General features: G+C 43.0%; 6 protein-coding genes and 2 non-coding genes across 12 annotated transcripts; 2 read left to right on the forward strand and 6 right to left on the reverse strand.

The window, feature by feature from the left end:
- Positions 1-50,036: 50,036 nt before the first annotated feature.
- On the reverse strand, positions 50,037-64,590 carry banp (BTG3 associated nuclear protein). 2 transcript variants are annotated; one of them, XM_061221564.1, is made up of 13 exons: positions 64,454-64,590; positions 61,379-61,583; positions 60,834-60,910; positions 60,375-60,553; positions 60,046-60,153; positions 59,172-59,341; positions 58,502-58,741; positions 58,263-58,421; positions 57,152-57,273; positions 56,260-56,331; positions 55,997-56,041; positions 51,648-51,791; positions 50,037-51,064 (listed from the first exon to the last, which is right to left on the reverse strand). In XM_061221564.1, exons 2-13 carry the CDS (start codon positions 61,449-61,451, stop codon positions 50,936-50,938), a joined length of 1,518 nt encoding a protein of 505 aa, XP_061077548.1. In that variant the 5' UTR covers positions 61,452-61,583; positions 64,454-64,590; the 3' UTR covers positions 50,037-50,935. The 2 variants fall into 2 exon arrangements, with proteins under 2 accessions (XP_061077548.1, XP_061077547.1); XM_061221563.1 differs by having other exon boundaries at positions 57,149-57,273.
- A 358-nt stretch (positions 64,591-64,948) lies between these two features.
- pdcd2l (programmed cell death 2-like) lies at positions 64,949-71,100 on the reverse strand. 2 transcript variants are annotated; one of them, XM_061221565.1, is made up of 6 exons: positions 70,603-71,100; positions 69,149-69,312; positions 68,308-68,736; positions 66,752-66,865; positions 65,988-66,136; positions 64,959-65,555 (listed from the first exon to the last, which is right to left on the reverse strand). In XM_061221565.1, the coding sequence occupies exons 1-6, from the start codon at positions 70,699-70,701 to the stop codon at positions 65,428-65,430; spliced, it is 1,083 nt and encodes a 360-aa protein (XP_061077549.1). In that variant the 5' UTR covers positions 70,702-71,100; the 3' UTR covers positions 64,959-65,427. The 2 variants fall into 2 exon arrangements, with proteins under 2 accessions (XP_061077550.1, XP_061077549.1); XM_061221566.1 differs by lacking the exon at positions 69,149-69,312 and having other exon boundaries at positions 64,949-65,555.
- Positions 69,626-69,698, reverse strand: trnar-acg (transfer RNA arginine (anticodon ACG)). Its single transcript has one exon. It is a non-coding gene; the product is annotated as a tRNA-Arg (tRNA).
- A 613-nt stretch (positions 71,101-71,713) lies between the features above and the next one.
- fbxo31 (F-box protein 31) lies at positions 71,714-82,553 on the reverse strand. 2 transcript variants are annotated; one of them, XM_061222051.1, is made up of 10 exons: positions 82,090-82,553; positions 80,108-80,179; positions 79,892-79,978; positions 76,068-76,144; positions 75,597-75,764; positions 75,360-75,434; positions 74,687-74,796; positions 74,405-74,558; positions 73,921-74,240; positions 71,714-73,834 (listed from the first exon to the last, which is right to left on the reverse strand). In XM_061222051.1, the coding sequence occupies exons 1-10, from the start codon at positions 82,481-82,483 to the stop codon at positions 73,612-73,614; spliced, it is 1,680 nt and encodes a 559-aa protein (XP_061078035.1). In that variant the 5' UTR covers positions 82,484-82,553; the 3' UTR covers positions 71,714-73,611. The 2 variants fall into 2 exon arrangements, with proteins under 2 accessions (XP_061078035.1, XP_061078036.1); XM_061222052.1 differs by lacking the exon at positions 79,892-79,978 and having other exon boundaries at positions 82,090-82,551.
- An 809-nt stretch (positions 82,554-83,362) lies between these two features.
- fanci (FA complementation group I) lies at positions 83,363-98,756 on the forward strand. Its single transcript, XM_061221503.1, has 38 exons — positions 83,363-83,496; positions 83,992-84,111; positions 84,216-84,288; positions 84,371-84,501; positions 84,598-84,751; positions 84,882-84,939; positions 85,043-85,084; positions 85,168-85,291; positions 85,385-85,470; positions 85,756-85,888; positions 86,029-86,118; positions 86,789-86,925; positions 87,016-87,196; positions 87,332-87,419; positions 87,501-87,631; positions 88,135-88,205; positions 88,508-88,622; positions 89,618-89,740; positions 90,722-90,790; positions 91,003-91,104; positions 91,642-91,824; positions 91,956-92,077; positions 92,183-92,341; positions 92,430-92,609; positions 93,126-93,289; positions 93,953-94,032; positions 94,127-94,243; positions 95,331-95,382; positions 95,904-96,031; positions 96,367-96,432; positions 96,520-96,616; positions 96,836-97,020; positions 97,140-97,196; positions 97,280-97,339; positions 97,461-97,526; positions 97,757-97,852; positions 98,006-98,092; positions 98,345-98,756. Exons 2-38 carry the CDS (start codon positions 84,019-84,021, stop codon positions 98,420-98,422), a joined length of 3,978 nt encoding a protein of 1,325 aa, XP_061077487.1. The 5' UTR covers positions 83,363-83,496; positions 83,992-84,018; the 3' UTR covers positions 98,423-98,756.
- On the reverse strand, positions 98,213-109,820 carry polg (polymerase (DNA directed), gamma). 2 transcript variants are annotated; one of them, XM_061221504.1, is made up of 23 exons: positions 109,659-109,820; positions 108,079-108,696; positions 107,266-107,461; positions 106,934-107,101; positions 106,425-106,571; positions 105,607-105,686; positions 105,240-105,422; positions 104,347-104,486; positions 104,059-104,182; positions 103,766-103,987; positions 103,335-103,443; positions 102,740-102,811; positions 102,524-102,637; positions 102,145-102,305; positions 101,988-102,041; positions 101,667-101,784; positions 101,432-101,567; positions 100,770-101,016; positions 99,881-100,003; positions 99,508-99,676; positions 99,223-99,431; positions 98,944-99,104; positions 98,213-98,619 (listed from the first exon to the last, which is right to left on the reverse strand). In XM_061221504.1, exons 2-23 carry the CDS (start codon positions 108,648-108,650, stop codon positions 98,507-98,509), a joined length of 3,618 nt encoding a protein of 1,205 aa, XP_061077488.1. In that variant the 5' UTR covers positions 108,651-108,696; positions 109,659-109,820; the 3' UTR covers positions 98,213-98,506. The 2 variants fall into 2 exon arrangements, with proteins under 2 accessions (XP_061077488.1, XP_061077489.1); XM_061221505.1 differs by having other exon boundaries at positions 108,079-108,715.
- Positions 109,821-110,051: 231 nt separating this feature from the next.
- Positions 110,052-110,124, forward strand: trnar-ucg (transfer RNA arginine (anticodon UCG)). Its single transcript has one exon. It is a non-coding gene; the product is annotated as a tRNA-Arg (tRNA).
- A 3,661-nt stretch (positions 110,125-113,785) lies between these two features.
- Positions 113,786-120,571, reverse strand: LOC133111190 (ammonium transporter Rh type C 1). The gene is made up of 11 exons (XM_061221359.1): positions 120,282-120,571; positions 119,035-119,227; positions 118,589-118,739; positions 118,143-118,290; positions 117,845-118,011; positions 117,550-117,687; positions 117,295-117,431; positions 116,201-116,325; positions 115,889-115,962; positions 115,266-115,339; positions 113,786-115,011 (listed from the first exon to the last, which is right to left on the reverse strand). The coding sequence occupies exons 1-11, from the start codon at positions 120,505-120,507 to the stop codon at positions 114,978-114,980; spliced, it is 1,467 nt and encodes a 488-aa protein (XP_061077343.1). The 5' UTR covers positions 120,508-120,571; the 3' UTR covers positions 113,786-114,977.
- Between the last annotated feature and the right edge of the window lie 10,509 nt (positions 120,572-131,080).

A 131,080-nucleotide genomic window follows, 5' to 3' on the forward strand; every position in this document is an offset into this window, starting at 1 on the left:
CAGTCACATCAATTGGAAAGGCTCACATCATTGTCAGTTCAATCATAAAACAAAGCAGTTCAAACTCAGAAGATAAACAGCTGTTTGAATGTATCCCTGCTGCCCCAGAGCCTCCACCTCACTGGCTGGGCTAAGCTGAAGGCACACAGGTTTCTGGATGAACAGTATGTGTAAGTTCTGCTGTGAACTTGAGAGAGTTGAGAGAGTTTCAGGACCATTGATATACTGTACGTGGCATTGCTAGCTATATGCACTTGAGTGTGGGCCTCCCAGACTTTGTGAGAGGGAATGTCTGTAGGCTAGATAGCCCAAGTTTTTTTGTTTCCTTTTAGTGAAGTGTTTTTGTTTTTGCCCTTTTGCATTTTTGAGTATATCTTGTTTGTTTAGCTCATTTTATCTTCATCCTAAAGAGGGAAATAAAAAATATGTATTGACCAATTCATCAATCATTTAATTATTTCTGCCACAATGCCACAGCAAAGGAAATGCAAGTGAGCCCTATTTTATTGATGATGATGATAATAGCATTGATTGATTGGGGCTGATATTAGTTATATATTATTCTGACTGATGTTATGTTTCCGTTCAGATAACTTTAACTGCTACTTTTGTCACCAATAATCACCAAATCCTTATTAATTGGCAATAGAGGGGGGGCTATGCTCTTGTGGCTTAGATCCAACCAGTCAGACATATTTCTGTCCAAAGAGGTTTCCTTAGATCTTATTAGAGCAAAATATGGCGTATAAAAATCTTGGGCCACTGCAGTTTCAATATTAATGTTACCCCATGGTCAGGTTGTTTGGAAACATGATGTCAGTTTCTATTGTTAAGCAGAATATATGCAACTTATATACTGCAATGATTGTAGATGAATCTCCCCCAAAAGAGAGATCAGCGGGTCTTCCAGTGTCTGTGCCAAAAAGCAATAAAAAAGTAAAACCAATTTTATTTTACTGCACCCAGCTATTACTCAAGGCAAAAGCAAAGCTACAATATGTTAATATACTGTATGTGAGATGTTTCTGAGGCATATTTCATGACATGGCAGTGCATAATTGCCTATTGTGCTATTGTAAGAGGATTTTGGTCACTGGGATTGTCCCCGTTTATTTGAAAGGGCTTTTTTGATTTTTTAATTTATTAAAAGTTGCTACGCTCAGAAAAAGAGTAAAAAGAAAAAATTAAGAAAGAGTAAGACCAAGAGTGAAGGGTATTTCAGAGTGTCAGAAATAAAGTAAGTAATGCCAAAAAAGATTTTTTAAAGATGTGTTTAATATTTTGATGATTTATGCAGTGATTTAAATTGAATCAGGCACATTGTTATCACTTCCAAGAGTGAAAGGAAAAGATAATTGTTTGTAAGATCACTTTGACAAAAATAAGTCAGTGAATATGTTGCAGTTCTGCAAGTTTCTGATTTATGCTTTTACTCTTAGAACACTACTTACAATTTACATAGATAAATTATATACATATAATCCAAATATTTGTAATATTTTAATTTTTCTTTGGTTTTATTATTTTGTCAAAATACATATTTATTTATTTTTGTTTATATTCAATTATGTATGTCTTTATTTTGATAATTATTTATTAATTTTAGCGAGGTCTATTGAAATAGATAGATGTGATCTTTTTAGGATAATAATATTTGCATAATTGAAGATTTTAAAGTAATAATGAGATTCCAGTACAATTTCTTCCATTAAGTAGAGAAATTACATTCAGGTTCAATTTCAATTAACCAGGTTCAATTTACCACGCTTTTGTTTGTATATAGAAAAGTGTAATTGGTCTATTTAATTACATCTGTCCTCTTCCAGAAATGTGGCTAGTAGATAGGATGTATAATCCATCAAATTTAAAACTAAATCTTTCAGCAGCCGATAATATCCACACACCAAGTTCCACTCATCTTTGCGGAACATCATCAGAAATAACATACAAACATCCACTCCAGGACAGGACAAAAACAGAGACTGAAACAAATGTAAGACAATTTATATCTTAATTTTATGAGGCGTTTAGGGTCATTAGACATACTAAGATTTAAAAACCAGCAAACAAAACTGTGAATGAAGGGCAAGAGTAATGCAGCCTGTGGCAAAAAAAAAAAAAAAAAAAGAGTTCACACAGAGTAACGTGGCACAATTAAAAGTGAGGTTGTTAAGTGTGGCTTAAATACGCTATATTTAATTAACATGATTATAACTACTGAAGCAGATGTGCTTCAGGCCTTCCGTCTCAAATTAACTCCACGCCTGCCAATATGCTTGAACACTGATAGACAGGGAGACAGATTATTGTGAGTAAAATTGATTTAGATTGTATTTAAGGCCTATACTTAAAGCAGGTCACCCTGTTTATTTCCATGTTAGCGCTGACACAGAAAAATTGCATTGAGTGTCAACCACCACAATCCTTTTCCTGTTTCATTGTTGTTTGATGAAGCAACAAAAGTAAAAAAAAATTATCTCCATCAGAATTAGGTCTGGAATCTAATGTAGCCAAGATGCCTCCAAATAGATTTCCTGCAGTGTTCTACAGAAAAACAATGCCAAAAAAACTAAAGTGTGACAGCTCATAAAAGGATTATTAACAGGATTAATAATGCATAGGAATGAACGTGAAATGAGAGGATTAGAGTGGTAGCTTTGAAGTCAATTTGGGGAGAGAAATTGACTGCCAATTGTCGACAGGCCTTTTATATGCGCAGAAGCAGAACACCTATTTTGATCAGGTATGAAGAAAGGTTGTCAAGAGAAGCGTAACCCTGTGAAATTATGAGCCGCTTTATTTTCAGTTATGAATTTCTCACTTTAAAAATATGCAGCTCCAAATATTAGTATTGATGAACCTGCAGTTGGCCAAAAAGTGTCATTTTCAACACCAACTGAAATCAATTTGATTCTATGTGGAGGGTACCAAAAAACGTATCAGAAACGTTTCAGTTTCTCTTGTTTTGGGGTTCGTCTGCGTCAAATGAAGAGGAAACAACTGTTCCGTGTAAACACTTTTTTAGCCTTTCACATTGCTAATTATAATTGTGATGGTGCATAATCAGCCAATTTAATCATAACTACGGCAAAAAACCTGAGAAGTCCTTCAGTCATAGGAATAATAATCATTATTTGAAGCTGTAATTCATAGTGGATAGAAAGGGTGCACCATTTCAGAGAAACAATAAGAATACATTGTTATTGAGACAGTCTTTCACGATTCAGCCATGGCTTTAGCACAGGCCTGGGAAGGAGCGCTGCTGAAAACACACTAAATCATCTCCGGACACCAGGTGCTCAGACAAATATATAGATCACAGGAGACCTATATTTCATAATGATTATCTTAATCCAGTGTTGAAGAGAGGTCTATTTTGTGGGGGGGCAGGCAGCAATATAGTATAATGGCTCGGGGACCCGTCGCTGGTTAAGTTCCCAGGTACTGTCACTGTAGCCTTGAGCAAGTTATTTAACCTGAACTGATTAAGTAAATAGCTGTATGTATGGATTACATTACATTACATTACATTACATTACGTGGCATTTAGCAGACGCTCTTATCCAGAGCGACGTACAACAAAGTGCAAATCAAACACAAGAACAAGTGCAAAAGTGGACCTGAGAGGACAGTACAGTTCCGAGTCCTAGTGTAAACATATAGAAATTCAGAACCCTTGAAGAGTACAATCAACTTTCAAACTAGCATACCACAGTTGGCAGCTAGAATACAATACAACAGCCAATAAAAACAACAATACCTATACAAGTAACGATATCAATACATGAGTGCCATTACGGTCTAAGGCTAATCACGGTGATTGTGAGTTGGGGAGGGAAAGGTGTAGCCTGAAGAGATGGGTCTTCAGTCTGCGCTTGAAGGAGGTCAGAGACTCTGCCTTTCTGACATCCACCAGGAGGTCATTCCACCACCGTGGGACCACGACAGACAGCAGTCATTTGGATTGTATGCAAAGGAGAAGTATGCTTTATAATTTGCTCAAGAATGTCTGTGAAATTCTCAATGGAATAGAAATCTTTATACATGATATTGTGCAGTCAGGAAAAACGCTTAAAGCAAGTGCACTAGTAGGGGCACTGTCTCATGGAAACCTCTTGGACCCTATGGACTACATGTACATTCCAATATTCATCATTCAAGTGTTCATTCCTGTACAATACCAATGTAACATATACGTTTTTCATATTGCAATGCTAATGGAGTACTTTTCTCAAGGGCAGAGCACCAATGTCCAATATGAGCTTCAAACAGACTTCTAGAAGGTAGCTGCACTATATTTACCAGTATGTATGTGCGTAGGTGCATGTGTGCGTCTGTACTCCAGTCTCTGTGTGTGTACTCGGTCTTTCTTAAGTGTGTGTTGCTCAGTCTTGGAGGTGACAGACCCAAATGACAAGCCTCATCCTGCATAATACTGATAATCCTCTTTCAGCCAAGCGGTAAGAAGCAGGTAAGTGGCTTTTAATTTTTCATGCGCAGTGATTACAATCCAGCCATGAGCCATGCTCTAAAGCTGTAGGGGTGAGTGGTGCTAGTACTGAATGGGGCATCCCAGGACAGGAGTCACAATGACAACAAACACAACTACAGCACTGAGAAAATACCCAGTCCCTATAGTGCGGTAAACATACGTTACGGAAACCCCACTATGGGTCAGCATGACGCTGTGGGGCCTCCTAATGCAATTCAACACACTGCAAACCCCAAAACCCCAAAACCCAGCATCTGGGATCAGCATGGGTTTCCCCTCTGAAGTCCATAACTGTCTAATAAAAATCCGTTGGTGCCCTGCCAAGATGTTTGTCCATGGCATGGGTGTCATCAAAAAGCAGAGATATTCACCAGGTAATGTTCATACTTTATTGGTTTGGTTGGCTGTAATCTGTCTGAGAAAATTCAGGTTTGGTTAAAGCCACATCATTTGTCCCATTTGTGCAGTCGCTGCCAGATGTATAAAGATGTCAATGAAAGAAGTACGACTCCCAGATAAATTGAAAATTTTCTTCTGACCAAATAGCAACCTGTCTTCCCTCAATTTACCAACAGACCCAGCACGACTGAGTCTCATCTTATCTCAGCTGAAATGAAGTCCATGCGGAAATCTATTACAACAAATGTTGCTGAGGTTTCAATACGCTGCTCCGTTTCCTTCGAGGTTCAATCCCATTTCTGTCAAATCCAGAAATCATTCACCTTTACCTAATGCCTTTTCCCGTGACATACGTATAGTTTAGTGAGCTTTGCTTCCAATTTTTTTCAATGGATATGACATGACATGCCAAGTGCCTTCAGATGATTACCTGAACATTGAACTACGGACTGGCAAGGCTGCACATATACGCACAAATAAGCATAAACGCACACAGTTACTCCATCTAGACTCATACATCAATATCTCTACACAACAACATTAACCTATGGAGAAGAAACCGCCCAGATTTAAAATGAATATTTAAAAAGCTGTGGTTCTGGGATCTGAGACTGCCTTTCTGTAATTATGATTCCCTCAGCATGTTTCTAATGTGCTGTTCATTTATCTGACACACACCAAACTGTTTCCACCGTGCTGCTACATTACAGCGCAGGCAGGAATCGCAGGTGAAGCTGAACTCTGCTGTGTAGCAGGAGAGCCTGCAGAGACCGGCTGAGCAGACCTTTTCTTAATAAGTCTTTCTGGGAGATGGAACATCTTGATTCAGCTACCACAGTGTATTAAATGAGAGAAGAAGAAAAAAAAACATGGTCTAGATTTGCAGTGAGGCTTATTCCTAGCTTGTGGAGATACTATCCCCATTCCCCCATTAGTTCCCCGTCTACATCTGAGAGCCAGGGAGAGTGTTTTAATGAAGAAATCAACAGTGCCCTACAAAAATGGCAGTAAAAGGGGGGGGGTGTTATTTAGAATTATATATAAATACTTCCAGATCACAGGAGGCAAAGAGCATGGTTCCTGCCAGTGATAAAAGCACAGATTATCTTCACAACATTTGGGTTATGCTTCCTCAAATGCTCCGCAAATCCAGCTTAATACGGTATGAAATTTATCAGCTGGGCCGTCTGCCCGCCAAGGCAATGTTGCCAATACACCCAACAGACATACATGTAAAACTGAAGAGGTGAATCTGTACAACAAAACCAAGAAGTAGGCAGGATGTCACTCTACCATGCCCTTAGCTCATTACTAGGTACTGTATATCGGTAGCAGACATATAGTACTGAGACTTTCCTGTAAGTCTCTGCAGATCTTTCTTCTTATACATGTTTTTTCCTGGAAGAACGGACTTCATTTGCTCTTTAAAAAAGGGTCCCACAGCAGTGTTTCAAATGGAATTAAAATCATTAAAAGTAATCAGAACTACTCTAGTACCCTGGTGTCCATTAAAATCAGCCCGATTTAAGCAGTACGAACCCCTTGCATTAGAGAAACAATCAACTCATCCTTGCACGTCACGCAATTGTTACATCAGGTCCAATGGCGAATTGCTCAAGTCCACAGGCCCAAATCAATAATATCAGAATCCAGGCTGGGTTCTGGAATCACAGGTGCAGTGAGCCAGCACATTTCTGCTCATTTCTGCGTTCATATCTCCTTCCCTCTTTCCCTCCTCCTGCTGTCTCTATTCCAGCCTTCCAGAGTTTTCAACTCCTCCCTTTCTACTTTCTCTCCAAGGACATCAGCTATGGACAATAACGAAGTTGGGGTGGTTGTGCATGCATCTCAATACAGTCCTCTTTGATAAAATAAATAAAACAGGATAATGTAGTGATATTATCAGCGGCAGCCAATGTCACTGTCGGCCATTTTCTTCAACCATTGACCTACACAACGTAAATTAAACATTACATTTTATGTTACTGCACCTGTTGTCTCGATGAAAAATAAGCTAAGAATATGTGGAGGACTATGTTTTTGTCATAGTTGTAAAAGCGTAATTACATAGTGGATGTGGTCACGGCCAATGCAGTTCACTCCCAGGGACGCGTCAGCCGGAGACGGAGCTCCAAATGGAAGGTAATGGGGCTTTTTGACACAGAAGTGCTCCCTCTGGCATTCTCTCACCCCTCTGCGGCGAGACCACCCCGCCCTCCTGCCCCCCAGCCCCACCGCCATAACAATCTCCCTGAGCGCACAGGGTAGGCACTCTCCATTTCCCCTCATGAATAAGCACAGACAGACAAGCACGCAAATGGATGCGATTAGAACGGCAAAATGTGAGGGAGTATGTCTGAAATGTCTAGATGAGGTTAATTTCACAAGTGCCTAGTTTATTTCAATAACAGCTGTGCAGTAAAACTGCAGCTATCCAACGGTTTCATAGCTCCTCTAAAGGTGCAGATTACTTAGAATAAGGAGAGCTGGGGGAGTGACTCTGGACTTCAGACTGAAGGTGTACAGTACAGTATAAATGTGAAACATATGATTTTAGATTCTTTTGTGTCTTTGTCACTTCAACATCTCCTCTGGCGCAGTACTCAGGGTTTGCTTTCAGACGTTTAGGGAACCATGTGAATCATTTCAGAAAATATATTTTCCTTTCTGAAAATAGTTTTTCCACACTGTAATTACTATGAGTCAATGGCATTTGGTTAAGCAAGTCTATGATAATACATGTGAAAAAAGGTCTCATTAAGGAACCCATTTTATAAAAAATTACAAAAATTAAAGCGCAATTAAATTGAAGTAACTATGACACCTGAACAACCAACATTTTCCATTACATCATTCTTAGATTAGAGGAAACACTTATTTAAAGAGTTGTTCTGGAAGTTGGTGATTTATCTGAAATCCTGCAGAGATGGAAAGACAAAGGTGTTTCTTTTATCAACGAGCAGCTTGAGGGTGCTCGCCGTAACAATTATTGGTGTTCTTAGTGCATGACAAACTGCATGAGTTAAGATTTTAAAATGTGGTATGATTTCAGCAAGAACCTCTATAGGCTAATTAAATGAGTTGAAATCACACATATGTCATGCATAACAGACTTCACTTCTACACTGTTGGAAAGTTTACCAAAGATAAAGTACAGTTCCACTAGACCCACAGTGTCATTCGAGTTCAGAGTCTGGTCTCTTGATCCACTGATGTGAGCTATTTCCACCACCCCCACCAGGAAAATTCTCTAAGGCAATATAAGGCTAGTTCTGTTCATGCACCTGGATGGATGGCTGCAGATTAGTGCATTCCAGAGGACTGGTGCAGGACTTTCAGAAATGGGTTTTACCCATTAAACCAGAATTATTAGTTTAAAGGCAATATTACCAATATAAGTACTTTTTTCTTATCCTTTATAGTAGGCATGCATATTGCCATGTATATGAATATGGATAGATGCTATAATGTGCTATATATATATATATATATATATATATATAGACAGTTTAACAAAGAAGTAACAATAATAAAATGTGTTAATGTAATTTATAGAAGCAGAGGAGGAGTAATTAACTCTACTAACTAAGAATTGTGTATGATAGTTTCAAGAAAAGCCAGGAATAAATTACACTTTTAATAATGCATACTGTTCCCGTTATTTTAAGGGTGAGGAACATTATATCCAATTTTGCGATTTTGTGTGAGGTCACACTTTAAAGTTGTGAAGACAGAGCTATGCCAAAGGGAATGGGCACTGAAGGAAATGCAAAGAAAGTCCCTTCTGCAGTGAAGTAGCAATGTATCCCTGTACTAATTGATCATGCCATCACTGGTATTGAGTATTGAGATATTGTTCCTCCTCTTTAATCCTTAAATATCACAAAGACATTGCACAGAAAATCTAAACAAATATTGTGTTGTTCAAAATATTATTACTACGCAGCCTAATTGCACTACCCCATGCTTGTTTACCCAAACTTTTAACACATTAGGGTAGTTAAATCGTCCCCAAACCTGTATTGTACGATTGCCCCCTCTAGTGATTACTGATAGCCCATTGAGTCGGGTTAAAAAAAAAAAAGGCATTCTTTACACATCCACATCGAAAATAGTTGTTGGCTATCTGCTATTTTGGATTTTTCCGATTATGAAGACTTGTGTTGATGCACAACAACTAACGGTTTTCCAATGCCACGTCTGAAAGTGGTTCAGTCCAGCCGACACACGTTCTCAGTTCATGTGGGTGTATTTACAATTATAACACAAACAAAATAATACTAAACTAGGAGTAATCAAAGCACAGCGGGATCACACAAGTACTTCCAAAGACACGCTCCATACACTTTACACAATACAGGGTACGCTGTGTTGCCTTCCGCCTTACAGAGTCACCTGTTACTCTCACCTAAATGAATATTAATTAGCAACTGATAGCAACATGATACAAGCACAATAATCATAATTCATTTCAGCAAAACATGAAACTTGGCTCCAACAACAGCTTCGTCACTGAAGTTTGTCTTTCACGTTCATGTTCTTTTTGTGGGTAAATTACATCATATCATTAATATTGTTGGTTATTATTCCAGCTGAAAATGGACTCGGCAGGTAAGAAAAACGCTACTCTTCAGGGGTGAGTTTACCGATAGCGACATGTTTTCATATTCTTAGTGCACAATTTCAAGACATCTCTTGAAAATGTACATATGGATAGATGATAGATGTAATCAATCGTCGATTCACGATAGGATCGACTATCATTTCATCCCTATAATACATGCCACTATTACACTATTTTACACTTCAATCTAATATTTGATGCATGTACATAACTAAAAGAAAGAGCCATGAGAGCCTGTGGTATACAGCATCATAAGCATTTGTCTTGCTGGGGCCATTGTTTGGCAAAGCCAAGCCTTGCACCAACAGGTTGCACCAGTATGTGTGGTATACCAAGACCGCAACTGTCGTTTGGCTTTGAAAACAGGTCTTCAGAATAATATATTCAGAATCAAATAATATATCTTTTGAAAACCTTCAAAGGCATAATATGCAGGATTCCTTTGTCCTGAACACTACTCACTCACCTCTGTTGAGGGCAGAAACACTATTGAGTTAAAGGTCCGACAGAAAACACTTCCAATTCCACATTTGTTCAACAAGCCAATGACTGTACTTGAGCTTCAACACTTCATTGCAGTAGCTAGCTAGCTAAATTCCTCTCCTCTCCTCGTCACACAATATATAAGGCCTAATAATTAGGTAACGGGAAACAGCTGCAATGATTATAATGAATTACAGCTGCTGCCATACCTGTGTGTAGGGCCAGTGGTGGAGAGCCGTCAAACACCCTTCCAATCAAACAATTCAAATATAGTTTATCAACTTTCATTAAAGCCTATTATTCATTTCTACCATGTAGACATTACAGCACTTTTTATACATCGTCTCCCCATTTCAGGGCACTGTAATGTTTGGGACAAATAGCTTCACAGGTGTTTCTGATTAGTCAGGGGTGTCTATTTGCTTCCTTTGTACAGGTATAAGAGAGCTTTCAGTATCTCGTCTTGATTCTTGGCTTTTTATTGCCTTTGGAGTCTGTTATTGGTGTCTGTCAACATGAGGATCAGAGTTGCAGCAGTGAAAGTTAAATAAGAATAAGACAATAATAAATAAGAAAACTACTTGGAACATCATTAAGAAGAAAGAGACCACTGGTTAGCTCAGTAATCCCAAGGGGCCTGGTATGCCAAGGAAGACCTCCTCAGTTCACAACTGAAAAATTCACCATAATGAAGAAAACCTCCCAAATACCTGCAGATAGATCAAACATATCAGAATACTCTTCAGGAGCCAGGCATGTCAGTGACTACTGACCCTAGAAGACTTCACAAACAAACATATCTACAGAGGCTACACTGCAAGATTCAAACCACTAATTAACTGCAAAAATAGGATGGCAGGTACAGTTTGCTATGAATTATCTAAAAAGCCAAAAAGGCTGAGACCAAGATTCACTTGCAACATAGTGACAGCAAGAGCAAAGCGTGTTTGTTCCAAACAGTTTGTTTTGGTAAGCTTATTGCTTGGCCTATGTTTTTCTTACTTCTCAGCCTCATAATGGCTTCTTTGACTTTCATTGGCACAACTCATCTTCATTTTGACAAATGCCAGTAACAAACTCCAAAGGCAGTCAAAAGCCTAGAATCAAGACTAATCAAGATACTGAAATAATTCTTATACCTGCACTCAGGAAGAAATTGAATACACCTGACTAATCAGAAACAACTGCGAAGCCAACTGCCCAATTACTTTTGGTGCCCTAAAATGGAGGGACCACGTATAAAAGGAGATGTAATTCCTTAAAGCAAAGGCTTACCTTATATTCATTGTATAATTTAAAGTCTGTGCTGGAGCACAGAGCCAAAAGAACAGGAAAAAAACACTGAAAATACATAACAAAATAAATGGAAAATGGCCTAAGACATATAGTAATTTTTGCCTGAGAAGTATTCTTTTTCAAATAACTACTGCTACATAACATTACACATGTAATTTACACACAGCATACACAGCTAATAATAGACCGCTTATTCGACCGTAACATTTAGAATTTTCATCTGGCAAAAACACAGCTTTGGCCTTTGCCATAATATAATATAACATAATAGGCACCATCCCCAACAAATATCCATGTGTACAGTGCCGAGATCCAAACTCGCATTTAAGAACAAACAGGGCACGGAGCTGCAGTTCTAACTGGTGCCACTGCCTACATCATGAGGCATACCCACGCATGCATCCCAGAACAACCTTGCATCCACAACACCCACAACACAAAGAGTGTCAGCCCTTTCTACTACAGCGGTTCACATAAAAGCCCCGGAGGTTCATTATCGTGATGTGGGAGCCATCAATTGCCACTGCACACAGTGAATAGCCCCTTCTCACCTTAAAATGCACAGCTATTTGCAGAAAGGCTTTATGGATGGGTAGGAGCAGATGTCTAGGCTTCAAGTGTCGACTAATAGCTTAGTACAGCACACACTCCCACTGCTGACTGCCCAACTGCAAACGGTTGGTCTAAAAAATATACATTCTTTGAATGTGTGAATGCTTTGACAGTGCCATTCACTCCGTTTTCATTCTCAGCTGTCACTGTGTAGCTGTTATGGTTGCATCTGACAAGATACAATTAATCCGTAGAGAATGTAAGAAGCCCCAGGCTACACTTTGCTTTCTGATTGATTGGCTATATCATCGACCCTGCTGCCAATGAATAAAATACCCTGAAGTTTTGTGTCATGTGCCAAAATCTTTTATACAATCACAAATCAGGTCTTGCAAATTGAGGTTCTGTATGTATGAGTTTTGTATTTTATGCATTTTGCATTTATGTACAACGAGATCCATAAATTCTGTTTTGTAAATGAGGTCTCATACTTCTTTTCTGAAATTGGATAACATACACTCCACATGCTTGAATGCTGTTGCAAGTACAAAACATGAATTAGGAATACAAATTACTTCTGGCACTGATTTATCATGAAACTAAATTATGTTTATTTTCATACTTTAATTGTTGAAGATAGTATTTAGTCTCTAGCAGATTCACTGCTGGGCTTGCAGCTGCTTCTATATAGCTACCTGTTTGGCTGTGCCCTGACACAGAGGGAGGTCTACTGAAGAATCACTGGCTGTTCCTTATCCTCATATGTATCTCTGACAAAGGCCTGTTCATTTATTGTAGGTTACTGTAGCTTTCCATTGAAACTAATTTTTAGACCTCAGGCTGAAAGTCTTTTATATAAAAAAGAATCAAGCAAGAGCACCACAACTCTCTTAACCTATGCCATGACATATTGCTTTTCCTTTTGCTTTCAAAACTTTTTAAACTTGAGTGCCCAGAACATTTTGTCTGAAAAGGAGCCATATGGCACAGTAGCACTCCGAAAAGCAGTGTTTTTAAAGTGCTGTCATAACATAAAAAAGGTCAAAATGAAGCCTTTTCAGCTCTTAGTCATATAAGCATACTTTCAACGGCATACATATTCAGACTCCTTGCCATTACATTTAAAAGTAACATGTACTGTAAAAACTTATTGGTGCCCTGAAAAAAGAGGAGCAAAACAGCAGTAAGCAGAAGCATCGCAGGTTATGAACTACATTTTTTTCCTAAGTTGACCGTAACACCCATTACCAGTCTGTTACAGGCTGTTATTAAAGTTGGTGGAGCTCCAGCAGGGACCAGGGCATTCTGTCCAAAAACCCTTTACAGTAACTCAACGACAAAGTCACCAACTGTTTTCATCAAGCTGCCCAGCTATGTCTTGCCACTTAGTGTCCTTCCAATATGTGTAAGGGCACAGTAACAGTTTACAGATGTATTAAGTAAACCATCATGCTGTCACCACACCACGCCTCAGTAAATCCCCCATCTTCTGTTCTGGCACAGGGTGTATTTTCAACTTGGTTCTTGCAGCTTCTGCATTGTGTTGAATGTGTGCAAAAGTGTTCAATTTTTTATTCTACAACTGAATGTTTGTTTCTCCTTGGCTTTTTGGACTAAAACCCAATTCAAACATGAAAAAGAATTAATTGAGGCAAACATTGTTAATGGTGTATTTGAGACAATCCTAATTATGGCAATTCCCCCTCTTCGTTTGTGAATTTCTTCCAGGTGTCCAAACAGGTCTCATTACTCTCTGTGTGTGGTGCACAAAGATAGCAATGCCAGAAACACTCCTCCTCCTTCTGTCTTCTTCTGCACAAAAACCTCCAAGCATATGGTAGAGCTCGTCAGTGTAGGAATCCCGAGCACTGGTGTGAGAGAATGAGATCATGTATTGGCCAAAATGATAGCGTAGCTCATGGGAAGCGGACGATTGCCTCATTGGCTGTGAATGGGGATTCTTATATCCTTTTCACACCTGCGTTGTGAAGCTCTCCACAACTGTCGTGGCCGTGGGCCCCATTCCACACACACACACACACACACACACACACACACACACACACACACACACACACAGCTACCATACTCAAATGCCATACAGTTTTACTGACATACAAGAACATACATGCGCGTAGGCATGTATGCAAACGATGGCACCAAGGTAGTTTCACACATATTCATATCCCCAGCCGAGTGCGTAACAGTGCACCTGAAAACCCTGTTTTTCAGCCTCCCAGGGATGGTACTCTTCTGTGCTTGTACTGGGCGGCTGAGTACATTGCCATAGTGATTATAATAACACAAAAAAAAGGACTGAATGAAAGTGTAAGTCAATAATGGGGGCCATTTTCTTGTTCTTTCTTTACAAATCTAATAATGCAGCCTTCTCTTTCAAGGTCATTATCAAGTGCAACCATCAAAACATATTCCTTTAAAATTTTCACCTTCCTCTTGTCAACGATTCTGTTCGTTTTCTATCCCTGTCTGTTTTAAATATCATTTGTGATGCTCTTTGTGGTGCTTAAAATCACTGTGAAAGGTACTTCGAGTCTGACACAAAGAGGACCACATGACTCGTGCTTTGTGAATTCTTTCACCCAATTTATCAGAGTAGGCTTGAATAGATGCTGAGTGAATTCTGGATAAAAGGAGCTAAATTATGAATATTTCCTTACAAAACATGTTCACACTGCGGATAGTGCCAGTGATGGTCAGGGCAAGATCTTGATGAAACCAAAAAACAAAACAGAAATGTAAATCAGATGTGTAAAAATAAGTAGAGTACACCAGATGTTGGTAGCAGCTGTTATGTTGAATTTTGATGTAAAAATAGGCTTTGACTAATTGCATAGTGATTGCCTGAAACGTCATTTTGTCATAATTATAAAAGCATTATAATAAATAACTCTCTGCAATTAGGTCATCCCATCATACACATGTGCGTTTACATCGAAACACATGACAGTCAACGTCATGGCAATGTTATCGGAGAGAACACCCAGAATAATTGAACATTATTCAAACTGGAATTGGTATGAACGGTATTCAATTTTAAAATAATTGAATGAACACCCAAGCCTCCAAAGGGATTGACAACAATATCCTGGTAAACATAGAACACAGAAATTTATTTTTTAATCTTCCTCAAATATATAATATACGAATGTACCTAGACTAGCCAAACTAGCTGAACTTTCCCATAACTTCATTATAACTCTTGAGGAGGCGTTCTTGTGTATTAAAGTCAGCCTTGTGGATAGGACCTTACTGTGCGGTATTGCCTGCCTAAGACTGTTTCAGGATAGACAAACACAAATGACTGATTTCCCCAGGGTGCTTCCCACATCATCTCTCATTTAGCATGCTCCCTCTGGCTTGAATCGAGTATTCCTGGAAAGTTTCTCTCATTATGGCACAGGAAAGTTCTGCTCAAGACGAGTCTTGATGGAAAGTGGTGCATCACAGCCCGGCTCGGCTGTTCCGGGTCACACTATCAGCAGAGCTCACGTTCTGAAGGCGTTCACTGGAACAGACTGTGTTCACGACTGTGTTGCCTGAGATGGACAAACAATCGATTTCTCTGGGAGGAAAATGTACTTCCCTGGCGAGGGGGCTTTGAATCCTCACCACGAGCAACATAGACAAGTGGTTCCTGTAATAAGGGCCAACATACCTCACTCTGGCAATACAACCAAAGACATCAGCCTTAAATCTCAACATCATCGCATGTTGACTACGTATTATTCTGTTCACTGTGCCTGGTTTACAGCAGAGAGCTTAAACCACAAGTGTAAAAGAAGGCAATGGCAAACAGAGGTGGGAGAGAGGTGCATCGAATGCTTTTCTGCACCAAATAGTTTCCAAATTCTGGCACACCACATCAAATTACCATTCCCCTCACAGTCATTTCATATCTTAATTGTGTGTGGATGAAACTCGATCCACGCAAACTGAAAAGTACATTCGCTCACACAGAAATAAGCTTCGGCAAAGAACGGAGTACAGGCTAATTAATTTCATTTAGCACACTTTTGGGCCAGCATCTCAAAAGAAAGGCAGAAATGTACTGGGAAATGCATGGCACCAATTACTGGCCTGATGCACTTGTTTCTCCCCCCTTTTCCACGACATCCTGAGTTAGAAATATCAGCGGTTAATGGACATTAATAATGCAGCCTTTCTTCCTGATTAGTACACATCTCTCCGCTCCATCCTCAACACTCCAGTGTCTCTCCCTTTTTGTTCCCTCAAAGGAGTCTGGAGAACTGCCTCTGCCTGCTGTGGTTCAAATATAGTCCGTATGCAGGTCTCTGTGGCAATAGAGCTTTGGGAAATACTACTTGTAATCACTATGTGTGTCGTTTTTTTCTATGCTATCCAATTTAATGAAAGACAGGGGCAATGTATCTTCCAGGAAACAAAGTCAACCATAACGATGTGCTAAATGCTGAAGTCTGTCACAAGTGACTAGGCCTGGACCAAAGCCTTCAGAACAGATTACCGTCCCAATCTCACCACCTAATGAAGTCAAGCAAAGTGTGTTGAAACTCACTCCAAAAAAGTTAGCAAGACTAATAAAAAAAAGGAATTCAAAATTATGCAGACATGGTTTTGCTCATAAAACATTAAGACTGGCTGTCTCACCACAGACTTCTCAGTCCGCCTGTATGTGGGAGAGAGAAGCACGGCGGTTTTATTGTGCTTACTTGATTTCTCTGGAGCCAAACACCAAACAAGAGTAATTCTTCTTTATAGTGTAGAAATAGCTTTACAGAAAAGTCACCTAAGGTAAGTCACTGTTTTTTTAACTTACAAAAGAATACCAAAGGTGCTTTGATTTTTTATCTTGTAATAGCTAATAGCTACTGTAAACTAATTATTAGCTCCTATCATTGGATCTCATCTGAATATCATCTCAAAAGTGAAGCACTGGTTATCCATCTGTTCCATTAACTGACAAAATTGATCAATTGCACTTGCCATATCTGAGCCTTATGAGTCTGCGGTCGGTTGTGATGAGTGGCCATTCATTTCATTATATTTATGGACACATTACTGTTCATTACGGCTCCACTTAGTGACGGTGATCACTCTCCATGCCATTTCCTGTACTGTATATCAAAGTGATATACAGCACCACCTCGCTTGCAGCTTGGCCTTTCAGAGTAATTCAGAGCACGCACCTACAATGCAGCTGTCACTGAATAATGCCAGCGAAGCAGAAAATGGGGATCCTATGACTTGTATGACTCGGGAAATGATCAGTCAATGACAGAATTATATTTGAAAACAAAAGCAAAATTCTACGTGCCAAATCAAGCTTAATATTGATCCTGTGTGTGTGTGTGCATCCATGTTAAATCAATTTTCATGTTAAAACACATTTCCAGATTTGATTTCACACTGAGCATTTTGTTGTGTATTACAGAAAATGCTTCCTCTGACAAGTGCATATGTGTAGGGTGGTGGCGGGATCAGGAGGAGTGGGGGGGAAGGGGTGTAATTAGGCTGAGATTGAGAACCCCCTCTGAATTCAGAGGTTTTTCTGACTTATTTATACCCATGAACACAGGCAGACTGGAGTGATAACACACCCTTCCGGGACGACAGCGAAGGAGGTGTAAATTACAACAATGGCGTGAATTGCCAACACTTGTCATCCACTGCTGCAGCCACTCAGTCAAAATGAGCATAATAGGCTCCCGTGTGATACGAAGCTGTAAGACCCTGCGCAGATAAACCTTTTCATTTAACCACCATTAACCAGGCATGTTGATTGAGAGGTTCTAATACGGTAATGTGCAAAGATGTTTGGGCACCCCTGGTTTTTATCAGTTTCCAAATAATTAGAAATGCCTGTGGAAAGGTTTGGTAACCCTGGAAGTAAGTACTTTGTAACTCCTCCTCGGGCAACTATTAAGAGCTTGTAAATGCTTCCTGTAGCCAGCTAAGAGTCTCTCAGTACTCGCTTTTTAAATTTTCCCCCAATATTCCTGCCAAAACACCTCTAACTCAGAAATATTCTTCGGCCTCCTTGCATGTACAGCATGTTTGAGATTTTCAATAACATTCAATCATTTTTTATAATTTATAAAGAGTAAATCATACAGCAAATGTATTGGCCAGCAGGTGCTGGAAGTGGTGCTGGTGGGCCAGTAGGGGGCAATTTTCCCTCGGTTCAAATTATCCCCAATGCCCCAGCGCAGTGATGGCACAGTGCTGTAGGAGACGGCATCTTTCAGATAAGATGTTAAATTGAGGTCCTGACTGTGGTCATTAAAGATCCCATGACACGCAAAAAGAATAGAGTGTACTGGCTAAATTCCCAACCGTGGCTTTTTCAACCTGCCACCCAATCATCCCCAGATTCAATTGGCAAAACATTGTTCTCTCCTTCTCCACCTCAGCTGGTGTGTGGTGAGTGTTCTGGCGCAGCCATGAATCACCCAGGTGGGTGCTACTGTACACATTGGTGTAAGCCCTTTGAACGATTTGAAATGTGCTATATAAATGTATCTATCTAGCAAAAACTGAAACAGTGACAAGACAAGGATTAAACATAAACGGTCACCGATACAAACAATTAATGGTATGCCTCAGGTGGACACATGATCAGACAGGCAAACTAAACACTGCAAGGGGGAGAAATTGACAATGATTAAGAGCTTAAAACAGAGAACTGCGTGTATAGTGGTTATGCTTCCACTAGACATGCTTAACACATTCATTTTACTGTTTATTCACAATTAGAAACATAAATATCCAGTTTTATATTATGCCAGTACTTCTTTCCCTGAGTGCTGTGTTCTAAGGATGCAATTTCATATGAAATAGTTCCCAAATTAAACTTTTTCAAAAAGTCAGTTTCATTGTATAAGTACAATGTTGTCTTTGTACAAGTTGCTTTGGAGTCACTTGAAGTGCAATAAACTGTGAACCCATGAATGTCCTCTACCTGCCATTGTAAAGTCAGCAGATTGTTCAAAATATCTTTCATTGCACACAGAACACAAGAGCTATTGTTTAGTGTGTTGGAAGTAGCCAGCTAAATTAACTCATTTAATGTACATCACAGCCTGGGTGTTGTTGAGATACAGCAGTTACCCTCTAGCAATTTTCCAGGCACCTGCAGGCTAGCAGGAGGGTTGTATGGGAGATGCTCTACTCCTCCAATCAGCTTGAACTCTGTGTGGCTTGCACAGTAGAAACAGCCACTGGGGTATGGAGGAGAGGACAGAAGGAGCGGACACACCAAGGGGTTAGGTGCACCAAGTGGATATTATCCAAGTACAACATACTATTTGCAACTCGTCTGATACTATAACAGTAAAACCTTGGAAAATAGTCAGCCCCCCCAACTCCTGAAACACATACACACACATCAAAGTAAATAGACCACATGTTCAATTATATTCAAGTGGACATAAATGGGTTTTTTTCCTACAGCTTAAGATGCTCACCAGAGCAAAATAACTAATGTAATGCACAGACAAACATGGGAGCAGTTCATGGGAGCAATCGTGAAAAGAGGGCAAACTGCAGAAAAAGCAGGTTTCTTCGCAAAGCCTAAACGTGGCTTAACCCCTGCACAGAGCTGAGCCACACTGGCAGCCCTGGTGCAGCACAGCCTTCAGCCAGCCAGTCAAGTCTCTCGCCTCCCCCACTTTCACACCTCCAGCTGACACAGGGATCCTGCTCCTCACCTAATTAGCAGCGCTCGTTAATCGGGGAGATGGACCTGCACAAAAGGCCCATGTGATGGCTACATACATCCTAATTGCTCAGCATTTTCCAAAATCAGGGAGGCAGAACAAACTCAGTGAAGAGCAGTGCTCCCAGACAAAGGGGCGCAAGCACACACGCACACACACACACACCAACACACACATACACACAACACAAAGCTCACCAATTTCTTGTATATTCAAGCACAGAATGAGTCAGATTATACTACGGTCAGGTGACTGGGCAAAACCGTGAGGGTGGAGAATGTTGCTGAACTGGAGGAATATTCTGAACCACTGGCTCCCAATCCCATTATTCTGAGCCAGGTTTGCAGAGCGGGGCAGTCTGTTCTTAAATCGAGTGCAGCCACCACTAAGCTGGTCCACCAGCAAGACTAAAAGCCATAAATTGAGAGCAATCACAGCATGAAATACCTTTTGTGTGTGTCTGCGGCCCCATGCCTACTAAACACTACATGGTTTCTGCTGCGAGTTTGCTGTAGAGAAATCATTACTGTATTAGATTCACCAGGGTGCCAAAAGACCAGGGTGCCAGTTCTATAGAAAAGATAGCAATACTTCAAGCATTTATGTCTATTTAACCTGAGTTTTGCATAGTGCATCTACATAAGCAGGGTACTCTTCAAATAAAAATGCTATTGGTTCAAAATACACTTTTTGATGCATACTGTATATAAATCCCTAATAAATGCAGGTATTACAAAATCAGAATCCCTGCATTCGGACTGTCACAGAGCTGAGAGGTAAAAGCATATTTCATGTTGCGGCAAGATAGTCAACTGCACAGAATCATTCTTGTCACCTTTTGTATGAGGTGTGATTGCAACACTATCCACCCACACAAATTAATTTAATGTCTTTCAAGACTTAGGTTTACATACGACAAGACAGACATGAAAGAAAGAAAGGGATAAGAGGATTCAAAGGTAATTACGAAATTATCAATGATCATTTCAGGTTCCTTCTGCCCGTTATATGCATTGGTAAAAAAGAAAAGCTTGTGGTTACCTAGATCCACAGTGAAAACTCCTAACCAGCACATACTGTAGAGAAAGTGAGGCAAGAGCGAGAGAGAGAGAGCAAGTGAGAGGAGAACATGGTGTTCTCTCCTCTCCATTTTCATTAATACCTAATCACAAACAAATTGTCTAAGCATACATTCATATCATTTGAAATGGGAGTGCATGCATACAGAAATAAAATAGATAATGAAATCTGTGCTGAAGAAACATCTTACAGAATATGTTGAGAGAATGGCAGTGTGAATAATCCTGCTCTCACTCCCAGAATTGCAAAGTTCTCTGAAAAAATTTAAGGGCTTCATCTTTTACTTGGAAACACAGTGGTAACCTAAACGTAAGTGTCATTGCTAGTTTCAGACAGATGGAGATGGATCCAGCGACAATGCAGTGAAAATAGCAAATTACGTGGGCAGGTTGATCTCAAAATGAGGTGCGGTCATGTCAACTGCCGCTGAATCGATGCAACTGAAAGCGGCCAAGTAAGTCCAAGATCTTTTTAAGGGTGCAATGTTAAAGGTACAATAGGTAATTTCTGACTTCTAACGGTCAAGAGAGGAATTGCAGCAACAAACACCTTCAAACCACAACACTGCTTATCCCTCCCTTCTCTTTGAATGCACTGACGTTGAACCCCCACCACACTGTGCAGAACCAATTTTCAGCCAATGAGCTTGAATTATTGTACAGCTATACAATGTTTTGGATTGTCAGTCCATCAACTGTATATTTTGAAACCCGAATTTAAGGACTATAAACACAGGCAGAAGGTGAGTCAACATGTCAATGAGCCTTTTTCAATGATAGGAAGTGATTTACAATGGTCCTGTAACAATGTTTTAAAATAAAAATCAATTGTACCTTTAAGTAATGTGCCTATATAGGCTGGTGCGCAATATGCAGACCCGCACACAAAAATATGCATTAGAAATACCAAGGTTACAGCATGAAAGATTATTACATTGTGTATCGAACATGCACAATAAAAAAACATGACAATGGCTAACCATTCGACACAGACATGTACACAGTCATTCAATGGAAACACACACTAGCCTAGAGTGGAGATTTTTCTCTTACATCTGGATACTATTCAAAAAACAAAGATTAATTAAAATGTCACAATTTTAACAGAATCTGTCTTTATTCACTTTTTTTCTATTTCAATGACCAGATTTCCATACTTTAGGCAATTAAAACCCAAGTGATTTCACCTGTTATTCCATAACAAAATAATTAACTACAGTAATTAAGAAACATAAAAATGAGCAGGTCTTTTTCTACAGGGCTGAATCTGTCTTTTTGGAGTCTTCTAAATCCAGCCCTTTTTCAACCTCGGACCTCACTGTGCACTTGAACTATCCGTCGTAAAATTAACAAAAGTGTATATGACCTTCGTGTATAGTGTGCTATCTGTTTAGACTAAATGCTTCTGATAAGGAACTAAATGGTAACATTATACTATATGTAGATGCATGTATGTTTGAAGGTGGCACGGATAGTGCAGTGGGTAGCACTGGCACCTCACAGCAAGGAGGTCCTGGGTTTGAATCCCCGTCGGCCGGGGCCTCTCGGTGCGGAGTTTGCATGTTCTCCCCCTGTTTTGCTTGGGTTTCCTCTGGGTACTCCGGTTTCCTTCCACAGTCCAAAGACATGCAGGTTAGGCTGATTGGAGAGACTAAATTGCCCATAGGTATGAGTGTGTGAGTGAATGGTGTATGTGCCCTGCGATGGACTGGCGACCTGTCCAGGGTGTATTCCTGCCTTTCGCCCAATGTATGCTGGGATAGGCTCCAGCCCCCCTGCGACCTTGTTCAGGATAAGCGGGTTAGGATAATGAATGAATTAATGTATGTTTGAGTGTATGTGACTGTATGGAGCCCCCCTGCTGGTCACGTCAGGTAAAAGAAATATCGGGACCCTCAGTTTTGTAAACAATGCGCTCGGTTTGCCAATCTGTACCCTCAGTTTTAATCATTTGCGATCCAAACCGAACGTATGGATTGCAAAACTGAGGGTATGGATTGCCAAAGCAATTATGCAGTTTGCAAAACAGAGAGAAAACGGATTCGCAAAATGAAGGCACAGATTGCAAAACAGAGTATGGATTTCTGTGTTTAAATATATTTTTACCAGGGGTGTCTAGGGTATGACAAGAAATTTACTTCTGTGTTGCTGTGTTCTTAGCAGGTCAGATGATAGTTGTGTTGGGTGTACTACCCAGCAAACATTTGTATCCAGTTCAATTATGTCCTCCTGAGATCCGGCAGAAAAAAGGATTTTGTTTTGAAACAAGTGTCTTGAATAACAAAAACATTACAGTGAAAATATTTTCAAAAATATTATTGATTTTATTTTTATTGTATGTCCCTTGTAGTGTAGGTATATAGTGGAATATATGGTTTATGAGACTGAGAGCAGAGCCCATAAAAATGAATTTCCGTGTCTTAGGAGGATGTACAATGTCACATTTATTCTTCTGTATATAATGGATGTGACACTGGTTCTTGAAATTTGAATGTGTTGCTTTTGTAGCCTGCTTTTTTAATGCAAGGAAAATATCTTTTTCAACTATAGGTCTCCAAACAGGTTTTTCAACATTCATTGGCAGTATTCATTCAACCTCTGTTTTCAGCACTTTTGTCACTGGCCAGCACACAATAGGCTATATTGGCCCCATATTGTGGAAAATGACCCCTTGCTATGCGGATTATAAAGGAGTTGAAGTTGCAATAAAAACAGTGTGAAAGTATCAAAATGTACAGTCCACAAATAAATCCAAACAATCCCTATGAAGAAAATGTGCATTTAACTGATCCGTTTGAGGTGAATTTGTGACAACAATACATTTTTGCTCTGTCTGCCTTCAACACAGCCCACCTTGTTGCATGAAGAAATCGAAAGCGTTTGGCACAGACTGCATTCAGCCCACTGGAGCTCGCCAGCCAATCAGAACAGAACACTGATATTAATTACGGTGGAAGACACGGTCACTAAAACAGCCTGTTCTTGGTAAAGCTTATGAAAGGCGCAGGAGAATGGACATGTAAATCTGGATAGAGATTTTTGGTACTTGAAACCACACAAACGACGACGTATGGATATCAGAACCTAAAATTAAATGAAACAGATGACAGATCATGTGAGAACAGAAGAATGTGTAATGAAAAGAGCAGGCTATTCAGCCCGTCCATGTGATCTCTTCCTATAGCCTGAAGAGCATACAGACCAGCATGAAGCCTGGACTGAACACCCCAGGGGTGCCTCCACTACAAGAATCAGCCATTTTGTTCACACATTGACCCGTCTGTGTGAAACATAATGCACAATACCAGTGCGCATCCAGCCTTTCACTAAATTCCACGGTGCCCTCTTGGTCTGCTGACAGATTTTGTAATTGATTTTATCAATGGCAGTTTATTTAGCTTCATTTATACAGAGTAGGGTATACAGGGTGGATAGAGCATGCAAACTTGCAAAATTGCTTTAGCCTGCCCCCCATCAAAACCCCACTTGTTAAATCTAAATAAACTGATTCTTTTTAGTATTTCCTGACAGCTTTTATGTACTTAATATCACACAATGATATCTAGAACCAGTTCATAAAATAGCTATGGAAGATAGCTCAATAATCCACTGTAGATGTGTATTGTACACAAAGTCCCAGTTCAGTATGTACCTGGCAATTAAACTATGGAATTTAATATGCCAGCGTATTGAAATCTCCAATAAATCCTTGTTGGCTTACTCCCAGTTCTTTCAGAACCCAGTGCTTTATAAATGCATTCAATGACATATATTGATACAAAATAAAATATGCTTACTTTACATAATTTAAAACAAAAAATATAATAAGAAGCAAGCAAGTAATGTCAAAAAAAGCATCAGACTATCATTTATAATGAAACTTAACTAAAGTCAATAATGTGACTGAGTCTTATGCTGAAATACAATAAAACAACAAAATGATGTAGCAATAACATCTGTTCCAAAGGCTTAATTTGTCTTTGTCTGTTGGGCTTGATTTATCACTTTTTGCCTGCAGAATTTCAATAACACTTGCGATTGAGGTTTTAATAACAATTCATTGCATTTATGTAGCCCTTTTTCACAACAGCAGCCACACCAGAATGCTCACCACACATCAGCTGAGGTGAAGATTTTTTTAGCCAATTAAATCAGGGAATGAATAGGTGGCAGGTTGAAAGAGCCAGGTTGGGACTTTTACCAGGGAACTCCCTACTCTTTGCAAAGAGTGTCATGGGATCTTTAATGACCGCAGTGAGTCAAGACGTTGGTTTAACGTCTCATCTGAAAGATGGCATCTCCTAAAGCACAGTGTCCCCATCACTGCACTGGGGCATCGGGGTTTATTTGACGAGAAGGAAGATCGCCCCCTACTGGCCCATCAACACCAGCAGCAACTAAGTTTTCCCAGGAGGTCTCCCATCCATGTACGAACCAAGCCCACATGTGCTTAGCTTCAGCTATTTGGCAGGAGCTGGGTGTATGAAGGTACTGCTGCTGGCAAGCACTTGAATTCAGTACAGTGAAGCAGAATGAAGTTGTAATTTTGTGAAGCCATGCATACTTTATTCGGCAGAATGCGTCTCGGCGTTCAGGTGAAACACAGCGACAAGTTGTTCAAAAGTGAGTTTTCTAACTGAATAGGAAGCAGCCAAGCTATATCCACGTAGAACCTGAGCTATATTGGGGTTAACCTAGTCCATATATGGATGAAAGCTCTGCTCTGGCAGGCCTGGGAATCAAATGTAAAAAACTGATGCTTGCATCAAGGTCAGTTACTTTAGTCGCGCGCCACCACAGCTCCCCTAAACCTCTGCCTGTGCTGCTGATAGTCGATGTGCAGGGGACATGCGGAACTCTCCAGGGTGGCCAGACAACCCTTTTGGGTTGCCCATCAGTAGCCAAGCCCCTGACATTTAACCAATGCAACTCATTTTATGGTAAACATGCTTCAGAACATGCAGCTCTCACTGAAAAACAAAAAGCAAGAGAATCAGGCCCCATAGCAACTATAAACAAATACGCAGAAACCATTGCCATCAGACGGATGCACTGATCCACATTAATAAACAAATGAGAAAAATTTACCTCCGCAACAAACTTTGGCTCATCATGCATCTGCATCACCTCCAGTCCAGTCAATGAGGTCAGGAATGGAGCACATGTGAATCCCAGGGCTGCTTGGTACCACTTCTCCATGCTTCTATCATGGAAGTGGAGAGGTCTTTTATATACCAGCAGGAATTTCATGCAGTTTTAGCTTGGTAACCCGTGCGGCATGACCAGTCCACGATTTGCCATAAAACAACTGGCACAGTGCAGTGACAGCTCGGGTAACCTTGGAGCCTAAGGGGCGACATTGGCTCAGGCCATAAGAGCAGTCATCAGGGAGTCGGAGGGTTGCTGGTCTGGGTGTGTTGAAATGAACCCCTAAATGCTCCTGACAAACTGGTTGGTACAGCGCTATATAAATGGCAACCATTTACCATGTAACCGCACGCTTGACCAAGTGGCTCACTTCTGAGCAAAATCTCTTATGAGTCAATTGATGCTCTCAGATCAAGTCATGGAGAGCCTATGTCTCCCTCACACTGCTCAAGTATGCTTGAAATACAATGGCCAGCACCCCCTGTATCCTCTGTCTAATTGCTAGAGAAAGCAAACCCATGGAAGATACAGAATGGAAATGACCCATACCTGTTCACCAACTACGAGATAAAGAACTGAATCATGGAGGTCAATATCCGTGGTCTAAAAATCAAACATCGGAGAACTGGACAATCTGTGTAAGGTGAAAGAGCCCTCCCATATCATCGTGGTGGAAGCATTCCTGGACTCAACGGTACAGGATGGAGCGGAGACAGAACCTACACAGATGGCAGAATTGCAGTGTATTGCTTGCATGGACTCTCTATCCACTATGATGCACAAAAAGATCCAAATGGCAAGGAACTGATATGACTTACAGACACTGTACACTCCCAGAAGCCCCTCCTAGGAGCTGTCTACAGAGCACCAAGTGCCAATATATCAAAGTTGTCCTGTCAGGCTGAACTACAGAACTCTGCTCCATCAATGCTTCAGTATTAAAAGGCTCAATCCTGGGGTACCCTCCTATTCTCCATCTTCATTGATGACCCAGTTGATATCTGAGAGAACAAGCTGTATCTGCTGTATATGCTGACAATTCAACCATGCACACTCACTGAGCACTTTATTAGGTAGACCTGTACCCCAGCTTGTCAATGCAAATATTTAAATCAGCCAATCAGGTGGCAGCAACTAAATGTATAAAAGTAGGCAGACATGGTCAAGAGGTTCAGCTGTTTTTCAGACCAAATGTCAGAATGGCAAAAAATGTGATTTAAGTGACTTTGGCCGTCGAATGATTGTTGGTGCCGGACAGGGTGGTTTCAGTATGATCTCCTGGGATTGGAAAAAAACTAAAACATCTAATGAGCAGCATTTCTGCAGGCAAAAAAAGCATTGTTAATGAGAGAGGTCAGAGGAGAAGGGCCAGACTGGTCAAAGCTGACAGTAATACAAATAATCACATTAAAACAGTTGTATACAGAAGAACGTCTCTGAACACACAACACTTCAAACCTCTAAGTGGATAGGCTACAGCAGCAGAAGTCCAATAAGTCAAAAAAATAAGTCTAATAAAAAACAAATATAAAGTGCTCAGTGAGTGTATATGCCAGTACAAGATCTCCAGCAGAGAGGGCTGAACAGGAGGTTAGCCTGAACAGGGATCTCCACCAAATTAAAACCTGAGATGACAGGTCGTAAACCACCTTTGAACCATCTGAGTTTCTTTACACAATGCTCTCTGAAGATGGAATAGCCTTCCAGAGCATGTTATTGGAAACATCACAGACACTGGACTGCAGGCCTTCAGAGGCAGAGTGCACAGACACCTCCTGACCATACTCTGATCACTTGAGCTGCAGTGAACCATAAAATGCTAATGTATATCTGTATATCTAATTGCAACCAATAGAGAAAGAAAATCTCACCTTTTACAGATAATCCATATTATACAGCTGGATATTTACTGCAGCAATTCAGGTTAACCACCTGGCTCAAGGGTACAATGGCCGTGATCCAAATTTGAATCAAACCCTAGTTCCCTAACCATTTGAATCAAACCCTAGTTCCCTAACCATTATGCAGGACTGTTGATTAGGAGCTGACGGTTAATGCTACAAGGCAATAGTGTAAATGTATGCGCGTGCTTGCATGTGCTTACATGAGCCTTTTGCAAATTTTTATTTTGTTAAACTACTTTACCTGCAACACGGAACATCACAGAAACCTTTATGGACGATGTCCTGCTACAGGAATATTAATTGAGGCAATAAGAAAGAGTACATGACTAGGCAGGATGACCACAGCAACCTAGATACAGAAGATCATAATAACTTGTTATAATGGGACCTATACTTGCACAGCACCATACAAGTATATTACCCACAGTAAAAATGAGAAGGTCATTTTTAAGTGCTCTGTTTGTGCCAGGACGTGAGGGCAAAATGCATATTTTACATGAACTGGCTACCTGTAGAAATGATTTTCCCTAGTAAATGTCTTTCCAAATGAACGCCTACTTTAGATCCTCAAAACAAGCCAGCACCTCTTAAACCTTTTAGACAAATGAGACTGCAATGCATCCACAGATCGAGCCATTCATCCAGCTGGGCACTTTAAATGGTATGAACATTTCAGGGCCAAAATATGATTTAATGGTGTATATTAGCCTATCATAAGCCAGCATCAGGAATATCAATGAACCCATACACTCGGTCTAACACTAAAAGTCCAGATAAGCCTTATATGTCACAAGGGCCATTAGTTGCATTTGCATCATTGTGTTTATTTTAATTAGACAATTAGGCTTGCAAATTACTGACAAAATGAAAGAAAACAAAAGCAATAAGGTAAGCAATAATGTGGAAAAGGCACAGATTATTTGGCAAACAGTATAATTATATTTCTTCCTTTTTGCACAGAAAGGAAGTGCACACAAAAAAATGTTTAAAGGTGAATATGTACATAGATAACACATTATCCAAATTAAAGTGGTTATTAATAGGGCCACCAGTGTGTCTCTGCTTGTCTTCTCGCATGGTACTCCAGCTTGAGGTTGTGATGGCCTCTTTGTCAAACACCTTCTCAACTGCTGATCTCCAGGGAGTTTCATGCACAACAGTCCCTAGAGCAGCAATCATCAAATCTGGACCTCAAATCAAAATCCGGCCCTGGTTTTCTTTTCTCCCAGGTAATTAGCCAGACTGTCTTCACACCTGATGCCCAAGTAAAGGGTACAAAAGGGTGGGAAAACCAACAGATTTCGCACCTCAAGGATCATGATTTGTTGATCCCTGCCCTAGAGGTTACAGGGAATGGAGCAAAAAATATATATAATATCCAGTGAGCGGTCACAAGAGAATGGCCAGACTGGTTCAAGCAGACAGGAACTGAAATCACCATGCCTTGCAACAGTGGTGTTCAGAAGAGCATTTCTTCATGTGAAATCCTGAAGTGGATCGAAAACGGAGGCTACAGTGGACACAGGCTCACCAAAATTGGACAACAAGGTCGCCTGGTCTGAATATTCTCCATTTCTGATGCAACATGCAGATGGTAGGGTCAGAATGTGGCATAGACAACATAAATCCACGGATCCGTTCTCCTTTGGTTTAACGGTTCAGGCTGCTGGTGGTAGTGATGGAATGGTGTTGGGAATATTTTGTTGGCATAGGTCCCTTAATATTGTGTAAATATCACAGCAGACCACCAATTGCCTGATAGTTACTTCCAGCAAGATAATGCACCATGTCACAAAGTGCACATCATCTCAAGCTGGTTCCGTGAACATGACATTTTCTGCGTTTCAAACCGAAGGCAGTTGCCTCGATGCCTTGTTACCTTGTTGCCTAATTAGTTAAAGAACTCTTCGGAGGTGCTTGGGCAGCACGTAATGAGAAACACTTTGAAGTAACATAATTAAGTGATGCGTGCTTACAAGCATTTTAGCTGCCTAGTTCATGGAAAGCTCACGGAGGCTTCAAACATGATGTTATTTAACTATGGTTAATTATGTTAAATAACGTGTTATGCCATAAAATGTTGTTTAAAACACATAACTGCAACAAAATATCGAGCTCGCTGTATACAAGCAAACAAAACCCTAAGGTCAGTGGCAGCAGCTATTTAGGATGGGCCCTAAGATGTTTTTAATGGGTCTTTCCTCTGACAAAAAATGGCAACCAAGATGCAGCACACGCACGTAAACGCATATAACCTACGCACGTGCACACACACATACACACACAGACAGCACCATTAGACAGATATTTTAAAGACAATACTTTGGATTGTATTTGGCTCATGAGTAACTTTTGTTATTGGAACACAGGCTACATCATTTGTGATACTTTAGAACATTTGTATTAATCAAGTCAGAACCATGAACCATGGATGTGGATGGTCATAGACTCAAATCAACAAGTCAACAAATCAACTAACGATAGTTGAGATGTTTACATAACTAAAGCTTAGGCCTATGCTACTCGTGTCAGTATACAAATACAGTATACAAAAGCACAATACAATAAATTCACCGAATGTATTGTTCACTGTGTTCTTATGCTTAATTCACTGAAAGCATTTTTTACAACAAAATATGAATGAATATAAGAAAATCATTTATTTACTTAGCTTTTGTTTTATCTTTCAACTTGTCATTATTATTTTAAAAATGTACAGTATATTTATATTTATTGCAGGTACTTATTCTTATTATGGACGTAACTCCTCCAGTTGATAAAACTAAACGAACCTATTTGGTCGCTTCCTCTTTGTTAAGGGATACAATTTATACTTTCTATATCATAAGGCTATTAAAACAGCCCCCTGACTTAACATTGGTGGAAAGCCAAGTTTACAGCAGAAAACCAGTCCAACAATTGAACAAACCAATCAAATTCACGGTAACTGCTGGAAGAATTATTAGCTTCCTTGGCTAATTTGAATGCAATGCGAGTGAAGTACATTTATGGACTTATGACTAATGTTAATTAATGATTACAAGACTGACCAATGTACATTACATTATGTTACATTAATGGCATTTGGCAGACGCTCCTATCCAGAGTGACTAACAGTTGATTTTAGACTAAGCAGAAGACAATCCTCCCCTGGAGCAATGCAGGGTTAAGGGCTGTGCGGATCTTATTGTGGCTACACCTGGGATTGAACCAGCGCCGTTGCACCTTAACCACTATTCTACAGGCCATGTAAGACTGAAGTTCTGACATTAATGTTATTGCGTTGAGCTAAACAGGAATCTATGGAGTGGAAATATAGGTTGAGACGTTTTGACATATAGATGGACTACGTTAACCCCAATACAGCTCAGGGTTTACCTGGATATAGCATGGCTACGTCCAAGTTGCTAGAAAACTTTCACTTTTCAGCCAAATTTTCTCCTGAAAAAGTACAATAGACTAACGTTATATCTAGCTTGCTATCCTACCAGCAAGGTTTCGCCGCCATCGGGTGCAATGATTGCGATGGGCGACTGCTACTGGGAACAGGATAGCAGTTCAGCGATTATTTTTCCAAAAAGCCTTCCAGTTTAGGTAGTTTTGCTACATTTTCCTCCTGGTAAATTTTTATCTTTTCTTTTCTGTGACCCACTTTTGTGCATTTTCACACTAGGCAGCTAAATGGCACTCAATATTTTAAGCACAAGACTAGCTAACATCAACACATGATCAAGATCGTTCACATTGGAAAACAGCAAACTTCCTGCCTTAGAATACTGCCTAAGAAGGCAGCATTTTTGCCATTTGATACACAGCCAATGAGTTCAGTGCACTCCAATGGCCTCCACAGTCACCAGATCTCAATCCAATAGACTGGTGGAATAGGAGATTCACAGCATTAATGTGCATCCGGCAAATCTGCAGCAACTGCATGATGCGATCATGTCAACATGGACTAGAATCTCTAGGAGTGTTTGAATCCATGCCACACATTGTCGAATCCATGCCACGTAGAATTCTGGGACTGTTCTGGGGGCAAAGGGAGGACCTACCCAGCACTAGAAACGTCTACATAATAAAGTGGTCAATGAGTCGATATTCCATTCAGGTAAGCATGCAAATCATAAAACATTATACTGTACATCCTGCTCTGATTTTTATTTTACTTTAAAACCCAGGTTTTTCAATCAGCTAACAAAGCTGAAACATTTTAAACTGGGAGTTCCAAACTCCCTTAATTTGTAGCAGCTTAGATAGCACTTCAGACACTTAAAAACACCATTTTAACAGTGCAGGCCAGAGTGGGGCATTGTTGGCGGTGAGCTCCTTAAACCCAAAGAGGATAAAGTGACAGCGGTCAGATACTGGCGCCATCCTGGCAGTTATTATAAACGACTTATACAGCACCAAAGCTCCATTATCTGCCCTGACCCGGAAGCGAGCGCCTGAAAAGCTGATCTAGACGGGCACAAAAGCAGCCTTTCAGTGCTAAAAGCAGCCCTCTGCTCCAGCCCGGAGTTGTAAATGCTAGCCTTCCCTTGTCCATTTCCTCTCCAGGCAGATACCTCTGCAACTGTCCCCACTGAACCCCGCTCTGCAGCACGGGAGCCTCCCCACGGCGGGAGGGAGAGAGCTGAGGCGAATCCCATCAATGCTCAGCTGTCTCTCATTTCGGGATTACGGGCAGCTGCAAGAAGCAAACCCGAGGAGCGAGAAGAACCTGTCCCGTGTTACAGAGCCGCGCAGATGCACAGTCTGACGGTTAATTGTTTTTGCAGCGTGCAGTTTTTGTAAGTCTCATTAAAAACACATTATGCTTGATGCAGCATCAATTTGGCCTTGTAAAGCGCTCCCAGAATTATATTTTAGCCGAGTGATGAGTGACGTGACAAACCTTGAACACATTCACAACTTAATCATCGAGGAAGGATCTGGCGGCAGCAGAATAGGCTGTTTATTTGCGCGCCAAGTCAACGTGTGGGATGGAAAAAGACACAGAGGGAAGACGGGATGCGAGAACAGACACATAGACACCTAGACATTTTTTAAAGGCACTAAGAGGGAGAGGGCAAAAATAAGCTCCCAGAGAGGCAGAGGAGAAGGAAAATAAAGAAGGAGAAAGAGCACAGTGGCTAATGTGAAGCGGTCTGTGAGTTTGGCAGCACCACACATGGGAGCCAGGAAGCAGAGTGATTGGACAGTTTCCTGTGCGCTAGCATGTTTCTCTCTAAATACAACCATGGTCCTTTTGATAATTAATCCACCAGAGGATTACTGTCAGCCAGGCTTCTCCTGACCCACTACTTGCTGTTTCCAAAAAAACACAGCACAACAACACATGCGAGGAAAACGCAGCAACACATTTGTATTGTGTGAAAGGATGCTGGATTAAGGCTATCTTTGGCATGGACACCCAGTTACCAAAGATGAGCATCTTTTCCCCAGGAGGGGGGGAGAAGGAAGCGCAAACCATTCACTGTACTTTCACTTATCATGAAAAAAACACTACTCATTTCTAATCAAAAGGTCCAAAGCAAGTCCAAAAACAGAGAACTTGATTTAACTTACATGGGTGCTATATTGCGGTGAAGATATAAAAACAAGAAGATATCATTTTAAAAAGAGGACCATAAGACCATTTAGAGCATTACACTTTATCTTGAAGATATTCATGAATTAGGTCTGCAAAGCCAACACAGATATACATTTATGAAGTGTTTCTTAAATCACAGTAGCATGACTGAGGTGTTTTTTTAAGAGTTTTAAGAGCTACATTTCTAAAAAAGGATGCACATTAAAGAATAATTTTCTTTTAGTAATGATCCTTTCACAATTAAGAAAAGTCACAAATGGCTGGAATTTTGTCCAGAACAATTTCTCAAGCAACGAACACACGGTGACATTGGTAAGCTTTGAGTTTGAGTGAAATGTCTCAATCAAATTGAATGTATTAATATCATTTATTTACAAAACGCAAAAGGTGTTGCAGTGCCCTTCACAGATTGAAGTGCTGGTGGTGTGCAATGTGTTTGTCACAGAAGCTGCTAATCAATTTAGCTAGTGTTACATCTGCTGGATATACGGTCCAATCATTACAGCTATTTGAAAAACTATCTACCTCCACTATGTCACCTTAAATGATGCTAGTGCAAAGTACAAACCATGACAGACTGTGTGTCTGATATGATGCAGATGGGACAATCTACTGTACAGTAAGATGCATCCTTGGCACTAGCCTCTCATCAGGAAATAAACCTGATTGTTTGGATATCTTTCATACGCTTGTACGCTTGCTTACCCTAATCCAATTTCTGAGACATCTACTCTGCAAATCCCATATGCCTTGAGTATGTCATATTTGAGGGCTCCGGATACCTGTGTGTGGGTGTGCATGTGCGAGCACATGTGTATGCATGCATGACAGTAGGAAAGAGATACAGTAATACACATGAGAGTGCACAGAGAACCAAGTACAAGATCAACTCATTTCCTTGCAATACATGTTTCCTGTGTACTACATCAACTTCTCATATTCAAACCATTTCACCAGAATACACAATGGATTTATCACCCCTCCTCCCCCCAAATCCATACATACACACTCCCCGACTCCTCTACTACAGCACACAAGCATGTACAATGCCTCCAGGACAGACACAGGGTTAGAGATCAGATCCTTCCCAACTTCTAGATGAAGATGGTCTACCAATTATGTATTATGTTTACCTACAATATTATTAAGGCAAAGAACATTCAGTTCCATCATCCACCAATAGGTTTTGCAGCTTTTAAATATATTGTATCACACAAAATACATCTAATTCACCGAAAGCTGTTATAACAACAAATGAGAGCCAAAGAAAGGATCTTAACCTCCAATTCCAGAGCACTAAAGTACCCCCAGTTTCTGTGGTTTCTTTTCAATTCGCAACCTTTTTAAACTGGAAACACTTAAAAAGTGTGAAAACACACTCTGACATTGCAGCCTTCAGATTCCAGATTTCAGGTTGAGAAATATACCCGAGAGGCAAGAGGGACTACCTCTACAACGGCAGTCCTAAGAATCATGGCTCTTGGCCGTGTTGAACTCCAACTACAGTTAGAACATTGCATTGACGTCAAGCCAAAACCATAAACCAAACTGCATTACTTCACAAACAAAATGATGACAGACTAACAGACGATTCCAGACAGACTCACCTGAAAACAAGGCTTGCGAGAGGTTTGCCCTGGGCCCTTTAATGTTGAAAATGCTAAACTGAAATTAAAGGACACTACCCTGTCACATACAGTACCATGCAAAAGTCATAGGCACCTGTATAACATTCTGTGCAGATAAGATTCTTTCCTAAATAAACGTACTATACATTTTACATTACATTTTAGTAATTTGGCAGAATAGTTAAAATCTCAGACAGCCTTGATCAAAACAAAATGCCTCTGTAAAATTAAATCTTTTGGAAAATGAATATTTGTAAATCTCAAATGCACAGTACTGTAGATACATTGAGTATAGAAGTCCTGACAGATGCAGGCCGCCAGAGGGAATGAGCTATGGTCACTTTCATCCACTGTATAAAAAGCAATTTAAATATAAAATATACATTGTACATCGATGTACGTACCCTGCAATTAAAGTGTGGACTATCAGCTGTAATTTGAGGGCATTTACATCCATATGGAGTAAAGCATGTTGGAACTACAGTTAAAATGTGTTACTGTCCAAATACTTATGGACAGCACTGTATGTAGCCATGTGCTGCTGCTTGAGGTGCAAGCATTAAACCACCTTACTCAATTATTAAATGTTGTAACTCATGTTCATACTCAATAGTTCTGCATATTTTATACATTTCCCCTGAAAGAAATGCTATTTATCCATGTATTTTCTGTTATGACATAGATATACCAGCCATACCGATATCAGCAGCTGAACTGAAAATAACTGTAATTAATTAAGAGAGTAATAGACTGACAGTCACCATGCTGACAGAGCCTTGAGGATTACCGATGGCAATATGTGAGAGTCCAGACAGGCGTGATGGACAGGTGGGGATGAAAGAGAGATGGATCTGCAGGCCCAAAACCTGGATGCTGCCGGAAAAAGGTGGGGAAAGGTGGGGCTGACCAAACCACCATCCCGTTTGATCCTCACATCTGCTCACTCTCTCTCACTCTGCACATGCAAACGCATTGATCCTGATGCAGGAACAACACTAAAACCCAGCATATCAAAAGAGAGCGTGGCCTTGCAATGGAGAAAGGAACTGGCCGAATAGAGCTTCGTTAACATTCATTATTTATATCCGAGAGTGTCACGGCACAATTAAGAGCTTTTCAGCAGACGCAGATCAAAGCATGGGGAAGGAAAGGGTACAATGCTAAATGTGCTTTTAGTTATTGCTCTACAGCAAATGCGGTGTCAAAATTCACACTGACGCTTGCAAGCAGAGGCCAGTTTCATTAGATTCTATAGCTGAGAGGCCCTTGATTGATACGCTCCTGATAGGAGCACAGCGCTCAGAAATTTCTTCAGGCTAAAAGAGGAAAGAGGTGGGACCACAGAAGATGTCAGTGGTAAGTCAGAGAAAAGAGGGCAGAACATGCATGCTAGTCCACTTTTCTTAATAGAAAATATCATTTGTGAACTCCCCCAGTCAGAGTACATGGGCAAACGCTACGCATAACTGGAGGACCGGTGAAACATTATGTACAATGTGATGAAGTGAAGTTCTGAAGGGTTTGGAATGCTGAAAGGTCAGTAGACCCACTCCCCATACATTATTGAAACCAGCAGTCTGAGAATCAAAGTCTGAGAATCCTCCATTTCGTAGAAAACAATGTGCATGCACTCACAGTTGTACACAAAGGACCTGAGACAGCCATCTAGACAGGCTGCAATTAAAATATCAACAAGCTGCATAAATTATCTGGATACTCAAATAAATTCACCAGTACAGGGCACATATATATGATTGAGCATTAAGACAATCAGAAGCGTGATGATCCAAATAAATGCAGGATTTAAGCACTTATTTATTCAGATGAGAAATTTCATTTTGAATGAGAAAGTGAATGAGGGGGATTACATGATTAATGTTTGCAGATGAAAAAAGGTCCTGCAGGGTCTCTTTTCAGGAAAAAAGAAAAGCAGACCAAACCAAGCCACTGCTCCTCAGTATAACCCTGGCGGTGCAAGAAGACTGAAATTATGAGGATGGATTTGAACTAGGGCTAATTTTTCAGATGATTTTGATTATTATTACAATTATTACTATTATTATTAGTAGTAGTAGTAGTAGTAGTAGTAGTAGTAGTAGTAGTAGTAGTAGAAGTAGTAGTAGTAGTAGTAGTAGTAGTAGTAGTAGTAGTAGTAGAAGTAGTAGTAGTAGTGGTGGTATTAGTTGCAGTGTAGGCCCAAAAAAACTAACCATACCTGTATCAGAGCCTGATTATAAGTGTGGTTCTGTGTTGCTGCAATATTTATCATATTTCTCATGATTATGTAGTTCCACTGCTACTTATAATGTACTCTTTTGTTTTTACCACACTCACATTTATATGCGAAATGGTGATAACAGCTGCCCATAGCTGAGTTCATAGTTGGGAGAAACAATGCTCAAGGGTAGCATACCAACAGTCTGGAATACAAATCTGTACAAAAGGGACCCATGTTCTTTTGAAAAGACTACACATACACATGCAAGTGTATCACTCTAGAACTGTCAGCAATGTGATATTTATTGCCTTAATCGTGCACAGCATGCAAGGCCTAACATTGTGTCTGAACCCCAGAAATCAACTACAGGTGATGTTTATTAGCGACACATAGAATATAGGTTGTTTTCTATTTTGAGCATAAAGTTATGCATATAGGTCTTGGTAAACAATCATGAAGACATTGACATTATTAAAATGAATTTAACAAATGTTGTTCCATATTTCTTTTGTTGGCACGTTATATATGTATTTAGCGGTTATATCTGTTGAAGCAGTATACAATGTAATTGACTTTCTGATTATACTTGGTCAGATGAAGGTGTCGTGCATCTCTGTCGGTGATAAGTATGCTTACAGCTAGGTTAAGCAAGTTAATTTTCTCAGAAAATAGGTCTATATATAAAAACAACAGTTCCTATTGCCAATTTCGGTGTGCAAATATATATGGTAAATATCAGCAGACCTAAAAAGTAAGATCTGAAAAGTATAGGCCTAGTTACAATACTGGTATAAATAAAACAGTGAATATAATGTTAATGCTTCCGTGGATTATATTCACGTAACACTACATAATAATGATAACGTGAATACTTAACTAATAACATTTGGATGCAAACCCCGCTTCTAGTTCAGGTTTTGTGCTACATAGTCTGCTGCTACCGTTCATTCATAAAGAAAAGAACTGAAAACAACATCCGCACATAAATTAAAGAAAATCTTAACTTGTGGGGGGAAATCTTAACTTGTGGGGGGAAATACGCTTAAAGGGACAATGACCACGGTTTCTTCCCTCTGCATAGATACAACCACGCTGAATAAAAAGCAATGCGCTTACCTCGTTTGTCCTGTATTTTTACAGTGATCTCCACAATCGGTTCTGTCTCCCTGTCAAGTCGCCTAGCTATCACTAAATCCCCGCTGTCCCGACTCACACTGACCGGCGTATTCTCTAGGTCGGGGTACACCAATTCAAAGGTCGCCGCCTGAAATCTCGCTGAGATCAGGTTCATCACAACAGAACCGATACCAGCGTCTTCTGAGACATTGATAATGACCGTGTTTTCAGACTCCAAAAGAGACCTCGACTTCCGAAGAAGTCCATTGCTTAGCTCACTCGCTCTGAACGGCGGTGCCGCTGACCATTGTCGTGGACTAATCTCGATTTCTATATCTTGGCTAGTTCTAGGTGGCAATCCATGGTCTTTTGCAAACACTCGGAACTTAATAGGAGTAGCCAGACCCAGTATGGAATCCACCAGTAAGATATCTCCGGTTTTTGGTACGACATAAAAACTTCCATTCTTTGGAATCCCGAAGTAAATCAATTCTGCGTTTTTTCCACTGTCTGTGTCCACCGCCTTTACATTGTACACTACAGATCGAAGCGCCGTGGCATCGTCCAAAGTTATTTTGACAAATGCATTGTTGAAAGATGGATCATGGTCGTTTGTGTCCAATACGTCGACTTTAACAGATGCAACTTTGGCGACCACACGGTCAGAAGAACAAGTTTGGCAACATAACCCCAAGCTAAGGAGGTATTCAGACCGCTCTTCCCTGTCCAAGATCTTGGAGGTTTTCAGTAATACGTGACCGCGTTTGTGGTGGGCAAAGACGTGGAAATCTTCGCTGCCAGCCCCTAGGAGTTTCAGGTGCGTACCCGTGTTTGGGCACCATTTCTGTGAGTCTGTCCGCTTCACTGGGATACCAAGTCCGCTTACTTTTGACCCCGGTGGTGAGTTCTCGAATACATGTCCATGAAAGAAGGGGACATGATTGTCCGTTTTATTCCCAAAAACAGTTGATAAGAAATACGATACCAAAATTGTCCAAAGCATGGCTCTGGGCATGTTTACCACAGAAAGTGGATTAGGAGCTTGTCTTATAATCACGAACCATTTCACATAAGTTTCCTTATTTCATTCAAGAATTTAAAATAATCGAAAAATCCGGACAGTGCCTAATGTCAATTTTCAGGCTACTTGAAGCTGCAGAACTTTCCCGGCGCCTTCACTACGCTCTAACCAAGCTCAGCCTGCTTCTTCATACAGCCCGAATGCGCGACGATTCGCGCGGTGTTGGTATGTTTAACTGCAGCACGTAGAGCTGGACAGCGCCGAGCTCAGGGGGGCTGGGGGTGTGGCATCAGGTAGAGGGAATCCTCCAGGGAACCCCGCGACACGTGACCGACTTTAATATATAGCTACTATTCTGTCCTCGGTTTCGTTAGAAGACACTGATCGTCACATTTAAGCTTACTAATAGCGACTTTCTTCCCTGTACCACCAGCATGACTATTGAGTATTGTTCAAGACTGACCCTCAGTTATACAAATATTTCCCAGCAAGCTGAGACATCCAGATTACTCTGATTGAACTATTGGTTATTAAAAACACGCAACTGTATCCTCTATATCATATCAAGAAAATGATAGTTTTGAATATGATTTTTTTTATGTTATAATACAGCATGGTTGAAACTAAAATGGTTGTGCTTCTTCTGAATTATTTTCTGGACAGTACTTGCCGGTGCAGAGCAGAGTTAATGTAAATATAAAGAGAAGATGTGTTATTCAAACATAATAAAAAAATTAAGCTCTAATAGTAGCTAACATATACAAATCTAGCCTTAATGCATCATTTAATAACACAGTATATATTTCAGGTCTAGCACAGTCATCAGGTTTCTGATCTGTTCAAATTCTCCAACATTTTTGGCAAGAATGCACCACTGCACAGTACATTACTCTGTAGAATGCTAAGATAGAAATCTGTTGACTTGCAACGCAGCCTTAGGGCTTTTGTCTTTAATGCATCAAATGACATAATTTGTTTGCTATCAAACAGCGAGTTCTTTACTAGTATAGCACAACTCTGCAAAAAATTTAAGGTCCCCCAAGGGAGATGGAAAAAGGCCACTGGGTAGATTCTGAGGGCAAGATTGCCAATGCTCAGCACCCCCAGACAACTTGTGCACATTGATTGATGGTGAAAAAGAAGCTTTCTTTACCTGGCCTTCTCTGTGCAGTGCCTGCTAGTGGGTGGGATCGATTGTGACATCTCCAGGATCCCCACATTCTTGAATCAGCAATGGTCTGAATGACACCTGCTTGTTTCTCAGCTCCTGTGGTGGATTCATTCTTTCTTTTCCACCGTAAGACCATAAATGTTCAAATTGTGTGGTGAACTGTGTAATTGGGCAACATTTTTTTATCTAGCCATTTAATCATTCCACTGCCTGCCAAAACAAACAATGGGCCCAATATGTTTTTGTTTTTTTAAAATATTTATTTGTAATTCCATTGTGTTTAGTGTTCCATATTGGGTTCCAGTTTCTACTGAGGACTCTTTGCTTTGCAAATCAATGCGCCATCAAATCATATCTAATTTTATTGTCATCATATAGACCTCAAACACATTTCATCTTGGATAAATATCGTCATTCATGACTTGTGGCAACAGTTCTCTGCAGACTCTGTCCATTCAAGTCTGAATGTACTGTTAAGATGATAAGAGTCCTCCTGAGTTTTGCCAGCTTTTTTTCATTCATTATCTTGCAACTGATACTTTTACCAACACAAGCTTTGCTCTTCCTCTTAAACTTTTCCAAGGATAAGTGCCGTTTTAAACAAGTATGTAGATCTTCTTCCTCTTAAAACATCTTAATACCTTATTAAAGGCTTTCTGCACACACTCTGGCACTGAAGGCAGTTCTCCGGCTCCTTTGCTCGGTTATTCTCGGAGGATATTCCATTTCATATTTTGCTTACAACGTTACTAGAAGGTTATTGAGTAAATTAGACTAGAGAGACAAATACTTCATATTTTCAATTGTAGTTCACTCCCCCAAACCATCAAAGACAGATACCTTCACATCCACTCTCTTCGTCTCAGTCAATATTTCTTCATATTTTTACTCCAACATAAGTAACTCTATAATTTCAAAATGAAATGGAGCATTTAGATCTTCAGAAGTATATTCAAATTAAAATGACTTAATTGATATTCCTGCAAAGACTCTATACAGTATTGATTCTGTAGTAGTGAATACTTTTATAGAGTAGAAATGGAAGTCTTCATTTTTCAAAGAAATATTGAATAAGAATATTTTCCACATCATAAATGTGTTACATTTATTGAGTTGGTGAAAGGGGAAACCATTTCAATGCATTAAAGCATTAAACAAAATATTAAAGAAGTTAAAGGGGAAGCATACTTTCTGATGGTGTTGTATGTTATGGGGAAGAGTGTTGTTTCTAGCCTTGTAAATACTGATGTTCTCATATCTCTTTTTGAGAGAGCAGAAGGCATAGGCTAACATAGCAGATTGTATTTGTATTGTGAGCATATTTGCTCATTATATAATAGCTCAACGGGAAATACAGCACTGTCATACTGAAGTCTAAACTTTAATGCGACCTGTGCTTCTAACTAAGAAAACTGGCGTGACATTTGTTCCACCACCATTTTGAAACTGGATGTGGGATATAGCATTACTGCTTGTGGATAAATCTCATGATTTTAATTTGCTTCAGACAACTAGAGACGAATGTCCCTGGCTTTTTGTTAAAGGAATAAATCAATATAAAAAACAAAAAGAAATGGTATGTAGTGGCAAAGAGGATCTTCGTACATAAAGGTAAAGGGCAGTTATGTGATCTATAATGTTCAAACAAAAGTAAACATGTTCATTCAGCGAGACAAGGTCACTTTGAGCTCTAAGAACTACGATCCGCTAGTAACGTGGAAAAATGCCACTCCATCTCCTGAGAAGTTAACTGTCAGAAATATTGTCAATGTTTGCAAGCTTTGTAGTTGAGCGCTACATTTATTTTCCAAGGTGAAAGCTGAAGATTTCCCAGCTGAAGCAAGACAGAAATAAAAATGATGGCTTTAATCATGTGTAGTCTCGCTTCACTGGGCTTGAGCCATTTCACTATGGTGGATTCTATGTCTTGGTCTAACAAATGTTTTGGATAGCCCATAAAGCACTTTTGTTCTCTTATATGTGTTACGCATTAAGTACATTATTCTACTTAGTGCATTTAGCCCTCTCCAAAAATATTCCCTTAACAAATATTAATGTCTCAGCATCCAAGGGATCATGGATCATGCTCTCATTTTAGCTAGCTTGAAAAGTTGATCATTTGATGAACAGCGAATAACCATCTGTGGGTTTTTGGCAATTTGTTTATCGAAAAACAGTCATTCAACAGTTGTTCCTGACTTGAACTTGGCAGAAAATATCTGAATTTTTTCTGTCCATCAACCACCTGCAAATAATGCTTGCAAATTTCTGAGGAATGGTCAGAAATGACCCATTCCTGCTCTGCTTGCTTGGAAGATATTGATCCTAAAAGACTTAAAGCTGTACTTGCTGCCAAGATCGTTCCAGCAAGTGTAGACTCAGGGGGTGAATACATATGCAAACAGAGTGCACAGTGGTCATGACAGTCAGCCATCATGTCCTTCTCGCTGTCCCTTGTGCAGTGATGCTGGTAGACTTCAGGCTAATCCATTTGTCCTTACGGGGCATTCTATGCCCACTCAACCATGGTCAATGCCCAACCCTCTCCAATGTGTCAAGTAACATTTACCAGGGGATATTGAGGTGCGTGCGAGTTATTCATTATATGTAAAAACATTCCCTGATGAGATTGACCAGAAAAATCCTTCTGGGTACCATTTAGACCCGGCAGTTGTGTATTTGAACTTCTTTGACTTACTGAATAGTGCTTTCAAGAAATTCGTGCCAGGAACCCCTACATCATTTCTGCCAATTCACAAGTCAAGGGTGAAATTATGCTTTTTTCTTATTTTTTTTTTTTTTTTATTTATTTTTTTTTTTTTCCCAGTTTCAGCCTAATCCTAGATCAAGGACACAGGTTTTTCTCAAAAACTTGCGAAACGTTCTCATGCCTCCTTACAGCCAGGCTTTGGGGCCCTCCTGATATGTGACTTGTATTTGCAGTTTGAACTAATTTAGACATAAATAACCTGTGTAGTTATTATTCCTTTACTAATATCCTTATGTGGTTTAAGTAAAGCTAAAGATGAGACGTACATGAGATCTAGAAACATTATATAACAGTGAGATTTTGTGATATATTTTTGTCAGACATCCCTGTATTGCCTATAGCCTCTTTGATGATGTTAAGATTCCACAAAGTTTATACTAAACTGTCATCTATAGTGTTAGGTCTAAAAATCAAAACGAAAAAAATGCTTCCAATAAAAACCATTTGCTTTAAATTAAACATTTTCCCCTTATCTTCTCCCATTACCCATTGCCTCTCCACTCCAGACAAGCTGGCTTTATGAGTGGGATAATATTTTAATCTCTTTGTTGAACCAAACAGAAAAAAAGGTATTCAGCCTCAAAGCTTGTGAAATGTTCTCTTGTTTGCTACAGGAAAAAAGCTAGGACTTTTTATTCCAAATGAGCTTTTACTTGGATGGGGGAGAAATCTGTGAGCCAAACAGAAGTAGGAAACCGTCTCATTTTTCTGTTTTTGGAAGACATGTTTTTTATCAGCATTGTTAGGGATCAGCAAGGCCTAAAGCTGTGTGGCAGTTCCTGTTCTGTATCTTCTGTAAATACTATGCCAGTAATGAGAGGCTGAGAACAACAACTATTATTTATTAATTTATTCATCACATTACCTTTGCCGGGGTAACTTATTATGCTTTTGCCTTACACATCCTCTGACCCATTTACAGTTTATTTATATGAACTGTAGAAGTAACTTTCTTAAAGAAGAATTTTGCTCACAGATGTGAGAGAAAAGTTGGTAGGGAAATTGTACCCCTCACGTCTCAACAATAATTCGGCACTATTAAAGAAATAGTTTTCAGATAAATCTATACAGAATAAATCTACAGGAGAGCAGGGAACCTGTTTTTTCTTTTTTTAATGCATGATGGAAAACATGTTTTCCCAGAACCAATATTGATTAGCCATTAATATCTACATAATAGTATTTCAGTTTTTCAAACCTTGATACAGGACATCTAAAAGCACATTTTTTAGTTGACATTTCAAATCTAAATTGCCGTCTTAATAAGTGACCAAATAAGTCACTATTCCCTTGAGAAAATTCATCAACACCCTGCATGCACAGAAACCCCCGAAAAAGAATAAAGTGCTCTCAAGTTCTCCATCAGGTGTCACTGTGAATGAATGTCATTTACCAACTGCCATCCATAATTGTACAGATTGCGCCCCCAAAATTGCACCATAATCCTGACGGATTGTAATGTGCTCTTGGAGGCTACTGTCTGACAGAGGAGTAACGTTTCTGCAGACAGAATTGACTTGTGGAATGGGTTGTGGAATAATGAGCGCGAGGACTGCCTTCCATCCTTGCTTTGTGACGGTTGCTAAAATGATTAGGGCTGTTTGCTAACCTCTGCCTTATGGAAAGAGCAGCTGTGTTGTCCACGGTTAGGTCAGCGGTGTGCGCGTCTGGGCAAGGGGGAGGTAGCACATGACCTCAGTACGGAAACAGGGGGTTGGTTAATGGGGAAGGTGCTTTTAAAGCAGGGGAAGGTAAGAAGATAAAGCGGAGGCCAGCTGTGATTACAGCATTAAGCTTGCTGATTGCTGCCGAATGCATACACATTCATTCCTCATTAACAAGGAAGCCCTGTAAATCCTTCTCCTTCCCTCGCTAAGAGCAGAATAATCTGTGCTCCCAGGTTAATGACATCGACGTGCCCTGTAATTCCACGCGTATGACTGCCTAATACACTTTCACTGCCTCCACCACCTTACACAGGCCATTTCCCTGGCATTATCCTACTGAGAAACACAACGCGGTATTCTCTCCCACTACTTACTCCGTGAATACACAGCTTTCATCCATTTTTCGAATTTTGACACACTCCACTCGGGCAAATGCCCAGTTGTTTTCCGTACCACTCCACCGGACGCACTCTGCCCCGCCCTGCCTCCATCTCTCTTCCACAACATCATCAGAAGCTCTCTCTCTCCCGCGTGTCACCCCCCGTATCACCACATCGGTCCTTTTACCTTTCAAACGGCAGTGCTCTCCAGCCATTGCCGTGTCACGTGTAAACAAAGAGCCATCTCTCCCCAGATTCACTCAGCGGGCAAACGACCCACTAACGTTCCCCCTGCAGGTGCAGCCTCCAGATAAAGAGTGCAAGAGGTTTCAGTCTCGAGGAAAAATCCAGCCCTTCGCGACAGGCATCAGTGGACTCATCCAATCTCTGAGCTAATCAAACTCAGCTGTAACGCAAGGACCGGTTAGAATGGCTGAGAGTGTGCGATAACCTCGTTCTCCCAGATATTCCTACATTTTGTGTACTTTTCACTGTTGCAGTCTGCTTTAGAAGAGAATCAGAGGTAGAAAACCACTTAAAAGCTGAGAGCGTAGAGTATAATTCTAATAAGTCATACCAATTATTGCTATAATGCGATAAAAATAAAGAAAAACTGCATTGTGTGATGGCCCTGCAATTAACCACTGTAGCTCCTCATCTAAGGGTACGGGTGCATCATGCCACAGAAACAGAAATAGCTCAGATAACCTGAGCCGTCTTGGCTCAGACACTGAACATATAATAAGCAAAACTGTTGGTTAAATGAATGTCAAGAGTGAATAATGATTAGCAATACGAAATAGAAGGTAATCTCTAATTAAAAATGAAATTGTCAAATCAAATGTCAAATTATAGCTCCCCGTTTGCACATTAGATGTTCTTTTTAACCACAATTTGTCCTTAGAAGATTTTGTTTATATTTCAGTCTTTCATTAATTGCACATTATGAACAGCCAGGTAATAATAGACTTTATCTAGATTTTTAGTTTAGGTAATGCTGTGATTTGTTGTGGGTTTTGGATCAAACGCTGAAACATTTTACCCAGGTGTGGGCTCTCAAGCACAAACAGGCCGTCCTGAAGGTCTTGAGATGAAATGGTTTGAAAACCTGCCTAAACAGTGCCCCTTATCCCATTATTCATCTATGTACTGGTCTTTTTCAGCACATTCTGTTCCACTATTACTTTCAGCCACTTTGAATTCATTAATGCATTTAACGGTTCGGTAACACTTTACAATAAGGTTCCATGAACTAATGTAGTTGTTAACTAACTACTGCTGAGTTAATATGTACAGTCTGTTAATGCATTTGTACATCATTAATTCATGTTATCAACTCCATTAGCTATTGGCAATTCATATTGGAATTAAAAAGTCAGTTAATATATTTGTTAGTGTTCAACTAATTATAAGTTCATCCTATGGTTTGCTAATGCATACATATAATATAACAAGTAAGTCAGTTAGTCGTTAACAAATGCATTAACAAATTAAATTAATTTCATGCTTAATTAATGTATTTGTCCATCATTAATTCATATTAACAGCTATATTACTCAATGCAATTCATGAACCTTATTGTAAAGTGCAGCCAACTATTCTTTTAAGATCTCACCTTCTCTGAAAATGTAGCTGTATTTCCACACTTGACCCTCGGACCTAGTTCCCACATAAAAATGGCCAATTTAATGTATTCACATTATTTTAATATAAAATAATATAAGACCTGCAATATGGTCTTTCTCCCAGGCATTGCCTTATGAATCTTGCATGAAAATGTTCATGTGAAGAGTCTTCACTCGCTGTAATGCAATCTGAGGAAATCTGAAACGATAATTTGCCAATCACTAAAGCACCAGAATCTCAAATGAGATGCAATGACCAGGAGTTTTAGTTACAGGTCAGGGAAAGAGCACCACTTGAGAGGTCTGCATCACTGAGAGAAAATAATTATTTCATATCATGTACTGCACAAATTTATTGAGACATATGCAGCGCTCTACTGCCGGTGCCTATATGCTTGTTTTTTGGAAACGGAGAGACTAGGGACATCCATTAAATACATTTCCCATCATTTTGATTCACTGAAAGGTCACAACTGTGACACAGTCAAAACCTGCATCATATTCAGTTTTCCTAGTCTTCCTAACACACAGAACTATACTAATATGGTCAGCAATAAACAAAAGAAATTGCATCATATCTTGGACGCAATCCAAGTCAACCGAAATAACTGAATAGCTCCAGAACAGTGCCAAAGATGGTTCCCTTCTGTTAATGAGGCATTTTTCCCTGAAGCATTAAGTTTTGCTTAATCATTAGAACTACGACAGAACATCCACCGCTGAAACAATGGGGAGTACGGTTTTCTTACAGGGCCTGGAGAACAGCACTGAGCCCTGGACTGCATTCCTCCTGTCCGGACGTTCCGCGGGCGTTACGCCCGTCAAGACCATCCGTACAAGGTGACTCCATCTGATTTTACACCTTACTCGTTTCATTTTCTTTCTTCTATAAAAAGGACAGCGTAGGCAGTTCCTTACGTTTTAATTGTGTTCGCAGAGGTTACAGTGGCCTGGCTTTAGCGTTGTAGATGAACTGCCATGTCAAAACCGATTCAGCATGGAATCTACTGACCCACAGGTGGAGGTGCCAGTCATAACTCATGAGTATCGTTAAATCACGACGCGACTGCTCTCTTGATTAGCAAGGAGAACTGTTCTTCAGTTGACTTCCACCATGTTTAATATTCAAAATATAAAAATATATTCCATTCTCAAAAGCCTTTGAAACTAATAAATGTTTATTAAAAAGAAAATGTGTAGTATTGTAAAAACTTGCATTGTGATTTTGCATTGTGATTATTCATGAATGCTCACCAATTAATAGAACTGGTTCCAAGAAAAGTTTCAATATCTTAAAAATATGACATGTTAATTTTGGTTCCTGTATGCAAAAAGGTTAATCTGAAACATATGTACCACAGTGAGCGAAAAACAAAGTGATGTATAAAAAAAATCAGCTCATCTTCCCTCTCTCCATATCAAGATCCTGCTTAGAGCCATGGAAATGTCTTCAGTCTTCAGAAAAACAGATCCAACACACTTCTTTGGCATGCTTGATGAATAATTGACCAAACATAGTTCTGCAGTAGACAGCTGCATTTGCCATAAGCAGCATTTCATCACTGTAGCCTCACCCATAGCCGTCATGCATTGTGGTACAAATCTTTTCACCAGATTAATTTAATTGTATTTATTTTTTTGGTTGGGCAGGGGGTTCAAAATGGGCAAAGAGGGCTAGCCATGTAGAGCTAATGCTGAATTAATTGTGCCTCTTCACTGCCTTCTTTCTCTTTCCAGGGTTTTCCCCAACCTCCCCTCTATGGTATTTGTCATTGCAGAACTGAGGCTTGGCTATTCTGAAGGCCCTGGACCTTGAAGTTACTTTTTCATGCATTTCTTTGGGCTGTTGGTCTCAGCCGTTTGATCTTTTGTCCAACTACTTGCTTTCTGTCCAGCGATTTGCCAGCGCCAAGCAAATAACCCCTTTCCCTTGCTTTTTTTTTCTCTTCAGCAATTAAGTAGGTCACAGCGCTTGGTTTTACTCTGGAGGTCTACGATTTAAAATGTACGATTATAAATTATTTAATTCCTGCAGACTTTCGCTCATTCTTACATTCATTGTTGAATTGCATTGAATATTTTCCATCTCCTGGGACAGTGTATTACCCTGTCTGACACTGTATAAACCCACCCACCATCTCCTCACAAAAGGGAGAAATGTGAATTGAAGAAGGTGTACGCAGATGTCTTGTCACGTCTGGATTCAAGGCGGGCTGTGGACTCACCAGGCTTACTTCTCACTGGTTCACCAAACTTTCTGACATCCCATGTGTCACTTTCCCACTGACAAGCTGGAGTGAAACTTTCTGCGAGTGTCTAACAATTTGTCATATTCATTTTATTTCTGCTGTATTAGCCCGGCATGGTGAGGCATGGAGGAGAGGGCTTAATTTACTGGACTGGTGTTAATCAGGTTTAATCAGGTTTCAGGGGCGGGTTTTAGGGTATTCGAGTTACAGTCATTAATACCATGATGGTCTTGATGAAAGGGGTAATTTATAGAGGGAGGAACCAATAAATCTGATGCACGGATCACGCTGTGGCCAATCAAATGTCCTATTTGTCATTGGTTCACTAAACCTTTCATCTGTCCACCATTACATTGTATCGACATCCCATTGGCAGAGAACTAGAGCAGGGGTGGCCAACCCTGGTCCTGGAGAGCCGCAGGGTGTGCTGCCTTTCGTTGTTACTCAACAGTTCATTTAACAATTAAAGCGGTTGAGTACACCGTTAACTCACCTCACCTGGTTCATGGGTCTGAATTGGTTGCTGATTTTAGGGTGAAAACAAAAGGCAGGACACTCTGCAGCTCTCCAGGACCAGGGTTGGCCACCCCTGAACTAGAATGTGGCAAAGCAGCTTTTTCACATTTAATACGTGTAAATATGACCACCTTGCTCAAATTGGTGGTTATTTTATATTATAATGTGCAACTCTCAGGCCATGCTTTTAATGCTTTTCTCCATTCTCCCCCCTCACTGGACCGCTGTGGCAGCGGAAAATTAGATGGTGTGAGCACTGTGGCGGGTGGATAAAGTTGGAATTGATATCATAATTATGTTTATTAGTCATGTTCCACTTTGTTCCATATTTTACTGAAATAAATTATTTTATGTTAGACTGCATTAGTTAACAAGACAAAGATAAAAAGGTTATATTGCTTGTTTCTTGGCAACAATGAACTTTTTATTCAAGTGAATTAATCTCCAACAGAAACCACACCAGAAAAAAAGAAACATTTTTTCCTCCATATTACATATGTTCATTGTCACGCTCTGGTGTGTCTTGGTAAACTGCCGTCTACAAAAGCTCAACAAATACTGAGGCATGGTAAAAACCTGGTTGTCACTAACAAACGAACAGAAGCTATTTGAGTTAAATATCATGAGAGCTACCAGGAAAAGAGGGGCAAGTGGGCAGAAAACTAGGAGGGTTGAAATGATAAATTAAAACGTTTGTCAGAAGAAAATACCCTCAAATTAAACTACATTATAAACAGCTCTGCTCAGAAGACTGGGCTCCACAGTGTGAATGTTGTAGGAGACTGCAGATCTTGCAAAGCTACTTTGATAGAGAAAGGGGCAGTTTGGCCGAGTGTCTAAAGTCTGTTCTCTTCAGTGAACTGAGGGGCTCAACGCGGTGTTCAACAGCACTACGGAAGCTGTCGATAAGTGCTCAAAATGAAAGGCAAACTACACGGGCAGACTGGGAGGGCTGAGGCATGTGTCAGTGATTCCATAAAAGCGTTACTGCCATGATGTACTCTACCCACGCCGGCACCGTATGTCTGTGCCGTGAGTGCGGCCGAAAGGGGCGAGGCTGGAAGGTTCTTGTGGTTTCTGGATTCCGGCATAAACCTGTCCCTCGTGACCTCCAGGTGTGGTCACACCTCAGCCAAAATCAGTCAATAATCCCATGGATAAATACCCTTTCATCAATTCAGCCCTTCTGTTTGTATAAAAAAAACCACAGGCCAGCCTCACTTCCTGTGGGGGAGTGTCTTTATGCGTGTCAGTCACCACGGACAGGAAGTGTGGCGTAGCTCCGCCCCTCAGGTTCCCACGGTGTTGACGGGCATCTGCAGCTGAACCACTTCCCCGTTCTCGCCCTGCTGTGCTTGGAGGGCTTCGTGTTTCCCGTCCAGGTCTGTCTGCAAGGGAGGGGCTAGGGCCCCAGCGCCCTGAGAGAGAGAGAGAGACAGAGAGAGAGAGAGACAGAGAGAGAGATTCAACACAGATACACATATTCAAATTGCCATTTTAAGCATTTAGCGACTTACACAACTTAAATTCTTTACATACAAAATATGTAATATTTGTGATATGTGATATTTTACTGAGGTAATTGCCAGTGAAGTGGCAGTACATACAGAATTACACACGCACACAATATATACTATGAGCACACACAATACACGCACGCACACAAACATACAGAAGAACCAGCGCACACACTCAAACATACAGAAGAACCAGCGCACACACTCAAACATACAGAAGAACCAGCACACACACTCAAACATACAGAAGAACCAGTGCTCACACTCAAACATACAGAAGAACCAGCGCACACACACTCAAACATACAGAAGAACCAGCGCACACACTCAAACATACAGAAGAACCAGCGCACACACACTCAAACATACAGAAGAACCAGCGCACACACAAAGGACACTGGAGTTGTGAAAACTGAGATAACAGGTTATTTGTATTGCTCCAGCAGTCAGACGTGTCAGGAGATAAGAGTCCCTGCGATCTCACCTGTACGGCGGTGCCGTGCTCGGTGACTGGGGCCAGCTGGACGTACTGCACCTGGATGTCGCTGGCCTGCAGAGGAGACCCCTCCACCCCCGCGGCCGCAGGGTCCGCCGACGCCACGGCGATCAGCTGCGCTCCCCGCAGCACCTGCCCACGCCAGCACAGACAGGAGGAGGGGGGTTACTCTACAGCGCTTTAGCGAGCTACCTTTAACAGTCCTAATGGGTGTATGTTGAGCAATTGCTCTTCGTGAAGTAATTCATGGACTGCCAGACCAGACTTCTCAGAGGCGCTCGGAGTCAGACCCAGGTGGGTATAACTGCTGGGGTACTCTGGGGAATTGTTGCCTGGAGGAAAGTGTAAATTAGTTACTTGATTTACTGTAACCCATTATTATGTTTACCATCAGGGCCCAATTCTAGCAGCACTGATTCAGCAGAACAAGGCTCAGCTGAAATCTTTAATCTGTGGATGCCAGTAGTATCTGGTTGTCTCTACCAAGCAGAAATTTGAGTCAGGAAGTCACAAAAATTCTCCAGGGAACACAGACTGATCAAACCAAGTGGCAAATTCATCAATACAGATTTGTGTTGGACTCCAATGAGTGAATAACTGTTATTTTACCAATTTAATTTCAAAGTACATTTTAGTTCCCCCAACACCACTCAACTGAAACAAAAATAGTTGTTCATGGATGCTAGCTCACTGTGATTTGTGAGAGCGCATTTGGGCAGATGCACGGATGATGTGGAAGACGGATGTCACACACGCATATAAGCACTGACTCACACTCACTCAAATGCACAGCTCTGTACGTTCTTTCAGAGCAGGGCGATCGGAAGGGTGGGAGGACCTGAAGCAGTTGAAGCGAGTAGGAGGGATTACTAGCCAAATCCGGGAGCCACTCGGACAAAACCTACTTGACCATATCACTTAAACCCTAAACTATATAAAACTGGCTCCGGAGTTTGTGTGTTTATGTGGATAAAAACAGCTTTGAGTTCATGAGAATAACATTGCGCTGGGAATGACTCACCCTGCACTAACGGCTATGCGACCAGTGGATAGAGGAGACAACAATCCAGCAGAATTTAAAGCACTCCAGCCCATAGCAGCTCAGACCAACACAATCTTACATTTCACTCTCAATCCGCAAAGCAAAGAAACACTCTGCTTCATCACGAGCTTGAGAGGGAGACAGAGAAACAGATAAGGGGCGAGGGTAATTCAAAGATCTTATAAACCCATATACTGGACCTGACGTTCTGACCATTTAAAATATAACTTTAAAATGAACTAAACACAATTAATCTTTTTGGAATGACAAGTATGCTTCAGCGCATCAAGTACAGAGAGGGCAGCAATTCAGTCCCCTCTTACAGGCATTTCATCAGTGTTCACAAAGCAGCCCATTTTACAGTTAATTTTAAATAATAATAGCACTGCTGAGCAAAACTTAATGAATTTCCCTCTAAATAGATATTCTTTGTTATAACTGACATGCATTTAAAATGGCATACATCAGAAGATGTTTATAGTTAACCAGCCACTTTACTAAAGATTTCAGTTGAGCCGAGATACATTCTACCAAGCATGCAACAGTTCTGAGGTGCACACCAGCAAATATACAAAATATAATTTTCTAATACATTTATTTCATATCTAATGTGTGGGAAATAATGTTTTGGACTATTTTCAAAAGAATATGTTGATGTTTCTGTCATATGAAATCTTTGGCACTATATTGAAATATATAATGCCAGTAAGTGATTTGAAAATTGGCACTATGTTCAAATATATCATGCCAATGAGTGAATTAAAATTGAACAGAATTGGTGAGAGAGAGAGAGAGAGAGAGAGAGAGAGAGAGAGAGAGAGATATGTGACTCTTCTGCCCCCTGGTGGATTCTTGGGGGACTTGGTCAATAAGAACTTGCAGTCTTGTCTTTTGAGTGCACTACAGCACTCTATATGACACAGACACTATATACAGTGTCCTAGTAATTCTCCATGAGTCCAGTGAATAATGTCTTCTACATAAGACCCACACCACACCACTTTGCCAAAGACTATAAAGCCTCCCAGAGACTATAAACTATATTTATAAACTATAAATATCCTATTCAGAATTCAATTTCCCATTTTCAAATTCAGGAATCTTTATAAATAGTAATCCGTATGTTTCCTGGGGAAAAACTAAATCATCATTTCACATTCATTGTGAAATATGCTGGAAATATGTGTAGCCATATGTGTAGCACATCCTGCTACACATATCCAAAATGACTGCCAAAGAGTTTGCAGAAACAAATTTAGATCAGAAGCTTTTTTCATCAAACCAAAAATATACTTTTAATATTGCTAAGCACTCCCAAAATATTTGACTGTTGACACAACGGGAAGCTCTTACAGGAAGCTAGAGAATGAATGCCCTGAAACGATCACAACAATTAAACTGAGAAAACTGAAACGTCTTGTTGCAAACATATTAATTAAAAGTGTTCTTCTCTACAACAAATTATGGCAGAGAATTCACCAAACATATGTTATTTTAACATAATGACCTTCAAAATGACCAAAATAAATAGCACAACCTTAAATAAATCTTTTTTTTTTTTTTTCCATATGTGCATTTTGGAAACATATTTTACTTCCTAATACAAATCTAAATTGTGAATTTAAATACTCTGGCATTCACTGGTTGGTAATTCTGAGTTCTTTGATTCACATAGTACTAATGGTTCCAAGCGACACATCATGACTGCTATTAAACTCAGTTATTGTCTTGTTATATTTCCAGAGACGTTTCAATTTCATTACCTGACTGCTTACTGCCAATTAAGAGATGTTCAATCGACAATCGTATTATCCAGTTGTGCTTTAGACTTAAGCAACCAACTTAATTCCACAATAACTGAAAAAGCATGTCACAGGCTTAATTAACTATAATCACAGTTCCAGAGGTACAACTTATTGACATTTCAGATACGTTTTGCATTTAACGATTTCGGTCTGAAAACAAGAAATGACAAACCCCCTTTGGAGGAAGTCTGGATCTAATTACTTCAGTTTTACATTTAAATGAAAATGTTCCAACATGCTCCTTCTCCTCTGCCCACCATTCTGACGAATAGCACCCCATAATAAGCATGCAGGGGTCACAGGACACCCTGTTAGATACGGCAGTCAGGTTGGATGGAGCGCTAGGATAATCTCATGCAACGCATAGGAGATATGCCAAAGTGACAATCAGTCAAATAGCACATTATAAATTATGTGATGTGACCAGACAACCAAATAAATAAGATATGCATTAATCTCATATGTTAGTTGTATTGAATTTGAGTTACACCAGCATTTTTCTGATGCGACCTCAAATGAATGTTCACAAAGTTACACGACCCCAACACCCCACCCTCACACATCTTGTGCCTAACAACACCCTTTAGCCATGTCTATACTGGAAAAAAACCACAACCTCTCCTGCCTCATTGCTTTATTATAGTTGGGTTGTTGTAATGTTAAACATGTAGTGGCCTACATTTACTTATTTTAATGAGGAAAAAAAAGACATTTAATCTTTCTAAAGATTTTCAGGCGACCCCATCCAGAAATCGAGTGACCCAGTTTGGGAACCACGGAGTTAAACTAAGCAATGTTTAGTGTGCAACCTGTAGTATATATCATGGAGAATGAAGTGTCATTGGTGCTTTTGTGAAGCACCACAAATAAATCTGTGTGTTTGGGAATAGAAGGGCTACCCATCTGTACAGTGAATGTTTATAGGAGTAACAAGCCAGCCAACTTAATGTTGACCGGCTTGACACACACAAGCAATGGCCAATACAATCTGTTAAAAAGAGATATGCTCCTTCTGGATATATTGAATTCATAGCAGCATACTCATATCATATGTCTCTATTTGTGAGCATCCACCTTTAATCAAGCAGCCCAGTAGATTATGCAAATATATGTGTTAGATATAGGAAATGAAAGCTATAATGAATGCATGGCCCTAACTATAATGAGTGCTCTGCTAAAGCATTCTGCAAGAGCACAGCAAAGACGAATCACATATCAAAACAGTGTGTCATATCAGAACAGTGTGTCGTATCAGAGCAGTGTGTCGTATCAGAGCAGTGTGTCGTGTCAGAGCAGTGTGTCGTATCAGAGCAGTGTGTCGTATCAGAGCAGTGTGTCGTATCAGAGCAGTGTGTCGTATCAGAGCAGTGTGTCGTATCAGAGCAGTGTGTCGTATCAGAGCAGTGTGTAACATCAGAACAGTGTGTTTCCTGAAGCAGCGGATCAAGAAGCAGGGGAATAATAGCACAGAGCTGGACAGAGCCTCCTACCTGACCATCCTGCCCAACATGCACCTGGTGGATCTGCAGATTGCCCTGAGAGGGAGACAATCTGTTACACATACTGTCCATAAAACACACACACACACACACACACACTGATACACACACAGAGACACAAATACAGACAAACAGACACACACACTCACATACATACACATACACATACACACAGACACACATACAGATACACGCACGCACGCACGCACTCACGCCCACACACACAGACACAAACACAGGCTGGGAGAGCTCACCTCACTGTCCTGTGTGATCTGAACCTGCTCCCCCTGGGGGACCTGGGTAATATGCAGGTGTCCCTGGGGGATCTGAGACAGGGAGAAGAGAGTGAAGCGGAGAGAAACCTGCTTTTCTGACCTAAGTCCGCTTAAACAAATCATATCCCCCCTGCTCAGCAACCTCCACTGGCTGCCTGTTATGGCTCGCATCAAATTTAAAACTTTGGTGGTCGCATACCAGGCAGTTAAGGGATCAGCCCCTGTATATATTCAATCACTTATCAAGACCTATACACCAAGACCTATACCCCTCCGTTCTGCCACTTTGTGCCGTCTGGCGCCTCCCCCTCGCCACACCTGCACTTCACGCTCACGACTGCTGTCTGTCCTGGTCCCACGGTGGTGGAATGACCTCCCGGTGGATGTCAGAACGGCAGAGTCTCTGACCTCCTTCAAGCGCAGACTGAAGGCTCATCTCTTCAGGCTTTCCCTCCCTAACTCACCACCATGATTAGCCTTATATATGCCATAGACTGCAATGGCACTTATGTATAGATTGTATAGATATTGTTACTTGTATAGATATTGTTTTTTTTTGTATTAGCTATTGTATTGTTGTACTCAGGGTATTCTAGCTGCCAACTGTGGTATGCTAGTTTGGAAGTTGATTGTATTCTTCAAGGGTTCTGATTATCTGTATGTTTACACTAGGACTCGGAACTGTACTGTCCTCTCAGGTCCTCTTCGCACTTGTACTTGTGTTTAATCTGCACTTCGTTGTACGTCGCTCTGGATAAGAGCGTCTGCTAAATGCCATGTAATGTAATGTAATCATAACGTGGCCTCCTCTATTTCCCTGGCACACAGTTGGGATTGGGTGGTTTGTCTGTATTAGTTATAAACTCACCACCTGCACCTGGCCATCCTCTGCGATGCGGTGGATGTGTAGCTGCTGACTGTTGGACAAGGCGTAGTGCAGGGTCTGCTGTGTGGAGCTCTCGGTCGGGGACGTCTCCGGTGCACTGCCCCCCTCTGGAGGAACACAGGAATAGCACCAATCAATAACTTATTGACGCATGTCTGAAGGTCAGGTTTGCAGGGCTGTGTGTCCAGAACTGCATGTTAAGCCAGGAGAGCTCTGTGTTGCCACTGCTCTGCCAGCATCGCTGAACTGTGAAGGGATTCACAGGGCCTCGCTAAACTGTGAAGGGATTCACAGGGCCCCGCTGAACTGTGAAGGGATTCACAGGGCCTCGCTAAACTGTGAAGGGATTCACAGGGCCCCGCTGAACTGTGAAGGGATTCACAGGGCCCCGCTGAACTGTGAAGGGATTCACAGGGCCCCGCTGAACTGTGAAGGGATTCACAGGGCCTTGCTGAACTGTGAAGGGATTCACAGGGCCCCGCTGAACTGTGAAGGGATTCACAGGGCCCCGCTGAACTGTGAAGGGATTCACAGGGCCTCGCTGAACAGTGAAGGGATTCACAGGGCCGTCTTCACACGGGCCAGCAGCAGCTTCCTGTTTCCACGGCTGCGGTTTGGGGCCCCGGTGGATCGCTACACGAAGAGGGCCCGACACCCCATAAGTGCACACAAAACAACTTATCCCCAGACCTCAGACTGAAAACACCCTTTCGTGAGTCCGACCAATCAGAAGGACACCTGCAGTGCGGATGCCCCGGCCTCTGGGCTCAGTCAGGCAGCTGGCCTGCAGTGCGGATGCCCCAGGTTCTAGGCTTATGGGTAAGGCAGCTGGCCTTCAGTGCGGATTCCCCGGCCTCTGGGCTCACAGTAAGGCAGCTGGCCTGCAGTGCAGGTGCCCCAGGCTCTACGCTTATGGGTAAGGTAGCTGGCCTGCAGTGCAGATGCCCCAGGCTCTAGGCTTATGGGTAAGCAGCTAGCCTGCAGTGCTGATGCCCCAGGCTCTGGGCTCATGGGTAAGGCAGCTGGTCTGCAGTGCTGATGCCCTGGCCTCTGGGCTCACAGTAAGGCAGCTGGTGGGAGAGTGGGAGCTGATTACCTGAGTTCTGAGAGGCGGGGGTCCTCCTGGAGAAGCTCTTCACCGCCAGACTCTGGCCCCGCTGTTTCCTACGCCACGCCGTGCGGCACTTGGAGTCGATGCTCTGCTTTATGCGGTACCAGTCCGACTCGGTAATGCCGAACTTGTGGAACAGGTGACCTGAGGGGAGAAGGGCCGGGTTTAGGGCCGGGGGAGGGCGGGCGGAGCCGCGGGATTGGCGGAGACGCTGCGTCACTCACAGCGGATGCCGTAGATCATGAGGGGGTCCAGCTGCCTCTTGCCGTGCTTGCCCTGGCCGGAGAGGTTGGACACGGCTTGCACCTCGCGGTGGAACAGGTAGTCCAGCAGCGTCAGGGCCATCTTCTCCGCCGTGCGGCAGTTGGTGCTGATGTGCAGCATGTCCGCGGGCGACACTGGACACCTCACCCGCATCTCCACATTGTTCTCATCGCCCAGCCAGGTGCCCAGAGGGTAGTCCTCTGTGTCAGGGGAATAAACACGCTTCTATAGGGCTGTACACAGTGTCTCACACACACACACTCACAGTGCCCAAAGGGTAGTCATCTGTGCCAGGGGAATAAACACTCTTCTGTAGGGCTTTACACAGTGTCTCTCACACACACACTCACACATACTGGCATATAGGCACACGCAGAAACTCACGAACACACAAAAGCAGAAATTGGGATTGTGAGATTGATGTGTGATTTGGTGTATGAGCATGCTTGAGCGTGTGCATGCATATTTGAGGCTATGTTTGCATACTTGCCTGTGTGTTTAGGCGTGTGCGTTTAGGTGCGTGTGTGTGCATGCATTTGTGGGAATTATCTGCACGTCAATGTCACAGTGTCATAGTGAATAAATACATCTAAAAAATAATGTGTTCAGTGTAAATAAAATGAGGTGTACCTTCAGAGTTGAGTGTGATGACGGTGACGTTGTTGGCATTCTGGCTGCCGGCCTGTCCGCTGTTGGACACTGAGTCACTGGCCTCTGAACCGCTCTCTGCATCCTCCTGGCTGTCCTCTGGGCCTGGGACCTTCACCAGGATGGTGTTCTGTCTCCGTCCGCCTGCCGTGCTGGGGGACAGATCAGGGCATTTGGGCAACTGCACTCTTACTGAGGAGGAATGTTGTTTTGTGCATGAAAATATCATGAGACAAATGCAGTGTGGCATCAGGTTGGAGACTAGCACAGGTTTAGGCCCCTTAGGTATTTCCTGTACGTAGAAAAAACTGAAGGGCAGATTTCCTTGGTTAGTTCAATGCTAATCCCTATGGCAGGGTGCTTTATATGCCATCTAGTCATTACTAAAGCGGTGTGCTACCTAAAATTGCTGCTGAGCAGGTCTTACAAGAGACCAATGACTATTCATACAGTAAAGTAACTGAAGATCACAACAACTGTTTATAGCTTTCTTTATCCACATCTTTCTCCATACATCTGTGCCATAGTATTTACATAAAAATATATATTTTACTGCATTAATAATAATTTACTGCAAATAATAAAAACACTGTAGTACCCTTACTGTCTGTTTCCAAAATTGCTGTCTCCACTTTTGCCCTCCACCTTTAAATCTCTCTGACTTACGTAGGAATATGCAGCTAACCCTGTGTTTGTACGGTTCTTTGGAAACCCTTAGAAAATTATAATGTTCAGCAAATATTGTCTGAAAATGAAGCTCCACTGACTGGCTATGCACTACAAAGCCAGAGTGTGGAGGACAGGGTGGTTGTAGTGCATGTCCTCGCACTCAGTTTGCACCAATTCCATGACTCACTTGCTGAGAAGGTTCTCCAATGACTCCGCCCCACGGGTAGGTATCTCCTCTGGCACCGCCCCTTTGGGCCTCTCACTGCTCACAATCACGTTCGTCTCAGGCACAACACTTCAGTGGGGGAGAAAGGGAGGCCATTACACAGAGAGAGAGAGAGAGAGAGTCAGAGAGAGAGACAGAGAGAGAGAGAGAGTCAGAGAGAGAGAAAGAGAGAGAGAGACAGAGAGAGAGAGAGAGAAAGAGAGAGAGAGACAGAGAGAGAGAGAGAAAGAGAGAGAGACAGAGAGAGAGAGAGAGAGAGAGAGAGAGAGAGAGAGACAAAGGGAGCTCACCACCGAACTTTGTTCCAGGTCTGTGTGGCCCCCAGCGGTGACCCAGCCACCATGGGAACCTGAATGGGCCCCTGATTCTTGCTCACAACTACATCCAGCTTCTCTTCCAGTGCCTGCAGCTTTGCCTCAATGCCATCCAGACGCTGGCAGATTGTCTGAGTGATGGAAAACAATAAGGTCTGGAGAGAGAGAGGGAGAGAGAAGGAGAGAGGAGGAGAGAGAGAGAAGTATACGTTATGCACACATACCACAGGCAGACACATGACCAGTTATCATAGGACCGGTTTAAAGGTATTTCTATTCTCTTCATTTCAAGTTCCCAAGGCAATATGGACCACACAACATGAGCACGCCCACACACATATCACACTGTAACATACACACAAGTGGAACGCACAAGTGGAACCCTCAATATTGGGTTAAATATTAATATTAACATTACAAACACAGAGTCTGTACCTTGAGAGAGCCATCCTGACTGGTTATCTCCACCCTCTGCCTCTTCCTGTCTGGTTTATCATCCGCATCCAAAACAGCTATAGCAAACACAAACACTGTTATACTCACATTCAAAAGCACAATCATATCTGTATTCATAACTACATCAGTCATTTAGCGCACACTCTTATAAAATGAAGAGCATAACTGCTTTCATAAAGGACACAAAATTTAAGAGTTCTGTACAGAAGATTATAGGCATGCTTAGTCAGTTACCATATAATTCACAATTAAAATCCACTTCACAGTCACAATCATAATCATAATCATAAGTCTAATCATTTCTAGACTCTTCTTTTTTGTTCCCAAATTGACATCAGGAGCATAAGGACGGAGCATGGACAGATTGGGGCATCACTGGGAACAGAGTAGGGCCAGGGCGGGGGGGGGGGGGGGGGGGGTAGAGATGATGGGGGATAGGGGCAGGATGGCGAAAGAGGGAGGGAGAGAGAGGGGCATTTGGGAAACAGTTTGAGGGGGAAGATGGTTTTAGGAGACAGTCCTACCAGAGTGGTCTTCCTGGTTCAGATCTTCCACCGCAATCTGTACCATCTCCACCAGATCCTGCTCTGACATCATTCAGGCTGCCGTTTCCAGGTGAACAACAAAAATGCTGCAATCACAGGCCTTAGCCAATCATAGGGGAGCAGTGGAGAGTGTAGGGCAGAGCCAAGTGTGATTCCCTTTTGTCACCTCCAGAGTCTGCTCCGACTAAACAGAGATGCATAGACATAAATTGCTGAATATATGACCATTGAAAAAGCATGTCAGCAACAAAAAAAATAAGTCATGACTCCAGCTCCTTGGGTACTCAATGGCTTTCCAATAGCATATCAAAGTTGCATAACAATTACAGGCCATTCTGCCCACATTTTCCCCCATACTCTAGACATTAAGCACAGATCTTGAACAACCTCTGCTTCTATTAACCTTAACAAGTGTTTGCAAAACTTTAACAATACATCCTGATATATGTACATAAATTAGCTTTGATCTCCTTTCCACCTATGCCCTTTTATTCAACTGATAAAACCACAGAACCACAGAAATATCTGTTGACTTCCTTTTGCAAAGCCGGAAAGATTTTGCACCATCTGTGTTTTTCTTAACTGGTTTCATAAGCAATTTAATTGCTCTTCTTCACACTTTTGAATTATCAAAGGTCTGATGAAAACCTTGCGTTACATTGATGCAACTTATCGTATACCTGCCCGGTACACAGTATTGGAAATTAAACAATGAAATTCAAGGGCATGGGGGAATATGAATACAAATGAATTCATTTTTCCTACACGGATCACCTGAACTGGATGTACATGCCTTCAGGGCTGGCAGTCTGAACTTTAATCTCATAATACTAGTTGAATTTCAAATCTAATGTGCTTGAAAAGAGCCTACACTTTGTATCACTGAATGCTGCTGAATGTATACTTTACTAGGGCACAGCCGTTACTCCCAAGTCTTTTTTCAAATTGAACACATTTCATTTGTGCATCTCACTAAAGTGTCTTATATTTTAATGAGTAAAACATGTATCAAGTTTTGTGGTTTGAATGTACATGGCTTCACAAGGGGCACTTGCAGAAACGCAAGGGAAATTACAGAAATGGGTACATATTATTTTAGCAAAATAAGTACTCATTTCTGGAATTACCCTTGCGTTTCTGCAAGTGCCCCTTGTGAAGCCATGTACATTCAAACCACAAAACTTGATACACGTTTTACTCATTATTTCTTTGCGCAGGGGTGGGGGTATAGTCAAAGTTACCATACATTTTAACTTTGGAGTTTTGGTATTTACAGAGCAGGATGGATTGTCATTAAAGAGCAATATAGCTGGGAAGTGTTAGGGATGCTTGTTCTTTGTGGATAGTGGTGATTTGGATGTTTGTGGTGGTTTGTAGGATTCCACATTCATGTGCTTTGTACTCAGTGATCACAGGTCTTCCCTTCATGGAGTGTTTCCATTACATATGGACTCATGTCACCAACATTGCCTTGGGGATGGAAGGATTGGCTTGGCTTGGCTCAAAATACTCAAAAGGTTACATTTCTGAAGGAGCAAACCCAAATTAGAACTTAAAGGGACAGCGTTCATTTCAGGGGTTCTTTTTATGTCTAATTTTCAGTTTCCATCTTATATGGTGCATGCGCCCTCTTCGCAAAAACAGTGAATTATCCTTATAAGGTGCAAGTCGGAAGTCAGGCCAAGAAGAGTGCAGGCATCTCTATGCTGCGGTGTTGCTCCTGGTCAATGCTTCTTAAAACTACGGTTCATTTGTTCACTTAAATCCCTGTATATATCTATATCGATTAAGAAAGGCAAAACTGATCATTCGGTGCAGAACTTGGCATGCGAAATGTAGATCCGTTTGGATGCCGTCCGATACCGTTGTTACCTCAGTGGACGCCAAAAGATTAGCTCAAGATATTCACTCATGTGAAAACTCAACCTAACTTTTGGGTCAGAGCAATGATCCAGATACTTTATGGAATATGCCATATGAACATATTGAAATTGTATTCGCTAACAGTTAACGTTAGCCATCTACGTTTAAGTAACGTTATGCCATATGGCCGTGTTGTTAGCAACGAATACAGGGCTTGGCTGCTGCACCAAGTTAGCTTACGTTAAGCAGGACACGGACTCTAGCTAATAGCTACCGTTAGCTCGTCCAATGAAAAGGAAAAAGAGATACAATATCAAGCTAATTTGGATTTTATTACTATTGTTTTTCAGCAGATAAATTCCAGGAAAGAAAAGGAAAACTCGCGAAACAAATACGATGCAAATAAAAAACTAATGTTCGCTCTACAGCTACCGAGAACATAGCTAGCGGTCCTGTGTTAGCTAGCCTAATATGAAAAACAGCTGGCTAACGTTAGCTCAATGAGATGTAGCAGGCGGTTAAACCAAGCTACTCGGCTGCATTTGCAATGAGACAAAAATAGTCCAACGTTAGTCTAGTTACCGACTTCTTTGGATCGACATGTAACGTTAGCTATCCTAAGGTAACACAACAAAGCTAGCTCAGTTTGAGAATCTATAGCCAATTTAGCTAGCCAGATAACATGAAATTCGACTGAAGTTTTTGCCAGCTAGCCTAACGCAGTGGTGCCGAATTAGCAACAGTAAACATGCTTTTAGTCATGAAGTTAAAAATATTTCACCAACAGAGTGCGTTTTGCTGCGATAGTTAACGGTATAATAGAAATAATAGCATGGTCTTGGACATCGCGATAAACAGTCAAGTCCCATGATACTCTGAAAGATGGTCAGCTAACATTAAATTAGCCGACTGACATTAAATGATAGCATAGCCAGGACTAGCTAGCGAGATCGAAAGGTCTTTTAGCAGCTAGCAAGCTAATATCCAAAAAACAGCAACCTAGGCCTCAATGCCTGAACAACCGACTACAGACGAGAAATGTCTGTTATAGGTGGTTGTGATACTGAAAGAATTAAAAGCAATACAAACTGATCGGATAAAAAATACAAATCAACACCAGGATGTCACACCCAACTTTACACCCAGCTCTCGATAGCGGGATATGAACGGCGTGAGTTTGGTTTATATTACCGTGTGAATGATGAATTCTCGTGTTGTTTGTAGGGATTCCGATAATGGCGTCCTTCCTCGCGAGAAAAAGCTCCAGTTTCTGCTCGAGCTAAGGAAGGCTGCAAAGGCGTTATTAATGGGAGGAGTCTACGGTGCAGTTTCCCTACTGAATAACACAGGACAGGGAGAAAGCATTTTTCAGCCAGAGCATGTTTGATTGCAACTGCCTTTGGTAAATTTGAACATGATCACGCATCCGAATAGTTTATAGAAACCCAAGGGGTTTGCTATCGCTACCTTCAGTTAGGAAGTTCGTTTTTATCCAGAGCGATTTAAATGAGTGCACACATACCGGTTTAGGCAGTGAACTCTGCTGATGGTATGTTGAATCACAGCATATAGTAGCAGTCAATATAAATACATACATAATGTTACTACACAGTGAATGTCATAGACGGTGCAAGCATGAAATATAGAATGTAGAATTATTAAGAAGCAGCTTGATTAAGGGATGTATAGATTTGTCATAGGCATAACGTGTAAACCCTTGCAAACTTTTCAGACCTCAGAATTAGATGAGCTATGGTGTAGTATTAAACAGGTGCATTTTTATTCTGAGCGGAAGATGGGCAGTGACTGCTGCCATCGTTGTTGTGGGGAACTCATCCCACCACTGGGGGCCGAGATAGAGACGCGAATGAGAGAGGAGGGCCCCTTTAGAGAGATGACATCATATATTGGATGCTTGAAGCTAGCCACAGCATTTGCAAGTACATCTGATGTCCATGCATTTCTAAGATAAGTACTAAGAAAATGCTGTAACACTGTAAGCTTCAACGGATCCAGCTATTAAACCACATTGGCCACAAACTCTGGGTTCACTTGCTTTTACATTTGCATTATCACCCAAATGTGTGTTGTCAGATGACAGGAAGAGGAGTCTATGAGACAGGAAGTCCTGAGTATTCAAAGAGAAGACTATTTTATTTACACTGTCACTTGAAAAACTTTTGGTCTGGATCTCTCTGAACAAACACGCACTCCTGCAAAGGTGTGTCCAGTGTCTCCCAGCAGCTTCTCCTACAGGTATAGACGAGAACAGTCCCAAATTCCACCGCCATCTCTACAGAGACAAAGAAAACAAGGGTTACCATGCATTTACCAGCATTTTCCAGCCAACCACAATGGATTACAATTCTGCCCCTCTGTCTCCTGGTAGTGGACTATATTGCATGTAAATACCATATGCTAAAATCAACACAATCAAAGACCATGTAACCTTTATATGACATTAAACCAATGTGGATAGCCTTTTAAAAATGAACACAATTTAAAGCCTGATTTAAAGGCAGCTGGATATTATTTCACCATACTACCCACATGTCACGTCTTTGTTTACCAGTTTTATATTATTCTTGAATTTCAGGTGTTACACCTAGTCAGACACCAGAAGATCAACGAAACCCAAACTACACTATGCTTTTGCTTGTCATCACAAATCTGTGATGTACTCACACTTCTGGAAATGCAACTATTGACTCTCACCCATACTCACCCAAACTGGAGTCTGCACTCCTGAGCAAGCTGACCAGTGCTGGCATGAGCTGAAACTCAAATGTTCTGGGATCGCCACAGTGAACACAGGGTGGTACCACATTGGAGGGAGGGTCTGTGATGAGTATTGGTGACCCATTCCAACAGTACCTGAAAAACAAAAATAAGAGTGCTACTCTACATGGCACACTATTGAGAACTGACTTCATCGACAAACACAACACATTGGCAACTCTGGTAATGTAACTCATCCTGGTATAAAAACTAACATGGGCCCACAGTCTGGAATTGAAACGAGACCATGCAAGTGTCAAATATGGCCGGCAGCCGTGCAAGGTGAGGCACAAAAGGCTCTAACATTGAGCAATGATGCCTCAGATGGCAGGAATGATTGCATCTTATTTTGCACCAGTCACCCCTACCAGTCTACCAGCTGTACAGCACATGAAGCGTCTCCCTGCAACTCAAGTCTGCGCAAGCCTGACTTGCTCTCAAACTGTGGTGTAATAAGAGGTGGCAGCTGACATCACATGCTTCAGAGGAGAACATGTACTTGAATGTACTCTCCTGAATGAATAGCGGAGGTAGCATCGATGAGCAAATACAAGAGAACATTCCTAAGTGGGGAGAATAAATAAGAGTGATAGTAGGTGGTAATAAATGGTCAACATGTCCCTGCACATCCACAAACTCCCAGCAAGAAACAAACCCTAGATCAGCGTCTTCAATCAGCCTCAACCATCTAATCACACACAGTGCTTTCACCTTAAAACCTGCTCTGGACACAAGGAGATCTTCTTCATGAACCTGGAGAAGACCTGGTCACCATGTCGAGCTTTAGCCTTCTCATATTTCTCCACCTCCTTTCCACTTTCACAGCTGAAAACAACACAGGTTCAAATGATCAGTTCAAGAAATAGGGCCAGTTTCACAGACGCAGACTAAGCTGAATCCTGGACTAAACTTTTGTTTTATATGGAGTTTTGTATGGAGAATTGCATTCAAAATTGTATATTGTCTTGGTCGAGGCTTTATCTGCCCCTGTACAACTGCCCCATAATGGTTACAATGTTTGATCGGCACTTAAATGTATTAATCACAACAAAAAAAAAATGGTTTAAGTGAGATGTTTCCATTTGATGAAAACCTCAAAAGACAGGAAATGAAACTGATCAGCCCTAACACTAACTGATCAGCCCTAACAATAACACTAAGATTCAAACCTCTCAAAGAATTCACAATCTTAGAGTAGTGCACTGTAAAGTGTATTGGCAAAATTTCAAATTAAAGTCAGAGGCAATCTACATATTTTGCACTTTTGTAAAGAATGATTTTTAATAATTTTTTTATTTTATTTATAATTTTTTTTTGTTTTGTTGGGAACTAATTACTGAAAATAAAGAATGCTTCACATATGTGTCCACATATCTTGTGTCACTCTTTCAACATAGCTTGTCCACAAAGTGTGTCAGTACATAGCATACAGTTTTTAAAATAGTTGGTTAATTGATAGATCCTGCATTAAAGTGTATATTGTAGATTGTAGAGTGTATATTATGATCTTATTCAGATAGGTGTACTGTATGTCATTCTGGATAAAAGTGTAGAAGCAGATAGACAGTATAGGCTATAGTATATGTACGTATATGGGCCTATACATAATTAGTAATATTTGTCACAAAGTCATGGCAAACTACTGTTCATTCACAGTCACTCAATTGTAGTGTCACCCACAAATCACTTTGGTTCTTACCCTGGGAATAAATGTTATAATGTTGGAGCCTACGTAATATATACAATATTTTGTATCAAAATAATAATATGCTGTCGTGTTAATGCTATGACAATAATAATATAAATCAGAAAGTCTTGTTCTGCACTACATAAACTACAGGATAAACAACATGTAGCATGTTGTCAAAGATCTATGCTTATACACCGTGATTCTGCCTGGGTGCTGTAGTATGCACCAATCTCACTAACCCCCCTTGCTGAGTCACCCCCCCGCCATGCGCCCTCAGAGCAGCGAGCCAATTATGCCACTCCATGTCAGCCGGCCAATGTCCAATTAAAATTTAATCAAATGTATAGTTATGAAATTAGAAAAAGCACATACATTTCTGAATTACGGACATAATGAATGGTCTTGTGTCGGGATCCGATTTAAATTGAGTTATTCTCATGCAAAAAAGTCTTAATATGAGATACTGAGGTGAGGCTACTGCCCTCACTGTAATTTAAAGGCATAGGGCTGCCAGAAACTACAGTACAATACAGATGAAGAAATACTGCAGCCCTGACCTGCAGCAGGTGCCATCTACCTGTCCATCTCCCCCACGGCCACACCCTCTCTCCGCTCATACTCCTGCAGCAGTCTTTGCTCATGCTCCAGGTCCGTTTGCCCCCACAAGTCCCCCTCCTCCATCACACTGATGTAGCGGGAGCAGAATATGGGCACCTGTCCTGGGAGATCCAAGACACCCCCACTGAAGCTACACTCTCCTCCCTCCTCCAGCCTGAGCTCTTGCATCCTCGTGCTGAAGTCCTGATCGGGCATGGAGCTCGGATCAGGGCCTTCATCGCTGCAGGCAGGAGCTGAACTACCAGGACCCTCCTCTGCCTCGCCCCAGTCATCAGCTTCTTCACACCAGTCCCTGGTTGTCATGGGAGCCTCCTCGACCATAGCACATTTAGTCCTCTTGTCCTCACACACGGGTATATCCAAACACTGTGAGCGTAGCACAGTCCAACTGCAGACATCACAGTTATTAATATCACACAGATGTACAATCAATCACAGGCAAATAATCACTGATATCCCCCAGATGTAAAATCTTACAATTACAGGCATATCACCAGACATAACATTTCAAAATCACCTTCACTTCAGGCAAGCTTCACAGACACAGATTAAGTCTAGTCCGAGACTAAATTAAATGTTAAACTTCAATTCTCCATTCAAAACTCAGGGCTAAACTTAATCTGTTTCTGTGAAGCTGGCCCATAATTAAATACATCAGCAACAATTACAGAGGCATAATTACATTTTTTTTTAAACGCACAACCATCCATGCACATCCAATGGCACATTCATACTGGTTAAAGAAAAACGAATTGTAAATATTAAAGTAGTGTCAATATTATGCTGACATGAGACTTTACCTTTCGGATTTTCCCTGGCACACTGGGTTTGGACAGGCGAACACATTTATGGTACGATGATACGGAGATGCCGCTAGAGGACAGTATACTTGCACAACATGGGTAAGCTCTGTACTGCAGAGAGCACAGCGTGGGTAACGCAACAACACTGAAGGAAGGCAATCCTAAAAAGAGTAAAATAATTCGTAAGTTGTCTTCTGTCACGAACGGGAACGATACATACACAAATACATTTGTTGTCAGCACCATTTTATCGTATATATATATATGTATATATAATTTTTTTGTTTAGCAAATTCCATTATCTCGAATAAATTAACGAGGTTATAATACATTAAAAGTGAAAACATATAATCGTTTAATAATGAATTCACTATGTTAGCTACATGTCTTACTGGTGACATATTATCACATGATGTCTTACGGGAGGCTAATGTAAAACATCGAGCAAGGCAAGAGTCGAACGATGGAAAAGATCGAGCCAGCCAGGAGTCGAACCTAGAATCTTCTGATCCGTAGTCAGACGCGTTATCCATTGCGCCACTGGCCCGACACCATAAACGGTTTGGCAATACTTTATGAATGACATGTGTGATATGATGCCATAAGGACGTGATAATTTGATTACTTTTTCTTGGAAAAAAAACATGTTTGGTGAGTTGGTTGTTATTACTGACTCGCCATAACTGTGTTTGTTTAGAAAACCAATTCTAGTTTTCAGTTAGTCAGCATTAATAACTAATGTTAATCGAATCAAGGCCTTTATTTGTCTTCATAAGTACATACAAATCGGTGGATCCGCACAATTGAAATACCAAACGGCAAATCAATGTTGTCCAACCAGCGGAACATGTGGAGGGTGGCGTTAATGACCACTACTGATTTACGTTACTCACTTGCAATATTAGCTCTTTTGACTAACTTCAGTTATAACGTTACGTTCGTCAATTTCTTGCTTATTCTAACGTCAGACAGTTAGCTAGAATATAACAAAATGGAGATGTATGGCAATACAACGATAAGAAAAGGATCGTCAGCAATACAAACGAAATAACTGAATATTGTCGATGCTTGCTTTAGGTCAGCCAAGGCAGAGGAGTCTAAACGTAACACGTGTTTCATGGGGTAAGCCCGGCGAGCTGGATCAACAAACATGTCGACTCAGTGGACATTGTGTGAAACACGCCTCAAGCCACGGTGTTGGCGATAAAATTACACCGAAAGTAAACAGATGGATAGATCACTACCCTTCCACGAGGCTTCAGTGATGCCGGGTTTCCGAGTTAACGCTAAGTTCGCCAACAGCACCTAGCCGGCAGCATACTCCGAGAGGACCGATAGGCTAACTTGCTAACTAGCTAGCTACACAGCGCATGTGCATAAATAACTAAATACACACGATATTTGTCTGAAAACGAAGGATAACTATAATCCAGGACGCAAGTCGATCTTACCGGCAGGCCTCCGAGTTTGTTGGTAGAGAAAGATGCCAAGTTTTTCCCAATGCTCTCATCACACAACCCTATCAAAACTGACTCGACTACAGCAGCCATGCTTGCATTCACTGTAGCTAGCTACGCAACTGTACAGACGTTATTTTACGTCGCCAGTCTGTTGAAATTGGACAAAACAATCAATCTTGTTCGTTTATGATAGTATTACTGTGTATAATGTATTACTGGAGAAGCAACCATATCGCATGCTAACTTATAGTAAAAGTGTCAGTAGGCTACTCAGCGCTGAACTACTGAAACTTGGGACAACCTAATTGAATGCATAGATACATTTACAAATATTCAAACAGACTGCCCATTTCGTGAGCAGGGAATTGGACTGAATTAAATGTACTAGGCATCATTTAATAATACTTGCACACATACTAGCTACTACTCGTAGTGATATATGCTGATTTTCATTGAAATGTAGTAGGAGTAGAATGCTATCGGGTTCGAACCGATTCTCTGATCAATATGGATCTTAATCACGTGACAATTTCCTTGACGATGACGTGTTGGAGGACAAGCTGCGAAAGCAACCCATTAATTTGGGTAAAACACAGCGATTAAACTAGGCCTACTTGACATGGCATCAATTATAACATATGATGATGGTTATATCCTAACGTCTAAAAAGAGTTAGAATATATAAGTAATCCTGGTGCCACATGATTTAATATGAGAACATTTATTAGCTGATTTTGTTTGTATTTTACTTTTTTACTTTTTTTTTGTTTGCATTTTCAGATCACTGGTTAGTTTGAATGTGAGGAGTCATATGATAGAACACATTTAATGTAAGCTTACCAGTGACAATGTGATCTGAACAAACTGGTATATAATTTCTATTTTTCTGGTGTTAGATCTTGCCAACTTTTGCAAATCCACCTTGCTCTTCTTTCTGTTGATAACCTTATATTCTATATTTTTTGAGGAAAAATCCATTGAGATTCATGGGCAGGTTGTCCTCCACAGGTCAAGGTCACATGGTTTGTGACGTGTATTAAGAACGATCCATAAGCTGATTTTCCATAAGAAATAAACGAAAGAATCAAGGGAAACCGGGCAATACATTTTTGTGTTTATTGAGAACAGAGAACCAGTAAAGCTGCAGAACTCTGTGAAGTCCAGTGGAAGTGGTATTTGACATGTACAAATGAAACCCCCAAAAAATAAAATTAACATTTCAATATTCAAACAATTGCAAATCAGATAGACACCACTGTTACATATGAGAACAAAACAAGAGTCCTTACAGCCATACCTTTGAACAAAATTGCCTTTTTTGGCAAGCTGAGTGATGCACTTCTAAAACTTTTTTGTACTAAAATTCGTCAATATCAACGAAACTACGTGCACCCGTATCTAAATCAAAGAGCTTACAATTAATATATACTCATGAAATAACTGGTATGTGTGCGTATACGTCTAACTGTATTTTTGTTTCTGTGAACGCCTGTAAATGAGACTTCAATGAACCCAAGCTTCAATGAAATAGAAAAGTATGGCTAAATCTAGAGTTAATGTATTTAATCACACATCCATTACCTGCTTTAAAAGTGCACTTAAAAAGTGGAAGCCTCACTGCGCATTGCTCGGGTCTGAGACCAGCACATAAACTGCACATTATAAATAAATATGTCAATAATTCTGCTGTCGTTTTGTAGCCCTTTCTTCTCCATGCAGTATAACAGAACAAATGACTACTGTATTGTATAGATTGATAATACTGCATTGGCTCCTCCTTACGGCTGCTGTTCTACCCTTCTCTCTCTCTCCCTGCCAGTAGTTTAGAAACTTGGGCTTAGCCGTTTTTTACAAAAGGCTAGTTTAGTTTCAGTGACCAGATGACCAGCTAGGACCTCACTGATTTGACCTGTCAGTTTATAATATAGTCAATTTTAAAAGTAAATTATTTCTAAAGGAATCATTTATCATCCAGCAAATCACAGACAATTAAATCATTAGTCTATCCTCCTATTCCCAGGATGTGAATGTAGAACATGTATTCTTAATGGCAGACATAGCCTTAAGAGGGAAATTATGGTTGGAAATAAAAACAAGCATGTATGGTGGGTCCAAAGGATCAAGTCTGAGACCCATTACACACAGCACCACGTTGACTCGGATCAGACACACAGAACCATGTTGGCCATTAGACACACTCAGGCTGGTCAGCAGAAAGATGGCTACCATCTGCATCTTTACTCTTGTCTCTGCAAGGCTTTCTCTCTGTGTCATAACAGTGAGATTATGACATTTCCCATTAACAGGTAAACCTGATGATGCTTTACTAAGGGGCTGCCACATGGCTACAGGAAAACAGCATTTTAAGAGATTGGGCAGAAAAGGTTGCAGGTTCCAGACTAAGACAAAAGTGCTATGTCTCATCATTAAACCCACCCATGTAAATTAGTGTTGCAGAGAGTCAGGGGTGAGAGTAAGGAGCCATAATCCACCTGATCACGAAGCCCTCAGAAACAAGCTACCAATCACACAATGAACTAAACAAGTAACCAATCACATGATGAGATTCCTGACCATGGGCAGAGCTACTTGGTGGGGAAAGAAGACAGGAACAGCAGCTCAGAGATTCAGGCCTACCAAACCTTTCAGTATTTTAACATTTTAACTCATCTTCATATTGAGAGTGCCATGCACTTTGTAGTACAGCAGCGTACATTACAGAACAGGGCCTTCACACTCTCATACAAACTGCATGATTACAGCTTATTTTTCATATACTACATATTTGTGAGTATGTGTCTCCTCTTGGAGTAAGCTAAGCTCTGATTAAATATTGATTACAAAATGGAGGCACGCAGTTTGTCAGGTGAAATCATTTCCAGCAGTATTAAAATCATCATCATCACCAATTAGTTTGGAAAGCGGTGTGTTCCTGCATCACATGACCCGTGTGCATGCTGCTATGGGGCAGGGCGTCGGCAGGGCGGGGCGGGGCTTCCGTCAGGACGTCCAGGACTGCATACTCCGCAGCATGTCCTCAAAGTGCTCCATAGAAGGGGCCTGGGCGTAGGGAAGGCGGTCCGTCAGACGGCTGTACAGACTGAAGGACTTCAGCTCCAGCCATATGAACCCAAAGCGGTCATCATCGAACAAGACGAACAACCCGGGCGTGCGCTCGGGACTCGTGAAGCCGTGGCCCGCGATCAGGCCCGTGCCATAAAAGCTGCAAGAGAGACAATCAGTCAGCTGATCAATCTATGAGCCATCTGCCAGCCAATCAGAGCAGGGCGGAGGGGATATTCAACTCACCACATCTTGCAGGAACGAGGGTACACCTCGTTTCGAGCCATGATACCCAGGGGCAAAACGAAGGGCAGAGGTTCGCGGGAAGAACTGGCAGGCATGGCTTCTGCCCCCGACACAGGTCCTGCCCTCTCCTCAGACTCCGCTCCGCCTTCTGCCCCTTGGGGGGGCGGCTCCTGGGCTTCACGCTGCACCTGCTCGTGGACCCCTAGGACCAACCGGGACAGCTCCTCCACGCTCTGCTGGGACTCCAGGTCTGGCAGCTGCAGCGCTCGTCTCAGGTCCACGTCCAGAGTCAGCTGACCTGCTGGCACGTTGGGGTCCCCCTGCAGGGGTGGGGACACGGACAGACAAATTCAACACCCTCCACCCCGAGGGAGCAGTTCTAACCACGAGTGCACAAGAGTTTCTGCCTGTGTCTGTGTGTGTGTGTGTGTGTGTGTGTGTGTGTGCGCGCTTCTGGCAGTGTGTGGTATGAGGCAAAACTCACAGTGAGCTTGGTTCCTTTGGCTCGCGGACCGTGGAAGCTGAGCATGACGATCTCCAGACCATGGCTGCCATAGGTGCCCTTGAAGAGGCCAGGCTGCAGCAGGTCCGAGGGCAGGGGCGGGGGGAGGTAGATACGCCGGTACGTCAAGCAGTTACTGAAAGCACGGAGAAAACAGGCTTACTCTAATGGTAGACTCCAGTTCCCAATGCTGTGGATGAATGACGTAATGTCAAAGACGTCCTCGTATTGGCTTGTGTGGATGATGTAATGCCGTAGACCTACTCATACTGGCTGGTGTAGATAAACTTCATGAGTATGAGCTCCTGCATGTGCTCATGGAAGATCTCCTCCAGTGTCCTCCCCCACTCCTCCTCCAGCCACGTACGAAACTCCTGAAAACAAACACGCACGGAAGACATGGAACACAGCAGTTCTCATTACTAATGCAACATTAACTTGACCTTTTAGTTTGAATTCAGGAACTGTGAATCACCACACTCCTCGTCAATGTATGGATAACAATAACATTAGTTTTGTCAGAATATTGTACATACCATCACGTCATTCTCTCGACCTGCCAAATTAAACTGCCTTGTGTGCTTTTTCTCACTCATGAGTAACACATTGCTGCACTGCTTGTTCACCAGACAGAAATTTGGTGCTATCTAAGTGCTGAGCTCTTTGCCTAAGTCAGACTCCGTTGTGTAAATAGTGCACGCAAAGCTGTGCAGAAGACACACTCCCAGAAAGGCCTGCTTCACAGCTCTCCTGGTCTCTGCACCTCTCCTGAACTGATGTTCCAGTGATAAGACAATCTTATAAATATGCATGGGCACAAGAAATTGTGAAAAACAAATTATGTTGACCCAACCCCCATTTCAGGCCCGCTGTCTGTCAGGATGACCCGCCCCCCTCATCATGCCAATCTGTCCGTCAGGCATGCTCCGCCCCTCACCTCCTGCCTGCCCCCAGGCATGCGATGGTAATCTGTCTGGTTACACTTGGTGGAGAACTCATCCTTCTTCACCGTCTGTTCAAAGGAAGTCAAGTTCTCCTTAGTGACAGTTACTGTAACAGAACATTCCAAACAATACATTTCCCAGCAGCCCTCACACAATCCTACCACACATTATGGCCTTTCTGCCTATGCTTATTCTGGATGTGTACGCATAAAGTACTGTTTGTGTCTCACTTGAATATCGCCCTTGTGTGGTCCCTTGTGGCCATACATGCACTCCACAAGGGCCTTGCTGCTCTCCCACATGTGAATGCGGAACAGGGGCCGTCGACGCATGGGGTCCTCGACACGGGGGTCATGAGGAGGCAGGTACATCCAACCAATAATAAACAAGCCATCCACCTAGAGATACAAGCATTGGAGAAAGGGAGACAGCAACAGCAACTGATTAAGCAAAATCACCAATAATAGAAAAATATGCTCTGAAATGCTTCATTAAGATAAATGTGAGCTTTGGACAGTTGCGAGAGTTTTTTTTCTCTTGTGATGTGTACAGTTTTTTTACACACATGAAATCAGATGTGTTCATTATGGACTGTCACTGTCTATAACTGAATTTATCAGTTTATCTTCGTAGTTTAGTGTTGTCCGTAGGATGGAGCAGCAGGTTTGGGGGTATTGTTAGTTTTTGGCTGCAGTACTTACCACCACATTAAGCAGCCCTCCGTATGGGCCGATGTCTGGCTGCCACAGGCCCAAGATGTGTCTGTACGGGTGCAGCACTGAAAGACAGGGTCAGTCACACCGCAGCACTATCACACACATCAAATTACACAACACAAACCAAAGCAGAACCGCAGCACTCACACACATATCAAATTACACAACACAAACCAAAGCAGAACCACAGCACACTCACACACACCCGCATCAAATTACACAACACAAACCAAAGCAGAACCGTAGCACTCTCACACACTCACATCAAATTACACAACACAAACCAAAGCAGAACCGTAGCACTCTCACACACTCACATCAAATTACACAACACAAACCAAACCAGAAAGGCTGTGCGATCCAGTGCACATTCACATCAAACCATGCAAGAGCAGTGTAAAGAAATCCATTCCTTCAAGTAATGCTCACATTATTCTCACAGATATTACAGATAATCGGAAGCAAGGCTAATGTCAGCGACTCCAATATTTTAGTATACAAGTAGACTACAGCAGCAGTAGTCAGGGCTCATACAACATGAGTTCTGAAGTCTGACAACGTGCCACCACCCCAGGACCAAGTAACACCTGCAGAACAACATTACAGTGCTACAAGTTTTGTTGCTTATAATGCTATAAAGCACATAGTCACCTGCGTTTTTCTATAACCTCCCTGGCAGTTTCTTGTCTCTTATCACAGTTCTGCCATGTGATTACATTAGACCTTTGCGCTCCTTCCAATACATTCACCCTCCACTGCTCTGCAGGAGTCCACATGGCACAGCATCCTGCTGCTGCTCCTCACGGCAGAGAGCAGCCTTCAGAGAACAGCCGCGTTCTGCTGTCCCGTTACATCACTGTGCGCTTGTATTTCATTGCCGTGGAAAACCGACACCAGGCAAGAATCAGTAAAAATTGTAAAAGCACTCGTAGCAGTATTTATCATCGCTTACAGGGCCAAGGTCAGTGAGCAAACTACACATTTCACAGCGTGAGCCACAGCCAACTGGCAAGGGAAATTAAAGGGATAGTTCACCTTCTGGAGGTTTCTGATATGTAAAATGGAAGAAAAAAAGTGTTATAAGAATGACTGAGCATGTTTTCATTTGACCCAGACTGTTTTTGTTTGAGATAAGGGATATGCTGGCTTCACAAACATATCGGTGCAATTTATATATGGTGAAAGTAAAGTATATACAGTTAGGTCCATAAATATTGGGACATCATCTTTTTGGCTCTATAGACCACCACAATGGATTTGAAATGAAACAGCAGACTTTCAGCTTTAATTTGAGGGTATTTACATCCAAATCAGGTGAACGGTGTAGGAATTACAACAGTTTGTATATGTTCCTCCCACTTTTTAAGGGACCAAAAGTAATGGGACAAACAATCATAAATCAAACTTTCACATTTTAATACTTGGTTGCAAATCCTTTGCAGTCAATTACAACCCGAAGTCTGGAACGCATAGACATCACCAGACGCTGGGTTTCATCCCTGGTGATGCTCTGCCAGGCCTCTACTGCAACTGTCTTCAGTTCCTGCTTGTTCTTGGGGCATTTTCCCTTCAGTTTTGTCTTCAGCAAGTGAAATGCATGTTCAATCGGATTCAGGTCAGGTGATTTACTTGGCCATTGCATAACATTCCACTTCTTTGCCTTAAAAAACTCTTTGGTTGCTTTTGCAGTATGCTTCAGGTCATTGTCCATCTGCACTGTGAAGCGCCGTCCAATGAGTTCTGAAGCATTTGGCTGAATATGAGCAGATAATATTGCCCGAAACACTTCAGAATTCATCCTGCTGCTTTTGTCAGCAGTCACATCATCAATAAATACAAAGGAACCAGTTCCATTGGCAGCCATACATGCCCACACCATGACACTACCACCACCATGCTTCACTGATGAGGTGGTATGTTTTGGATCATGAGCAGTTCCTTTCCTTCTCCATACTCTTCTCTTCCCATCATCTGGTACAAGTTGATCTTTGTCTCATCTGTCCATAGGATGTTGTTCCAGAACTGTAAAGGCTTTTTTAGATGTTGTTTAGCAAACTCTAATCTGGTCTTCCTGTTTTTGAGGCTCACCAATGGTTTACATCTTGTGGTGAACCCTCTGTATTCACTCTGGTGAAGTCTTCTCTTGATTGTTGACTTTGACTGGTCTTCCAGGTCTTTTGGTGTTACTGAGCTCATCAGTGCATTCTTTCTTTTTAAGAATGTTCCAAACAGTTGATTTGGCCACACCTACTGTTTTTGCTATCTCTCTGATGGGTCTGTTTTGATTTTTCAGCCTAATGATGGCTTGCTTCACTGATAGTGACAGCTCTTTGGATCTCATATTGACAGTTGACAGCAACAGATTCCAAATGCAAATAGCACACTTGAAATGAACTCTAGACCTTTTATCTTCTCTTTGTAAATGAGATAATGAGGGAATAACACACACCTGGCCATGGAACAGCTCAGCAGCCAATTGTCCCATTACTTTTGGGAGGGACATATAGAAACTGTTGTAATTCCTACACCGTTCACCTGATACCCTCAAATTAAAGCTGAAAGTCTGCAGTTAAAACATATCTTGTTCGTTTCATTTCAAATCCATTGTGGTGGTGTATAGAGCCAAAAAGATGAGAATTGTGTTGATGTCCCAATATTTATGGACCTGACTGTAAATACCCGTAATAAAAGTGTAAGAATGAGCACATTAAGCAATTATTATTTATTTGTTTGCTAATACACACACATCCTCTAATGTGATAAGCAAAACATAAAATTGCTGGACAATTGTTTTGGAGTTACCTCACATGTACTGTAGGTACTTGAAGTGTATAACTTGAAGACAACAAATCCCTGAATGCTCTGATGCCCACCATTGTAAAGATGACAGGTCATCAAACACTTCTGTGAGTATGCAAAATATCCTTCAACACACACCAAAACTGTCTTGGCCAACAGAATACATACCATACAAACTAAAACTGAAACCATTAAAACAAAAACAAAAATTTAATCCAGAAAGAGAACAATCCAATTAAGACCCAAATCTGAGCTAAAAATATGAAGTCTAAATTCTCATTAGAGCTAAAGGGGATTATTCTCAAAAACAACACGTCAATTAAGGGTTCAGATCTTCCACTCCAACCAATCCACAAGTACAAATATTTTGATACCTCTGTATTTCACTAGCCAATCAGAGATCTCAATCTTCTTTAGCCAAGCAAGGATTTCTTGGTCCTCTATCGGCTAGTAAACACTTATCTACATCAAGTGAGTGTGCCACAGTGCCTTTTGGCCCTGCATGTTGACGCAGAGGCTTAGTGACTGTGTGAAAGACACTTATGAACATACCCATTCAGGTGTTTTTCCACAAACATGCACCCCCACAGCCAGACCAGTGAAGAGAAGTCAGAAGCAAGTTAATGCCAGTAGTCAGGAGGCTGTTTGAACTAAAAAAGCACCAGACCTGGGTGAAATATCTAATATGCTTGACTGATCTTGCCTGGTGCAATTGAGCCAACCAAGAGGACCAGAAGGTGAGATCAGTTCCAATCCACCAAACAAGCTCAGTAAAGCGTAGAAATGCATCTGAATCCAAAACAATAATCAGAGCCCAGTGTAATGTGGAGGAGTATTATTGCAATGTATATTTCAGTGGAGCTGTGTGTGTAGTACAAATAGGCTAGCTGGGGTGTATTAAAGTCATGCATTTAGTTCAACACATAAAGGCGGTGAGATTTATTTCATGCGTGTAGTTTGGAACATAAAGTGAAGCAGGTTTGTTAAATTTAGGTCTAGGTTGTACATACAGTGGGTATATATATCCCGATAGTCCATGTGCTCATAATCTGGAAGGAGTTTGATAAAACGTCCTGACTTGACCCTTGGATCGACCCCTGTACAGTTTGAGGACATGAAGTACAGGCCACAAAAACAAACGGTAAAGAAACAAATGAGGGAAGAGGACAAAACTGAAAACACTTGGGGGGGGGGCACTGCATACAAAGTATGTGAATCCAACTCACGTTTCACATATAACTCCCGGCTGGACACACCCACCACCTCCATCTTACGAAGATCCTCCATCATACCAAACTCTTAGAAAGACAAATATGAGAGAGAGAGAGAGAGAGAGAGAGAGAGAGAGAGAGAGAGAGAGAGAGAGAGAGAGAGAGAGAGAGAGAGAGAGAGAGAGAGAGAGAGAGAGAGAGAGAGAGAGAGAGAGAGAGAGAGAGAGAGAGAGAGAGAGAGAACATGTCACTTGGAGAATAAATGAAAATATTACACTGAATGCACAAAGTAAGAAGGCATGCTGGGCTTTTTACACAAAAAATAAGATGTCCCATAGTTTAGATTAAAAGTGTTAAAATTCAGCCTACTGATCTTTATGCCAGTCAATTTTGTGGAGTGATCACAAAAAAAAAGGTCCAAGGTGTATACTCCATTTAGATAACATACACTCCCCGAGCACTTTATTAGGTATTTTAGGCTTCTACTGCTGTAGCCTATCCACTTAAGAGATGCTCTTCTGCATACCACTGTTGTAATGTGTGGTTATTTGCATTAACATCATCTTCCTGTCAGCTTTGACCAGTCTGGCCATTCTCCTCTGACATCTCTCATTAACAAGGTGTTTCTGTCTGCAGAACTGCTGTGCACTGGACTTTGTTTTTTACACCATTTTTTGCCAACTCTAGAAACTAGTGTGCATGAAAATCCCAACAGATCAGCAGTTTCTGAGATAATCAATCCACCCTATCTGCCACCAACAATCATTCCACGGTCAAAGTCACTTAGATCACATTTATCCCCCATTCTGATGGTGGATGTGAACATTAACGGAAACCCGTATCTACATGACTGTATGCATTGCACTGCTGCCACACAATTTCCTGATTAAATAATCGCATTAATAAGTAGGTGTAATAAAGTAATGAAGTGCTATAATAAGTGTACGTTCCCAATAAGAATCCAAAATGGAAACCAGTTCTGAGCAAATAATAAACGGGTGATGACAGTCAGGTCATTGAAAGAGATTTCACCGGCAAGTCTGACCTGACCTGGCTCTGTGATCGCTCTGAAACCAAACCAGAGAACTGATATTCCGGCCGTAGTAAATACACAGTAGTAAACAGCCGACATACTAGCAAGGAAAATATTCTTTAAAGGAAAAACACCCTCTTTCTACTTCAAAATCCTGACTGATGCTGAAAGGTCACAGAAGGAAAAAAGGAAAAGAGCCCAGAGACACACTAGCAGTTGCATTGATATTGTACATTTACAACAAAACATAACAGTGTATGCATCATGATTGGTATTATTTGCCAAAAACTCAATCAATTTCCAAAACTCACAACAATGTGGGGTGGGGGGTTTCCCCCATGTGAAAGCATTCGGATTAAAATGTAAGCAATCTTGAAAGGAAACTAAACTAGAAATATATCGGTGTGATATCCCACATGCTCTCCGATGCGAGTCATAGACCATACAAATGTATCTATGCTTCATGCATATGTATATTGTATGCACATAGCTCATTATAAATTTCTTAAAATGGAAAGAACACTACGCTACGCTACAGCACTAATGAAAGCGTCGTTCTGTTCCACAAGCCTGACACAATCGAGACTGTCACGAAGGAAGGCTTCTTCCATACATTCGTTCTCCCATCGAAAAGATTGTTTGCCGTGTTGCGTAATGGCACACTCTTCCTTGCATGCGTTCTTTTTTTCCACAGGGCAGCAGAAATCGATCAGAAAGCTTTTAGACCACATTCCCAGAATTCTTCTGCTGGGACGTTTTTCCGACACAGTGTTGGTGCACTGTGTCACTCCTCGTCCCTAACCTTGCAGCTGTATCCTCAAGCCCCTTTCACAAACATGCTAGCTTGCTAGCTAGTTAGCCAAGTGAAATGTCACAGAACATCCTACACACAGAGCGATGCACTTCATATTAAACAGGCCGGTGCAAGCAATCTAAAACAATGATTGTAGCAGTTAATATTTACCCTCGTTGCAGCGTCTTCGCCATATAGTTTCAGTGTTGAGAATTTGCCTGAATTTTTTGCAGACAAGCGCTAGGTTCGGTAGCGCTGTACCCGGCAACGAAGAGAATATATGAACCAACAGTTCAGGCGGTAGCTGCAATAATGACTGCGGATTCGGGGTTCTGCTGCTGCCGTGGTGTTTGTTGACATCTGCGGCCACCGGCCCAGGTACAGCAGTTGCGTCGTCCAGCGGGCAGGAACTGGCCTCGGCTTTAATTTTACCCACAATCCGTTCTCCCTCTTCTTCGTCCATATCCATCTCAGAGTCACTGTCTTGGCCCTGCTGGTTCTGTCGCTGTCGCCGCCTGCACCTCCGCGACTGCCCCACTCCGCAGAGCCTGGCGCACACCGCCATCCGTCCTCACCAAAAGGGGAACATTACATCACCTCACCGTTAGCTCGTCCAAGCTACAGGCTTATCTCGCTCCTGACCGTGCGTGCCTGGGCGGTTACCCACGACGCAGTCAGTTACGTCATGTCGTGTGGAACGTGTCATACGTAATTGAAATTCTTCCTCTTATCTATAACGTGGTGGGGAGCTCTGTTTGAAAACATTATGGATGCTATTGTCGACTCTTCAAATGAAAAAGCTCTTAAAATGATTGGTATATGTTGTGCTCTTAAGGGTTTTGTGTAATTTATTGTATTTCTGTATATGCCCCATTTATGTATCCTTTTCTTTCTCATTTTCATTACTTTGTATGTCTGTGTACGGCATTTTACATAAGTGTGCCTCTCTGCAGACCCCCAAAAGGAAATATACTGTGTTGACCATGTTGACACAGGGTCAGCAAGGTTTGATGAAAAGACAGTGCTCGTCAATCCAGGACTATTGCTCCCATCATTGTGCTGCCTCTGTGCAATTCTGCCACCTCAGTGGAATGCTCCCAGAACTGATGAGTTGAAATAGCACTGTATAAACCATGGGTTCAACGACGAGTCTAAAACCAAACTGTATACAATAATATGCAAAAAGGTGTAATTACCTAAGTAACCTAAAATTAATCGCTTGTAAAAATCTGGCCTGTACTTATTCAAGACTTCTGTCATTCTGACGTCGCATTAGATAGCTGATAGGTTCGTACATTAAAATGTAGGACCAAACTTAGATGATTAGAATCACAACCAGATGAAAAGCAGAAGAGCTGCGTCGAAGACGTTCGCGAGAAAATAGGCACTAGCTAGCTACCAATGAGAACATCTTCTAGACCAGAAGAACGGTCTTCTAACCAATGAGAACGCTGTCTGGAACACAGCTGTCATGCAGCGTTTGCTGAGAGCGGCGGTCGACTGAGTCGACTTCTCAACTGGCGGGAGATTCTATTTGCAAACACTACTGTCCAGGACGAGTAATACGTCTTGCTAAAGGTATGGAACTGAATGAAGCTTAAACTGAATACACGTTATGACGTTTACCTAGTTAGAAGTTTAGTCATGAAATATCGGAGTTAGCTGGCTAATTTCGACGGAATAGTTTGCTATTTTATTACTAATAGTAGCCAGGTTAGCTGTTTCGGCACTCGATAGGGTCAAATAGTTAACACTAACTAAATGGCTAGATGGTTACTTCTTAAACAAACGGACAGTGGAATGGTAGCTAGCTGCAATCTAGCACACTCCTCGGTGAACGTTAAAACGCGTCAAGTTAGTTTTGGCTTTCCGGTATGTATTCACTAATGTTAGAATCGCAATCAGCTTGCTCTGCCCGTTCTCGAAGAGGTCGTGCATTAGTCCCCCTTTACCAAGCGAACGTGTGCACTATCTCTCTCTGATTTAAGATGTTTAAGAGGATAACGGATTTACAGCAATAGAAGATTAATAAAGACTGCTTATAATGGCTTAAATTTATAAATCTAACTTCAGCAAATATACGACTGACTACAAACGGGCATGAGGGCTGTCGTTGAGCGCCTGGTTTCCCTGTCCGGGGGAGAGGACCGCAAAGAGCTGCAGAATTATGTCTCCTCTTTGCCAGAGGACGAGGTGAGCAACACTGTCACTACACCGGTGCATAGTTGTCATCCTTTGATAATCGGCGTGGTGTCTCAGATAAGCGTAATGTGAACTGCCTTTGTCCTGTCTCCCAGTTGACAGCGCTCATCACGCACAGCGCCATAAAGGGGAAGGACGTCGGGGCTGTGATCAAAGCCATACTTAAAGGTAGGTTTACCAGAGGTTGAGTGTTATCTCCCTTCAAAAAAGTGTGATGCAGTTCGTTGAGGTATCTGATGTCTGCTTAAAGGATCTCCGCCTGCAAGGCCAGAGGGCGTAGCCTGCAGAGTGCTCCTGTACAAACACTGTATCCCGCTCTGTGAATCTGGAGACCTGCAGCCAGAGGTGGCCTCTGACATAATCGGCCTGCTTATGATGGAGGTGAGGGCAGTCTTCTTGTGTCATAATTCTCCCTGGAGCCCTGTCTGCAGGGCTCTCTAACACCTGTGAGTCCTCGATGCGCTTTTCCACCTGCAGACTCATGCGCTACCTGGGCCTGCTCTGGCACAGCTGGCCTCTGTGTTTGTGGACGCCATCAAAGCGGGGTCCATGGGCAGCGGGAAGTCTCTGGAACTGTTTCCCACCATTCTCACCGCTCTGTCTGCGACAGAGACGCTGGCTTACGGCAAAGGTACTAATCTGCAGTGCACTACACGATGGGTCCTATGAGAAATATAACAAGAGAAGTTAAGTTGGTGTGTATATGGGCCTGTTGAGCATATTGTTAGGGTTTTCATTGGCTGATCACTCACTCTCTTCAGGAGAACTCAGTGGGGATGAATACAGGAAACAGTTAATCAACAGTCTGTGCTCCTGCAGGTCAGTGCATCTTAGCCTGTCCATGCACACACATATACACACACATGCACACACTCCTGGTTTATGTTCACTTGCCATTAACTTGTCTGTTCTGTTCTTGCAGGTGGGACCCTCAGTGCGTGACCCATCTCACCTCTATGTTCAGGTATATACCTGTCTGTGCTTGCGTGTTTAAACGTATATAAACAATTAAACTGCTGGCTTAATTTTCACCTGTGTGTTGTGCAGGGACGTACCTCTGTCTAAGGAGGAGCTGCAGTTTGTGGTGGAAAAAGTTCTACGGATGTGCAGCAAACTGGACCTGCAGGAAATCCCCCCGCTGGCCTATCAGCTGCTTCTCCTGACAGCCAAGGTCTGTGTTTGCATGCATTGTGAGTGTGCGTGTGCGTACCTGTGCATGTGTTTTAGGTAGGTAACATGGTAATCCGTTTGTTTCTGTCTCCAGGGTTGTAAGAAGCTGGTTCTGGATGGTCTAGTGAATTTATTTAATGAACAGGACCAGCGTGTGTCTGAAGAAGCAAAGCACAGCGAGTGAGTGGCACATACACCCATTACTGAAATAAATATTTACCATTCTTCCACACAGGAGGGTTAACATTAGATGTCTCTATACTGATTAGTCAGCGCAGTTGTGCCTCTTGTGGCTTTACTGATTGGTAAGTGCATGTTAAATCTGTGCTGATTGGTCAGTGTGTGTCTATGTTGAAGTGGATTGGATGTGGAGGTGCGCTCTGTGCTGATTGGTCAGTGTGTGTCTATGTTGAAGTGATTTAAAGGTGCACTCTGCTGTTTGGTTGCCGTGTGTCTGTGTTAAAGTGGATTGGATGTGGAGGTGCAGTCCGTGCCTCAGGACCAGCTGCGGCATGTGGAGGGAACCACCATCTTGCACGTGGCGTTTGCTGTGCGACTGGACCACGGACTGGGCATGGAGCTGCTCAAGAGCGTCAAGGTCTCTCTCTCATTAATTCATCTTTATTTTTTATTTTTTAACATTTAGTTTAAAAATACTTTTTCCTTGTGTGTTTAGTATCTCTCATGGGCACTTTCAGTTACAGTTTGGCTGATGTTGTGGCTGTGGTGTGTTGGCAGGCGGGGCAGGGTGAGTTGGGAGGTGGCTTGTGTCCCTTTAGTATCGCCCTCCTGTTGTCTGTGGCCCGGATCCAGCGCTACGAGGAACAGGTCAGTCAGACTTTATTCTGTGTCTTACTGGACAACACTCAGATACTCTCGTATGTCGTTTGTGTATTGTTTAGTGGTGCTGTATGTGTATCATACTATGTTTGTAGTGGAGTTTGTGTTGTGGTGTGTATTGCAGTGTGTGTGTGTGTGTGTGTTGTAGTGTATTGTAATGTATTGTGGTGTTGAGTGTATATTGCACTGTGTGTGTGTTGTGTGTCGTGGCGAGCATTGTTGTGTGTGTTGTGGTGTGTATTGTAGTGTGCATTGTAGTGTGTGTGTGTGTGTGTGTGTGTGGTGTTGTGTATTGCAGCGTGTGTACTGTAGTGTGTGTAGTTGTTTGCATTGCAGTGTGTGTGTGTGTGTGTGTGTGTGTAGTGTTGTGTATTGCAGTGTTTGTACTGTAGTGTGTGTAGTGGTTTGCATTGCAGTGTGTGTGTGTGTAGTGGTTTGCATTGCAGTGTGTGTACTGTAGTGTGTGTAGTGGTCTGCATTGCAGTGTGTGTGTAGTGTTGTCTATTGCAGTGTGTGTGTGTGTGTGTGTGTGTGTGTGTGTGATGTTGTTGTCTATTGCAGTGTGTGTGTGTGTGTGTGTGTGTGTGTGTGGGGTGTTGTCTATTGCAGTGTGTGTGTGTGTGTGTGTACTGTAGCTACACTGCTGTGTCTCTGGCAGGTGTTTGAGCTCCTGAAGGCTGCAGTGATGAGGAGTCTGAAGGATGAGCAGGTGCAGTCCGGCTCCATGTTTGTGCAGGGCTTATTTCCACAGAGCCGGGGAGTGACACACATGATCCTGGACACAGTCAGGAACAGGTCAGCACACAGGCCATAGGCCCCCGACCCCTAGCTAGGCAGGGCTCAATTGCACAGATGTGATATGAGAGGAACGTTTTGCCATTGCAGCGTGTTTGGCTGGGACCACGTCACGCAGGGTCTGGTGCAGCTGGGATTCATCCTCATGGACTCGTTCGGACCCAAGCCGGGGCCTTTCGGCAAGCCTGCGGAGAGCCAGACAGGCGTGGCCAAGACCCCCGCCCAACAGGCCTGTCAGCTGGGACGACTCATTCTCCTGGAGAGCTTCAAGGTATTACAGGAGCTCAGGAAACCCAGAAAAACTTTACTTCAGCCATACACAACAGCCATTCGACCCACAGGACACCGTTTAGGAAGAAACAACACTTGCGGACTGTATCAAAGTGATGCTGTTCTGTTTCTGCAGTTGCACGAGCCAATCAGAAGTGAGATTTTGGAGCAGGTCCTGACCAGACTGGTCACAAAGATGGCCTCCCCAGTGTTCCATTTCATAGGTACGTAAAGCAGGTTATTTCCTCGTCTCCCCCCGCACGGGTACACACAGGGATCTCATGTGACTCTGCTTCTGTTCTCAGAGCTGTTCTCAGACATCGCTGTGTCAGCTCCCATGATCCTCCTGGAGTCATCCTCCAAGGTGATGGAGACCTTTGACCACCTGCCGTACCTGCCCCTCGGCACGGTGGAGGGTCTACTCCAGGCAGTGCAGGTATCGTCAGCTGTACCATAATCCTGTACTGTACAATACACCTGTATTTTACACCTATACTATAATCCTGTACTGTACAGTACACCTGTATTTTACGCATATACTATAATCCTGTACTCCTGTATTTTACACCTATACCATAATCCTGTACTGTACAGTACACCTGTATTTTACACCTATACCATAATCCTGTACTGTACAGTACACCTGTATTTTACACCTATACTATAATCCTGTACTCCTGTATTTTACACCTATACCATAATCATGTACTTCACACCTATAACATTATCCTGTACTGTGCACCTGTATTTTACACCAACACCACAATCGTGTACTGCATGTGTACTTTACGCCTACCATGTATCTGTATATCTGCACCATATGTATACCTGATCATATACTTATACTTGTACTGAATATCTGTCCCGTACTCCTGTACTGTGCAGTGTAGGCCTGTAGCACACTGCTGTATTGTACCTCTGCTGTGCTCTTCTCTGCAGCCCTTACTGAGAGTCAGCGTGTCCCTGAGAGACGCCCTGATCCTGGTGCTGAGAAAGGCTGTGTTCTCCAGGTACACTCTTCTGTCCTCTGCTCCTCTCCTCAACACCGCTCCCTGTTTCAGCAGTGGAAGTCCTTTCATTTCTCCATTACCCAGAAAGAAACAAAATTGGATCATGATAGTACCATAAACATTCAACACAGTCTGTACTAAGGTACTAATGTATTAAAGTAATACTAAATGTATTCTGTAGTTTTCTGAAGAATGCATGGATTGAATATATTTTAAAGTGAATGTGCAGATTGGCTGAAATGGAGCAGCGTGTGCTCTTGTGGCTGCTCAGGTGAGTGTTTACCCGTGTCCTTCCTCCTCAGTCAGCTGGATGGACGCAAGGCTGCTGTGGCTGGATTCCTGCTGCTGCTCAAGAACTTCAAGGTCCTGGGGAGTGTGGCCTGCAGCCAAGCCAGTCAGACTGTGTCAGCCAGTCAGGTGCAGCTCCTGCCCTCAGCCCCGCCCCTCACTCCTCCCCCTCTCTCTGTGTGTGCATATGTATGTGTGACAAGTTCAGGTGGATGTTCTTTTGAGCTGCATGGTTTGTGTGTGTATGTGTGTGCGTCTGAGTCAGGATTCAGGTCAATGTTAATTTTAGCCGAATGTCTTTGTCTTTGTGTGTGTGTGTGTGTGTGTGTGTGTGTGAGTGTGAGTGTGAGTGTGAGTGTGAGGTTCAGGTGGATGTTAATCTGAGCTGCATGTCTGTGTGTGTGAGACAGGTTCAGGTGGATGTTAATCTGAGCTGCATGTCTGTGTGTGAGACGGGTTCAGGTGGATGTTAATCTGAGCTGCATGTCTGTGTGTGTGCGACAGGTTCAGGTGGATGTTAATCTGAGCTGCATGTCTGTGTGTGTGAGACAGGTTCAGGTGGATGTTAATCTGAGCTGCATGTCTGTGTGTGTGAGACGGGTTCAGGTGGATGTTAATCTGAGCTGCATGTCTGTGTGTGAGACAGGTTCAGGTGGATGTTAATCTGAGCTGCATGTCTGTGTGTGTGAGACAGGTTCAGGTGGATGTTAATCTGAGCTGCATGTCTGTGTGTGAGACGGGTTCAGATGGATGTTAATCTGAGCTGCATGTCTGTGTGTGTGCGACAGGTTCAGGTGGATGTTAATCTGAGCTGCATGTCTGTGTGTGTGAGACGGGTTCAGGTGGATGTTAATCTGAGCTGCATGTCTGTGTGTGTGAGACAGGTTCAGGTGGATGTTAATCTGAGCTGCATGTCTGTGTGTGTGAGACGGGTTCAGGTGGATGTTAATCTGAGCTGCATGTCTGTGTGTGAGACGGGTTCAGGTGGATGTTAATCTGAGCTGCATGTCTGTGTGTGTGAGAGAGAGGTTCAGGTGGATGTTAATCTGAGCTGCATGTCTGTGTGTGTGAGACGGGTTCAGGTGGATGTTAATCTGAGCTGCATGTCTCTGTGTGTGAGACAGGTTCAGGTGGATGTTCATTCGCGTTATAACTCCGCTGCCAACGAGTCTCTGTGCCTGGAGATCCTGGGCAGCCTGCGGCGCAGTTTGGGACAGCAAGCTGACGTGAGAGGCCTGCTGTACCAGGTATGGTCTGTCTGTATGCCTGTCTGTTTGGCTGGCTGTCTACCTGTCTGTGCATTTGCACAGTGTGACGCCTGTCTCATCTCCTTTAAGGAGCGGTGACTCATTAGGCTGATCTCACCTTGCTCAGTTGCCTGCAGCAGGTTACCTGCAGTGTGCTTTCCTCTGCTCTAATGGAGGGAGGAGATGCCAGTGATGAGTTTGGCCTGAGAAGCTGATGGACCTCTCGAAAAAATAAAACTGTGAATTGAAGAAGGTCTGGTAAATTGTACCTTGATCCTGGATACTCAAAATATACAGTCCCCTCGAAAAGTATTGGAACAGCAAGGTCCAAGAGAATGAGCTAAAACTCACTGCCAACACAACAAAGGACTTGATTAGAAAGAAAGAGTGTAAGGTTTTAGTCTGGCCAAGTCAATCACCAGACCTTAACCCGATTGAGCATGTATTTCACCTCCTAAAGAGGAGATTGAAACCCACCGAAACCGACAACTGAAAGAGGCTGTGGTAAGAGTCTGGAAAAGCATCACAAAAGAAGAATGCAACAGTTTGGTCACAGACCTGATGCAGTTATTGCAGGCAAAGGATATGCTACCAAATATTAAGTGTTATTTACTTTCATTTACTTAAATACTCTCTGTTCAATACTTTTACCAAAGGTGCTATGTTCTAAGTAGTTTAACACATCTAGGTGTAAATACCAGGATATAAAAGCTGAAATTCTGAACTTTTTATCTCAACCCCAAATGTATTCAGTGTATTGCAAAAACAAAGGAATTGGCCTTGCTGTTCCAATACTTTTGGAGGGGCCTGTATATACATTTCAGTCTCCCAGATGCTTTGGAATATCCATCAGGGGCAGAAGGTGTGGCACTCCTGGTGTCATTGTCCAGGTTTTGCACAGTGCTGTATGATCTTTAGTCTGAAGGCGGGGGTGTAGATGGGCTGAATGACCTGTGTCTAATGCTTCTGTGTTTGTCTCAGGGTTTCAACAATGTCCTTCATCGCAACTCGCAGCTGGCCAGCTCCATTCTGCAGACTCTGCTCTCACAGGTGTGTGTGTGTGTGTGTGTGTGTGTGTGTGTGTGTGTGTGTGTGTGTGTGTGTGCGCGCGCGCATGCGTGCAATCACTCAGCTGGGTCAAGGCTATTTGCAGCCATGTTTATTTGTGTAACTGTACCATTATGAGTTGTTGCAGTTTTAGCTTTTACCAAATGCGTCGTAGATTGTCCATCATTTTGTTGAATGTGTGTTTGTGTGTACAGCTGAAACGGTACTATGAACCAGAGCAGGACCTGTTGCCTCCGGTGAAGCTGGAGAGGTGCATCAGCGCTCAGGGAGAGAGCGTCTTCCTGCAGGAGCCCCTGGTACTACCCCTGCTGAGCAACACAGAGATGACGATATAACACACTTCCACAATTAACAGCTATTTTAAAAAGCACTCTGGAAACACCCAAAGAACGATTATGAATATATGCTATCCAAGTACAAGCTAGCTATCAAGTAACACAGTACTTGTGGCTAGCCATGTTCACACACATACTTGCAAGTGGAATATATGATTGTGTTTGTGAACCTGATAACATTTTGATTGGTCTCCATCAATTCAAGGAAAGCCATTAAAGCTACTTACTCATTTCAGTATGGCTCCATGTTTAGCAACTCTGGCTAACATCTGCTCTGGTTTGGTGGGCTTGCTGTGAGGGATGCCCTGAAGTAGGCCTCGGTGTTCAGGTGCTCTTTGTTAAGCGGACTCTGTTCTGTAGGCCTCAGTGTTCAGGTGCTCTTTGTTAAGTGGACTCTGTTGTGCAGGCCTCAGTGTTCAGGTGCTCTTTGTTAAGCGGACTGTGTTCTGTAGGCCTCAGTGTTCAGGTGCTCTTTGTTAAGCAGACTCTGTTGTGCAGGCCCAGCTGCTGAGCTGTGCAGTGCACTGCCTGCTGTGGTACCAGGACCTGCAGCAGCGCACACAGCGTGGCACTGACGGAGACGAGGAGGAGGAGGAGGGCGGGGTCCAGGCAGAGCTGCAGGACGTTCTGGAGAGCATCACCAGGCGCATGATGAAGAGCGAGCTGGAAGACTTTGAGCTGGTTAGCGCTCTGCTTCCTTACTTCCTGCAGTTATGTGTCCATCTCTGCCTCCTGCAGTTCTCAGTTCTCTCCTCTCTCCTCTCTCTCTCTCTCTCTGAGTCTCCTGACATCAGACCCTCTGGTCTCCACAGGACAAATCTGCAGACTTCTCCTCAGCTTCCAGTGTTGGGGTGAAGAACAGCATCTATGCTGGGCTGGTGCTGGGGGTGTATGAGGTTCTGATCGAGTACAACTTCATTAAGGCCAACTACAGGTACCCTGTTTGACAGCCCCTTTCTTTGGCATACATCTGTCTCTGTCAGACTGCTTTCTCTCTCATACATGCCCCTTCCCCTCTCTCTTTCTCTCTCTCCCTCAGTAAGAACTGCTTTGAGGATGTCCTTCAGCTCTACAACCGCTGGCACAAGCTGTCTGACATCCTGAAGGAGAAGTCCAGCAAGAGCAAGTCTCCCTGCAGCCAGACAGGCAGCCTGCTCTCCCTGAGCTGTGTGTCTATGCTGCTCACCGCCCTCTTCAGGTGTGTGTGAGAGAGTGTGTGTCTCTGTGAGACTGTGTGTGCATGAGCGCCTGACTGCTGGAGTTCAACAGCCTTGTTTGTGTATCAGAGACAGCACTCAGAGCCGAGAGGAGAGTCTGTCTGTGCTGCGCTCCAGTGCCGAGTTCCAGCGCTATGCCGTCAGCGTGGCCGTGCACAAAGTCCAGCAGCTGCAGGACACGGGAAGCAAGGACAGCCTGGAGAGAGAGAGCACAGACCGCACCTTCCGCCACCTCTGTGACATCACCAGGTCAGGCTGTCTGTTGGCTGTGACATCACCAGTTCAGGCTGTCAGTAGGCTCTGTGACATCACCATGCCAGGCTGTCTGTTGGCTGACATCACCAGTTCAGGCTGTCAGTAGGCTCTGTGACATCACCATGTCAGGCTGTCTGTTGGCTGTGATATCACCAGCTCAACTGTCTGTATGCTGTGACATCACCAGGTCAGGCTGTCAAAAGGCTCTGACATCATAAGGTCAGACTGTCAGTAGGCTCTAGAACATGACATGGTCAGGCAGTATTAAATCCAAAGGTCAGCCTGGATGACATCACCAGGTCGGGTTGTCTGAAGGCTCTATGAAATCACTAGGTCAGGATATATGGCATGCTACTCTGTAAAGCGTCTTTGTGACAGTCTTATGTAAAAAGTGTGATACAAATAAAACTGAATTGAATTGAATATGACATGGATAAACCCAGAATAAGCTATGTTACACCTCCAGGTCAGGCTGTGTGGCATGCTGATGGGCTGTTGTTGCTGTTCCAGTGCTCTGATGTGGAGGTACAGCAGGATCCCCGCTGCCCTGGAGCAGGGAGGTCAGGGGGGCTGTCGGAGCACCTCTCTGCTGTGTTTGGATGGGCTGCTGAAGGTGTTCAGCTTTGTGTTGCAGCGACACCCGGCCCGCATCAAGCACTTCCTGTGTGCTGTCGGTGAGACGCTACAGGCTCTGGCCACTTAACCGTCAGCGAGTGTGTAGCTCTGTGCATGTTATCCTGTCAGCGAGTGCATAGCTCTGTGCATGTTATCCTGTCAGCGAGTGCATAGCTCTGTGCACGTTATCCTGTCAGGGAGTGCATAGCTCTGTGCATGTTATCCTGTCAGGGAGTGCATAGCTCTGTGCGTGTTATCCTGTCAGCGAGTGCGTAGCTCTGTGCATGTTATCCTGTCAGGGAGTGCATAGCTCTGTGCATGTTATCCTGTCAGGGAGTGCATAGCTCTGTGCATGTTATCCTGTCAGCGAGTGCATAGCTCTGTGCATGTTATCCTGTCAGCGAGTGCATAGCTCTGTGCATGTTATCCTGTCAGGGAGTGCATAGCTCTGTGCATGTTATCCTGTCAGCGAGTGCATAGCTCTGTGCATGTTATCCTGTCAGGGAGTGCATAGCTCTGTGCATGTTATCCTGTCAGGGAGTGCGTAGCTCTGTGCATGTTATCCTGGTAGCTCTGCAGGCATGACACTCCAGCACATAATGTCAACACACATGGTGAACACACAGGACCTATGTGTGCCAGGTTACCTGTTGATCTGTTTTCTCTGCATATAATGTACAAATAAAGTTTCCTCTTACCCGGGTCTCTCTTGATGTCTTCAGATGTCTCTGAGGAAGAGGAGCAAAATGTGGAAGGCTCCAGTGTGATGAAGAACATCGCTTTCTACATCCGCCAGTTTCAGGTACTGCCAATTCCCACCAGGCTGAGCACGTTGCTTTGTCCTCATCCCTGGTGTTGACCCGTGTTTCTGTTTGGACCCCTGTTCCACATCACAGAGGGCTCTGGTGACCCAGATCAGTGGAGCTGAGGACGAGTTCAACAGCAAGGAGGCCCAGCTACTGCTAAGCATCCTGGGAGTGCTCTCTGGCCAGCTAGAGCCCTCCGCAGCACAGGTAAGGCCTCTAGAGCCCTCCGCAGCACAGGTAAGGCCTCTAGAGCCCTCCGCAGCACAGGTAAAGCCTCTAGAGCCCTCCGCAGCACAGGGAAGGCCTCTAGAGCCCTCCGCAGCACAGGTAAGGCCTCTAGAGCCCTCCGCAGCACAGGGAAGGCCTCTAGAGCCCTCCGCAGCACAGGTAAGGCCTCTAGAGCCCTCCGCAGCACAGGTAAGGCCTCTAGAGCCCTCCGCAGCACAGGTAAGGCCTCTAGAGCCCTCCGCAGCACAGGTAAGGCTCTGGAGCAGCACAGGAAGGGCTCTGGCGCAGCACAGGAAAGGCTCTAGAGCAGCACAGGAAAGGCTCTGGAGCAGGAAAGGCTCTGGAGCAGCACAGGAAAGGCTCTGGAGCAGCACAGTTAAGGCTCTAGAGCAGCACAGGAAAGGCTCTAGAGCCCTCAGCAGTACAGGCAAGACTGGAGTGAATTGTGTTTTGTGTTGATTTTGGACCATCATATCTTTGCCATTAAAAAGAAAAAACCTGAAAACGTGTATTATGACACTTTCTGTCTAGTTTCAGATTATGTTTTCATAATACTGCTCAGAAAAAAATTATGGTCATTCATAAATGCTAAATAGGGAGATATCGAAAGCACCAGCGGGGAGGAGAGAGCACGAGAGTGAAAATAAAACCACAATTCTTTGCCCGCCGCCCTCACAGGTTTGGGGTAAAAACAATAAACAAAAATAACAGGCAAATAAAAGAAAACCACACTGCAGCTTTTCAGTGCTGTAGCTTTAGTTCTGCCTCCACGAACACAGCTCTCTCATTCGACACTGGTTCCCCGGTCTCATCCTACTGTGGAAAGAGCACACATTTAAAGCCTGGACTAATTCAAAACTTCCAGGTGTGTGTGCCTACGTAAGGCGTGGTCCTCAGATTGCCCTGCTTCCTTCCCGCAAACCGTGCCCTTGCCACAATCATATTTAACATATTTATAATTCCAGTCACTGACATAATGAATTATTAGTGTCCTAAATACTGTCTCGACAGTAATCTGTGCAAATCACTGTCCTATGACCTCTCCTGACCCCGTTATCTTTGGCAGTTTGTTCAGATGATCACCTGGACTGTTAAAATCAGCAAGGAGACTGGTATTGGTGAGTAGAGTTTATATGTACCTGATTATTAAAGATTACTGGTTTACCTGGACATGTCACTTCACATACGTTTCCCTGAGCTTTGTTCACAACCACTGCAGACCAACCGCAAGTCTGCAAAGCAGACGTTGTTTTTTAGATCACTTGACCGAAGCAAAATGGTAAACCAAAAATGTAAATCGTTAACAAAATCTTGAAATTGTGCCGTCCTCCCATCCATACACCGCTGCCAATCTTCAGAAAATATATTCATAAAGTTTCTCAAAGTTACCAATAACTTCCATAGCCTCAGAAGCCAGGGCAGGTGCCCAGAAAGCACAAAAGCTACGAAGAAAGATGAGTGAATGCTGATGAGATAAATACCACATATTTAGTGATTTTATACATCTTAACTAAATCTGTGAATGGCGTTGCATGTTCCATTCTTCCTGGTGTGTTATATTACCAACAGCTTGCTGTCATGCCCTATCTGATAGGGGGGAGGGGGTTTGATTGACAGGTGTTTTTTATCCCACCCTTAGAGGACGTGGCTTTCTGTAAGGCCCTGCTGTCTCTGCTGTTCAGACAGCACGCTCTGTATAAGAGCCCCGTGACTGTGCTATGGGAGCTCTGTCAGGACATCCACGGAGAGCTGGGGGACATCGACCAGGTGGAGCCTGCAGGCCTCTGACACTCGCTCGCATTGATTTTATTTGATACATTAAAATACAATACACAGATATAGAACTTAATCGATCAGGATATCGTAATACAACCGTGACTCATTTCCACTGCGATCCTGAAGACCTGGCAGGAATAGGGTGTAGCATGTAAGCTACTCATTGCACATTATCAAATGATAAAATCATAAAATCAACACACATTCAACAGATTATACATGATAAAAATGGAGTCAAGACTAACACGAACACTCTGCCCTCTTACACTGCTACTGTCCTTATAACACTCGTGCTGCTCTTTAGCCGTACTCTTATCCCCACACAGGATGTGGAAGTGGAGAAACAGTCTCACTTCGCTATCGTCAGCATGAAGACCGCCCCACCCACTGCGGTGAGCACTCCGCCCCTCGGTACTGACCGTGTCTGACCGTGTCGGACCTGGAGATCAGCCATGACGCATCTCTGCTTGTTGCTCCAGATCCTGGTTCTGACGCAGGTGGGTCGGATCCTGGATGAGGTGGACTGGCTGATCGCCAAGAGGAAGTGGCAGCTGGGGACGGAGCAAGGGAACCCAGGTAGGCTGTGTGTGTGTGTGTGTGTGTGTGTGTGTGTCCGAGTGCGTGTGTACACCTGTCAGTAAATGTGTACACCTGTCAGTAAATGTGTACATTGTGATATGTGATGTTTGCGATGAGTCTGGTGGTGTACAGTTCACATGTGATGATGTGTATTATTAGGGCGTGTGTATGATTGCTGTTTGGGGGAATATGAGTGACCGTACACTGGGTGTACAGATGGGGGCACACAGGTGGGGATGCAGCAGGACCCCGTGGAGAAAGCGGTGACTTTGCAGATGGGGACACTGCTGACCGCACTCAACGAGCTGGTTCAGACCGCCCTGCCTCCCGGGCCCTGCACGGTCACCCTACTGAGAACACTGGGCCATACCTACACCATCCTCACCACTCTCATGAAATACGTGAGTCCCCTCCCCCCGCCCTGCCCACACACAATCACCCTACTGACATTACTGGGCCACACCTACCTGGGTGGCCAAAAATATGAACCCTGCAACCCTTAACCTCTGCTTCTCCACAGTGCATCCAGCGCTGCTCCACCCAGGCCACAGGGCTTCCTTCCCGCATCGAGAAACTGGTTAGTCCTCTGCTTCTGTAGAATGTGCCATCACCTGCCCCACCCCTTCTGCGCACGTCACACTCTGACCTCTGTGTGCGCAGGTGAAGCTGTCTGGATCCCACCTCACACCACAGTGCTACTCCTTCATCACCTACGTACAGGTAAGATCTCAACTCAGGAAACTCACCCATATTTAGCACCGAATCCTCACATTACATTAATGCCACTTGGCAGACGCTCTTATCACTCCATAGAGTGCCTGACTGATTGTGCTTGTGACAGAGCGGGGACCCGACCGCAGGCGGTGAGAAGAAAAAGAAGAAAGAAGAAGGAGTGGCTGCTGCTTCGGTATGGAACATCCCGTGATAATCACCGCCATGAGTAATTAGGGGTGCACCCAGGTCCTCACCAGGACCATATGTTCTTCATTCATTTTCCCTCATAGCTTACTTGGGGTCACTCCCAGTGTGGATGCCTACGGCATGCGCTTCTACAGCAACGTGGTCATACACCTCCCACATCCTTCTGGGGGGTGGAACGTAGGCCTGTTGAACATAAAAGGACTGTTTCCTCTGCAGGCTAAAGTTCTCCGTGAGTCCAGGACGATTCCAAGTTTGATCTTCAGTATTGAACAGTATGAGAAATTTCTCATCCTCCTCTCAAAGAAGTCTAAGGTATGTCCACCGGTCATAGGTCGACAGGCATTTTGGTTGTGTTACATAAAATGTAAGTTAAAAAACGTGATTGCTTCGACCTGGTGGAGATGTGCTGTGCATAGCAGGCTGCGGCTGTGGGGAATGCACTTAAGTCCTCTCTACCTCCTGCAGGTTAACCTCATGCAGTACATGAAGCTCAGCACTTCCAGAGACTTCCGCATCAACGGCACAGCACTGGAGGCGGTGCTACAGGAACAGGTTAGGCTCGCCTGACCTTAACCCTGACCTTAAACTACAGTGTGACAAACCTGACCTTTAACCCTGACCCTTAACCCTAACCACAAAACGATGCGACAAACCACTCCTAAATACCATAGCTCACCACTTGTTTGTTTCTTTTATTATCACAGTATATTTACAGGATGTAGTCAATATGGTTAGACTAGGCTGCATGTATCTGTGATACATCTGTACCAGTCCCATGTGTTGAGTCCAAGATGTTTGTTTCAGACTGCAGTCACTCAGGAGTCAGAGGAGAGCCAGAGGCAGGAGAGCCAGAGGCCTCAAAAAAAGAGACGGAAGCAGTGACTCCACCCCAGCTCAGCAAACTCTGATTGGCTGCTCCAGCAGTCTGCTTCTCACTATGGACTCTCTGGTTGGCTCCTTTGTAACTCAGCCTTGCTCTGATTGGATGCGGTTTTTGGAAATGACTTCGTTTTTTTGTGTTCCTTTGGCCAGAGAGCCCTGTGTGATCTTGATGATCTGATAAATGTCCAGAGCCTCACCTGGAAAAGAGTCACATTTCACATAATGATGCAACATTTATACCCAAAAGTGAATGAACTTGAAGGAAAATTGTATTAGCATTGTCTGTTTTGTTATGATTTACACACTAAAATATTAAAGATTGCTGTTCTATGCACCATAGTTCTACCTGCTTTTATGAAGCAAACTAGGCTCAGCGGTAGGAAGGTATATGGGCAGGTTGGGTGTAGAGATAGAAGTTTTTCAAAACATTTCACTTCCATAGGGTATGTATGTAGGTGTAGCTGGAGGGTCATTGTGGCTGATTAAAGATGGTGTATGCAGGCTGTAGGTGGGGCCCTCACCCTGCAGCAGGCCGTATCTGCGCTGAAGGCCCGTGGGGTTGGACGGGGTTCTGCAGTCAATGTGGACCTCCTTGCGCAGACACTGATCGATGTCCACAGTGCTGAAGAAGGCTACCGACTGGGGAAGGTCCAGCATTCCCAGCTTATAGGAGAACATGCACCTGTAGAGAGAGAGAGAGACCAGTCACAACGGCACCAAGGAGAAATACCAGTCACTGCAGCACTGGGTAGATAGACCGGAACATGACCGGAACGGACTCGGTTGCGGGCGGCACTGACCGTGTGAGCAGGTTGGTGATCTGCAGTGCCAGTGCGGCACGGTAGCGGTCCTCGGTCTTGACCAGGTAGCGCACCTCGTCATGGATGCTAATGCAGAAGCGCCCGTCGATGTCGTGCTCCTCAAACAGCCAGCGCATCGACACCAGCATCAGGTGCAGGTAATCCACTGCTGAGCTCTGCACCACCCAGTTCACCCGGCTGGTGATGAACTGAGACACAGGGAGAGAGAGAGCATGAAGTGGTGCTCTTTGTGCGGTTGGCTTATCCACGCGTGTGATTTCTCACCTCGTTGTTGACAGAGCGTGGCTCCAGGGCACGGCTGATACGACAGCCCAGGACCGGGGTGCTGGGCTCTGCTGACTGAGCGATGCTCTCCAGCTTGTTAAACATGGCCGACTCCGTCCCGCCTGACCACACACGCTTCTCTGCAATGTCCCACCGCCCACGGATCGACCTGCGGAAACAAACAGCATGTACACTGCCCCCTGCTGACCACAGCGCCTCACAGCAGCCTGCTGCCCACAGGACACTGCCCCCTGCTGACCACAGCGCCTCACAGCAGCCTGCTGCCCACAGGACACTTCCCCCTGCTGACCACAGTGCCCTGCTGCCCACAGGACACTGCCCCCTGCTGGTCAGCTGCCCCACAGTGACTCACTTCTGCGAGGCCAGTCTCTGGATCCTGCGCAGCTCTTGCAGAGACACGCTGCCGTCCTCCTCCTGCGTCACCTTCAGATTCAGCTCCTTTACCAGCCACTCCCCGTCCTCCGACAGCTGGTACCTGTGTGCACACAGCATGTTTCTTTCCTGTGTGTAGCGTTTACAAACAGCACACTCTAGACTACACACAGTATTATTACATTCCTGTATGTAGTCTGCAGCGTTTACACACAAAATCTGTACTTTTTTCCCAGATTTTCTGATTTCTCAGTTAAATTTTTTCACAAGTTTGGATTACCTGATTATTACATAAGACACATTTCTTTGCTGTATTCCCTTTTTTCCTTCAGCAGTATGAAACCTTTATATTGATCGCTGACATTTACTGTGTGAAATGAGCTGAACAGCTGCTAAACAGAGCTGCTGCTGCGTTAACATCGGGTTTAATGTCTCTCCCTAGAGAGGACTCTCCCTCGGATGACCATGTTCGTGTGCGTGTATGTATACTGTGTGCGTGTGTGTATACTGTCTGTGTGTATGTATACTGTCTGCGTGTGTATACTTTGTGTATACTGTGTGCGTGTATGTATACTGTGCGTATACTGTGTGCGTGTATGTATACTGTGTGCGTATACTATGTGCGTGTATACTGTGTGAGTATGTATACTGTGTGTATACTGTGTGCGTGTGTGTATACTGTGCGTGTGTATGTATGCTGTGTGTGTATGTATACTGTGTGTATACTGTGTGCGTGTGTGTATACTGTGCGTGTGTATGTATACTGTGTGCGTATACTGTGTGTGTATGTATACTGTGTGTATACTGTGTGCGTGTGTGTATACTGTGCGTGTGTATGTATAATGTGTGCGCACAGGCAGAAGCGGTACCTGCGGATCCCCTTGGTGACAGCGTACATGTGTCGGGCTTTGTCTGCGGCCTCCGATTGGCTGAGGCGGTGGTTAAACTGCATGAGCAGGCGCTCGGCGAATGGCTGGCCTGCTCCGTAGATGCGGCCGTAGTTGAACACCTTGGCCTGCTCCCGGCTGATCCCCGCCGCCTCCGCCGTGCGGCTGTGCAGGTCTGTACTGTCACTCTTCTTCCCCTGCAGGGTCATCCAGCCAAACGCCGTGCAGCCTGCAGACAGGCCCCCGCAGTGTTACGGCGTTACACCAGGACCCGTCCCCACGGCATTACACCAGGACCCGTCCCCGTGACATTGCGTCATTACGTCATTACATCATTACACCAGGACCTGCCTCCACAGCGTTACGTCATTACACCAGGACCCGTCCCCGTGACATTACGTCTTTACACCAGGACCTGCCTCCACAGCGTTACGTCATTACACCAGGACCCGTCCCCGTGACATTACGTCATTACACCAGGACCTGCCTCCACAGCGTTACGTCATTACACCAGGACCTGTCCCCGTGACATTGCGTCATTACGTCATTACACCAGGACCTGCCCCCGTGTCATTATGTGAGGAAACGCCCCTACGGCGTCACATCATTACATTGTTACACGTCTGCGGTTATTCTCAGGTTACCATGGAGACCAGCGAAGTGCGCCTCTCCCAGGAGGGCGGCGATCCACAGCTCCTGTGAGTCCACATCAGCCCCCACCAGGTGGTACCCAGGAGGCACCTGCACCATCGCCTTCAGCTCACTACCGACCCGGTCACCCTGCAGAAACACAGTGGACCGTTACATACCTACACTACACCATAACCACCATCTATACCACACACATGCCCCTCAGCCCCTCACCTGCCCCTCCCTTACCCTGGCATTGCTGGCAGTCAGCCAGGTAGGCTCCACAGCTCTTCTTGTGACCGTTCCCGCGGTGACCACCTGGGGCAAGATGGCCCCGTACTGCCCCTCCTCGTCATAATCAGCGTGTCTGAGAAACGGAGCAGGAGCTCAGCTGAACTTAGTGCCAACACAGAGACAGCAGCAGCACCAGGCTTCTGCCTGGAAATAAACCAACTGGCCGTAAAACATTTTACCTGTGTCATAACAAGAGAAAAGGAGTAAGGTGAAATAAAGTGAGGTGGGAATGTGTTGCTATGAGACGCTGGTGTAATAGAGGTGTAGTTGTCGCACCTGCTGACGGTCCGTGGCAGTTCCCCTTTCCTGAGCCAAACCACCTTCTGTGAGCTGCAGAGGAAGAGCCTGTTACCCTCACCAAACACAGTACTGAGACATCAGCACACACCGTACCAAACACAGTCCTGAGAACAGACATCAGAGCACACTGTACCTGATGCGTTTGTGGGCGTTCCTCCAAAACGCGATCATCTTGTTGATCTCGAGAGCTCGGGTAGCACTGGTGCCCCCACGCCCAGCCTGCAAAGTGCCATCCTCCATCTTGGACAAGAAGTCCTTGGCAAATGGGCTTCCCACGTTATTATCGTTCCCGTCCTGCCAACAGACCCCAAAGGCTGAACAGACGTCCACGTGCGTGTACAAGCACACAAATTGTGTGTCTGCTTTAATGAGGGTGTAGGTTTGTGTGTGTGTGACCGCTTGAGAGCATACCCTGTATATGAGTACGTTTCTGTGCATGAGTACATGCCTGTACAGTGAGATTTTGTGTGCATGAAAAAATAAATGAATGCGCATTTGTGTAAGTGTCTCACCTTATGAGGTAGTTTAAAAAACCAGCAGCCTGGGATATCAACATCATTGTATGGCCCGTTACCATGGTGAGAGGGACACTGGCTCTGCGTCTGTTCGTTTGGATGCTCTGGTTTCTGTGACAGACCAAGAGTACAGCCATGAATCTTCCACAGACCTGCAGAGAAGAGTGAATCTGCCAAAGGGCCGCAGAGATCTAACAGAAACATAGCCTGTACCTCTGTCTTCCCACGTTTCTTATCCACAGTGTCCAGCTCACTGAAAACCTCCTGCTGACTCAGTACCTCCACCTATAGGCAACAGGAGGAAATGCATTACAGCTGCCGCTGATCTGGACACCGCCTCATCAAGATTGAACTTGTCTTGTGCCCACCCCCAGGCTCAAGTAAAGCTACTTTGGGATGTTGTGAATGTTTTTGTTTTTTTTTCCCATATGGTCACACCAATCCGTAAGCCCCACCTGTTTCCCACTACCTTGTTCCATGTTTAAATATTGGTTTCATGTTTACATTTCTTGCTTTTGTGAAAAATGTTCAAACAATATAACTATTTTATTGAAATACACATGGTCTTCTAAATGTAACATTGTGGATATGTTCTTGCAATAAATACTAAGTACTGAGTACACTGTTCATGGTCACATTCCTGTATATAAAATGACATATATAAAATGGTAGTAGCACACTATTAAACAGCATTGAGCAGCAACTCACTGTGTACAAAATGGCACTGAGTAGTAACTTGTTATATCCACAAGGACATCGGCTAGCAAGGCTACCGCTGAACATGACTTCAGGGACACTGCTCTCCTACCGTCTGCCACACACTACTGTCGGTCAACATGTAGTCCTCCAAGAGCAACCGGTCCTTGTCCTGCTCCTCCTGACTCTCACAGCTCTGCCTGTACACCCTTTCAATGGCCCTGAGAACAGAGACAGCAACTTCAGCCTCAGTACAGTACCCAGTCAATACTGCATTTACAATGAACATACCGTACATTTTCACCAACATTCAGAACAAAGGTTTTCATTCAATTCATTATCTTTTGGCTTGTAACAGGTTCCATATAACTATACGTTCCCAGTGCTCTGTGGGGCTTTTCTTTAGCAGCATTTGAAGTGTTAAAGTCTGTGAGATACACGCGTGTCCCCTTAAGTCCACCTCTACCTGTGAGATACACGCGTGTCCCTTAAGTCCACCTCTACCTGTGAGATACACGCATGTCCCCTTAAGTCCACCTCTACCTGTGAGGACACACGGCCCCCTCGCCGGGCTCCTCCTCCTGCAGGTTGTCCCTGCGGCCGGGGACCAGGTACCCCCAGCCGTGCTGCTCCGTGTAGTGCAGGGGGAAGCCATCCCAGCTCAGCCCCATCAGTTTGGGCGTGACCCTCATCTGCAGGCTGATGAGCCCGGGCCCGGGGGACCAGGCCTCCTCCGACATCTTCAGACACAGCTTCCGGTACCATCTGCAGAGAGGGGACACGGGTGAGGTCTCCGCTGCGGGCCAGTCCTGGAGCCTGCAGGGGGCAGTACTCACGCTGGATGCCCAGGAAGGTGCTGTGTCCTCTTGGGTAAGCGGCTTACGGTCTCCTTCAGTTGCTCCAGCACTGCTCTGCTGGCAGGAGGCGCTGTGTTGTCCTCCTCCGGGGGTGGGCCCGGGTCTGATTGATATCCAGCATGAGTACTCTGCCTTGCACTCAACAGCTGTACTATGTAATGCACTTGACTCACTGCACACTGCACTATAACCACAGAACACTGCACTGTAGATATAGTGGGTAGTGATGGTAGTGCTGTAGATATTGTGTGGTGACGTAGGCTGTACCTTGGTCCAAGTCAGCCATATTGCTGCTCTCTTCTGGGGTCTCCGGTTTAACTGGCTTCTTCTTCCTGACCGGTGACTTTTTCTGCTTAAACTCCTGCACATCCCACTCCAGATCCCAAAGCCAAGGGTCCTCTTTATATCTGAGAGGCAATATGCATATGCATACACACACACACACACACACACACACACACACACACTAGGTGTGAATTCAGGCAATGCTATTTGACAACATACAACATTACAAAGCAAAATTGAACACATTTTCCATTTCCCCAATCAACAAATTATTAAATTTTCCATTGGCTTTGCCCATTAACTAGTATGACACTCCCACATTGGAAGTATAACCCATCATGCATCACGATATTCAAAATTCCACCGGCGACCCATCCATTCATCCATCCATTATCTGAACCCGCTTATCCTGAACAGGGTCGCAGGGGGGCTGGAGCCTATCCCAGCATACATTGGGCGAAAGGCAGGAATACACCCTGGACAGGTCGCCAGTCCATCGCAGGGCACACACACCATTCACTCACACACTCATACCTACGGGCAATTTAGACTCTCCAATCAGCCTAACATGCATGTCTTTGGACTGTGGGAGGAAACCGGAGTACCCGGAGGAAACCCACGCAGACACGGGGAGAACATGCAAACTCCACACAGAGAGGCCCTGGCCACCGGGGATTCGAACCCAGGACCTCCTTGCTGTGAGGCGGCAGTGCTACCCACTGCACTATCCGTGCCCACCGGCGACCCACCCAACTAAAAACATACTGGCTTCAACAGTGGTCGTGCTATATAGTATATTCAAAACTTTGGTAAAAATAAAAGTGAAATGACACAGTACTGCACGGAGTGTTCCAGAAGCCCTCCCGCTCCCTCACCGCTCATCCTCACTCAGCTGGCAGGCGTCATCCGCCAGGCTCATCAGAGACTTCTTCATCTCCCTCTGCAGCTCCTCAAATGTGCCCTGCGCTTCCTCCAAATACCGCTCCCAGTTCTGATTGACAGGTAGGTAGGACACTCCCATTTCCAACATCCCTGCAAATGTAACTGGGTGGGGACACCTGAAGAGGAGAGGGGTAGTGTGTCCGTATTAGTGCTGCACAGAGAACAAGTATGTATGTATAATTTAGCACTTCACAGAGGAGGAGTGTGTGTGTGTGTGTGTGTGTGTGTGTGTGTGAGAGCGAGAGAGAGAGAGAGAGAGCACTGCATAGACGAGGCGTGTCTGGCTGAGGTTCCCCTCACCTCTCCATAAATAGGGGTAGCTGCTCTGTGAACACTTGGTGAGTGGCTTGGACATCAAGGGCGCAGTACCTCATCAGCTCCTGCAGAGGGCACCACAGACCAAAGGTAGCAAAGGGGCCTTCTGCCCTCTGATAATCACCTCTACTAGCAGAGCAAGTTTGCTGCCAATTAAGTGATATCCCACAATGCTTAACATTGCATGTAGAGCATGAGCATTAGTTTAATGTATATGCTGGGTCTCCCAATAAAGTTAATCCAATGTGGAGGAAACCAGTAAATGTGAGTGGGGTGGTTTGAGGTGTGTGTGAGTGAGGTGGTTTGACGTGAGTGTAAGTGAGGTTGTTTGAGGTTGTGTGTGTGTGTGTGTGTGTGTGTGTGTGTGTGTGTGTGTGTGTAAGAGGAGTGGTTTGAGGTGTGTGTGCAGGTGTGTGTAAGCGGGGTGGTATGAGGTGTGTGTACAGGTGTGTGCGTGAGTGGGGTGGTTTGAGGTGTGTGTGCGCAGGTGTTGTATGTGTGTGTGTGTGTGAGTGGGGTGGTTTGAGGTGTGTCTGTGTCAGTGTGTGGTTTGAGGTGTGTGTGTGTGTGTGTGTGTGAGTGGGGTGGTTTGAGCTGTGTGTGTGTTGGGTGGTTTGAAGTGTGTGTTTGAGTGGGGTGGTTTGGGGTTTGTGTGTGTTTGAGTGGGGTGGTTTGGGGTTTGTGTGTGTGCCAGTGTGGTGGTTTGAGGTGTGTGTGCGAGTGGGGTGGTTTGGGGTTTGTGTAAGTGGGGTGGTTTGAGGTGTGTGTGTGTGGGGGGGGGGGGTGTTCAGGCTTCCTCTCACCTGGAAGCTGTCTCTGACATCAGCCATGTTGCCTTTGATAAAGATCTCCCGAGCCTCCTTCTGCAGGGGAGCTCCACCCACGTACAGAGCGTGCACATCCGCCAGGTTATTCACACTGCTGAGCTCCACCCAGTCCCACCCGCCAATCTGCACACGAAATAAATATAGCCAAACCACATAAACAGATGCAGAACATTGGAAGTATGGTGACCTAGTTGCCGATTGCGTGCAGTCTATGTGGTGTGTCCAATGGCATACTTTAACCCACTGCAATATGCAACTCCAAACCCGCCAAACAACTCAGAACTCACATTTCTACCCCTATATGACACACCCTCAAAACCAGTCACCGGAGTCACTACAACATAATGTACGCATATCATGGTAAGTGAATATCACTCTCAGCTGCAACAAAATGGATACATTTACCACATTTGGCATCAAAATCTCATGAGATTATTATTATGCAGATGAATAACATGGTATTTAGAGTAATATTCACAACTGACCCCTGGCCCCTCCTTGACTCGGCCAGCTTTCTTCAAGTGCTCTTTCACCTCCTGTAGACCACGCCTCTTTCCGTGCTTTCTGGCCAACCAGAGGGAGCGCTGGAAGCCAGTCAGACCAGAAATAGCCATGTGCATACTCATCGTGTCCAGGAAGCGCATTTTGGAACCCTGGATTCAACAAAGGCCAAGAACATGTATTCACATCATTAGCGATACATGGGCACACAAATCAAGGGCACACAAATAAGCCGTGAAATACTTATTCATAGTTCGAGCAAACAGCTGAAACCAGTCTGGGCCCATGTCATGAAGCTGAATGCAGCCTAGCTCACCTTCAGTAGGTACTGCTCTTTGATGAGACTGCGATCAAAACTGACGTTGTGTCCCACCACCAACCTCTCCTTCCACTGTCCTGCAGGGGGGCGGCTGCTGTTGGGTGGAGTCTCCAGAGGGATGAGGTCAGCCAGGGTCAGCTGACTGGACCAGGTGTACCTGTCTTCGATCAGCCTCCTACTGCACCAAGAGTACCTGCAAGGACCCCACAAATCCGTCACTGCAAACAGCACCATGAAACTCAAATGAAAGCTTTCTGTGCGCAACTCAGCCTTATTTTGGTTTGTACTGCACAGCCTTTGGCTGTATTTCTAATGCTCAATGTGATCATCTGAGCTACAGGTGAAGGGCTCAAATGAATCCTGCAGAATTTTTAGTGCTGAACTTCATTAGATCTGTGTGTTGGGCTGACTGCTTATAATGGAGGAAGAATCCCTTGCGCTTATGTTGCTGTCATTATGGAGAAATAAGATTGCCGTGAATAAGCCTACATGTATGTAGATCAGGATATAAATATTTCCAAACATGAGTGTCTGGTACCCATCCCAGGAGGACAGACAGTTAAAACACTTTGTACCACACACTTCCTTTTGTTTTCTTCCATTTCATTTAATTGGGCTTGAGGGAACCAATGGCCCTATCTGCGACTGGCAGACAGTCAGCCTCTGATCGGCCGAAATGGAATGTGCTCAGCTTAGTTATGGAAACGCCTATGATACGGCTCACAAACAGCCATGGTGCGTCAGCAGAAACAACTTGTGGCTGAAGTTCAGCAGTGTGTGTACCAGCTGCTGTACTGTACGTACTCTTACCAGGCAGTTGGAGAAACCGCCACAGCCAGTGTGGGGCAGTGTCCCTCTGACATGCACACCTCCACATCAAACACCAGGGCTAGCTCGTCAGGGAAGTCCACCCTGCTGCGTTCCCCCTCTGGGCCGTAGTGGGTCCAGCCTGTCTCCCAGGCCCAGTCCTCAGGCACAGGGGGCAGAGGGGCCTGCAGCAGCTCACTGGCCGCCTCCAGGTAAGGGAGGCTCTGCTTCTGGGCCAGGATGCGAAAGTGCTGGTCGATGTCACTGCCGTACATGCTGGGCAGGCGCAGCTGCACGTCGGGCAGAGGAGGAGTCTCCCGGCCCCACAGGTGGTGCTTCTGCAGGTGCTGTATGCTCCGCTCCACCTCGCGCTCCCCTTGGCTCTCCACCCTTCCGCGGAAAATCTGCTCATGCAGGTTCCTGGACAGCATCTGGATCTTCAGTTGGTTGAATCGCGTCTCCGACAGAGGGTCGTCCTGAGGACTGGGTTTGGCTGAGGAGCATCTGCTTCTGCCGCAACGGGGCCTGACCCCAAACAGTCTGGACAGCAGCCTGGGTCCACGCTGCATCGCCATGTCAACACGATCGACTTAACACCAGCGTTAGGGCAGCCACATGCTCCTGAAGAACATCACACAGACTACAATATTGTTCTCTTAAACTTGTCACACTTCATGACACAACACAATACACTTAAGCTAGCTCTCGACATCATCTTTTTAATATTTTAGTTTATTATAAATGACTAGTTTTCTGAAAATGCACCTAAGATTCCTGACACACTACAATCTGGCTAAACCCTGTAGACACTGTTCATCATTGATGGCAAGTTAACATTTCCAGCTTTTCATGTCCTCCACTTGAACCAATTTTCTGAATTAAACCAATAAATCAATTATTCATTTTATAACAAAATTTATTCACGAGTATCATACACGGTACATGATGTTACATGTTTAAAAATAATAATATACCCCTATACAATTGTGTTATGTAACGTTCTCGTATGTATGCCTGTTTAAATACAGCAACCCACATCTCCATGACATGCAAAATAATGTGTCCTGTAGGGAAGCAATGGGAATCCTTACTTTTAATGAATACCACGTAAGACAAGTCAGAATCAGGACTCCACTGAACCACCTTAGCAAACATTTTATCAAAACAAAAAGTTTTCAATGCTTTGTATGACACACGGTTAAAATAAATGTCTACGTAAGTGTAAAACACATCTCACAGTTAAAGTCTCCACTGTTTGCAAATGGATCAAACTATAATTCCAAGTTTGCTATTTGTATTTTTAGATGCTGGCAGACGTAGCGTAACTGTATAAGTAAGTATAAGTTAGCTAGCTACTCTCTTGATGTCCTCTTAACAAACCAAGTTTCCCGTCTATGCATGGCGTTTTAAATTTAAAAAATGATGCATCCACGGCAGGTTTACGGAGTAGGCTTAAGTGCAGCCTTCTATTTGTGGGTTGTTTCTCATAGCGAACTAAACTTTGAGTTTCAAGCAGCTTAGCTCGCTATGCATGCAACTGACAGACACAGTTTACTAGCATCCATTGTCTTAACGTTACTTACTTAACAGCTATGAGACGTCCATGCCTTTATTGGCGGAATATATAACATGGTGCAACGAACAATTAAACTACTTATGATGTATTTTACAAGCCATCGCATTTATTTCACGTAATAACTGCCATTCCGCCACATGATAAAACCTGGATAAAGCACGACTATGTCTGTGATATCAGAACAGTATACATTGGGACACAGCGACACTCAATGGTTGGGAGGTCTTTACTCGTAGCCTACACTGCTCATCCTCTTTTCAGTTAGCCAACGTTCCCCGTTTTTACATATAGTATTTGTTAGTATTGCTGTACACATTCCATTACAATATTATAAAAACAACAAAAAAATTAGAAGTTTTTAAATATGGTCTATACTGATGCTGACGCGACGGATCCTATCGGCCGCGTGGCCTAATGGATAAGGCGTCTGACTTCGAATCAGAAGATTGCAGGTTCGAGTCCTGCCGCGGTCGGTCCTTTTAAGCTAATTGAACAGGAGCGTGGAGGCATTCTTAGCGCTCAACATAACTCTTACCTGAAATCGAGTGTGAAATCGAATCAGTCGTAACGCCCTACTGCAACGTGACTCTTCACTCGTGAATGCTCTTGGAAAATACCATTTATACCTAACAATTTATATTCTATAATCTCAAGCCTCAATGGATTCTCTTTAATTAAATTATGAGATGAATAACAGAAATGCAGAACAATACCAGCATTATGTCACTTAACTGTTATTTTGCATTTATTAACATTTATTGCCTCCTTTTTTTGCTTGAAATTGCTATGGAAGAACAATACAATTTCAAACAAAGAATTATGTGTCAATACCATACCACATATCTGACACATATTTATTATAGCACATAAATGGCATATATTATACATGATACATATATTTATTATCGCACTTAAATCTTACAAATGAATGTGTCATTTGGAAGTAATAAATTGATACATTTTCATTTGTTTCAAATCCAAATAAAATGTAGGGTTATGGGGAGTTGGTCATAAAACATTTATGAATAGTGCTAATTTTCTAAAAAATAAACCAACTCTGATGGAATGGTGAAATCAGCAATCTTCCATGAGGAAAGCCCTCAGCCCAACGGACAGAAGCACCATCCCTCCATCCCACACACTGGTGCTCGGCGGAGACGGAGTCAGGCCTCCTGCTCCTCTAGCGTCTCTCGAAGCTGACGCAAAGTTTGAAGCAGGAAGTGGGTCTCCTGCAGGAGTTCCTGGTGTTGTGCCCAGGCAAGCGCATTTCTCTGCATAGCACGACCTCGCTGCTGCTCCTGCTTCGCGAGCTCCAGCTCCAGAGCCTGTAGTCTTCATATTCGCAAAAAGATTTGTGCCAACCAATGGAGGCTGTGTCATATTAGTTCTTAAGGGGAGGCACCACAAGTGACAAGGGCAATTTTGGCTGGATATATGTATCTATTTTGAGATATTATGATATCTAGCTTCTAAACTACTGCAGTTTCATGAAATATATGAAAGAGCGACCAGAACAACTTAAACTATCAAAGTATAAAGTATTGAATTTCATATTTCCTGTACAAAAAACTCAATTTATAAATATAGCTAGCAAATGTAACATGGTGCTTCTTAACCAATATAGTTGTTAATTTACAGAACCTTTATTTGATATATTTTGTCATACATTTTTACAGGGTATTTAATATGGATCATGAAAAATCTGACTTTTCAGCATAACCATTGGATTTTTAAAAGTAATGAATCAATAAAACAACATTTTGAAAAACCAGGCCGTTAAAAAAACAGTGCTTGAGTCATCCATCATGTTGAAATAGTGACTCAATCCACTGAGAAAAAAGTGTTTTAACTAAAATACAAATGTGAGCTTTCATAAGCTAATTTGCATTAAAATATTTTGGCATAATACAAAAAATGTTCCATGCTTTTACATTTGTGTCCACATTCAACAAATACAACTTTGTTGAATGTTTTATTTGTTGAATAACAAATTTCTTTCCCCTATCAACCGGTGACTGTATTGATAAAATGCAATCCCCTTAAACTGTATTGATAAAATATGGGTGCTGAGGTCAATAATGTAAAAATCAGCAAGACACAAAGTAAACTGTCGATTACCTAACTCGATGCTGTCTCTTTGCTGCTCCGAGAGACGCTGTGTGAAATAGCACCTCCTTCTGGTAGCCATGATGTAAATTCTGCTGCAGAAGCTCCGCCTCTCTCTGCAGGCCTCCCAACATTACATCCCCCTGCAGCCCTGAGACACAAACACAAACCAAGGATTCAGCTATCACTAAATGTAGGCTACTTCCCAGGAGCAACTCCAGTACAAAGAAAAAAAGAAATACTGCTGTTATTACCCTCTAATCCTCAGCTTGTTTCCATCCATTTGGTTCTCTGTTCATCTAACTTCTACTCAGATTTGCTTCAAATACCGTAATACACTAAGTGACCACTTAGGTACACTTATCTAAGTGGACACCCATTTAGCATCCAGAACGACATTCCTCAGGGATTTTGCCCCATTCTGACTCCATAGCATCACACAGTTACTGGACATTATTTGGCTAAGCAATCATGCTGCAAACCACTGGATCTCACAGGTGCTCTTTTGACTTTGTCCAATTGCAGTGACTATCGGCCCAATGTAGCCAGACCTTAGCTGGCAGGAGTGAAACCAGACATAGTCTTCTGCTGCTGTAGTCCACCCACTTCAAGGTTTGACTCACTTTGGGTTCAGAGATGCATTTCTGCAGTGTTCTAAGCAACTGTTATTTGAGCAATTGTGGCCTTTCTGCTAGCTTGAATGAGTCTACCAATTCCTGTCTGACCTCTCTCATTAACAAAGAGTTTTGGCACACAGAACTGCTGCTTGCTGGATGTCTTTTGTTTATCGCACCATTCTCTGTAAACTCTAGACACTGCTGATCACTGATGTCGCTAACGCTATGATCACAGATATTCCCATTCTAATGCTTGGTCAAACAAACAGAGAAACATTTGTCACCTTGTCTGCATGCTTCATATATTGAGTGGCAGCCACGCGACTTGCTGTTTGGAGGAACAGGCTTAACGGGTTTTGGAGCAGTACCTAATAATATGTTTTCTGTACTTTTATTGGTTCTAGATAGAAAGCCAGTATGCATTTTCTAATTGACTAATACTGTATATTTCTCTGTTTGTAAAGATAAATGGAGAGATATGTCAGGCACAAGGCAACTCCACTGGAATGAAAAGCATTAGTCCCTTCAGCAGCTTCTTAACCCAAGTGAAAGAAAGCCAGTCAGTCACCTGCTTGACATATGACTGAGAGTAACAAAATATATATTCTTGACACAAAGCCAAACCTGAAAGTTTGATACCAGTTAAAAGGAACCATAATTTAAATCGGTCCATCCCACCCTGTTTTTTTTCTTAAGCATTGCAAGAATCTAGTCTGCACAACATCAACACTTTATACCCACAGACATACACACATGTACAGATAAGGTGTCCTTGAAGAATTATATTTAAAACCTGCATGTTTATCGGTAACCAAAGATTCCCCTGCATTTTGTCACTTACTGTATTGCCTGATCATTGTCTCAAGTTAAACCTTATTAAAGACTCTCTCACAGGTTTGGGTATGTATGTGTGTGGTTGCCAGGTAAACAGTCACCTGGAGAAGCATACACAAAAGGCAAATAGATAAATGAGTCAACATTTCACATTACGAAATGAGGTCGTTTTATTATTGTCTGGATCACACCCATGATTCATCACCGATCAAAATCAAAATCTGGCATAAGCCCAAACGAAATGTTTTTTTTAAAAAAAGACCATGGCAGCCATACTGCCACATAACCTGTTCCTAAAAAAGCAGCTTGTTTAGTGCTTGATGAGAGACATTTTCTTTCAAAACTTCTCACACTTCATGACACAACATAATACACTTAAGCTAGCTCTCGACATCATCTTTTTAATATTTTAGTTTATTATAAATGACTAGTTTTCTGACAATGCACCTAAGATTCCTGACACACTACAATCTGGCTAAACCCTGTAGACACTGTTCATCATTGATGGCAAGTTAACATTTCCAGCTTTTCATGTCCTCCACTTGAACCAATTTTCTGAATTAAACCAATAAATCAATTATTCATTTTATAACAAAGTTTATTCACGAGTATCATACACAGTACATGATGTTACATGTTTAAAAATAATTATAATCGCATGAAAATGTCAACTATACCCCTATACAATTGTATTATGTAACGTAATATTGAGACAAAGAAGACGGTACATATTTTAAAAGCAATCAGGACATTTTGTTTATTGTTTATCAAGAGTTTTGTTCATTGGCCACATACCGTAAATACAGGTAAAACATTGCAGGTACATGAGCAGATTAAAATACAGTCATTCATTTACAGTTTTCATTTAATTGAATGTAATCACTCAATGCAGAGAACAGAACTGAATACAATTTCATAATTGCTGACAGAATATGTGAAAGTTTGACTTAATATAAAAATAATTTAAAGATTCTACAGCTTGATAAAGATTCAGCTGAATCAAAACTTGAGTTTATTCTGCTGGAATTTGTGACTAGATTATTGGTGTCACATTCAAGTTATTTCACAGACCTGACAGAGGTTTATTAAAATGATGAAAAAGTCATAATTACAGGTGTGAATATGGCACCAATGTAAATAATGATATACTGTTGTAATACCTATAATAACATATTCTTCTTGTAAAACCATCATGATTATTATGCGAAAAACATTGAGAAAATTAAAGAATTTAATTAAGATTTTCTTATTATTATAATGCAGCACATTTTCCTCATTTCAACAGTGATCAATCCAGACATTTAAAATTGTGAAAAAACACAAGCACACACACACGCCCGCATGCACGCACGCACACGTCTACGTGTCACATGTCATAACATTGATATTTAAAAAAAATATATATATAAACAATACCACATTAGGGGTGAGATCTAGTTAAGCCATGTTTGTAACTTAATTGTTGTAACTTTGTAGTTAGTAATCTTTATAATCTTTAAAAAAAATAAAAAGCATTCTATTCTATTCTATTCTATTCTATTATGAGTACAATTCATACGGTGAAAAAAAAAGCATCATACCAACAGGTATCACCTTCTGGACCTTTGAACCTCTAATATTTCTTTCATTGCTGTTGGCTTACAGGAATGTAAAAAGTACAGGAGCAGTCTCTGGCCGAGGGCATTCGCCCACCTCCAGAATGGCATCTTCATCGTTGCAGAAGAGCTGAGGCACTGATCTGCAGCCCTGCAGAGCGTCCGGCCGTAGCACTAGCTCTGCTCCACACTGAAGTTGGATTCAGACCTGGGATCAGTGTAGAGAGCACTTATAAACCAATAGGCTTCCTGTGGTGTGAGCACATGACTGATCTCAGATCAGCTCACAGCCTCCACACCAGCACACCTACACACCGCTGTCCCCATCCCCTCAGTACAGATATGGGTTATACCCTGTCTCATTACCCACAAAGAATGACTGGGTCAGTTCCCTGAACTGCCATGAAGGCAACTCTCTCTTATAGCCCCACGTGTGCCCACCACCCGTCACCCCAAACTTACATTTCCTGCTGCTTGTTGCTCATGTGGTTGTTGTATTCCAGAATTGGAGGAATACTCTCCTCATCTTCAGGCAACTAAACACAGAGAGATATCATAAATACAACTCAACATATACAGAGATACACACATAAAACTCATAACCGAGAGCTATCATAAATGTGTGACTGTACGCATACATTCCTTAAAAATGTAATAAAAATCACTTTTTATTTGTATAGGGTTTTTAACAAAGGGCCCTTGTCACAAAGCAGCTTTACAGAGAAACCGGTCCCCAACAGTGGAAAAAGTCCCTGGAACAGGAAGAAACCTTGAGCAGAACCTGACTCAGCAGGGGAACACATCTGCCGCTGGTTGACACCGATTTGTTGAAAGAGCGTACAAGAAGCTCAGTTCAAACCCCCTCAAACCAAGTTATTTCCAGTGACACGTTCCATGTCATACTTTTACACAGGCATGGAAGGCATTTTTCTTTATGGAAATGTTGACAATGAGGGATAATAGTCATGTAGGGAACAGTAAATTAGCCTTGGTGATTCTAAGCTCACTTCCTGCAGTGTCTGCAGCTCAGATGGAGCAAACAGTGGTGTACACGTTTAGCACATGCAGTGCATAGGGGTCCTCACCTCCCAGTACGCCTCATCGTCGAAGCAGTTGTCATCTGCAGGGTCTCCCCAGATTGGCAGCCTCAGGATCATGCCTGCAGAGAAAGGTAAGTGAGGTAGAGCACCACCCCAGCTCCAGCCTGGACTCGCCCACACTATCATACACCTCACGCCATTTCTGTGGGCAGCCTTATGGAAATGGGACATTGAGAAAATATACGTTGTTTACAGTATATATATTTTTACAAAGACCCATCTAATTACAGTACATTTCAGTATATCCCAGGAACATAAGGATGAAATGCTTAGGCCTGCAGGTGCAGTTCCACTCACCGACTATCGCTCCTCCTCCAATCCCAAAAACGATGGCCACACACAACCCAGCTGCCTGGTGGCCACCCTGAATATTAGGTGTCCGGTCTTTAAAAGCACCCTCAAAGTCAAAGGTATTGATTAATCTGTGGAAAACAGACATAATTATTCCAAATACCCATACATAATATACGGTCATTTAAGCACACATACCCTTATTTTTTACCCGAGTTACACTTGCAACACCAGATATGGTCAACTTTACAATAATAATGATTTGAATGTTAATCAAAGTTATTAAAGATTAGAAACAGGAAAATTGTGTGGGGGCCTGTCTCATTCGGAGGCTTTAGTCCTGTTCTCTGGTAGCACATTCCCTTAATTATAAGAACCGTAAGAACATTTTGTTCTTAAGGTTCTGTTCCACTAAAAAAATTTCATTCAGTCAAATTCACCTTTTTCCGTTTACTGCTACAAATCATCCCTCAACTATTCAACTATTCAAAGGATAATACCACTTTTTGATTGACACTATGTGTATGGTGAAATTAGTATATTTCATATTTTCCATTTCTATCTTTGGAGTAAATTTTCTCAAAACCTGATTTTGGACGATATTACAGGATAGTTCTCAGTGTATAGTCATTCTATCATCCTGAAACTTTGCAAACCTTTACTCCATATCCAGGAGAGTGGTTTTAGCCAATTATGTTCTTGTTATAAGCTTTAGGGGCAGGTACAGCATCACAAATCTCATTGTTAGAGCCTAAAATGTCTTGATGTTTCTTCATGAAAAATGATACATTTTGTCTGAATTTATCTTTTCAACTCCATACCTTGAATGTATCTCTGACCTAATCTGTGGAACATAACCTTAAAATCTTCACTCACTGAAGCATTACCTTAAATAATACCTCATAGGTCACCAATTGATCCCATTTAATGAAAGCCAACATAAAATGGCTGATGTTCTAAAATATAATAACAATAACAATGGTAACAATAACAACAATAATAATGTGACACATTCCGTCTCCATCTTCTACAACGAGCCCCCTCCTCAGATTGCTCCGAATCCCCCAGGTGACAGGTTATAGAACTGAAAGAGAACTCACCCCTCACGTCCGTAAGCGGCCTCAGTGGCAGCTGCTGCAGTAATAGCCCCGACGATGCCTCCGATGACGCCGGGCATGGCATGCAGGTTATGCACGCCGCAGGTGTCCTGAATCTTCAGCGTCCTCTCCATAAACGGCTATGAGACAGAGGAATGATTAAGCCCCCTGCTCCCGGCAGCTTCACCTCGACAGTACAAGACGGGCGCCGAGAGTGTACGGCGGCGTGTAGGCAACGCGTGGCTGCGGCTAACTCACCGAGATGTAGAGGTAGCCAAATGTAGACAGGATGCCGCAGCAGAAGCCCACGATCAGAGAGCCGTAGGGCGTCAGAAGAAACTCAGCCGCCGTGCCCACAGCCACACCACCCGCCAGGGTGGAGTTCTGTATGTGGACCTGTGGAGCAGCAGAGGGCAGCACTGAGTCAGAACCGGTGTCTTTCTCACCACTCCCCACCTCCTAAGGATGTGGGGTGAGCGTTCTAGAAAATGCCATGAACTGAAAGACAATATCTAAATTCTATCTACCACCATTATCAGTTTATCAACCCTACCATGTCAAGTTTGCCTTTCTTCTGGAAAACACTGGAGATTGCTACACTGGTCAGTACGGTAGATGCCAGGGCGAGGTAGGTGTTAATGGCAGCCCGGTGCTGCCCGTCTCCGTGGTCCGTGATGGCCGAGTTGAAACTGGGCCAGAACATCCAGAGGAAGAGTGTACCTTTGAAGGGAGATCATGTGACATTGTTACACATGTGACATCACCACCTTGCAGCACATATTGTACCCGCAGGTTACTGAAACTCTTGAGAAAACTGTCTGCCACAAACCCTCAGCAACGCTGACACTCACCAATCATAGCGAATAGGTCTGAATGATACACAGACCCTTGCAGACGTTTGCTCTGGTCCAAATGTGGGCGATATAGAACCCAAGATATGGCTAGACCATAATAACCCCCAAAAGTATGGATCACCATGGAGCCACCGGCATCTCTTGCCTGTAAAACACAAAATGTCAGTTAGCACTATCCGTAAACACAGATGTACACAATGGAAAAAAATTTTTATTGGATAAATTTTACTGAATTTGATACATATATATTTCTTAGGCCTTCTCAATTGAACTATTTCGGTTGTCAATTGAAAAAACAACAAAAATAAATTTGTTTAACAAATGTCTGTAAAAAAAGAAAAGAAAAAGGTTTTACCAAGGAAAAATGGTTTTCAGTGCAGTGACACACACACACACACACACACACACACACACACAGACACACATGCAGCAGTGAAGCTTACATGAATGAGGCTGAGAATGATGTACTCCTCCACTGCAAAGAGTGTCACACCAAACAGTGTCATCACCAGTAACTGGACTGGGCTGACCTTCCCCAGAACTGCACCATATGCAATCAGACAGCCCGCCACACAGAAGTCTGCATTGATGAGGCTGAGAAGACAAAGGGCCATTCAGAGGAAACACATCATTGCAAACATATTAACTCATATGATTCATGATCTAATACAGTTAATGTAGTGTGAACAACCAACAACTTCTACAGGAAGGAATGATAGGAGTTGAAAAAACAACAAAAACTAACAGTCAAAACTATTGGGTGAGTTATCTTGGCATCTCTTCAGAAGTTATCAGAAAATCTGACATATTCTGACTGCATAGGGGCTAAAAACAGCACTCCCTTCCTCTTATTAGTTCCACACACTCTCACGGCGACCATTTCCCTCACCTTTCAACGCCGATTTTGATCTTCCCGTCTGCTGGGTCCAGGGCGTGGAACCAGCCCTGCATCAGTAGAGCCCACTGTATTCCAAAGGCGGCGATGAGGAAGTTGAACCCCACGGCGCCAAAACTGTACTTCTTCAGAAAGGTCATTAGGAAGCCAAAACCAACAAAGATCATCACGTGGACGTCCTGGAAGCCTGAAACCAAAGAAACGTTCCACACCATCAATGGAGATATCAACACAGCCCACATACATATTATAGTTTGACGTCAAAAATGTGATTGATTTAATAAGCTGCGCTTGGGGGGGGGGGAGAGAAAAAGAGGTGAGAGAAGGGACATGTGCTTAGGCACAGAGGGAAAATGTCAGAAAGAGCTGAACGTCCGCGCCTGTAACAGCATGTCGATTGCTTTCCAACGCACATGGCTGGCACAACGCTGCCAGTATATGACCAAAATGCTCACTGAAGCTGCTTAGTAAAATAAACAATGCACAATTTAATAAATTTTTACTAGAATTATACAAAGCAGAGTGTCTAGTTTACTTGCTCGCACTTGAGCCATTTTTATCGGCCATCATACCTGTCTGCATATTAATAGTAGGCCTACCCTATGGAAGTTCAAAGTATCATCATCAATAAGCCTGTGCATCAACATTCTTATGCTTGTACTCATGTGTAGCTGCAGAATGCACAATCTCCTTATGGCCTGTGCTGCAGATGTGTTCTTTGGGGCACAAGCTGTGATATAATCCTAATAAACTAATAAACTGTTCTCTAAGAGATGTGTACCTTTTAGATGATTACGTTTGCTTTGGAAATTGATCACTGGTAAACCAGTGAAGGGTTCACAGTTATTTATGATTGCATGAAATTATGATCTTCTCCAAATTGTGGCCCTTCACAGTAAAAAAAATATCTGATTTAAATAAAATACTGTGGTTAAAATTTCAAAGCTAAAAAAGTCAAACTCATATAATTTTGAGTCACATACTTTACCTGCTTCACCTCCTGCTTCATTGCTTTGTACCCTAAAGCCTTTGTGTCAAAGCCTGTTTCTCCCAAGTTCATACTGCTCTTACATTGCTTTAAACAACAAAAAAACATGGCCCCTTCAATAATGACCACACATCTGAAAATTATATACCCCCAGAGATTTTTGCCCCCAAAGCTTTTTAGCCCAAAACTCATATCCCCAAAGCCCAACAAAAAACAAAAAAACAAACAAAAAATGAAAGTGTGATTTACTTACTTGGGTACCTGAAGTAAAAGTCATTCTCTATATCACTTGTTATGTTCTCTTCTCTCCTGTGTTCGATCCAGTGGGTGTCAGACTCCTCATCGTAACGGATGAAGACGCCAAACAGAATGATCATGGCAATCTGCCAGACAAAGCACACCATGGGGAGGCTCACTCGGACATTGGTGTTCTTTGGCCGGCAGAAGTAGTCCTTTATTCCTTGCACGCAGTTCCCCATATTCGCTATTTAGTCAGAGCGACAGATGAACAACTACCGCCACAGTGCTCTGGTCCTTAGCATCACCTGCTCTAATTAGGAATCGGTTTAGACTTTTATAGAGCCAGAGGCACGTCACGCTTCTTGCCAGACACACCTCCCGAAACCCGCAGTGACCCCCCCGCCCCTCCAGCATGCAAGAGTCAGTCACATTCCAAACCCAGTCCTAGGCAATGCTGAGGTGCAAGGGAATTAACATTAAAAATATATTTTTATTAAATTTGCTTTTCATTAATAATTATTGGGTTTTAATCAGGTAAAGGTGCAACAACTAAATTCTCCATTCACAAAGAAGCTTTAGTGAAAAACTGAAATAAAACATGACATAAGCATCTTATCTGTTGTAAATGTCCTGATTGATGATAAATATATTGCAAATCAATTTTTGTACGCAGCATTTATTTTTTAAATTGAATCGTGTCAAGAAAGGTCAAGAAAAGAGAAGAGAGATTTACTAACTGTGTTAAGGTTGGGTTCTGAAAGAGCAGTCACTGCTGTGAACCCCACCATCGAGTGTTCAACAATAACTATGACAAATTAAGAAGGGGAAACCTCCACAAAGATCTAAGCCTTCAATAAATTTACAGAACAAAAGCTTTAAAACCCTTCAGCTATGATCCCTTGTCAACGAGAGAAAAAAGCATCAACACTTAATTCTATAATTATGTGGATAAACAGGTTTGTTGCAATCTGGCACTTATTCATTAATTCATTATACTAACCCGCTTATTCTGAACAGGGTCGCTGGAGCTATGCCAGCATACATTGGGGGAAAGGCAATACACCCTGGACAGGTCGCCAGTCCATCACAGGGCACACACACCATTCACTCACACCTATGGGCAATTTAGACTGTGGAAGGAAACCAGAGTACCCGGAGGAAACTCATGCGAACACGGGGAGAACCCAGGACCTCCTTGCTGTGAGGCGGCAGTGCTACCCACTGCACCATCCGTGCTGCCAATCTGGCACTTATTCCACACATAAATCATTTAATTATAGGAGTGTAATCAACACCCACAAAACCTATATAAATGTGACAGATGGGTTATTGGTATAATGTACATTCTGACACGCAACTTCTGAGATGGCGTGAGAATTCAGAGAAGTCATCATCAATCTCTTTTAGGCTGAGGCGCATTGGAAAACATTTTGCTGAATAAACGGCAGCTCCCCAATAGGATAAATTTGCATTTGGGTTTGAAAGATTCCGTTTGTATTCTTATTGGCGAGACACAGAGATAGTCTATTGTCTGGACAGGGAACACGGAAAACTCCACTGAGCTTGAGATGGGGGGGGGATTGGTTTCACACATGTATCTCACAGTGATGAAGCAAAATGTCACATTCCAGATATTATCAACCTGTTCTGAAGATGTACATAGACAGTATTCTGACAGCATTGCATAACCAGCAGTATTTATATAAGTGTTTGCTTGTTATTAGAACACAGATACATTTCAACTATTGACCTATGTCATCTGTGCTATACTATTATTTTATAAGTCCAGAACCTGAAATGTGAAACATGTAATTATATTTTAAAAAGACATGGTCAGGCCTGGGTAAAATAGTTGAAATGATAAAATTCCAACAGATCACTAAGAATGTAAAAATAAACATGTATTTACACAAATATCCACAACTTATTCTTTCATATCAATATTAATTGGTTAATAACATAAAAACAGGTGTGTTTTGTAATCTTACTCGCAAAAAAATGTTAAATGTTCTAAATACTGTACACCTTTTACCCAGGTTAGAATTGTTTTCCATTTTTGTTTTGTGCAACTTGTGGTCTTCTCTCTATAAACTGCAATGAATCAGAAAAAAAACAGGAATGTGCTCAGGGCATGTGGGGAGACAAGTGTTGCACATGTGACAGCACAACTACTGCTTGCCAATGGATCTTGCATTGATAAGGGTCTAATAGTCACATGCACTAACGCACAAGAGATTGAGGCCTGTGATCTTTATCTAAAGTCTACATTCCACTAATGCTTTTGATCACACTCTTCGTCATGTGAACCCGCATTCCACCTGCTGTACATTCCTGCAGAGACAAGAGCAAATCAGGAGGTTAATCTCTCACAGGACAGGTGGAGACACAGGTTAGACATCCCTCGTGGTTTTATTACACTGTTAAACTTTCACCCTTCCGGGTTATCTACCATAGAGTTGGATCAAATATGTTCTCCAATTGTGAGTCAGGCGAAAAGTTTAAACCATGTGACCATCTGGGCTGCCAAGCCGAATTACAAAAAGATCCTGACCCAAATAACTTCACAGGTGCTAACCCGAGATGTGCGTCCTTTCCTTGTATGCATTTTCAGAGTGATGCAAAATATAATTCAACCGTAATCACACCCAGTGGTTACCTTCTACAGCAGCATTCATTTCTATGAGACCGATTTGCTTTACCAGTTATGACCAAGCTAAATATACTGAGCGAAGGTCTCAGGCATGAAGGCATAAGACAAAATAATTATGTTCTACACATTTTAATATCGTGTAGACCCTGATGCACTGTTAAAGGTGACGCGTGGTCACAACAAATTTTCATTTGATTTAGTTGTTAACTGTTCTTTATGGTACATTTTTCGATGTTTAAAACTGTTAATTTCATTACTTTCGAAAATATATTTTGTTTACAGAAAGTTGTGAAACATGCCGAAGATTTTTGCATAGTACTGTATATACTGTATTTTATTTGACATTTTTATTTGCCACCAACATTGGGGGGCGATGTATAAAACATGCTGTAATTACTACATGGTGAAATCAAAATGAATAAAAATACCCTTTAAAAGCTCAGAATCTGCATGTGAATTGGTTGGTTACAAACAGATTGTACAGTAGTCATGTTTGTTATTTGGCTGCATATCTTTCCTGTTGTCTGTGACCAATCAATATTACCAGAGTCTTATTTCCAGGAAAATTTGTTGCATTTATTTTTACTGGGATAAGAATGTGAAAGAACTTGTTTTTCATCTGTTCATCTTAAGAGCCATGCTCTGCGTGAGTCTCCTGACAGCTCACTAAAGATTATATGAAGTGATAGTAGTGAAACAGAAAACTAACTTTTAATAGTTCAAATTACTTATAAACACTCTTTGGAATACTTGCAGGTAATCTACACGCAAAATAAAATGTATTTTTCCATTAGTGCGTGACGTGCTACTGGCTCTATAAAAATCTAAACCGATTCCTAATTAGAGCAGGTGATGCTAAGGACCAGAGCACTGTGGCGGTAGTTGTTCATCTGTCGCTCTGACTAAATAGCGAATATGGGGACGATTCAGTTCATTTTGTTAATGTTCAAACTAAAATAAATGCACTTTGAATCATGTATACATGCTTATTTTTAGTCATCAAAATAATTTATTATATTAAATTTTCTGTTTATAAAAAAATTAAAAAAAAATATTCAGACATGCTCAGATTTTCAGCTTTTATTATAAGGTAATATAATACATTTGGTTGTATATTACAGCCCTCCATTTCAAAATTTGAGACAAATGAATACAATGTCAAATAAAATTGTATTTGGTTGCATATCCTTTGCATGCTACAACTTGTGGAGTCAGAATATCTTATTTTCACCTCTATCCCAGCATACATTGGGCGAAAGGCAGGAATACACCCTGGACAGTTTGCCAGTCCATCACAGGGCACACACACCATTCAGTCACACACTCACACCTATAGGCAATTTAGCTCCAATCAGCCTAACCTGCATGTCTTTGGACTGTGGGACGAAACCGTCAAGTTCATCAGGTTGTCATCAAGACAATGTCGGGCAAGTATTACAGGTTTAAGTTGACAGCTGAAATGTTGGCAAGCATTAAGAACATCTAGTTGGCTGTAATATGTGCAGTGATAGGTTACCATGTAGAAAAAAGGAACAGTGCAAATAGTGGGCCAGACCAATATTTTCTATACATCTGAAGTAGAATTGTTTTAATAACAACACCTTTCAATTAAAAGTTTAATTTACTGCTGTTTATTCACCAAACATTTTCTGAATCAAATGCATTCACTAGCTACAAATGAAAGAAGCAAAAACGTGCAAAGTTAAACAAAAACAATTGGGTAACATCAGGTAGCTAGATACTAACTAGATATCAACATATGCTGCTTATACAGGCTCACTAACTCCCTTGTGGGGAGTTTCTTGTGGTACTGGCATTTTGGGCATGTTTGGCCAGTCAGGCTACTAGTTCTGTGTCATGGGTCTCTGCCTGCTTTGGTTGATTGTTGGTGACAGACAGGGTGGTTTGAGTATCTCAGAAACGGCTAATCTCATTTTCATGCACGCTCGTCTCTAGAGGTTGAATTTAAGAAAATAAATAAATAAATCCAGTGAGCAGTAGTTCTGCAGACAGAAATGCCTTGTTAATGAGAGACGTTAGAGGGAAATTGCCAGACTGCTGACAGGAAGGTGACAGTAATGCAAATAACCCCACATAGCAACAGTGGTATGCAGAAGAGCATCTCTGAACACATAATAACTCTAAGTGGATAGGCTACAGCAGTAGAAGTCTAAAAAAACAATAAGTACCTAATACAGTGCTTGGTGAATGTATAAGCCAATCAAAAACATACACGAACAAGAAAATAACATTTAAAAAATCCAGAAAGTGAATAATCCCTTTAACTTCTTACGTTTCGCTCCTTTTCTTGGCACAAGTTTGAAAATGACATACCCAAAATAAAGTGGTTACTATTCCTGAATCCTTTTTACAACAGGCATAATCCTGGTGTCTTCTGAAAGGTAGCCCTTTGTGGTTTGTTGTACAAGAGTCAGATTTACTCTCGTTATTGCTAAAAACTAAGTTACAGAAGCTCAAATACAGTGAAGGTGGAAGATGTTTTTGAGTGGATACAGATTACTGTGGTGATGCCTGGCATACTTAGAAACACAATGAAGCCACAGACAAAACACTGGTCAATGACAAAGAATAAGTACAATAATCACAATAATAGCATTTTGTATGCTAATATATTGATAGAGGTCCATTGGTTGAAGTTTTTGTTAAATACGCAACCTCCATCAACAAGTCAAACACATTCCACAATAGTACATGCTATTTACTATATAAAAGCAGGCTTGTTCCTTATTCATAAGCATTTTGAATAAAAAAATATACAATATAATATTTGGAGAATATTTAGATGCCGAAATGTTCACTCGAGAATACTCGAGAGGCTAGACTGACAAGAGATTCCTTGGATCTCCTCCAAAGGAAGTCCTCCATTCCGACGTAGGCATCGCAAAATAATATTTTTTGTTGTAAAACATCAATCTTTTTGGCCACGCAATCTCAGTTACGGTTTTTGCCGTGTGCATATTGAAAACGTTGCAGTTTCTTTATGCAGGCAAAACAAAGCTGGGTTGTTTTATGCAAGCCGAACAACCCATACCTCTTCAAGCTGCACCTCTTCTCGTCCCTCCCTAGCTCCCTGTAAACCTTAACTGTTGTCTTAACTGTGTTATTTACTTGTATTAGGATGATACCTTTACTAGTTTTGTTTTGCTAGGTAAGCAGTTTATTCTTAAATTTGCGCTGGATAAGAGCTCTGGATAAGAGCGTCTGCCAAATGCCATTAATGTAATGTATACATTGTTGGAAACGTAATGTCATTAGCTAAAATGCTTCTCGGTCATTACTTCAATTCCATAGCACTAGCCGGTTCCAGACGGAACTGAGGTTATACTGCATTTTTTTGCTCAGAGATGGGGATCACACCTTTACCGATACTGGACAGATAAGATTGCATCTGGGCTCATCCTGTTCGAGAGAGTCTATACAAATATAGATAATCGCATTCATATGTACAAGTACTTTTGTAGAAGTATGCAACGGCGAAACGTACAATAATGGATAATTCCTCCAGTGACAACCTAAGGAAACAACAGATATTATATCAACGTTACTCCGAGTTAGCACGTTTTTAGAATGCCATTATTTTACAGTTGGTTCATTGGATTCTTGCCTTGAAAAGGACACTGACATTATCTTATTTCGTTTAAATGGTAAATGGCAGGCATTTATATAGCACCTTTATCCAAAGCGCTGTACAATTGATGCTTCTCCATTCACCCATTCATACACACACTCACACACCAACAGCGATTGGCTGCTATGCAAGGCCCCGACCAGCTCGTCAGAAGCATTTGGGGGTTAGGTGTCTTGCTCAGGGACACTTCGAGACAGCCCGGGCGGGGGATCGAACCGGCAACCCTCCGACTGCCATACGACTGCTCTTACGGCCTGAGCCATGTCATATATGGATTTCCAAAATGCAGAGAAGGTGAGGTCCCCTGCACTTGTTTTTGCTTTTTCTAAGCACACAAAAAAAGAACGACTACTCTGTTAATTACCTTGTTGCAATAAGAAGTGAAAATTGTTATGTTCCTGTGTTAGTTTATCATAGTTTATTATCATTATTCTTGTAATTTATTATTTTTCATATTCATGTCTGGTTCTGTTTATATTCATTAGTCTTTGCACGCGTCTTCCCCTGTGATGTCTGAGTGAATGTTTACTAGTCCAGTCACTCCCCTGTCTGTGTGCCCCACTATTCATTCGGGTGTTTACAGTAGTTCCAGGGTTCAACCTTCCTTCCAATCTTGCATTCCTTACTTCCTGCTTTCTCTCCATTTCATGTTTGTACATAGCACTAATATACTAATGCCAACTAACATAGAAGTTGTACAGTACTAATTATACTAACACACTAATATGTTTGTCAAACTAACAAACTAACATTCACTCGTTTTGGGTATTGACTAACGCATCTCCAGTTTCAATTCTGTTCTGTAACTCCGCCTCCCTAATCTATCACTGATTACTTGCTTAGTTTCAGTGAAGTATTCGCACCGGTCTCTCCGTATCTCTGCATCTCCTGATTCTCTGCAATTGTCTACTCTCTAGTCCAGAGCCGTTTGTATTTCATGGGTGTCTTTGTGAATCCAGTCCGCGTTTTCGTTTCTCCCTTGTTATTGTGCTATCACCCTTTCATGTGTCTCACCTGATGTTTATTTGTGAGACCGCCCTCACTCATTACATTACATTACATGACATTACATTACATTACATTACATTAATGGCATTTGGCAGATGCTCTTATTCAGAGCGACGTACAACAAAGTGCATACCCATAACCAGGGATAAGTGCGCTGAAAGACCCTAGAGGGAAGTACAATTTTTTTTTTTTCTTTCTTCTTTTTTTAAAATAATTTCTTTTCAGAATTTTCTCCTTTTTTTCTCCCAATTTGGTAGCCAATTGTACCCCATCTAATTCAATTAGAGCTAGTATTAGATACACCGCCCACATCCTGTCCCTCGGCGGCCCTACGGAGAGCGACACGCCTTCTTCAAGCCGTCTCGCCATATGCTGGTAACCATGATTCCGAGGCGCCCAAGGTGCTTTTTATTGTGCGGCAATCTACTAACCCTGCCAAGTCCCTCCTCCTGGAGCAGCGAGCCAATTATGCTGCTCCACGTGAGCCGGCCAAACTTGGCTTTTGGCAGGACCGAGAATCGAATCCCGGTCCCCAGTGTGCAACTGCAGCGAACTGCAACCGCAAGTCTGCTGCATCTTAGCCTGTTCCGCCACCACGGCCTCTGAGGAAAGTACAATTTCAACTGCTACATGCACAACAAAGATAAGGACCAGGAACGTAGAAGGTCAGAAACCCATGGGCTGGGAGGGGAGGCTTGAGCAGGCCGGGAGACAAGAGGACAGAGAGAGTCAAGGGCTGAGGAGAGAGAGGAAAGCAACGCGGAAGATGTGGAATCAGTGGGTAGTTTGGAGAAGGATTCAAGAGGAGGGAGGGAAGCGGTGATTCTGGGGGCAAGGGAGGAGGGTGATAGAGAGCGGAGGTTACATTGGACAGAAACAGTGGGGGTGAGAGAAGGGGAGGGAGGCAGAGGAGCTAGGGGGATGGAGAAGGAAATTAAGTGGTGATCGGACTTGTGTAAAGGGGTAACAGTGGGGTTAGAAGAGGAGCAGTTCCTCAGAAAGATCAGGTCGAGAAGATTTCCAGCCTTGTGAGTTGGGGGAGAGTGCTGCAGAGAGAGGTCAAAGGAGTGAAGTAGTGATAAGAAGGCAGCAGACTGGCAGGCTTCCAGGTGGATGTTGAAATCTCCCAGAAGGATAAGTGGGGGCGACATGGCTCAGGCAGTAAGAGCAGTCGTCTGGCAGTAGGAGGGTTGCCGGTTCGATCCCCCGCCCTGGCTGTGTCAAAGTGTCCCTGAGCAAGACACCTAACCCCCAAATGCTCCCGACGAGCTGGTCAGGGTCTTGCATGGCAGCCGATCACCGTCGGTGTGTGAGTGTGTGTATGAATGGGTGAATGGAGAAGCATCAATTGTACAGTGCTTTGGATAAAGGCGCTATATAAATGCCTGCCATTTACCATAAGTGGGGTGCCATCCTCAGGGAACGAGCTGAGTAGAGTGTCAAGCTCATCAAGGAAACTTCCCAGGGCACCTGGAGGATGATAAACGACGACAATATAAAGTTTAACAGGGTGAGTAATTGAGACAGTGTGGCATTCAAAGGTGGATAGGGATAGGTCAGTGAGGGAAAGCACAGAGAATTTCCAGGAAGGGGAGATCAGCAAGCCAGTGCCACCTCCATGGCCAGAGGGCCGGGGGGTGTGTGAGAAGGAGAAGGAGGATGAGAGGGCAGCGGGGGTGGCGGTGTTCTCTGGTGTAATCCAGGTCTCGGTGAGGGCAAGGAACTGTAGGGACAAGAGGGAGGCATAACCAGTAATGAAGTCAGCCTTCCGTGTGGCAGATTGACAGTTCCATAGCCCCCCTGCAACTGTGAAGTTGTCAGTGAGGGGTAGCAGAGGTTGGTGGGGTTTCGTCGCCGTGGAGGGCCACGTCGCTGGAAGCGCGTTCTGAAGGGGAGAGAGCAGACTAATGGGGTGCTGACACACCATACCATTCCAAATGGGAGGGAGCGACTCGCTCTGAGCACGCCTATATAAACTGCTAATTACTAATGCAAACTAGCGATCTGATAATTATCCTAACAATTGCAGCGTCCAAAGTATCTAACTGATTCTGATCACCTAATCGAGCGAAACTGCACAGATCCCCGTTGCTGACAGGGAGGACAGGAGGATGGAGTGATCCACAGTGTCGAAGGCAGCAGAGAGATCTAGAAGAATGAGGACAGAGGAGAGGAAGGCTGCTCGTGCAGCATGAAGCGTCTGAGAGGGGGGGGGGGGTGGAAAAGGAAGGGATGGGCCTAGAGGGGGGGAAGGGCACAGAGAGGGGGGCGGTGGTTGTAAAGGATCTGCAGATGTCTGTGACCTTCTCATCGAAAGTCATCAGCAGCAAAGGAGGACTGAGGTGGAGGAGGCGGTGCGCTGAGGAGAGAGGAGAAAATGGGGAACAGTTTCCGGGGTTCGAAGTGGAGTTCTGAATTTGTGTTTGATAGTATTTTACTTTGGCGGCAGTGACAGCGGAAGAGAATGCCGCCATGAGAGACGGGTAAGTTGTGAGGTCTGAAGGGTCTCTGGATTTTCCCTACTTCCTCTCCGCTGTGCGGAGGCTGGCCCTGGAGGTACGAAGGGCATCAGATATCCAAGGACTGGGAGGGGATGTGCCAGGTGGCTTTGAGACAGGGGGACAGAGAGAGTCAAAGGTGGAGGAGAGAGATGAAAGGAGGGTGGCAGATGCAGAGTCAGTGGGGAGTTTGGAGAAGGATTCGAGAGGGGGGAGTGAGGTGGTGACAGTGGTGGCAAAGGAAGAGGGTGAGAGGGAGTGGAGGTTACGACAGGCTGAGGAAGTGTGGGTGGGAGGAGGGGGAGGAAGAGGGAGGAAGAATGAGATGAAGTGGTGATCAGATGTATGCAGAGGGGTAACGGTGAAATCAGAGCATGAACAGTTCCTCACAAAGACAAGGTCTAGGACATTGCCTGCCTTGTGGGTTGGATGAGTGTTGTAGGGAGAGGCCGAAGGAGTGGAGTAGTGGTAGGAAGGCAGCAGCCTGGGAGGCTTCAAGGTGGATGTTGAAGTCTCCAAGGAGAATCAGTGGGGTGCCATCCTCCGGGAAGGAGCTGAGAAGGGAGTCTAGCTCATCAAGGAAACTTCCCAGGGGCCCTGGAGGACGATAGATAACTACAATAAAAAGGTTAGTAGGGTAGGATACTGCAACAGAATGGAATTCTTAAGTGGATATGGACAGGTCAGAGAGGGGGAGAACAGAGAATTTCCATGAGGGGGAAATTAAAAGACCAGTACCACCGCCACGGCCGGAAGGCCAGGGAGTGTGAGAGAAGGAGAAGGAGGATGAGAGGGCAGCGGGAGTGGTGATGTTGTTAGGTGTGATCCAGGTCTCAGTTAGGGCAAGGAATTGTAGGGACTGGAGGGAGGCATATGCGGGGATGAAGTCAGCCTTCCGAGTGGCAGACTGGCAGTTCCATAGTCCCCCTGTGACCACAAAGTCCTCACAGGGGGTCAGCGGGGGGTAGCTGAGGTTGGAGGGGTTCCGACGCCGTGGACGCCCATGT

This window comes from Conger conger, chromosome 15, assembly GCF_963514075.1.
Source record: "Conger conger chromosome 15, fConCon1.1, whole genome shotgun sequence".
NCBI lineage: Eukaryota > Metazoa > Chordata > Actinopteri > Anguilliformes > Congridae > Conger > Conger conger.

Excerpts from the sequence above, each read along its gene's own strand:
- polg (XM_061221504.1), bottom strand. The coding sequence starts at position 108,650 with ATGGCGATGCAGCGTGGACCCAGGCTGCTGTCCAGACTGTTTGGGGTC. Across the intron at positions 104,487-105,239 it reads CAGCTGAGTGAGGATGAGCG|ATATAAAGAGGACCCTTGGC; the intron begins GTGAGGGAGCGG and ends ATTGCCTCTCAG. Across the intron at positions 102,812-103,334 it reads ACAGTAGTGTGTGGCAGACG|GTGGAGGTACTGAGTCAGCA; the intron begins GTAGGAGAGCAG and ends TGTTGCCTATAG.
- fbxo31 (XM_061222051.1), bottom strand. The coding sequence starts at position 82,483 with ATGGCGGTGTGCGCCAGGCTCTGCGGAGTGGGGCAGTCGCGGAGGTGC. Across the intron at positions 76,145-79,891 it reads TCGGGATATATATACCCACT|TGCTGCACCCGTACAGACAC; the intron begins GTATGTACAACC and ends CCTGTCTTTCAG. Across the intron at positions 74,241-74,404 it reads CCAAAGGAACCAAGCTCACT|GGGGACCCCAACGTGCCAGC; the intron begins GTGAGTTTTGCC and ends CCACCCCTGCAG.
- fanci (XM_061221503.1), top strand. The coding sequence starts at position 84,019 with ATGAGGGCTGTCGTTGAGCGCCTGGTTTCCCTGTCCGGGGGAGAGGAC. Across the intron at positions 95,383-95,903 it reads CAGCAAGGAGACTGGTATTG|AGGACGTGGCTTTCTGTAAG; the intron begins GTGAGTAGAGTT and ends TCCCACCCTTAG. Across the intron at positions 98,093-98,344 it reads AGGCGGTGCTACAGGAACAG|ACTGCAGTCACTCAGGAGTC; the intron begins GTTAGGCTCGCC and ends TGTTTGTTTCAG.
- LOC133111190 (XM_061221359.1), bottom strand. The coding sequence starts at position 120,507 with ATGGGGAACTGCGTGCAAGGAATAAAGGACTACTTCTGCCGGCCAAAG. Across the intron at positions 118,012-118,142 it reads AGACCTATTCGCTATGATTG|GTACACTCTTCCTCTGGATG; the intron begins GTGAGTGTCAGC and ends CTCCCTTCAAAG. Across the intron at positions 116,326-117,294 it reads GCCGCTTACGGACGTGAGGG|ATTAATCAATACCTTTGACT; the intron begins GTGAGTTCTCTT and ends TGTTTTCCACAG.
- banp (XM_061221563.1), bottom strand. The coding sequence starts at position 61,451 with ATGATGTCAGAGCAGGATCTGGTGGAGATGGTACAGATTGCGGTGGAA. Across the intron at positions 60,911-61,378 it reads GAACCAGGAAGACCACTCTG|CTGTTTTGGATGCGGATGAT; the intron begins GTAGGACTGTCT and ends TGTTTGCTATAG. Across the intron at positions 51,792-55,996 it reads ATGTTGGGCAGGATGGTCAG|GTGCTGCGGGGAGCGCAGCT; the intron begins GTAGGAGGCTCT and ends TGGCGTGGGCAG.
- pdcd2l (XM_061221565.1), bottom strand. The coding sequence starts at position 70,701 with ATGGCTGCTGTAGTCGAGTCAGTTTTGATAGGGTTGTGTGATGAGAGC. Across the intron at positions 68,737-69,148 it reads TGCCAGGGAAAATCCGAAAG|TTGGACTGTGCTACGCTCAC; the intron begins GTAAAGTCTCAT and ends TGATGTCTGCAG. Across the intron at positions 66,866-68,307 it reads GCCGTGGGGGAGATGGACAG|CTGTGAAAGTGGAAAGGAGG; the intron begins GTAGATGGCACC and ends TGTTGTTTTCAG.